Source organism: Podarcis bocagei, assembly GCF_964188305.1.
Source record: "Podarcis bocagei genome assembly, chromosome: 13".
Lineage (NCBI taxonomy): Eukaryota > Metazoa > Chordata > Lepidosauria > Squamata > Lacertidae > Podarcis > Podarcis bocagei.
In genome coordinates, this window is record NC_138138.1 from 54020387 (window position 1) to 54161163 (window position 140777).

General features: G+C 49.5%; 5 protein-coding genes across 9 annotated transcripts in view; 4 read left to right on the forward strand and 1 right to left on the reverse strand.

Moving 5' to 3' along the window:
• The first annotated feature begins 4804 nt into the window (after window positions 1-4804).
• Window positions 4805-14073, forward strand: LOC308572246 (thialysine N-epsilon-acetyltransferase-like). Its single transcript, XM_081168237.1, has 6 exons — window positions 4805-5105; window positions 6593-6644; window positions 7373-7456; window positions 8235-8333; window positions 10511-10551; window positions 13646-14073. The coding sequence occupies exons 1-6, from the start codon at window positions 5043-5045 to the stop codon at window positions 13832-13834; spliced, it is 528 nt and encodes a 175-aa protein (XP_081024363.1). The 5' UTR covers window positions 4805-5042; the 3' UTR covers window positions 13835-14073.
• A 16991-nt stretch (window positions 14074-31064) lies between these two features.
• TRIP6 (thyroid hormone receptor interactor 6) lies at window positions 31065-44866 on the reverse strand. Of its 2 annotated transcripts, none has more exons than XM_081167913.1 (9): window positions 44483-44866; window positions 42458-42516; window positions 38536-38652; window positions 36619-37275; window positions 35015-35105; window positions 34553-34722; window positions 33319-33497; window positions 32846-32966; window positions 31065-32209 (listed from the first exon to the last, which is right to left on the reverse strand). In XM_081167913.1, exons 1-9 carry the CDS (start codon window positions 44676-44678, stop codon window positions 32078-32080), a joined length of 1722 nt encoding a protein of 573 aa, XP_081024039.1. In that variant the 5' UTR covers window positions 44679-44866; the 3' UTR covers window positions 31065-32077. The 2 variants fall into 2 exon arrangements, with proteins under 2 accessions (XP_081024039.1, XP_081024038.1); XM_081167912.1 differs by having other exon boundaries at window positions 42458-42570; window positions 44483-44862.
• Window positions 44867-56558: 11692 nt separating this feature from the next.
• On the forward strand, window positions 56559-77467 carry BCL6B (BCL6B transcription repressor). 2 transcript variants are annotated; one of them, XM_081167944.1, is made up of 9 exons: window positions 56559-56748; window positions 60973-61144; window positions 62781-63002; window positions 64821-65240; window positions 67026-67135; window positions 68693-68884; window positions 70986-71116; window positions 73666-73803; window positions 75452-77467. In XM_081167944.1, exons 2-9 carry the CDS (start codon window positions 60978-60980, stop codon window positions 75581-75583), a joined length of 1512 nt encoding a protein of 503 aa, XP_081024070.1. In that variant the 5' UTR covers window positions 56559-56748; window positions 60973-60977; the 3' UTR covers window positions 75584-77467. The 2 variants fall into 2 exon arrangements, with proteins under 2 accessions (XP_081024070.1, XP_081024069.1); XM_081167943.1 differs by having other exon boundaries at window positions 56559-56694.
• A 22937-nt stretch (window positions 77468-100404) lies between these two features.
• On the forward strand, window positions 100405-112157 carry LOC308572092 (monocarboxylate transporter 13-like). 2 transcript variants are annotated; one of them, XM_081167956.1, is made up of 6 exons: window positions 100405-100527; window positions 101098-101193; window positions 102579-102794; window positions 103262-103405; window positions 108780-109553; window positions 110939-112157. In XM_081167956.1, exons 3-6 carry the CDS (start codon window positions 102584-102586, stop codon window positions 111205-111207), a joined length of 1398 nt encoding a protein of 465 aa, XP_081024082.1. In that variant the 5' UTR covers window positions 100405-100527; window positions 101098-101193; window positions 102579-102583; the 3' UTR covers window positions 111208-112157. The 2 variants fall into 2 exon arrangements, with proteins under 2 accessions (XP_081024082.1, XP_081024083.1); XM_081167957.1 differs by having other exon boundaries at window positions 100471-100527; window positions 101068-101193.
• Window positions 112158-136106: 23949 nt separating this feature from the next.
• The window catches only part of LOC308572101 (monocarboxylate transporter 13-like), a 13102-nt gene continuing 8431 nt past the window's right edge, over window positions 136107-140777 (forward strand). The window contains exon 1 of one of the 2 annotated variants that reach the window (XM_081167982.1): window positions 136107-136561. In XM_081167982.1, coding sequence (XP_081024108.1) covers window positions 136357-136561 — 205 coding nt within the window. In that variant the 5' untranslated portion in view covers window positions 136107-136356. Of the gene's footprint in view, window positions 136562-139911; window positions 140723-140777 lie in introns of those variants that run through there. The other variant, XM_081167981.1, reaches the window with a different exon arrangement.

Sequence of the window (140777 nt, forward strand, 5' to 3'; positions counted from 1 at the left end):
GGAGAGTGGAGTTTTGCGCAGTCAAGAAAATACTGGGTTTGGGCGGGAGTTGAATGAGGCTGAGCCTTGGACCGCACCTTTTCCTTGAGAATTACCATACATAACTTTATGACATAGCAATTGTTGTTATACTTTTCCATTCACCATATAGATAGGTTTCACATGATTTTGACATTATAGTTTATGTGTATAAAGGTAAAATGTAAAGGGACCCCTAACTATTAGGTCCAGTCGTGACCAACTCTGGGGTTGCAGCGCTCATCTCGCTTTACAGGCCGAGGGAGCCGGCGTACAGCTTCCGGGTCATGTGGCCGGCATGACTAAGCCGCTTCTGGCGAACCAGAGCAGCACACGGAAATGCCGTTCACCTTCCCACAGGAGCGGTACCTATTTATCTACTTGCGCTTTGACGTGCTTTTGAACTGCTAGGTGGGCAGGAGCAGGGACCGAGCAACGGGAGCTCACCTCGTCGTGGGGATTTGAATTGCCAACCTTCTGATCAGCAAGTCCTAGGCTCTGTGGTTTAACCCACAGCGCCACCCACGTCTCATACACTTTGTGTGTATAGTTCATAATATTTTGAGTTTATTGTAGTTACCATGCATATGCAGGTCATTGTTTTAGTATTCTTTTATAGCAGAAGGATACAGCAATTCTGTATCCTTCTGCTGTGCCGAAGAAGAATTCCACCAAACAGTGGGTATATCCGGAATCACTGTTCACAACATCTGTTTGCAAACCATTTTGGCAGCATTGGACGCCATAAACAAAGCTTTACAGCTTCTTTTCACCAGATAAGAATAAGACTTATGTTTATTTGGTTTTATATTTTCAAGAGAATCCATTAAGAGTGCATATTTTGTGACTTTCACAGATTCATACGTTTTCTGTTTATGTGATTTAATATATTTCATATTACAGGTATATAAAGTGTGTATATTGATATCGTATCATTTGGTCATCGTGGTGCCTTGGATATTACTACAGAACCTTTTCCTTGAGAACGGGGAGGCGGCGGCCACTGACCCACAATTTCTCCTAATTCAGCAACTAGGTTCTCTGACGCATATAAAAGGGAAAACACTGCCAAGGCAAAGTTGGTTTAGATACCTGTTTGCAGATAACATATCAGAAACAGAGGCACAATGTGCATGTAATCTGGATTGTGCAAAATTATGTAAGAATTCGTAAAGGGGCGATCACAGAGTTCACGCAGAGCAGAATCCCATTGACCCAGAGACATACAAACTCCAGGGGCATCTTAAAGACTGACATATTTTTGTGTGTGTCAGGAGAGTGTCATGGGCTTCGGCCGTATTAAATGTGATTGGCTATAAGATTGAGGGGGTTGGGGTTGGGGTTTGCATGCAGGAAAAACCCCTGATGGCAGCTGCAAGTAAGCTAGGCTAGCATGTGATTGATAACAACAACCACAACCACAGCAACAATTTATTACTTATACCTCGTCAATCTGGCCGGGCGTCCCCAGCTACTCTGGGCAGCTCCCAACAGAATTGGAAAAACACGATAAAACATCAAACATTAAAAGCTTCCCTAAACAGGGCTGCCTTCAGATGTTCTCTAAAAGTCAGGTAGCTGTTTATTTCCTTGACGTCTGGTGGGAAGGTGTTCCACAGGGCGGGCGCCACCACCAAGAAGGCCCTGTGCCTGGTTCCCTGTAACTTGGCTTCTCGCAGGGAGGGAACTGCCAGAAGGCCCTTGGAGCTGGACCTCAGTGTCCGGGCAGAAAGATGGGGGTGGAGATTCTCCTTCAGGTCTCCTGGGCCTTTGAGGCCGTTTAGGGTTTTCAAGGTCAGCACCAACACTTTGAATTGTGCTCGGAAACGTACTGGGAGCCAGTGTAAGTTTCAGGACCTGTGTTATATGGTCTCGGCGGCCACTCCCAGATTGATTGATTGATTGATTGATAATACATTTCTATGTTGCTTTCCATTCAGATGAATCTTAAACAATATATAACGGGGACACAACAAAATGTCACAAGTACAGCATAAATTATATTAACAGGGAGAAATGTAAAGTAACAGGGAGAAATGTAAAGTATTGCACTTGGGCAAAAAAAATGAGAGGCACAAATACAAGATGGGTGACACCTGGCTTGAGAGCAGTACATGTGAAAAGGATCTAGGAGTCTTGGTTGACCACAAACTTGACATGAGCCAACAGTGTGACGAGGCAGCTAAAAAAGCCAATGCAATTCTGGGCTGCATCAATAGGAGTATAGCATCTAGATCAAGGGAAGTAATAGTGCCACTGTCTTCTGCTCTGGTCAGACCTCACCTGGAGTACTGTGTCCAGTTCTGGGCACCACAATTCAAGAAGGACACTGACCAACTGGAACGTGTCCAGAGGAGGGCAACCAAAATGGTCCAAGGCCTGGAAACGATGCCTTATGAGGAACGGCTAAGGGAGCTGGGCATGTTTAGCCTGGAGAAGAGGAGGTTAAGGGGTGATATGATAGCCATGTTCAAATATATAAAAGGATGTCACATAGAGGAGGGAGAAAGGTTGTTTTCTGCTGCTCCAGAGAAGCGGACACGGAGCAATGGATCCAAACTACAAGAAAGAAGATTCCACCTAAACATTAGGAAGAACTTCCTGACAGTAAGAGCTGTTCGACAGTGGAATTTGCTGCCCAGGAGTGTGGTGGAGTCTCCTACTTTGGAGGTCTTTAAGCAGAGGCTTGACAACCATATGTCAGGAGTGCTCTGATGGTGTTTCCTGCTTGGCAGGGGGTTGGACTCGATGGCCCTTGTGGTCTCTTCCAACTCTACGATTCTATGATTCTATATGTGATGTGATTAACAAATCATCGAAAGGAACATAAGGACATAAGAGTAGATTGCTGGACCAGACAAAGATCCCATCGAGACCAACATTCTCACAGTGGCCAAAAAAAGATGCCCATTATGGGAAACCTCCAAGCAGGATTTGAACACAAGAGCAACACCCACATCTCCCATAGTTTCCCACAACTGGCATTCAGAAGCATTGCTCCCTCTGACCACGGAGGGAAAGTATAGCCCCTGTGGCTGGTAGCCATCGATAGCCCCCTCCTCCAGGAATTTGCCCACTCCTTTTTTAAAGCCATCCAGCTTGGTGGCCATCACTGTCTCTTGTGGCGGGGAGTTCCACAGTTTAACTCTGCACCGCACAAATACATCCTTTATTTTCTCTGTCCTGAATTTCCCGACATTCGGCTGCCTCCATGTTCCAGGGTTATGGAAGGGAGAAAACCTTTTAGAAACTTCAATCGTGTCGCCTCTTCCTCGTCTAAAGCAATTACAACCTCCTTCTTGGCCATTTCCAGGGTGTGTCTGCTGTTGCATTTGACCTGGTCTGACTACGATGCTGCTTGTGAATGAACGAAACTTTCTTTGCGTCCGCCGTCGGCCATAGCAACAAAAGAACATTGCAACATACACAGAACAAAATAAAAAGTTGATTCTATAAAACAGTTTAGGGTCCTGAACCAGCAGTCAAATAGCGGACCTTATACAAGATTCTGCTTGTCTGTGAAGTGTGTGGCATTAAGGAGGGTGGAGTAAAGGAACCCTGGATAGTTGTTGTTGTTTAGTTGTTTAGTCATGTCTGACTCTTTGTGGCCCCCTGGACCAGAGCACGCCAGGCCCTCCTGTCTTCCAGAAAGTGAGGAGGAATTAAAAAACCTTTTAATGGGGGTGAAAGAGGAGAGCGCAAAATATGGTCTGAAGCTCAACATCAAAAAAACGAAGATCATGGCCACTGGACCCATCACCTCCTGGCAAACAGAAGGGGAAGAAATGGAGGCAGTGAGAGATTTTACTTTCTTGGGCTCCATGATCACTGCAGATGGTGACAGCAGTCACGAAATTAAAAAACGCCTGCTTCTTGGGAGAAAAGCAATGACAAACCTAGACAGCATCTTAAAAAGTAGAGACATCACCTTGCCAACAAAGGTCCTTATAGTAAAAGCCATGGTTTTCCCAGTAGTGATGTATGGAAGTGAGAGCTGGACCATCAAGAAGGCTGATCGCTGAAGAATTCATGCTTTTGAATTCTGGTGCTGGAGGAGACTCTTGAGAGTCCAATGGACTGCAAGAAGATCCAACCTCTCCATTCTGAAGGAAATCAGCCCTGAGTGCTTACTGGAAGGACAGATCCTGAAGCTGAGGCTCCAATACTTTGGCCTCCTCATGAGAAGACTCCCTGGAAAAGACCTGATGTTGGGAAAGATGGAGGGCGCAAGGAGAAGGGGACAACGGACGACGAGATGGTGGGACAGTGTTCTTGAAGGTACCAGCATGAGTTTGACCAAACTGCGGGAGGCAGTGGAAGACAGGAGGGCCTGGCGTGCTCTGGTCCAGGGGGTCACGAAGAGGCGGACACCACTAAACGACTAAACAACAAGTTGCCAGGATGATGCCCGCCCCACCCGCAACGTGAAACTACTTTGCTGGTGCCCGGGAGCAGCCCGGACGCATGGAAGTAGCCAGGACGGGTTTTTTTTGGGGGGGGGACTTTTTTGGGGGGTGCAGAACCGACGTGATTGGTCAGTTAGAGAAGTATTTTTACTGTCTTGATCTGATGGGGGCGCAGCTGCCCCCCCCACGGCAAGTCCAATGCTCGGACGCACAGTTGGCGCATCCCCCCACAGGCTCGGATCTGGGGAGGGGGGTGGCAAGAGGGCGCAACAGACCCCCCCCCCGCTCAGGTGGGGGCTGGCTGCGGTTCTCCCTTTGTTCTCTACCGCTTGCCCCGCCCCTTTTGCGTGGGCGGGCGCCCCCTCCCGCCCCAGGCGACTTAGAGACGCGCTCCTCCGCGGGTGTTAAAAACTCCCACGCTTTGCGCCGCTACAGCGGAGTCGCACTTTTCCACCTCTCGCCGGCACGAATCTTCCCAGGTGGGAAAAGATCTCACTTTTTCACGAGGGATCGGGAAGGCTGCGCCTGCCACGGGTGGCGTGGGGCGTATAATAAAAAACGCAGGTTACTGGTAACGCAAAGGGAGGCTTTGGAGACGCGCGTCGCCGGCGGAGGAGGATGGAGTGTGTCATCCGAGAAGCCACCGTCGACGATTGCGAGAATCTCATGAGCCTGATACACGTGAGTGCGGTCTTGAGTTCGAATCCCGCTGGCAGGTTTCTCGCCACTGTGAGAACAGGGTGCTGGGCAGTGCCAGGTTTACGCATAAGCTAAACAAGCTATAGCTCAAGGCTCCACACTCTGCCCCCCCATTAAAAAAAATATTTATTAAAAGTTTTCAATCAAACCAAATTATATATTCCAAATTATACAAATTATGGGGGCCCCAAAATTTTTAAAAGGAAAAAACAACTGGATGTACATTTCCAAAATATAAGATAAAAAACGAATAAAATAAACCTACATACAGCAACATTGTTTTGTGTTGTGTAGGCTCCTATTTGTAATAATAATAATAATAATAATAATAATAATAATAATAATAATAATAATAATAATTTATTATTTATACCCTGCCCATCTGGCTGGGCCTCCCCAGCCACTGCAAATGTGCAAATGGCTTTAAAGGTAAAGGGACCCCTGACCATTAGGTCCAATCGTGACCGACTCTGGGGTTGCGGCGCTCATCTTGCTTTATTGGCCAAGGGAGCCGGCATACAGCTTCCGGGTCATGTGGCCAGCAGGACTAAGCCACCTCTGGCAAACCAGAGCAGCGCACGGAAACGCCATTCACCTTCCTGCCGGAGGGGTACCTATTTATCTACTTGCACTTTGACATGCTTTCGAACTGCTAGGTTCACAGTAGCAGGGACCGAGCAACGGGAGCTCACCCCGTCATTGCGGGGATTTGAACTGCTGACCTTCTGATCGGCAAGCCCTAGGCTCTGTGGTTTAACCCACAGCGCCACCTGCGTCCCTTGCAAATGCCTTTAGATACCGTACCTCTTTAAAAGGTAAAGGTAAAGGGACCCCTGACCGTTAAGTCCAGTCGCGGACGACTCTGGGGTTACTGCGCTCATCTCGCTTTACTGGCCGAGGGAGCCGGCATACAGCTTGCGGGTCATGTGGCCAGCAGGACTAAGCCGCTTCTGGCGAACCAGAGCAGCGCACGGAAATGCCGTTTACCTTCCAGCCGGAGTGGTACCTATTTATCTACTTGCACTTTGACGTGCTTTCAAACTGCTATACCTATTAGGTCCATAAATGACCATATATTCAACACACACAAAACAGTGACAATTTGTTGTTGACAAAGGACAGCTGGACATAGAAAGGGCCCCATTACCTTGCTTAGGGCCTCATCAAACCTAAATCCGGCCCTGGTGCTGGGCTCAAGTCAGTAGAGCACAAGACGCTTCATCTTAGGGTCACGGGTTCGAGTTCCGCATCAGGCTAAAGATTCCTGCATTGCGGAGGCCGGGGTTCAGCTAGATGACCCTTGGGGGTCCCGTCCAACTCTACCGTTCTGTGATTCTACACCACTCATAGTAGATCACTACTCTGAAGAAGTCTGGCACACAGAGAACCCTGGGCGAGGCCTGGCCCAGCGCCAGGGAGCTTTTGAACGTTGACCTGAATGCCTGCTCTCTGTTTTTCGTTCCGCCCAGGAGATTGCTGACTTTCACCACTTATTGGAGGACGTGACGATCAATTCTCAAGGTAAGGCTGGAGGTGTTGCACTAGGCGTGCCGGGTGCGAATCCATCAGCTCTCTCCACGCCAAGAAAGAGTTCCAGGAAGTTTTGCTGCAAACTGCCTTTAAACTTGTTACCCAAAAAAGTTGCAAATACAAATTAGCCCATCGCTCTTAAGCAAGTGGCGATGCAGTCCCGAGTTTTCTTTTAAGTTCTTACTTGTTAATATAGTTAATATAGCATACTGGGACTTTTCTGTTTCATATTTATTTATTTGATCAGTTTTGTACACCGCTTGATTGTAAAACAAAAAACAAAACACCCTCAAAACTGCTTCCCCCCAAAAAGATGAAGGAATAAAATCATCAGTCAGAAGGCTCTTCGTGAGTTCCCTCTAACCACTGCACCACACTACCACCATTTGTTGACTCTGCCTCTTTCGTTGGTTGCGGCTCCAGCCGAACCGACGGCAAAACGGGAGAGTCCAACTAAAGATTAGCAAGAATTTTAGGGTGGTGAAAGTGGTTTGAAACTGGAACGGACTCCTTTGGGAAATGGTGGACTCTTTCAGAGGTTTTTAAACAGGTTTGATAGCCATCTGTTGGGGATTCTTGAATCGCGATTCCAGCATTGCAGGGGGTTGGATGTGATGACCCCAGGGTCCCTTCCAACTCTGCAGTTCCGTTTGGCCAGGTCCAGAGTGGACTCAACCTAAAACACTTTTTCCTTTCTTGTTTTCCTTCCCGGCACGCAGTTTTAAAAGCGGACGGCTTTGGCAAGGACCCCTTCTTCAAATGCCTCCTGGCCGAACAGCCTGTGGAAAATGGGTGCAAGCCAGGTAAGGGCCACCCCCACCCTAAGGTCAGTTCCTTGGTGTAAATTACTCCAAGGTGTAAAGTGCTAGTAAGTTGAAGGGGCAGAGCAAGAGGAATAATTTCTCTCCTACTGCCGTTTACTCTATTGCATGAAGACCTATCCTTTGCTATTTCCCCCAATGCTCCCCCACCCTAAGCTCAGCTCCTCAGTGTAAATTACTCCAAGGTGTAAAGTGCTAGTAAGTTGAAGGGTCAGAGCAAGAGGAATAAATTTCCTCTCTTCTACTGCCGTTTACTCTATTGCATGAAGACCTATCCTTTGCTATTTCCCCCAATGCTCCCCCACCCTAAGCTCAGCTCCTCAGTGTAAATTACTCAAAGGTGTAAAGTGCTAGTAAGTTGAAGGGTCAGAGCAAGAGGAAGAATTTTTCTCTCTCCTACCGCCATTTACTCCGTTGCATGAAGATCTATTCTTTGCTATTTCCCCCAATGCACCCCTACCCTAAACTCAGCTCCTCAGTGTAAATTACTCAAAGGTGTAAAGTGCTAGTAAGTTGAAGGGTCAGAGCAAGAGGAAGAATTTTTCTCTCTCCTACCGCCATTTACTCCGTTGCATGAAGATCTATTCTTTGCTATTTCCCCCAATGCACCCCCACCCTAAGCTCAGCTCCTTGGTGTAAATTACTCCAAGGTGTAAAGTGCTAGTAAGTTGAAAGGACAGAGCAAGAGGAATAATATTTTCTCCTACCACTGTTTACTCCATTGCACGAAGACCTATCTTTGCTATTTTCCCCACTGCAGCTCGTCCTGTTGGCCATGCCCTGTACTTCTTTGGGTACAACGTCAACCACGGGAGAATGGTGTACCTGGAAAACCTCTACGTGGTGGCAGAATTCAGAGGTACGTGAGGGCATCATCCGGGAGCCTCCGGCCAAGTTACAGCAGTGTCAGGGGCTGTGACTCACCTGGGGGATTCTGTCGACCAATCGAGAGCCTCCTTTCTCCTTCCTCGGAGAAGATGCTGCAACTCAGCTTTTGAGCTGGGTATATAGAATGGTACAGCTGGAAAGGGACCTCACTGGGTCATCTAGCCCAACCCTCAGCAAGGCCGGAATCGCAGCTAATAATAATAGTAATTATTATTATTATTATTATTATTATTATTATTATTATTATTAATCATTTATACCATGCCTATCTGGCTGGGTTTCCCCAGCCACTGTGGGCAGCTTCCAACAAAATATTAAAATACAATACAGTGGTACCTTGGTTTAAGAACAGCTTAGTTTATGAGCAGGGACGCGGGTGGCGCTGTGGGTTAAACCACAGAGCCTAGGACTTGCCGATCAGAAGGTCCCAGAACTTCCTTGAACAGGGCTACCTTCAGATGTCTTCTAAAAGTCAGGTAGTTGTTTATTTCCTGGACATCTGGTGGGAGGGCGTTCCACAGGGCGGGCGCCACCACCGAGAAGGCCCTCTGCCTGGTTCCCTGTAGCTTTGCTTCTCGCACTGAGGGAACTGCTAGAAGACCCTTGGAGCTGGACCTCAGTGTCCGGGCAGAACGATGGAGGTGGAGACGCTCCTTCAGGTCTACTGGGCCTTTGAGGCCGTTTAGGGCTTTCAAGGTCAGCACCAACACTTTGAATTGTGCTTGGAAACGTCCTGGGAGCCAATGTAGGTCTTTCAAGACCAGTGTTATATGGTCTCGGCAGCCGCTCCCAGTCCCCAGTCTGGCTGCCGCATTCTGGATTAGTTGTAGTTTCCGGGTCACCTTCAAAGGTAGCCCCACGTAGAGCGCATTGCAGTAGTCCAAGCGGGAGATTCTCTGGTTGTTGTGCCAAAGCAGCAGGCTGAAATTCTGTACCAAATTCTGAAATTTGGTACATCCTATTAAACTCAGCAGGGTTTACTTCTGAGTGTAGGATTGCTGCATCAATAATAATAATAATAATAATAATAATAATAATAATAATAATAATATTTTATTTATATCCTGCCCTCCCCAGCCGAAGCTGGGCTCAGAGCGGCTAACAACAATAAAAGTAAGACAGTATTCTAAAATCAATTCATTCTAAAAATCAATTCAAAATCAAATTAATGGCAACCACTAATTATTCTCCTGTTAACTACAGAGTGGCACATCGCGGGTCAGGCTAGATGACCCCTCAGGTCCCTTCCAACTTTCCAGTTCTGTGATTCTTAAAAAACTAGGCTGTGTGTGTTTGGGCAGAAAGATTATCCATAGCTACTCTAGGTCACTGGACTATGGACCTGGGAGAAAGTGTGTGGAGTTAGAACAAAATCACTTACAAAGGTGTTGGCAATTGGACGAGAATCTATAATATAGATAAAGGATTTCGAAAGAGGTTGTGTGCCGAACCGAAGGAGAAGGAGCCCTTTCAAAAGTGAAGTTGCTCCTGTTTTTAAAAGAAGTTACACCTCAGAGTAAGACTGGTGTAATTGTGCAACGCCCTCCTATTTAACTGCCTTTTATATAAGTGAAAACATGCATTAATATGGTCGTTTTCCTTACAACTCGGCACAAGGAAGAGCGACACGGCTTGCGAAAATTGTTCCCATCCTCTTTCCTCCTTTTGTAAATAAAGAGTAACTTCGCTGGTGTTAAAATGGTTCGATTCTCGCTTATCTCTTATACTGCGGTTTAAAAAGCAACTTTGGACTCCGACGCCCGGACCTTTCTCTCACAGCCCAGTGAGAGAGTTGGGAATTGTAGAGTCAGAACCCACTACAATGAGGATCTGGCAAATGTCTGAAGAATCACACCAATAATAGTTCAAAAATTGGATTCTTCTGGTTCCCCCCTTGCTATGGTCTATGTATAATGTTTTACAGTCCAGTGTTTATTAATCTATGTGCTTTTTAAGGAATCCCCTAGTTTTTTGGGTGGAGTTCTTATTCGGAAGCTGGCGCCCTCCAACTGTTTTGTGCTACAACTCCCATCAGCACCACGGCTGGTGGGAGTTGTAGTTCCAAATGGCCGGCGGGCGCCAAGTTGGGGAAGGCCGTTTTTGTTGCGGTTCATACCGACTCCTCTTTCTGTCCACCTTCTCCGCCAGGCAAAGGAATCGGGAAGCAGCTATTGAGCAAAGTAGCAGAGGTGAGTTGGAAGCCTAAAATCCTGGTCATATTTTGATCATTACCTGGGATCTATAGTTTGCAGCCGCCTCCTGCTCCCGAAAAGGCGTTCCAATTTCTTGGGGCCCCCACATCCAGCCCAGAATACAGCCCCTACATCAGAAAGAGTAATAGGGTTGCCATCCTTATGGAATCGTAGAGTTGGAAGGGACCACCAAAGATCATCTATCCCAACCCCTGCGCTTCCTGCAGCCCAAAACATCTGGAGGGTCCCAGATTGGGAAAACAAAGTTTCCAAACAGTGCTCAGCATCCGTAGTGGACTACAGTTACCAGGATCCTTTTGGGCAGGGGGAGGGAATTATTTATTTATTTATTTATTTATTTATTTATTTATTTATACCCCGCCCATCTGGCCAGGTTTTCCCAGCCACTCTGGGCAGCTCCCAACAGAATATTAAACACATGATAAAACATCAAACTTCCCTAAACAGGGCTGCCTTCAGATGTCTTCTAAAAGTCAGATAGTTGTTTATTTCCTTGACATCTGCTGGGAGGGTGTTCCACAGGGCAGGTGCCACCACCGAGAAGGCCCTCTGCCTGGTTCCCTGTAAGTTCACTTCTCGCAGTGAGGGAACCGCCAGAAGGCCCTCGGAGCTGGACCTCAGCGTCCGGGCAGAACGATGGGAGTGGAGACGCTCCTTCAGATATACTGGACCGAGGCCGTTTAGGGCTTTAAAGGTCAGCACCAGCACTTTGAATTGTGCTCGGAAACGTCCTGGGAGCCAATGTTGGTCTTTCAAGACCGGTGTTATGTGGTCTCGGTGGCCGCTCCCAGTCCCCAGTCTGGCTGCCGCATTCTGGATTAGTTGTAGTTTCCGCGTCACCTTCAAAGGTAGCCCCAAGTAGAGCGCATGGCAGTAGTCCAAGCGGGAGATAACCAGAACATGCGCCACTCTGGCGAGGCAGTCCACAGACAGAGAGGGTCTCATCCTGCGTACCAGATGGAGCTGATAGACAGCTGCCCTGGACACAGAACTTACCTGCGCCTCCATGGACAGCTGTAAGTCCAGAATGACTCCCAGGCTGCACACCTGGTCCTTCAGGGGCACAGTTACCCCATTCAGGACCAGGGAGTCCCCCACACCCGCCCGCCCCCTGTCCCCCCAAAAAACAGTACTTCTGTCTTGTCAGGATTCAACCTCAATCTGTTAGCCGCCATCCATCTTCCAACCGCCTCCAGACACTCACACAGGACCTTCACCGCCTTCACTGGTTCTGATTTGAAAGAGAGGTAGAGTTGGGTATCATCTGCATACTGATGAACACACTCATCCAAGTGGCGTGGGGAGTGTTTTCAAGGCAAGGTCCTAGAATTGCCGAGTTGGAAGGGACCCCAAGGGTCATCTAGTCCAACCCGCTGCAGTGCACCCAGGGCCAGATTTAGGATGGATGAGGCCCTAAGCTACTGAAGGTAATGGGGCCCTTTAAATGTCCAAATTGTCTCTGTTTTTTTGTGCTGAATATATGCTATATGGCAATTTATGGATCTAATAGGTATCTCAAGCCATTTGCACATAAAATATATATCTTATCAAAGCAATTTAAAAAAAATGTATTTTTATTAAAGATTTTCTTGGTTTACAAAGTATGTGCAATGTCCCTCTTTTCTTTTCAAGTAACATTTTTTACGGATCGGTTTCATTTGTTCAGACATTAATCAAAGTGATTGTTGAACTGAAATACAATTAAGTAGAAGAATATTAATAGTGAAATGCAATTAAGAAGAAGTATATTAATAGTGAAATAATTACTAAACTCTAACTTAAAAGGATTTTTTATTCATAACTAACCTCATAATGCAAACACATTGGCATTTGGCAACAACAAAAGCTCCTCCAGAAACACAGTTTACAAAAACTTACAATCTAGTCTCTAGAAACTTGCTATAACATGAAATAATAAGAGGTGTGGATATATGATGCAAAGTACTAATAATTAGAAATAGCAGAATGTAGGCACCCTGAGAAACAGTGTCTATCCAAATGCGATTTTGGTTTTAAACGCAGTGTAAGGTAGTCTCTGTGGGAGTATATTGTATTTAATTATGGGGTATCGGAGTTTTTAGGGGGCTAACCAGGCTGGGATATCTGGGATAGCAGGCTTGTTGGTTTTTGAATGTCTGATGTAGATTTTTTCAATTTCATTGTTCTGTATGGGACAATGACAAAAAAGATTACAGTGGTGCCTCGCAAGACGAAAAGAATCCGTTCTGTGATTCTCTTCGTCTAGCGTTTTTTTCGTCTTGCGAAGCAAGCCCATTGACGGATTAGCGCTATTAGCGCTATTAGCGGCTTTTAGCGGCTTGTAGCGGCTTATCAGATCAGCTGATAAGCGGCTTAGCGGCTTAGAAAAAGGGGGGAAGGGGGGGAAAACTGCAGGAACTCGCAAGACATTTTCGTCTTGCGAAGCAAGCCCATAGGAGATTCATTTTGCGAAGCACCTCCAAAACGGAAAACTCTTTCGTCTAGCGAGTTTTCCGTCTTGCGAGGCATTCGTCTTGCGGGGCACCACTGTATCATATTGTATATCTAGAAAGGAGCAAACCAGTGATATTTTAGGGAGCAGGCTAGCAGGCGGGGCCCATGACTTACATCTAGGAACCTACACAACACAAAACACTGCTGCTGTAGGTAGGTTTTATTTCATTTGTTTTTTTATCTTATATTTTGGAAATGTACATCCAGGTGTTTTTTCCCCCTTTAAATTTTTTGGGGGCCCCCAAGAGAGTGGGGCCCTAAGCTATACAGTCATACCTCAGGTTACAGACGCTTCAGGTTGCGTTTTTTTCAGGTTACAGACTGCCGAAAGCCGGAAGTTCCACAATGGGTTACTTCTGGGTTTCGGCGGTCGAAGTGCTAAATCGCTCTTTGCACATGCACAGATGCGCCAAATTGCAGCCCGCGTGTGCGCAGACGCGCCGCTGCAGGTTGCGAACGTGCATCCCACACGGATCCCGTTCGCAACGCGAGCGTCCACTGTAGCTTGTTTAGCTTATACGTAAATCCAGCGAATCTTTGTTCTATGTCCATTCTCTGTCGTCCTCCTCGGATGTAGATTGCCCTGGAGGCCGGCTGCGTGGAGATGAAATTTGTCACCATGGAATGGAACCGGTCGGCCAAGGAGTTTTACGTCCGCCTGGGTGCTCACGACACCACCGACTCCGAAGATCTGCACTGCATGGTTCTGGATCTGGACGCCTTACAAAGGCTGCGGCAACACGGGAAAGAGAAAATCACTCGCTGAACTCCCTGTTAAATGGGAAGGTCAAGGAGCGCCCCCTGCTGCTATCCATAACAGAGTTTATACTGTACATAAAGAGGTTATTTCACTCGCCTAACCTGGCTGGGAAAAGGGAGAGGAAGGAAAAAAATTCTCAGGAGACTATACCTTACGCAGATTTCTTCCTGTGAAACTTTAGAGGATTCCATAGCGAAATATAGACTCTACCTTTAAATAAAAGCCTGTAGGAGTTTTGTAAGCCTGATTTTGTTTCGTTTTGTGTGTTTTTTAAATTAAATTTCAATTTTTACAAATATAATTTCCATTCAAATATAATCAACTTTAAACAAATATAGGATTCATTGAATCCTTGGACCTCTCTCCAATGCCTCGTGGTTTCCACTGCAACTCTTTCCTAGGTAAAGGGATCCCTGACCATTAGGTCCAGTCACGGATGACTCTGGGGTTGCGGCACTCATCTCGCTTTATTGGTCGAGGGAGCCGGCGTACAGCTTCCGGGTCATGTGGCCAGCAGGACTAAGCCGCTTCTGGCGAACCAGAGCAGCGCACGGAAATGCCATTTACCTCCCCGCCGGAGTGGTACCTATTTATCTACTTGCACTTTGACGTGCTTTCGAACTGCTAGGTTGGCAGGAGCAGGGACCGAGCAACGGGAGCTCACCCCGTTGCGGGGATTCGAACCGCCAACCTTCTGATCGGCAAGCCCTAGGCTCTGTGGTTTAACCCACAGCACCACCCGCATCTTAAAACTTAAAAGGTCAAGGACCCCTGGACAGTTAAGTCCAGTCAAAGGCGACTATGGGGCGCTCATCTCACGTTCAGGCCGAGGGAGCCGGCGTACAGCTTCCGGGTCATGTGGCTAGCATGACTAAACCGCTTCTGGTGCAATGGGACACCGTGACGGAAACCAGAGCATACGGAAATGCCGTTTACCTTCCCACAGCAGTGGTACCTATTTATCTACTTGCACTGGTGTGCTTTCGAACTGCTAGGTTGGCAGGAGCAGGGACCGAGCACTGGGAGCTCACCCTGTCGCGGGGATTCGAACCGCCGACCTTCTGATCGGCAAGTCCTAGGCTCTGTGGTTTAACCCACAGCACCACCCACCAGCTGTCCTTTTTGCCCAATGTCCTGTTCTCACAGTGATGCTTGTGCAAAGCCCAAATAGATATCTAAAGGTTGCTGGAACCCCAGCAAGGTGAATGTGTGGGATTCTGCCTATCCGACGTTGACCAAAGGGTAACGGCGGGGGTAGCTGAGTTTTTGGTAGCAGCCCTCCAAGGAGCAGGTTAACAAGGAAAACCACTGATTCTATATGTATATATATATATATATGTATGTAGCCAACTGCTGCCTTTTTATATATATCTCAAGGCTTTTACATGTTATTCTCTCTTTTATGGTTTTTATTTGCATAATGCCTAATAAAGGTTTGATTTCAATATTTTCAATAAATAGATCCAGTAAGCAAATAAATAGTTTTTTATTCAGGGTCTGCGTTGGCATACCCACCCACGGCCCATGGCTTTCCTGACCCAGAGCCGCAGAACGGCAGGAGGTATGGCCATTTCGCTGCCCCCGCTGGGAACTGTCGAGAGCAATTGCAACCTTTAACGGGGATCCCTCTGGGACGCAGCCCCTTATCTCTGAGACGTTCTCCCCAGGGAAATCCGTAAAATGCTTCAGTTGGAGCCTTCAGAAGAAAAACACCCTGTGACCTTTTTAAAATTCCTGTCTGCTTTTTGGTACACGAGAACATCAGCCCCAGCTGCAACCCACCAATGTCTGTGGCCAACCTGTCTGAAACCTGCTAGCAGGATTCGAATACAAGACCAGCACTCTCACCGCCTGTGGTTCATCTGGCTGGATTTCCCCAGCCACTCTGGGCGGCTTCCAACACTAAAATTCAACAACCAATTAATCATTAAACGCTTCCCTAAACAGGGCTGCCTTCAGATGTCTTCTAAAAGTTTGGTAGTTGTTTTTCTCTTTCACATCTGGTGGGAGGGAGTTCCACAGGGCGGGCGCCACCACCAAGAAGGCCCTCTGCCTGGTTCCCTGTAACTTGGCTTCTTGCAGGGAGGGAACCGCCAGAAGGCCCTCGGAGCTGGACCTCAGTGTCTGGGCTGGACGATGGGGGTGGAGACGCTCCTTCAGGTCTACTGGGCCTTTGAGGCCGTTTAGGGCTTTCAAGGTCAGCACTAACGCTTTGAATTGTGCTCGGAAACGTACTGGGAGCCAGTGTAGGTCTTTCAAGACCGGTGTTATGTGGTCTCGGTGGCCGCTCCCAGTCACCAGTCTGGCTGCCACATTCTGGATTAGTTGTAGTTTCCAGGTCACCTTCAAAGGTAGCCCCACGTAGAGTGCATTGCAGTAGTCCAAGCGGGAGATAACCAGAGCATGCACCACTCTGGCCGGACAGTCTGCTGTCGAGTGCCAGCTCGACATCTGAAGAAATCAGTCTCACACCAAGATAGGTTGAAGAAATATGGCTGCTCTGGCTCCTTTGGCTCCTCTGGCTCTTGGCTCCTTTAGAGCTACTGCAGCACAGCCTTTATTGTGTGAAGTCAGAATGATACAAAATACAAGCAAAGCAATTTGTTCTCAGCCAGCAGATAAGGACCATCGCACTAGACCATGCGAGCATCAGGCCATGCTAGTTGACCAATCATTTGAGACAGCACGAGCTATTCACGCGCTGTACATGCTCCAAGGATGCTTTTAGCTATGAAATCACCCTGCAATAATAAGAACTTTGCTCATGCTCTCATGTACAAGCAATCATTTTCCCACATGCCCTCTTTTCTTGTTTATATTATTAGAGGGACCATAAATCAGAATCATATTCCCATTACCTAAGCATTTATATTTTGCAACATAAATTCCCCTTGTAATCCCTGTGGTGGGTCGTGGTCGAAACCACCATGCAATATATTGGGAAATCAAAAGAAGCAAGCATTGAATACAACACACCATAATAAACCAACAATACATGCAATTACAATCAATAATATTTTTCTTAACCATAATCCATTAGGTAACCAAGAAAATAACCAGTCCCATGGATCAAAACCTTCAGGTGGATTCAAAGGATTATGGGTTATCATTTGTTCCATATAATCAATAATAGCAGAAATATTGGTTGATTGATCAGTTATATACATGCAACAATGAAAATGAATTAAGGCATAAATTCCACCTTTAGAGGCAAAGATTACATTTAAAGCATAAAAAGTTTATAAAACAACTTCTCTTATTTCTGACATTTCTGTGTTAATCATTTTTAAAGCCAAGATAGTAGAATTAAACAAGGCTTCAGTGCAATTTGCCAATCTATGCAAATCACGGTAATTCATCCCTACACCTAAAGAGGGAAAAGGGATCTAGAAATGGCTGTTCCTGTATAATGAGAAATAGGTGATTATACTTCCCTTCTGTTACGCAAACGAACCTCTGGGAGCTTATCTATTTTGTATATCAGGGGTATCACTATTCCTAGAGTGTAGGTTCCAGAAAAGGCAAAGGTGATTTCTTTGTAGGCCTTGTGCCGCAGAGTAACCATAAATCAGATTGAAGCAAACATGTAGATTTGCTGCTCTTTCTCATCCAGTCAAACCAAACATAAAAATCTCTACACGCAGCCTGTTGTTCATAAGTCGTGTAGGTTGTGACATTATTAACTAAAACTTTTGGCCTATCGCTCATAGTGGTAACATTAAGAAAAACAAGAAGATCCATTAACATACTCATAGGTCCAATTACAATATGGATAATGACCTAAAAATATACTATTATGATTAAAACGAAAACAATAAGACACTATTTCTGCAAGCAACAAAACACAGGTGATAAACTTATACGATTGTCCTTCATATTATTGCTAATCTTATATGAAGCATTTACTGGAATGCTAGAATACCACCACCAAAAAAAAGCTCAAAGCTTTGAAAAGCTTTTTAAAATCATTTTTCTCAGCAGCTAAAAGGCACTAGCGAAGCATATTCCACTTGCTGTAACTAAAAAGATTGCAACAAGGTCGAGAACAGAGCCCATTGTCTTTGCAAGCCTTGCTAAAGAACCATATTGCAACTTGCTTTCTGTCCGGGAACCATGCCAAAGCACAAAAATGAAACAACTGGAACACACTGAAATCCCCTCACCCCCTCCCTTGCCAAGAGTCCACAATAGTTCCAAGACAGCCCTCTGTACATGCTCAGGGGAACACATCATAAGGCAGGACTCCTGAGGGAGGAGAAAAAAAAATCTGGGGGGTAAAATCCAAGTGATGCCAATAAGGATGAGAATGGTAAATTATTCCAATAGCCACTTCCGAGCAACCTGTGTGATATTTCATGGCTCGATTATTGGCATGTAAAAACCACAATCCAGAAGAAGCCCAATGTCTCGAGCTTGAGAAATGGGCAACGAAAAAGATTTCGCCAGAACTTTAGCATTTTGATGAAATACAGAATGACTTTCAAATGGGTCTGAAAACAATGAAAAAATACCATTCTTCAAAGCATGGTCTGCCTGGGCATTACCTTCTGCCAAATACCCAGGGTGGCCAGTGTGAGATCTGAGATGGGCTACATAAAACTGACAAGTTCTAGCTTGTACCATGTTCTGCAAAGTGGAAAACAATGTAAACAAATTTTGATCAATAGCAGGAGTGATATAAGACAATGGTAAGACATTCAAAAGATTATATACATACTGAGAATCCACAACGAGATTGAAAGGGATATTAGCAAACTGTTGAAATGCCAAAATTACAGCTGCCAATTCAGCACGTTGTGTTGAGGACTGCTCAGTAGTATACAAACCTTTCCATTCCCCCTCCTCTTCCCACACCACCACCCCTCTGGATTTGGTACCATCAGTGAACACAGTAAGGGCGGAGGGTAAGGGTAGGAGGGTCAAAGCAGTTCGCAAGACATAACGTAGCCCTGTAAGGAAAGACAAACGAGGGTCTCTAGGAGGATTGTGAATGATATTTCCCAAGAAATCAGCAAAAGCTATTTGAGTAGAAACGGCTGTCATCATCAGATGCTTAAATTCTTCCTGGGAGAAGGGCAGGTACACTGACTGTAAGTCCATTCCAGAAATGACTGTGATCTTGTCTGCTGGATCCTTATGTCCTTTAAGGGCAGAAAATAGTGGAGACAAAGTGGAGGTGAGCAGGTCCAAATAACTCTTTATCCAATTCAGCTGTCCAAGAATTTGTTGTAAATCCACCAGTTTAAGATGATCAGGAAACTGTAGTTGAGGCGTAACTGGAATGGCTGCAGATGCTGTCAGCTTGTGTCCCAGGTACGTAATGGGTAAAGTCCGCTGGATTTTTTCTTAGCCACTGCCAAGCCAACAGGTTTTATCCTTTGCAGGATTTTGGGACACGGCGGAGGACAAGGCCGTGGCTAGCAGATGAGCTTTGTGCATCTCAGTGCCCACTGACTGGCAGGCTGTAAGGATATCAGCAATGGCTATATTTGATGTTGTCATCAAAGGGCACAGTGCTTGCTTATTGTCCTCATTTGCATTATCAGACGCAAGCTGGCGAACAATCGCTTCTTGTGCTGCCAGGTCCTGAACTTGCCGCTTGAAGGTATTGTACAAGCAATCAACAAATTGTCCATAGGGCTTTGCAGGGCCCTGTCTGATGCTTCCCAATTGGCCATTGCGCTCATTCCTGTCATCAGGGACAGAGGCCAAAGCCTCTTGAGCAGCAGCGGTGGTGGCCGCCCAATACATAGGATCAAGGGCCAACTGTTGGGCAATGGTAAGAAAATTGCCTCCTCCCATCAGCCCATCGAGAACATCGGTTTGGGTCAGCATGACGGGGGCTGGGGGTGCAGGAGCAATCACAGGAAAGAGATTTGGAGTATCAGAGTCAAAAGGCAGCAACGGAGCGGCGGCACGGAGAGATTTTTGAAGAGTAGTGGCAGAAGCGGTGCCAGATGCCTTGGGCGGAGGAGGTGGAAGAGCGGGGGGTGCTGAATGCGAAGATTCTTGGAGAGGAGTAGTAACGGGAGGCGCAGGAAGCGAAGAATGCAGAGAATGCAGGGGAGGGAGGACAGGAGCCTTTGGTGGTGCATATACAGCAGAAGGCGGCAATGCTGGATATATCAAGGGAAAGTCGGCAGGCAAAGGAACAGATGCGGCAGCCAAAAGGAGATTGGCTGGAGGCAAACTTTGCTGTTGAGACTGAAGGTCAGCATCTGAGACGAGAAGGCTGTTGCTGGCCAAAAGAGATTTAAGGTCTTCAGAAAACTTTTTCTGTGGTGCTGATAGAGACGTCCCCATGATTGCAAGAGTTGCAAAAAGAGCAGGGAGCACTTACCGAGGGATCCTTAGAAGGATGAATGGCGCCGAAGCCCTCGCCGGGCGAGATAAGTGCTGATAAGTCCGTAACGTAGTCCAGAATCACATGGCAAAAGAAAGGGAGCACTCACCAGGGATCCACTAGGTGGATGAACGACGCGTCTGCAGCCCTTGCGGGGCGAGGTGAGAGCTGAACGTTGTAAAACAGCATGAAGTCCGAGATAAATCACACACACGGTCCGAAAGAGACTGCCCCACAATGCCAGAAGGAAAGGGAGCACTCACCGGGATCCGAAGCGGATGAAAGACGCGTGGTGAGCGCTGAACGATGAGAAACAACGTGGAGTCCGAAGGTAGTCACACGGGGCACCAAATGTCGAGTGCCAGCTCGACATCAGTAAGAAATCAGTCTCACACCAAGATAGGTTGAAGAAATATGGCTGCTCTGGCTCCTTTGGCTCCTCTGGCTCTTGGCTCCTTTAGAGCTACTGCAGCACAGCCTTTATTGTGTGAAGTCAGAATGATACAAAATACAAGCAAAGCAATTTGTTCTCAGCCAGCAGATAAGGACCATCGCACTAGACCATGCGAGCATCAGGCCATGCTAGTTGACCAATCATTTGAGACAGCACGAGCTATTCACGCGCTGTACATGCTCCAAGGATGCTTTTAGCTATGAAATCACCCTGCAATAATAAGAACTTTGCTCATGCTCTCATGTACAAGCAATCATTTTCCCACAGTCTGCGGGCAGGGAGGGTCTCATCCTGCGTACCAGATGGAGCTGGCAGACAGCTGCCCTGGACACAGAACTGACCTGCACCTCCATTGACAGCTGTGAGTCCAAAATGACTCCCAGGCTGCGCACCTGATCCTTCAGGGGCACAGTTGCCCCATTCAGGACCAGGGAGTCCTCCACACCTGCCCGCCTCCTGTCCCCCAAAAACAGTACTTCTGTCTTGTCAGGATTCAGCCTCAGTCTGTTAGCCCCCATCCATCCTCCAACCGCCTCCAGGCACTCACACAGGACCTTTAAAGAAGGATTAGAGCAGGCATCCCCAACCTTTGGCCCTCCAGATGTTTTGGACTACAATTCCCATCATCCCTGACCACGGGTCCTCTTCGCTAGGGATCATGGGAGTTGTAGGCCAAAACATCTGGAGGGCCGCAGGTTGGGGGTTCCTGGATTAGAGTAATTCATCACGGGAGCACAGTCCCGAGGCAGCAGTGCCTGCAGATACCAGTTCGAATCCTGCTGGTGGGTTTTCCTATTGTGGTTGGCCACTGCAAGAACAGGAGGCTGGGCTCAATGGGCCCCTCTTGGCCCGATCCTGCGGACTCTTACATCCACAGCAACCTTTCACTTCCTTGGCCTTGCCCCAGAGGAGACCCTCTGGAGGTGGGCTCTCCGTTCATTATGGGATGGAAGGAGGAGGTGTAGTTTGGCTTCTCCCACCTGCAGCCCCGAAACACCTTGGGCCTTAGTGTCCGTAAGGGACAGGATCCGACAGAATCGACAAACCCGGATGACTCTCTGGGGAGCTTTCCAGACCAGCCAGTTCCCATTAGCAGAATATTAGGGTGACCGCAGAGACATCACCTTGCCAACAAAGGTCCGTATAGTAAAAGCTATGGTTTTCCCGGTAGTGATGTATGGAAGTGAGAGCTGGACCATAAAGAAGGCTGATGGCAAAAGAATGGATGCTTTTGAATTCTGGTGCTGGAGGAGACTCTTGAGAGTCCCATGGACTGCAAGAAGATCAAACCTCTCCATTCTGAAGGAAATCAGCCCTGAGTGCTCACTGGAAGGACAGATCCTGAAGCTGAGGCTCCAAGACTTTGGCCACCTCATGAGAAGAGAAGACTCCCTGGAAAAGACCCTGATGTTGGGAAAGATGGAGGGCCCAAGGAGAAGGGGACGACGGAGGACGGGATGGTGGGACAGTGTTCTCGAAGCTACCAGCATGAGTTTGACCAAACTGCGGGAGGCAGTGGAAGACAGGAGGGCCTGGCATGCTCTGGTCCAGGGGGTCACGAAGAGGCAGACACCACTAAACAACAACAACAAGGGTGACCGCTGGCATGTCCGACCACCCTGCGTCGTCTTTTGCCTCGTCTTCCCGCTTCTCTTGACGTGCCCACGCTCTCCTTCCTCCCAGGGGGTAATTAAAACCCTTTTTACGTAAAACCCTCCATCAGGTTTAATCTCCATCAAAGGGAAAGGTTATTAGAAAAGTGTGGAGATAACCCAGGGGCGTCTCACGCTTCCTTTGCAGACCCAGAGGAGACCTGTGGGTTTCTGGAGGTGGAATGGGGTTCTGGAGGAGGGGTGGGGAACGTCAAGCCTGCAGAATCCTACAAGGGACCCCAGAGGTCATCCATCCCAGCCCCCTTGCAATGCAAGAATCTCAGCTAAAATCTCCCTGGCAGATGGCCACCCGGCCTCTGCTTAAAATCCCCGAAGGAAGGAGACCGTTCCACTGGCGAATGGCTCTTACTGCCGGAAAGTTCTTCCTGATGTTTAGCTGGAATCTCCTTCCTCGTAACCTGAAGCTGTGGGTTCGAGTCCTGCCCCCTGGAGAGTTTTTGTTTTTTTATCAGAAAGGTACAAGACACAGAATTCAGGGTTGAGACTTGGGTAGAGAACATCATCTATGTTCCTCCAGATGTTCACAGGCTACAGCTGTTAACAGCCAGCATGATTGACGATTAGAGAGGATGAGAGTTGTATCCGTTCCTGAAAGACCTACATTTGGCTGCCAGTACATTTCTGAGCACAAGTCAAAGTGTTGGTGCTGACCTTGAAAACCCTAAACAGCTTCAAAGGCCCAGTATACCTGAAGGAGCGTCTCCACCCCCATTGTTCAGCCCAGACACTGAGGTCCAGCTCCGAGGGCCTTCTGGCGGTTCCCTCCCTGCAGGAAATGAAGCTACAGGGGACCAGGCAGAGGGCCTTCTCGGTGGTGGCACCCACCCTGTGGAACTCCCTCCCACCAGATGTCAAGGAAATAAACAACTACCTGACTTTTAGAAGACATCTGAAGGCAGCCCTGTTTAGGGAAGTTTTGAATGTTTGATGTTTTATCGTGTTTTTAATATTCTGTTGGGAGCCGCCCAATATATTATTATTATTATTTATCCCGGAAACCTCTAGATGCCGACCAGGTTTTTTGGGGAGGTGAGTAAGGGCTCTTCTATATTGAAGGGAGAGGGTAGACTGAGAGTTGGGATTCCTGGGCCCTTAAGGAAGTGAGCGAAGTATAGAATAATGGAATTGCAGAGCGGAAGAGTTGTAAGGGATCTGCAGGGGTCATCTAGTCTAACTCACCTTCAATGCACCAACTGGAAATGAATAATTATGTCTGCCTCAAAACGTTCACAAACACAACTGAATGTGGAATCATGTCCAATTGTCTACATCATCAATGCACAATTCATGCAGCAGGATAGCTCAGTTGGTTAGAGTGCGGTGCGGATAACGCCAAGGTTGCAGGTTTGATCCCCGTAAAGGACAGCTGCGTATTCCTGCATCGCAGGGGGTTGCACTGGATTATCTTCAGAGGTCCCTTCCAAGCTCTACAATTCTATGATCCCTGTGTAGAAAGGGCCACGGCCGCCGAGGCAACTGGCCCTACCCACGCTTAGCAAAAGGACGAAACAGCCATGAAACAGCCAGAAAACGGGCGCTTTATTGCGAAGCATCGACATGTTACAATATCAAAAAAGAGGAGAGAGTTTATTTCACAAGCGGCAACAGAGAAAGAGGGAAGCTACAGGGGTCCTGATCCTGACTGAGGGTGGAGGGAGGCAAATAAGTCCTGCAAACCACTACACACCCATTAGCACAGATAGGCCCGTCGTACCCATAGAGGCTAGTGACGTGGGACGCCAGGGTGCCACTTTCTGCCAGGCACCAGGCGAGAGTCCGGGAAACACCGAACGAGCGTGCTGAGCATAGCTGTCAACCGTCCCTTATCTGGCGGGAAACTCCCTTATCCCAGCGCCGTGTCCCGCTGCTGTCCCTTATTGATGATGTCCCTTAAATTTCCCGGGTTTCATGCTCGCCCGGCTTGGGAGGGAAGCAGCGTCTCGGGGTCCTCTGTTGCGTGTGCACGAGCTGCCGCGTCTCCGTCTCTCCCTTTCCCCCTCAGGGGCGCGTCGTGAGGAGACGGGTGGCGGTGGGCAGGCAGCCAGCCCCTCTCTTGCGAGACTTCCGCCATGCTGCCAGGGGAAGCCGGAGGCGGCAGCGGTAGCGGAGGTGGCCTGAGGGAGGAGGAAGAGGAGGGGATGGGGAGGGAGGCAGAAGGGCGGCGCTTCAGCGGCCGCGGCGGCACTGCAACCACCTCATGCCGGGCTCGCGGGCGGCATGGGCGAGAGTCTCTCTCCCTCCCTCCCTCCCTCTTGGGCGGGGAAGCGCCGATGGAACTCCTCGCGCCAGGACGACAGCAGACCATACCCTCCAACCAGTGAAGCATCTTAATGTAGTGATTTCCCCCTCTGCATCCCTTTCATATCTCTATTTTTATAAATCATTTGTCCATCCATAGTTCAAATTTTTACTACAAGTTTTCTGTCCATCCTACCAATGCATGTAACTCTTTACAATAGCTTTTCAACTAAATTATAAACTTTCCCCATTCTTATTGGCAGAAATGACTGGCAGAATCCGAGACCAGGGAGAAGAGTCGGTGAAAGAAGACTGGAAGAAATTCAAAGACTACTTACAGAAACATTGTAAAATTAATGAATGTTAGAAGGATGTTGGATAGAAACTAAGCGGTTTCCAGCTGTAATGCTTTAAGAGATATGAAAAAAATAAAAGGTTTCACAAATGGGTAAAAGTTTAATGGTAAGGATTTGCTGAACTAACAAATCGAACTGGAATACAAAGAAGGCAGGTATGAGGAGGTCCGAGGAAATAAGTGTATGGAAGTTATGTTATGGAAAATTAATGTGTGTTTTTAACTGTTTTTTATTTTGTATGTTTATTTTTCTTTTTTCTTGTTATATCTTAAAAACTTTTAATAAATATCTTTTAATAAATAAATAAACTTTCCCCATTCTTTATTAAAGAGGTCCTCTTCCTGGTTTCTAATTCTGCCTGTAAGCTTTGCCACCTCGACGTCGTTCATCAGTTTTGTCTGCCACTCTTCTTTGGTCGGAGTTGTAGACCCTTAGGATCATCTAGTCCAACCCTCTGCAAAACACAGTCAGTGGCAGCCAAAGCAGCCGGGCTCCATCAGTGCCGGATTCATGTATAAGCTAAGCAAAATCCCTTATTTTGGCTGCTGATCCCTTATTTTCGAGGCTGCTGGTCCCTTATTTTCAAATCTGTAAGTTGACAGCTATGGTTCTGAGCGAGCAAGGGCTGAGCGCCGGCTCGGTTTTTTCCCTTTTAGCCTGCAGGTGCCGAATTCTGCCGGGCGCCAGAAGGCTAAAAGGGGAAAAACCGAGCCGACATTCGGCGGGAGCGGCGCATGCGCACTCGTGCTGACTGCCATGGCCACCGTGGCACGAAGCGATCAGCTGAGGCAGGAGGCGCCGCGTCCAGACTTCGCCCCTTCCCCGCCAGAGGAGCCACCCTCCAGCCGCTGCCCGCCACAATCTTTGCGCCACGGCGCCAGATATGCTTAAGACGGCCCTGAGCACAGATTTGTTAGCACATCGCATTGAAAGCTAACTCGGAGGGGTTGGGTTAGGGGCTCTACATAGATCTGGGGAAAGTTGAAGGCTGAAGAAGAGGAAACAGAGGCAGGCAGATTTTCAAGCGCTATTGCCCAACCTTGCACCCTCCACACGTTACAGACTACAAATCCCATCGTCCTGAGCCAGCTTCGCCGATTGAGTCACGGACGATGGGAGTTGCAGTCCGACGATGTCTGGGGAAGACCCCAAGGCTGAAGAACGCCGGCTTGGAGCGGCCTTCGTCAACCTCGCCCCTCCCCGGGGAAAAAAAATGGACTACAAATCCCATCATCCTGAGTCGGTTTAGCCAGTCGCGGTGGATGATGGGTATCGTAGTCCGGAGCATTGGGTGCACACGACGAGGTCACAGTAACACACGCAGCCCTGGAGGCGATGATCTAGCAGGAGGTGAGCGTTTTCCAGTAGAAAGTCTTGCAGCCGGCTTTCCGCTCCCGGGGGGGCTGCCAGGGGGCAGGCGGGCGGGCGGAGTGGTGGGGGCCAGGGTGGTGGGCTCGCCGGAGGCCGGAGATGGCTCGCAGGACGAGGTGGTCCGAGGAGTCCTGGTTGTGTGGGAAAGGAAGCAAATTGGGGGAGATTCCCCCCCTCAAAATAAAGAACACGCTATAAATATATACACACGCAGTCAAGAAATAAATATATACGTTATTATATAAAGAACACGTCATATATTACATACATACACCCCACTCCAATCCATGCAAGTCTGCAAATTACCCACGATGCCTGCCTGGCAATGGGTTGGACTAGATGACCCCTGGGTCCCTTTCAACTCTACGGATCTATGACCAGCCCGGGTAAAGAGGGGCATCTGCAACATTATTTGGAAGCTGAAAATGGAGGCCTCTGTGGGGAGGAAGTTCCTCAGTTTAGCAGCCACCACAGAGGCATTTGTTGGAGGGCAGTGTGGTGTAGTGGTTAGAGTTTTTGGGCTAAGACCTTGGAGACCAGGGTTCGAATCCCAGCGAGAACATAAAGCTTTGTGATGACCTCGAGCCAGTTGCTCTCTCTCAGACTAACCTATCTAGCAAGATTATTGTGAGGGGATTAAATGAGAGACCCAGGCACAAGCTACCTTAAACTCCTTGTAGGGGGAAAGGGGGATACCAAGGAATAAATAAAAACGTGTTTTTTTCTACTTGCGGTCCCAAGGCAGGCTACAAAATTAAATCTGTAGGTCTTCAGAGGTCTAAAGTAATCTAGCCTACAAAGTTTGGAAGGGAACTGAAGATCACCCATCAATTCTCTCACCTCCAAAAGGAAAAAGTGTGTTGCTTAACTCCCCTGGAAGAATTTCCATCCCAGATTTAGGACTTCCTTTCCTCCCAAGTCTGTCGATCTTCTCCCCGCCTCCCACCAGGCAAGCTCACACTTGTCTCCCTGAATTTGGGAGCAAACTCAGAAATCGCCCACCCCTTAAGCAATATTCTCTGCTTTGCATCATTTTCATGTGGTTTTTTTTTAATGTTGTGGACCAGATAATGTCAAACAGGCAAGCTATTCCTTCACTTCTGTATCTCTCAAACATATATCCCGACTCTACAATTCTATGGAATAAAATAAAATAATTAAAATTTAGGGAGGGGTGTTCACCACCCCCTACTCCCTGCAATAATTCTTTCCATGGATTGCGAACGAAACGGCCCAAATTGGCACGAATTATAAAATTGGTTGTTTGTTTGGATTACAATTTTAATTCAGCTGAAGCGCATGCCCTTTCTTAAATAATAAAAAAAATCATTTAAAAACACACATACCCTGATTTCCCTAGAAACTTACCATCCTGCCCCCTGATATTTGGGGAAAATAAAAAATAAAATCTGCACAGTTGCTCTCCACTCCTATTTTTGAGAATCCCAAACGTAACACCCTAGTTGTGTATTTTGGGGGTTTACAACTAGGAAGACCTCCCCCCTAGTTTCTCCCCAAACCTTACCTGGCTCTCAGGGGGTAGGAATTTCAGGGGGCTGGCATGGAGAGTTGCCCTGGGCATCATGCAAACAGCTAGCAGGAACAGACACAGCTGGGGAGACGACCTCATGGTTGCAGCCGTGGGCAAGTGGCACACCTGAGTGGGCAGCAGGTGCCAGGAACACCCCTTTTATAAATCTCTCCCCCCTCCCCTGCAAGGAGGCAGCCAATGGAATCGCAGGGGGAGGCTGGCAGCAGCCAATGGGCAGGAGGGCAGGAGTCGGAAACAGACGCATTCCATTTCCAAGAGAAGTCCTTCTTGATGCTCAGCTGGTATCGAATCTCTCTTGCAGTTTGAATATCCATCGGTGGTTTGGGTCCAGCGGAAAACACGCTCGGTCCATCTTCCACGGGGCAGCCCATGAGATATTTGAAGATGGCTAGGGACGTGGGTGGTGCTGTGGGTTAAACCACAGAGCCTAGGACTTGCCGATCAGAAGGTCGGCGGTTCGAATCCCCGTGATGGGGTGAGCTCCCGTTGCTCAGTCCCAGCTCCTGCCAACCTAGCAGTTTGAAAGCCCCTCAAAGTGCAAGTAGATAAATAGGTACCACTCCGGCAGGAAGGTAAACGGCGTTTCCGTGCGCTGCTCTGGTTCGCCAGAAGCGGCTTAGTCATGCTGGCCACAGGAACCGGAAGCTGTACGCCGGCTCCCTCGGCCAATAAAGTGAGATGAGCGCCACAACCCCAGAGTCGGCCACGACTGGACTTAATGGTCAGGGGTCCCTTTACCCTTATCCTATTATTATTATCATCAGTGCTTTTTTTCTGTAAAAAAAAATGTTTAGGAGTGCAGTGGTACCTCGGGTTACAGACGCTTCAGGTTACAGACTCCGCTAACCCAGAAATAGTACCTTGGGTTAAGAACTTTGCTTCAGGATGAGAACAGAAATTGTGCTCCAGCGGCGCAGCAGCATCAGGAGGCCCCATTAGCTAAAGTGGTGCTTCAGGTTAAGAACAGTTTCAGGTTAAGAACAGACCTCCGGAACGAATTAAGTACTTAACCCAAGGTACCACTGTACTCTCATTTTGACTCAAGAAAATCACCGTTTTGTAGTTCAAATCAGGAAAAATAAATACAAAGATTCACAAAATGTTTAGGGGTATGCATACCTTGGCATCCCCCCAGAAAAAAGCACTTATTATTATTATTATTATTATTATTATTATTATTATTATTAAGCGTATACTGCCCTTTACCCATAGATCTTAGGGCAGTTCACATCTCTTCCTCCGGCAAAACATACCTAATTCCCTCCACCGTTCGCACCTAAGGTTTGGTTTCCAGACCCTTGATCGTCCTCGTCTGCACACCTTCCACTTTGTCGACACCCTTCTGAAAGTGGGGTACCCAGAACAGGACACAGGGCTCCTGGCAGGGTTTGATCCGAGGCAGAAAAGAGCAGTAGAGTGGTACCTCGGGTTACATACGCTTCAGGTTACAGACTCCGCTAACCCAGAAATAGTACCTCGGGTTAAGAACTTTGCTTCAGGATGAGAACAGAAATCGTGCTCCGGCGGCGCGGCAGCAGCAGGAGCCCCCATTAGCTAAAGTGGTGCTTCAGGTTAAGAACAGTTTCAGGTTAAGAACGGACCTACGGAACGAATTAAGTACTTAACCTGAGGTACCACTGTACTGTGGCTTCCCTTGCTCTGGACACTAGATTTCTGTCGACGCAGACTGGAATCAACTTTCCTCGCACCGTTCTTTCGATACTGAAGCACGTCGGGCTTTTTCTGTGTTCCTGAGCGCTTAGCTGTGATGCAAGCAGAACACATTCTCCTTGCTATACTTCTCCAGAGTGACCCCAGGAGCCTATTCTCAGTGGCTGGCATGTCTCCTCGAACGGCGATTGGCTCCAATCAGCCCAAAGGTGAGGAGACTTATATATAATTTATTATTTATACCCCGCCCATCTGGCTGGGTTTCCCCAGCCGCTCTGGGCGGCTTCCAACAGAATATTAAAATACAATAGTCTATTAAACATTAAAAGCTTCCCTAGACAGGGCTGCCTTCAGATGTCTTTTAAAAGTCTGGTAGTTGTTTTTCTTTGACATCTGAAGGGAGGGCGTTCCACAGGGTGGGCGCCACCATCGAGAAGGCCCTCCGCCCTGTAACTTGGCTTCTCGCCGCGAGGGAACCGCTAGAAGGCCCTTGAAGCTGGACCTCAGTGTCTGGGATGAATGATGGGGATGGAGACGCTCCTTCAGGTCTACTGGGCCTTTGTGGCCATTTAGGGCTTTCAAGGTCAGCACCAACACTTTGAATTGTGCTCGGAAACGTACTGGGAGCCAGTGTTATGTGGTCTCGGCAGCTGCTCCCAGTCTAGCTGCCGCATTCTGGATTAGTTGTAGTTTCCGGGTCACCTTCAAAGGTAGCCCCACATGGAGCACATTGCAGTAGTCGAAGCGGGAGATAACCAGAGCATGCACCACTCTGGCGAGACAGTCTGCGGGCAGGAAGGGTCTCATCCTGCGTATCAGATGGAGCTGATAAACAGCTGCCCTGGACACAGAATTGACTTCCTTCTCAATGGCTAAAAAAAGCTCAGCTTTCATGCCAATCGATTGGCTTTGGGGTGCTGGAGGTGGGAACCCTGCTGCAGATATATGGGTCTCTGACACCCCCATATCCGGACCTCAACACCTCTGCTTGCAGTATATCCCATCTCCACTGTCCAGGCCCAGCTGAATCACCACGTCTGTCCCCAACCTGATGGGAATAATTTACCTGCGAGATCACAGCGAGAGCTGCCACAGATCCGAAATTTGCAAAAGATCGGTCCTTTACACTTTGGAACTCCCTGCTTATTGATATCAGGCAAGAAACTTTGCCGTGCTCTTTTCAGTGCTTCACAAACAATTCTCGTTTTGACAAGGCTACCCAAGGGATGCGGAACGCTTACATGTGTTTTAATCCGGATTCCAGTTTGCTGCCGATTTCATCACTTGAATGTTTGAAAGAGTTGTTTTGACTGATCCGTTTCATTCCCTCGGTAAACCCAAGGTGGCTGAGGCCACCCAGGCAGATGGGCGGGGCACAAATAATAAAGTTATCAAAATTATTATTAGCTCGTTGTTGTTTTCCAACACAATCAAGTGGAGTAATATATTTTATGAAATAAGTAAATAATCTGCCGGCCGATGCAATCCGAGCCCAGGTAACAGCTCTCCCGGTCCCCTGGGTTGGGTTCGGGGGGCAGTTCAGCAAAAGCCCCCCCCCCCAAATTAGCAGACACAAGGTGAAGTTTGACACATCTTTAATTAAATTCTGACACATAACGCACATGAACGCAATGCCCCACGCCCTGGGGGAAGACGCTTGTGGGGTGGGGAGTTTAATGTATTTTTAAAAAATACCCATACTTTAAAAAAACACTCACACAGAGAGAAGGAACTTGAGGAATTCTTTAAAAAAAAACAAAAAAAACCCAAGAGCTAGGGATATAGACCCAGATGTTAGATATCCCATTTCCCTCAGTTAGTGGCAATGGTGGAGGAGTGAGGAAGGGTATTATAGTATAATTCACCCTTTTTCTAAGCTGCTGCTGCCCTCCAGTGTTCTGGATTCCAATCCAACCAACCCCCAGCCAGCACAGCTGACTGGAGGCTGATGGGAGTTGTAGGCCAAAGCATTTGGACGGCACCTGCTTGGTTAAGGCTGCTGTAACTGACCGGGTGGGGGAGAGGGGAGATGGCACATAGCTAAGACCAGCTTATAGGTTTGGGGGAGCCCTCAAGGCAGGGAAATGGTGGGGCTGGTGGTGGAGAGAAGACAGAGGCGTGCAGAGAGAAGACAGAGATATGCAGAGCGAAGACAGTTATATACAGAGCGAAGACAGACACAATCCGCTTCCGATTTGAGAAATGCAGGGTTGCTGTTCGAAGCCGCCAACCTGCAGAGGAGAATTGGGGTGGGGGTAGGGGGGGAAGGAGGGAGGGAGGCAGCCAGGGCAGGACAGGAAAGTGGGGCAGCCGGGAGAAAAAGTTAGGGAGAGTTAGGGGCTTGAGATGCACTGCTGCTGCCCCCGAGACACACAGCAGGGTTTCTATGGCCAAAGGAAAAGAGGGCTGAAATGAACATCAAGAAATTCATAGAACAGAAGGGTTGGAAAGGACCCAATGGGTTGTCTATCCCAACCGCCTGCAACTCAGTGATAACGGCAGCAGGAAGTGGGGTGCAAAATGTGGAGCGGTTGAGGAGGCGGAAACCCATAGAGAAAACCAACAAGGAGACAGGGGGGAGGCAGAAGCCATCAGCAGTCCGTGGTGATCTTGGAGGAGAGCTCCTGGATCCGCCGAGCGCTGCAGCTCTTGCAAAGGATGTGGCCGTCCAGCGGGTAGCAGCCTCGGCCTTCGCCCTCGGAGGAGAGGAGCAGCCCACACTCCTGGAAGGGGAGAGAGAAGAGAATCGGTGGCTGGTATCCTTCCGTCTTGACGGATAAATTCCGGATAATTTATTATTTATACCCCACCCATCTGGCTGGGTTTCCCTAGCCACTCTGGGCGGCATCCAACAAAACACTAAAATACAATAACCTATTAAACATTAAAAGCTTCCCTAAACAGGGCTGCCTTCAGATGTCTTCTAAAAGTCTGGTAGTTATTATTCTCTTTGACATCTGGTGGGAGGGCGTTCCACAGGGCGGGCGCCACCACTGAGAAGGCCCTCTGCCTGGTTCCCTGTAACCTCGCAGGGAGGGAATCGCCAGAAGGCCCTCGGTTCTGGACCTCAGTGTCCGGGCAGAACGATGGGGGTGGAGACGCTCCTTCAGATATACTGGACCGAGGCTGTTTAGGGCTTTAAAGGTCAGCACCAACACTTTGAATTGTGCTCGGAAACATACTGGGAGCCAATGTAGGTGTTTCCAGACCAGTGTTACGTGGTCTTGGTGGCCGCTCCCAGTCCCGTCTAGTTAACCTGTGGAACTCCCTCCCACAGGAGACAGGGATGGCCACTAACCTGGATGGCCTCTGAAGAGGACTGGACAAAGAGACCGGGAGACCGGTCAAAGTGGTCTCACCTCGCATTTGTAGCAGCCTATGTGAAAACTGCGGTCCAGGGCGACGATTCGCACGGTCTCCTCCTTTCCAGGCTCTGGCATGATGGCATTACCACAAACTGAGCACCGGGGGGCAAACTTTCTGCCGGGGGAGGGGGGGGAGAGACAAGGATTAAGGTGTTCAGAAGCGAATTTTCTCCCGCTTTTAGCTCAGATGTGCTAGAAGAGGGAGAAGATCCACAGGTCGTCAAAACTGCAGAACTCCCTGCCACAGAAGACGGGAGATGCCTGCCAACGTGGACAGAGTTAAAAGAGGACGAGACAAACTCCGGGAAGATAGGGCAATTCGCAGGTTTTAACAGGTGAATTTCAAATGGATGTAAAACTTTGGACTTTAGGGAGAAGTGTGGGCGTTCTCATGAACCCCCCCTCCCCATCCAAGAAAGTTCCATTTAGCAGAAACTTGGGGGTGGGGGGCGGAGAGAGAGATTTACCGGTGGAAGTCTTCGATGCAGTGAATTTGGCTGGTGGCATCGACCGTGAACGGGACGCCATCGAGGCAGCGATGGCAAACCACGCAGGTGAAGCACTGTGGGTGGTAGGCTTTCCCCATCGCTCGCAGGATCCGGTCCATGATAGGTTTGGAGCACATGGAACATTTTTCCAAGGTCACCTGGCGAGAGGAGGGAAAGAGGGTTTCAACCTACAGACCGTGCATAATAATAATAATAATAATAATAATAATAATAATAATAATAATTTATTATTTACAGTGGTACCTCAAGTTAAGTACTTAATTCGTTCTGGAGGCCCGTTCTTAACCTGAAACTGTTCTTAACCTGAAGCACCACTTTAGCTAATGGGGCCTCCTGCTGCTGCCGTGCCGCCAGAGCACAATTTCTGTTCTCATCCTGAAGAAAAGTTCTTAACCTGAAGCACTATTTCTGGGTTAGCGGAGTCTGTAACCTGAAGCGTATGTAACCTGAGGTACCACTGTATACCCTGCCCATCTGGGGTATAGCCCCAGTCACTCTGGGCGGCTTCCAACAAAGCATTAAAATACAGTAGTCTGTTAAACATTAAAAGCTTCCCTAAACAGGGCTGCCTTCCGATGTCTTCTAAAAGTCTGGTAGTTGTTCTTCTCTTTGACATCTGGTGGGAGGGCGTTCCACAGGGTGGGTGCTACTACCGAGAAGGCCCTCTGCCTGGTTCCCTGTAACTTGGCTTCTTGCAGGGAGGGAACCGCCAGAAGGCCCTCGGAGCTGGACCTCAGCGTCCGGGCAGAACGATGGGGGTGGAGACGCTCCTTCAGGTCTACTGGGCCCTTGAGGCCGTTTAGGGCTTTCAAGGTCAGCACCAACACTTTGAATTGTGCTTGGAAACGTCCTGGGAGCCAGTGTAGGTCTTTCAAGACCGCTGTTTTGTGGTCTCGGTGGCCGCTCCCAGTCCCCAGTCTGGCTGCCGCATTCTGGATTACTTGTAATTTCCGGGTCACCTTCAAAGGTAGCCCCACGTAGAGCGCATTGCAGTAGTCCAAGCGGGAGATAACTAGAGCATGCGCCACTCCGGTGAGACAGTCTGCGGGCAGGGAGGGTCTCATCCTGCGTACCAGATGGAGCTGGTAGACAGCTGCCCTGGACACAGAATTGACTTCCTTCTCCAGGCCACTCTGGTGAGACTGCACCCCCCCACCTGCCAGGACCCCCTCACCCCCGCTGCCCCACTCACGACGTAGCAGGATTCACAGAAGGAGCGGCGGTCTATGGCGTAGAACGGCTGCCCGCGCAGGCGGCATCGGCAGGTGGCGCAGGTGAAGCACTCCACGTGGAAGACCTGGTCCATGGCCACGCAGCCCGTCCCGTCGCCAACCACGTTCTCCCCGCAGCGGGCGCAGCGGCCTGTCAGGGAGGAAGGAGCGCGTTCGGAGGCCTTTTCCGGGGTCCCCGCTCCCCCAAAATGCCCCTGCCAGCAACTCTCTACAACCCAGCCTGACTTCGGGCAAGGGAAGGGTTCCCCAGCTCCCGTCTGCAGATAGACTGCTCCTTGCCGTGGAGGCTTCACCGACAGCCGAGACGGACACAGCTGCCGACTGGACCGCCCCCTCCCCTCTCGGCCTCTGCGGACCCCGGTTCTGAAGCCATGCCACCGAGCGGTTGTCATCTCTTGGGGTGCCAAAAAAAAAAACCTCACCGAAATACTCGCCCGACGGAGGGTTGTTCATGTCGTACACCAGCTTCTTCGTCAGCCGGTCCAGCTCCTCTTCGGGGCGGCTGGGGGGAACCTGGTGGGTCGAGATGGAGGGCAGAGAGAAAGAACCATGAGCCCCCCTCCCTTCTCAAGCCATCTATAGCCCTCTCCTCCTCAGCAATAAAAATGTTTTTTTTAAAAAAATATAGCCCTCTCCTCCTCCTTGAATCTGTCTAATCCTCTTTTAAAGCTAACCAGGTTGGTGCCCATTCCTGTGGCAGGGAGTTCCGCTGTCTAACTATGCCCAGCACAAAGGAGGAGCGTCTTCTATCTGCTCCGAATCTCCCAACATCCAGCTTCGCTGCTTGCCCACCAGTCCTAGAGCTATGAGAGAGAAGAAGGGAACTTTCCCGCTTCCTCCAGCATACGGTCACTTTTATAAACCTCTTAACGTGTCTCTCCTTACATGCCTTTGGTCCAAACTAAAAAAAACCCGCTGCAGTCCTTTCTTCCCAGGGGAATTGATCCCTCTGCTTGATCCTCCTCGCTCTGCCCTTTGCAGAACCTTTCCCAGCTCTACAGTACTGCAGAATCATAGAGTGAGAAGGGGTCCCCCAAAGGTCATCCAGCCCAACCCGCCTGCAACGCGGGAATCGCAGGTAAAGAATTGCTAACGGGGGGGGGGGGGGCATCCAGCCTCTGATGGAGAACCTCTAATAAAGATAGATAGATAGATAGATAGATAGATAGATAGATAGATAATGATTATTATTGATTAAATCTGTATACTGCCCTTCACCCAAAGAACCCCAGGGCAGTTCAGACATGGACAGATAATAATAATAATAGTAATAAAAAATAATTATTAATTAAATTTGTATGCTGCCCTTCATGCAAGAACCCCAGGGTTGTTCAAATGCAGACTAATCATTTATTATTATTATTATAAATTAAATTTGTATACTGCCCTCCATCCAAAGATCCCCAAGGCAGTTCAGATATAGACAGATAATAATAATAATAATAATAATAATAATAATAATAATAATAGTAATAAAAAATAATTATTAATTAAATTTGTATGTTGCCTTCATCCAAAGAACCCCAGGACAGTTCAGACATGGACAGATAATAATAATAATAATAATAATAATAATAATAATAATAATAATAATAATAATAATAATAATAATAATAATAAAAAATTAAATTTGTATGCTGCCTTCATCCAAAGAACCCTAGGGCAGTTCAGACATAGACAGATGATGATGACGATGATGATTATTCTATATTGCCCCTCATCCAAAGACCCCCAGGACAGTTACAGACAGGTAGATAATGACAGATACAGACAGGTAGAGAATGATGGTTTATTAAATTTGCATGCCCCACCTTCCTCTGAAGTTCCCCAGGGCAGTTCAGAAACGGAAGCTTCTTGTTTCTCTAACCGTCGACCACAGAAACATTCCCGCCCTCTGCAATACCCCCTCTCTCCTCTTGACGCGAAAACAAAATAAAACCTGCCGGAATCTCTTGTGACTCGAACACAGGACACCCCCCCCGTACAAATGGCCCTCCCCTGCCTCCCGCCAGGGCCCTCCTCTTACCTGGTGCTGAAACCTCAGTCCTCCGCCCGCCGCCGGCGGCATCTGCGAAGCTACCGCCATCTCCTCCTTGCCCGGTTTCGCCAACCCGGGGTGGTACTGCCCCACCGGCGCCCCGGCCTTGCCAGGCCCAGGGTAGAACTCCCCTTCGGCCATCCGCCGGCCGTACGACGGCGGCTCCGGGTACCAGGGCTCGGCGTCGTGGCCCCGGGGCCGGCCGCCCACCTCCGAGGCGTACTGAGGGGGCGGTTTCGCCCGGTAGCCCAGCCGGGGGGACGGCGGGCCGTACGCCTGCTCCGCCCGGCGCTGGGGCTGGTTGTACCCGGCGACCGGCTGCGCCACCTTGACCTGGACGTTGAAGGGCGGGCCGGCGGACGAGGAAGCTGTGGCGTACGAGGCGGGCATGGGCTGAGGGTACGGTTTGGCGGCCGCGCCCGGCCGGTGGTAGCCAGCGGTGTAGGGGTCCCCGGAGACAGCGGCACCGCCGTATGGGGCAGGGGCCGGCTGCCCGCCGTAAGCGGCGCTCTTGGCGTAGGCGTCGAAACCCGGAGGCTTGGTGGGGGCGGAGAAGGTTCCGGAAGGGCCAGGTTTGTAGGCAGAGGCGGGCTTGGCGATGCCAGCCTGAGGGAGGCTGTGGGAGAAGGGAGCAGGCTCCAAATTCTGTGGGGGGGAAGAAGGGGCATGGATCAGGAACCAGGACAAAACTGGCAAATGATACGAGCAATGCCGGTAGCTGTGCTACAGGTAAACCCAGGGAGGAGGCTCTGAATCTCCAGGTTGCGAGTTCGAGACCCACACTGGGCAAAAGATTCCCGCCGCTGGGAGAGATCATCAGGGGGTTTGGGCTGGGAGTCCATCAGTATGCAGATACCCAGGTCTACCTCTCCTTTAAATCAGAACCAGTGAAGGCGGTGAAGGTCCTCTGTGAGTGCCTGGAAGCAGTTGGAGGATGGATGGCGGCTAACAAATTGAGGTTGAATCCTGACAAGACAGAAGTACTCTTCTTGGGGGACAGGGGAAGGGCAGGTGTGGGGGACTCCCTGGTCCTGAATGGGGCAACTGTGCCCCTGAAGGACCAGGTGCGCAGCCTGGGAGTCATTCTGGACTCACAGCTGTCCATGGAGGCGCAGGTCAGTTCTGTGTCCAGGACAGCTGTCCACCAGCAGGGTGAGACCCTCCCTGCCTGCAGACTGTCTGGCCAGAGTGGCGCATGCTCTAGTTATCTCCCGCTTGGACTACTGCAATGTGCTCCATGTGGGGCTACTTTTGAAGGTGACCTGGAAACTGCAATTAATGCAGAATGCAGCAGCTAGACTGGGAACTGGGAGCGGCAGCCGAGACCACATAACACCGGTCTTGAGAGATCTGCATTGGCTCCCAGGACGTTTCCAAGCAGAATTCCAAGTGTTGGTGCTGACCTTGAAAACCCTAAACGGCCTCAAGGGCCCAGTAGACCTGAAGGAGCGTCTCCACCCCCATCGTTCCTCCCGGACACTGAGGTCCAGCTCCGAGGGCCTTCTGGTGGTTCCCTCCCTGCGAGAGGTGAAGCTACAGGGAACCAGGCAGAGGGCCTTCTTGGTGGTGGCACCTGCCCTGTGGAACGCCCTCCCTTCAGATGTGAAAGAGATAAGCAGCTAACCTATCTTTAAAAGACATCTGAAGGCAGCCCTGTTTAGGGAAGTTTTTTATATTTAATGCTGTATTGTTTGTAACACTTGATTGGGAGCCGCCCAGAGTGGCTGGGGAAACTCAGCCAGATGGGCGGAGTATAAATAATATATTATTTTTTATTATTATTATTATTATTATTATTATTATTATTATTATTATTATTATTATTCTGGAAGGGTGGGTAGGCACAGCGGGTAGGTATCGCCTCTGACCGCCCCGCCCCCCGAATTCACGGACGGTGTCTCTCACCTGTCTCTCGCCACGGCGCTGCCGGGCACTCTCCAAATCAGCCAGCATGCTGGTGAGGGAGTCTATCTGGACGTCGATGCTGGAGGGGCGGGGAGGACCTTGCTCAAGAGGCGCCCCCTGTTGGCAGAAAGAGAAGGGTGAGTGAGGTCAGGTGGGATGCCCCCTTCTGGAAAAATCCAGGGCTTCGAAGGTGGGGTGGTCTCTTGGCGCCGATTGGCCGATGGGTGGCGAGAGAAACCGCTCTGAAGCCTGGGAGACCCCTCCTAACCCCCCCAAATCTCCCCTACTGTTGGGTTAATAATAATAATAATAATAATAATAATAATAATAATAATAATAATAATATTTTATTTATATCCCACCCTCCCTGGAGGAAGCCATGCTCCGAGCGGCTAACAACAGTAAAAGTAACACAGTTTACATAAAATCACAATCAATTAATTAAAATTCATTCTAAAATCAATTCATTCTAGAGTCAATTCAGAATCAAACTCGTGACAACCATTGGGTTAGAGCTCTATGAGGATTACAGAAGGAGAGAGGGGGTCAGGCTGTGCCTTGGCCAAAGGCCTGGTGGAACAGCTCTGTCTTGCAGGCCCTGCAGAAAGATGTCAAGTCCCGCAGGGCCCTAGTCTCTTGGGACAGAGCGTTCCGCCAGATCGGGGCCACACCCGAAAAAGCCCTGGCTCTGGTCGAGGCCAGCCTAACCTCTCTGTGGCCAGGGACCTCCAAGATGTTTTTATTTGAAGACCGTAAGGCCCTCCGTGGGACATACCAGGAGAGGCGGTCCCGTAGGTAGAAGGGTCTGAGGTCATATAGCTTTTAAAGGTTAAAACCAGCGACTTAAACCTGATCCTGCACTCTATGGAAAAATGGAAAAATGCCACCTTTGTTATAGCTGCGAGCGGTGCCTCCATGGAAAGGGAGGCATCGAAGATTACACCCAAACTCTTAACGGATGGCGCTGGCACTAATTGCGCAAGAGATGGGAGCATAGCTGTCAACTTACAGATTTGAAAAAAGGGACCAGCAGCCTCGAAAATAAGGGATCAGCAGCCAAAATAAGGGATTTTCCCAGCACAGGTATGTTCGACTTCTGAGCCAAAGGCAGAAAGCCCAGCCAGCAGCCAAACGAAGCCTCAAGCGGTGGTTCCCACAGCGCAGCAACCCGGCAAAGGGGATGCAGCAAGGAAAACCACCGTCCCCTCTCTGCTGGGAAGCGCTGAGCAAAGGCGAGTCCCCAGGCAACGCGGCCGATTTGATTGGCACAAGGCATGCAAGCTCCACCCCCCAGTCGTTCTCAGACTCCTTATTGGGTGAGCAACGCAGCCAAGCAACACAGCTGGAGCCTCCCTCCTCCCTGGCCGGCAGGGAGGGAGGGAGGGAGAGGAGCTGCTTCCTTTGAAACCCGGGAAATTTAAGGGACATCATCAATAAGGGACAGCAGCGGGACACGGCGCTGGGATAAGGGGGTTTCCTGCCAAATAAGGGACGGTTGACAGCTATGGATGGGATTTGCTCCCCCCCCCCCAATCCTATATCGTCCCGACCCAACCAAAAATCTTTTAAACCAAGGATGGTGAACGTTTGCTGGACTCTCACCTGAGCGTAGCCAGGGGTCAAACACCTTTCTCCCTTTCTGTGAGGCAGAAACGGCGGCCAATTAAAAAAAAGAATACTGTATTTTTCCGCTTATAAGACTATATTTTCCCGCAATTGTTTAAAATTGCGGGGTCGTCATATGCACAGAATGCTGCAATTCTTAATTTGGGGTTCAAAAAATAGGGGTCGTCTTATACGTGGGGGTGGAAAAATAGGGTAATTTTATAAGTCGTGTGTCCTTGTTTCTCAATTTGATCCTTTACCCGGTTTTGTATATTTTGTGGTATTTTATGCACCGCGACTTATTTTTACTGATTGTAGCTTAGTACTTTTTATTGTAACGGATGAGTGTAAACTGTTTAACTATTATCTGCTGATATTTCACTTTAAGGTTTACTGTTATATTCTAGTGGATTGTTGAATATTTGATATCAGTTGTTTATTTTAAACAACTATCCGACTTTTAGAAGACTCCTGACGGCAGCCCTGTTTAGGGAAGTTTTGAATGTTTGATGTTTTATCGTGTTTTTAATATTCTGTTCGGAGCTGCCCAGAGTGGCTGGGGGAACCCAGCCAGATGGGCGGGGTATAAATTATAAATTATTATTAATACTAATATTATTAAAGTTATTGTGACTTTTTTGTATCGGGTCAGATTGTTATTAGGTGTGTGACCTTTGCTGTCTATTTTGCTGTTTCTACACCTTGCAAACCACCTTGCGGAGAGTAATATAGAAAGGCAATATACAAATTGAGATTGAAATGAAATTAAAACACCCATCTATTTTAAAGCAGGCCTTGCCAGACTTGTAAGATTGATTGCACTGCTCTATTTTGCTATTTATTGATATTTAACTGAATGTTTCATTAGTAGTTTCTCTAGTTTCTTGCCAATGTGTTCCTTCGTCATTTTGGGTTCCTTTTCCTCCAATTATCTTACTTGTGTTTTACGTAAACCGCTTGGGGTTTTTTTTGTATACGAAGCGATAGATATACAGCTATTATTCCTGCACAGGTTCTGTGCACACCGCAAGCAGATTCCACAGCGACGGCTGACACACCTTTACCTGCCGCTCACCTGACAGCAGGGCTGGGGCATATGGGTTAAACAGACTCCACTGTCGTGGGGAATTTATTTAACTATAAAACTGTTTATGTACTGCCACATCCTAAAGATATATACTTCAAAGTGGTTTGTGGCAATAAAAGAATAAAATAAAAACCCCAGCTGCCCAGAGTGGCTGGGGAAACCCAGCCAGATGGGCGGGGTATGAACAAATTATTATTATTATTTTAAAAATGGGTTTTAAACACCCATCAGTTAAGCCTTGCAGGAGGAAGTGTTCCTAAACGCCTGCACAGGCCTGGAGAAATAGAAGCGTTTTCGGCCGGTGTTTAAAAGAAGGTGCCCACTGAATCTCCAGTGGCAGAGAGTCCCACAGGACCAGGCCAATGACACAAAGAGCTTGGGTTATCGTTGTTGTCAAACGAGCCTCGCCAACCCATCCCTGCAGATGATGCCAGGGACTGAGCTGGGATGTAAGGGAGCAGACAAAATATGGGCTTTAACTGAGTGGGTCGCGGCTTTCCACAGCCAGAGCTGCACCATGTGGATTTCTGCCTGGCAAACAAAAATTGGTCAAGGGACTCAGGAGTGCTGGCCCCTTTGCAGTACAGTGGTACCTTGGTTCTCAAACGCCTTCGTGGTTCTCAAACGCTGAAAACCCAGAAGTGTTCCAGTTTCCGAACGTTTTTCAGAAGCCGAACATCCGATGTGGCTATCGGCTATTGTTTCTGGGGCCCCTGCACCAATCAGAAGCTGTGCCTTGGTTTTCAAACATTTCAGAAGTCAAACAGACTTCTAGAACGGATTAAGTTTGGCGCTTTTGTTTTTGCTATTTATTTTGTGTTTTTGAGGCTTTTTCGATTAATTTGGGGTTTTTTGCGACTGTGTGGAACCCAGTTCAGCTAGTGACTGATTGACTGACACTTGCCCATGCGCAAATAACACTTGCGCATGCGCGCAAGCTATTTCCGGTGCTCCTCTGACCCGGAAGTGGGCAGACGCGCAGCGCAGCGCCGGTAAGAGCGGGCGTCGCAGCGGGCCGGATAAACGAGTCCCTAGGGCCTTATCCGGCCCGCGGACCTTAGTTTGGGGACCACTGATCTAGAGCCAAGCACTAAATAAATCATAACAGTGACCGTCAGGCTGGTCCTCAGATCTCACAAGAAATCTGATCCTAGTCCAATGGGGTTTGGGGAATTGGCGAATCCCAAAACCTGGTGTTACCGCGCAAACCCACCTGCAAGCCCAGCTTACCTGCAAGGGGTACCCAGGAGGAGAAGCGCTGCCCCAGGAACCCCCAGATCCTCTCTCGCCTGCAGAAGAGTAATGATGGTCGCCGGTGGCGTCGTGAACATGGGGCACAGGGCCTGGAGAAAAAGAATTGGGGGGGGGGGAGAGAAGAGAAGAAACCAAGAGGGAGGTTTATTATTTTTCATCTACAGTGGTGCCTCGCAAGACAAAAAGAATCTGTTCTGTGATTCTCTTCGTCTAGCGGTTTTTTCGTCTTGCGAAGCAAGCCCATTGACGGATTAGCGGATTAGCGCTATTAGCGGCTTTTAGCGGCTTATCTGCTGATCAGATCAGCTGAAAAGCGGCTTAGCGGCTTAGAAAAAGGGGGGGAGGAAAAAAAACCAGCAGGAACTTGCAAGACATTGTCGTCTTGCGAAGCAAGCCCATAGGAAATTCGTTTTGCGAAGCACTTCCAAAACGGAAAACTCTTTCGTCTAGCGAGTTTTCCGTCTTGCGAGGCATTCGTCTTGCGGGGCACCACTGTATTAAATAAAATATACACACCCCTTAGGGACGCGGGTGGCGCTGTGGTCTAAACCACAGAGCCTAGGGCTTGCCAATCAGAAGGTCAGCGGTTCGAATCCCCGCGACGGGGTGAGCTCCCGTTGCTCAGTCCTTGCTCCTGCCAACCTAGCAGTTCAAAAGCACGTCAAAGTGCAAGTAGATAAATAGGTACCGCTCCGGGGAGAATGTAAGCAGTGTTTCCATGCGCTGCTCTGGTTCGCCAGAAGCGGCTTAGTCATGCTGGCCACATGACCCAGAAGCTGTACGCCGGCTCCCTCGGCCAGTAAAGTGAGATGAGCGCCGCAACCCCAGAGTCGGCCACAACTGGACCTTATGGTCAGGGGTCCCTTTACCTTTACTTTACACACCCCTTAGGGACACAAGTAGCGCTGTGGTCTAAACCACAGAGCCTAGGACTTGTCGATCGGAAGGTCGGCGGTTCGAATCCCCGCGACGGGGTGAGCTCCCATTGCTCAGTCCTTGCTCCTGCCCATCTAGCAGTTCGAAAGCGCATCAAAGTGCAAGTAGATGAATAGGTACCGCTCTGGCGGGAAGGTAAACGGCGTTTCCGTGCGCTGCTCTGGTTCGCCAGAAGCGGCTTAGTCATGCTGGCCACATGACCTGGAAAAACTGTCTGCAGACAAACGCCGGCTCCCTTGGCCTATAGAGCAAGATCAGTGCCGCAACCCCAGAGTCGTCCGCAACTGGACCTAATGGTCAGGGGTACCTTTATCTTACACACACCTTGACTGCCTAAGAGAAGCAACGCCTCAAAGAGGTTTCGGAAAATACACAATTTTATTATTATACAAATACACACATTATTATTTTTCGCCTATTAAGTAAAACGTTACACACCCCTTGACTGCATAAGAGAAATAATGCCTCAAAGAGGTTTGGGAAAAGATTCGCAATTTGCAACGACGGTTTAAAAACACGCAAAAAAAGGCCCAGAAAGGTTAAGATTCACAAGCGTTTGGGTCGGCTTGCCCGAACGTGAATGTTTTTTTTAGCAGGTGCCAGAAGGAAGACTGTGGAGGAAACTGCTTGTTATCAAGAGGCAGGGAGTTCCAAAGGTTCGGTAGGAATAAGAATTTTTCCAGCCTCCGGCCAGTTAGGATCTGCTCAAAGCAGATTTTTTCTAAACATTGCTAGGTGGGCTTTCCCAAGTCCCCACTATCTGATCTTCATTTTACCTCATCTTTAGCAGTTTACATATATCATAATTTCTAACCATTTTTAAAAAAAAAATCCCGCTTAATTCAACCATAAAAATCTTCACATTTTATCACTTACAAATAATACTATTTTAAAATGCACTATCTTCTACTTCTAACCCTACAGCCAATACCCACTTCCAAAGCTAGTCTAAGATTTAAATATGGTAATCCTGGAATTGCAGAGTTGTTAGGGACACCCAAAGGTCATCCATCCCAACCCGCAGCCATGCAAAGAATTCCTTGGCGTTCTCCGCCGCCACCTTACCTGGCACGGGGGGTAGGTACTGCGTTGGCACACTCATCGTCCCGTTGGCCTCCTGAGACCCATAGGTGGGTTGGGGGGCACCGGGAGAAGAAGCAAAACTCTTCTGGGGCTTGAAGGCGGCCGGAGCAGAAACTGTGACCCCAGCCTGTCCCGGGACCCCCACCTGTTTCGGGGGGAGCCAGGTGGGGCCAGACATCACGTGGGGGCTAGGAAAAATTAAAAGAGAGAATTTTGTATTTTATTTTAAGAAATCTGGGCCTCAGAAGTTGCCGTGGAGAGCTTTTTCCTTTCTCATTTTTTAAATTTAGTTTTACATACAGTGGTACCTTGGGTTAAGTACTTAATTCGTTCCGGAGGTCCGTTCTTATCCTGAAACTGTTCTTAACCTGAAGCACCACTTTAGCTAATGGGACCTCCCGCTGCCGCTGCGCCGCAAGAGTACGATTTCTGTTCTCATCCTGAAGCAAAGTTCTTAACCCGAGGTAATATTTCATCCTGAAGCAAAGTACTTAACCTGAAGCACTTTTTCTGAGTCTGTAACCTGAGGTACCACTGTAATAATAATAATAATAATAATAATAATAATAATAATAATAAATTATTTATACACCACCCATCTGGCTGGGTTTCCCCAGCCACTCTGGGCAGCTTCCAACAAAGTGTTAAAATACAGTGGTCTGTTAAACATTAAAAGCTTCCCTAAACGCCTTCAGATGTCTTCTAAAAGTCTGGTAGTTGTTGTTCTCTTTGACATCTGGTAGGGAGGGTGCCACCACCAAGAAGGCCCTCTGCAACTTGGCTTCTCGCAGTGAGGGGACTGCCAAAAGGCCCTCAGGGCTGGACCTCAGTGTCCGGGCTGAACGATGGGGGTGGAGACGCTCCTTGAGGTATAGTGGGCCTTTGAGGCCGTTTAGGGCTTTCAAGGTCAACACCAACACTTTGAATTGCGCCTGGAAATGTACTGGGAGCCAATGTAGGTCTTTCAAGACCGGTGTTATATGGTCTCAGCGGCCGCTCCCAGTCACCAGTCTAGCTGCCGCATTCTGGATTAATTGCAGTTTCCAGATCACCTTCAAAGGTAGCCCCACGTAGAGCGCATGGCAGTAGTTCAAGCGGGAGATAACTAGAGCATGCACCACTCTGGCGAGACAGTCTGCGGGCAGGGAGGGTCTCATCGTGCGTACCAGATGGAGCTGCCCAGATTTTAATTTACAACTATATCACAGCTCATCCGAAGTTACAAGATCCCCATGGATCTCTGGACTTCCCCCTCCCCCCCTTCCAGGGGTCCAATATTTAAACCTTTTCTACCGCATCTTTTTAAAAAATAATCCAGATTTTTTATAACTCCATTGCGTCCGTAGTTCTCGTTACATTACAAGTGTTGTTACAGTCCTGCTAACATTAGCAGAGCGCGTTCTCGGGGCCCAGGACTCCTGAGTCCGTTCCGCAGCATCTGAACTCTTTGCGAGACAGCCTTAGACAATCCAAGGAAGAAATATTTTATTTTATTGCATTTCTATCCCACCTTTGAGGGACGCGGGTGGCGCTGTGGTCTAAACCACAGAGCCTAGGGCTTGCCAATCAGAAGGTCAGCGGTTCAAATCCCCGCGACGGGGTGAGCTCCCGTTGCTCGGTCCCTGCTCCTGCCAACCTAGCAGTTCGAAAGCATGTCAAAGTGCAAGTAGATAAATAGGTACCGCTCCGGCGGGAAGGTAAACGGCGTTTCCGTGCGCTGCTCTGGTTCGCCAGAAGCGGCTTAGTCCTGCTGGCCGCAATAAAGCGAGATGAGCGCCGCAACCCCGGCCACGACTGGACCTAATGGTCAGGGGTCCCTTTACCTTTTACGTATCACACCTTCTTCTCCAAGGTGGGGCCAGTGCTTTTTCTCTCTTTCCCAAAAAATTAAAAAAATTAGGGATACATTTTGACTCAAGAAAACCACCATTTTATTTGGCGGGAAACTCCCTTATCCCAGCGCCGTGTCCCGCTGCTGTCCCTTATTGATGATGTCCCTTAAATTTCCCAGGTTTCAAAGGAAGCAGTTCCTCTCCCTCCCTCCCTGCCGGCCAAGGAGGAGGGAGGCTCCAGCTGTGTTGCTTGGCTGCATTGCTCACCCAATAAGGAGTCTGAGAACGACTGGGGGGTGGAGCTTGCATGCCTTGTGCCAATCAAATCGGCCGCCTTGCCTGGGGACTCGCCTTTGCTCAGCGCTTCCCAGCAGAGAGGTGACGGTGGTTTCCCTTGCTGCATCCCCTTTGTCGGGTTGCTGCGCTGTGGGAACCACCACTTGAGGCTTCGTTTGGCTGCTGGTTGACTAAAACCCCTTATTTTGGTTGCTGATCCCTTATTTTCGAGGCTGCTGGTCCCTTATTTTCAAATCTATAAGTTGACAGCTATGGTTCAGTCGCCTTCAGGCGGCTACCTTGGAAGCCTGGAGAGCGAGAGGGGTCGGTGCGCACTGACCCCTCTCGCTCTCCAGGCTTCAGTGAAGGCAACCCGAAGCCTCCAGAGCGCAGCGGGAACACCCGCCGCCCTCTGGAGGCTTCGGGTTCTTTAGACCTGCTCTTTGGGGCTGGTGGGGGTGAAGCCCACCGCCAGCCCCAAAGAGCAGGTCGGGGAGCAGCGGAAAGGCGCGCAGTCTTCCCGCTGCTCCGCAAGCTTCCCCCCCCCTGCCCCAAAGAGCAAAGAAGCCTTCTGCCATAAGGTAAAAGGTAAAGGGGCCCCTGACCATTAGGTCCAGTCATGACCGATTCTGGGGTTGCGGCGCTCATCTCGCTTTATTGGCCGAGGGAGCCGGCGTACAGCTTCCAGGTCATGTGGCCAGCATGACTCAGCCGCTTCTGGCGAACCAGAGCAGCGCACGGAAACGCCATTTACCGTCCCGCCAGAGTGGTACCCATTTATCTACTTGCACTTGGACGTGCTTTCGAACTGCTAGGTTGGCAGGAGCAGGGACTGAGCAACGGGAGATCACCCCGTCGCGGGGATTCGAACCGCCGACCTTCTGATCGGCAAGTCCTAGGCTCTGTGGTTTAACCCACAGCGCCACCCGCATCCCTTGGCTTCTGCCATAGCAGCGCGCAACGTCTCCAGCCGGGAGGGGCTGCACGCGTCTATGGCAATACCCCCACCTCCCGCAAAAGCCCACAGGAGCCGCGTACCCTTTAAGGAGTGTGCGGCTCCTGCGGGGTTTTCTACGAGGAGGGAGAAGGGACTGACTGGCCGCGTCAGTCCCTTCTCCCTCCTGGGGAAAAGCCCATAAGAGCCACACGGAGATTGTATGCAGCTTTTGGGGGCTTTTCCCGCCTGCCTGCCCCCTGCATTCACCCCATAAGACGCACACACATTTCCCCTTACTTTTTAGGAGGGGGAAAGTGCGTCTTATGGAGCAGAAAATACGGTACCCTTCCCCAAAATGGTGCCCTCCCATCTGAGGCTACCTAGAGGGCACCTGGTTGGGGAAGGTGGTTTCAACCTCAGATGTTCAGAAAATCCACAGCTTCTTAAGAACACACACCAAAAAACCGAGGCCAACTGCGAAAAGCTGGTGGTGCCGTGGTTGTAGTGCCAGGCCAATGAATCTCGCTCCCCCTCTTTCTTTTTTCCTGTCTCCTCCTGTTATGAGGCTGCATTTTAATGTTTTAAAGTTGTATTTTAATCTTGTTTTTTTAAGTTGTATTCGTTCAACTTGTTTTTATTATTGGTTGTTGGCCGCCCTCAGCCCGGCCTTGGCTGGGGAGGGCGGGGTATGAATAAAATTTATTATTATTATTATTGTGTGTGTGTGTGGCCTCGGGGGCCGGTCCCTGCCTCTCAGCCTGGCCCCCACCTCCCTCGCAAGGCTGTTGTGAGGATGGAAGGAGGAGAAGGGGGGAAACGCCTTCCCCTATGAAAAAAGATTGCCTGCGGATGCAATAAGCAGAATCATCAAAGGAGGTCCAGATCGGGAGGATAACTTCTAGGTTTCAGTAAAAAAATAAAATATAAATCCTATTTCGCTGGGGAAGTTTAGATGAGGAGTTTCTGGAGCAACCAAGGTGGGATATAAATAATAAAATTGTTATCATTATTCCTTCTGCAAATGCCGTCCAAAAAGGACTTCAGCAAGGAGATTTTTTTGGGGGGTGTGTGGAAGGGAAACACTTGCTGTAATTGCACAAATGTGGGTTCCAGCTAGCAGATTTTTAAGGGGGGTCATAGGAATGAACCCCCTTTTCTTAGTCAAAGCCAGATCTGACATTCCCCCACCCCTTCCCCAAATCGCCCAGCTTCTCAGTCCCCCCCTTAAAATCATGTCAGAGTCTGCTCCAAAGCCACACCCAGACCCTCTTGATGGCAGTTATGGGTCGGGCCCCATAGGCCAGATTTTTAAGGCACTTTGCACATGCCCTGCGCTCCAGGGGTTGTTCCGAGCCGGGGCCCCCAGCTCAGGACGAGGCCTACTAGTGCACCCCCCTCCTTGCAAGAACCCAGGCGTCCGGGCCCCCAAACCCTCCGACCCACCCAAGACCCCCAAGGCTGCTGCTGCCGCCCCACAACTCTGGGTTGCAGCAAGGAGGAACCCAGGCGTCCGAGCTCTCCCCCTCCATCTCTATCGCCCCCAAAGTGGGAGCGAGGAGCCCCCTATTAGCCCGCATGCACAGGGGTGGGGTGGGGGTGAGGGGGTCCTGGGGGGGCAGCCAACTTTCACCCTAGAGAATATATGGGGAGGAAAAAGGAAGAGGGCAAGGGACGCGCCCAGCTCAGAAAGAGGGGGCCGATTTCCCCACCCTAAAAACTGCATCAGGCTTGAATGCAATGGGTGGGGTGGCGGGGGGGGGGCGTCTCCTGCAGCCTCCCCCCCCAGGGGGCTCACCTGATCCCAGGATCTGGCAGCTTGTGGGGTCGATCTTCCTTGCGCCCCAGCTCGATCCCCTCCCGGGCCGAGGCTTTCTGGCAAACTTTCTTCCGTCCCGCAGAAAACTTTCCTTCCCTTTCTCTCTCTCTCTCTCCCCCCCCCCCGCGCCTCCCACGCAACACTTTTTTTTTCTTAATGGACCCCCCCGGGGTGACGTCACCGCATTCCAGAGCGTCACGTGGAGCCTGGGAATTCCTGCCACTTCCGGTGGGAGGAGGGCGAGGGGTGGGGTGGGGGGTCTGGGAGGGGGCGGGGCGGAGGGTCCCCTCCCCTCCCCCCAATTGCCTCTCTCGGACTCCTGGGTTCCTCTTGGAAGAGGAGGTCTTCCTCTGTAGGGTTTTTTTTAGAGTAAAGGGCTTGGGGGGGCTCCCCTGGGGGGCAAGGGTGGGGGTGGGGAAGGCGCAGGACGCCTGGGTCCTCCAGGGAAGGATTGCGCCTCTAGGTGGGTCAGGATTTTTTGGGGGGGTTGGGGAGAAGGACTCCTGAGTCCTCTAAAAAAGGGGTCTGTCTCTAGTGGGGCGCCAGTTCAAGGGGCGGAGCAGGACTCCTCGGTCCTCTTTGTTTCATATGGTCAGAGTGGTTTGAATTATGCCTTTAAAAGTTAAAAGTTTCTTAAAATCATAATAAAAGTGGTTTTTCCTGGGGGGGGGGGGGTACCAGCAGGGCAGGACTCCTGGGTCCTCTTGGGCAAGGGGAGGGGAAAGTAAGATACAAGAAGGTGGGGGAGGGGAGCAGGACTCCTGGGTTCCCCTGGGAAAGGGGTGCGTGCGCCTCCAGTGGCCCGGACGCCTGGGTTCCCTTCCCCAGGAAAGGAGGCCTGGTGGGAAGCCAGGATTCGGAGGGCAGTTGGGCCTAGTGGGCGGAGGCAGGCTTGGAAAAGGAGAGGGGCTGGCGTTCTTTCTCGTCCCCCCCCCCAACCTCGCCTAGGGAGCTGTGATGCAGAGTTGCGTGTCTGAGACAGGGACTGGGTGTGCCAGGCTCCCAGTCGGCCGGCGGGGTCTACATGTCCTGGCACGCCTGGCAGGGGAGCGGATGGTATCCTGCCTCTGCCGCTGTCTGAGGAATCCGCAGTCGGAGCTCTTGCGCCAGCCTTCCAGGCGCACCCGGACTACAAATCCCATCGGCGGAGGGGTGGGCTGGATGGCCTTTGGGTGCCACCTCCTTAAGAAGGCGTGGGATTTCGCGGCCGTCGCAAGGGGGGGGGGTCCGAGCTCACCCTTCCCCAGCTGAGGACCTTCCAGGTGGCCTGGACTACGAATGCAATGCAATACCATTAAGTGCAATAAAATAAAATAATTAGATTACATTAAATTAAATGGTTGTAACTAAACTAGAATCCCAAAACTGTTCGGTGATTCTAATGAGCTTTGCGTAAATATGACCTGCTACCCTGAATTGAGAGTCGACACTTTCCCCTATTACATTTTTCCACCTTGAGGGGCGATGTGTGGGGTCCCCATTAACTTTAGAACAACAACCCTGTGCGGTAGGTCAGGCTGCCTGATATATTTCGTGGCAGAGTCGAGATCTGAACCCGGATCCTTGGTGGTTTTGTTTTCGTTTGCCGTGGATGAAATTGGTGGCGGCATCTCATTCCTACATCATAGGTGGCGCATTGGGTCAGTGCGCCAAAAGGATGGTGATTTGAGCCCACCCAGGGGCGACTGGGGGGGGGCAGGATTCCTGCATAGAAGCGGATTGGACTAGATGACCCTTGGGGTCATTCCCATGGGCTGATGGGAGTTGTAGTCCAAAACATCTGGACGTCACCAGGTTGGGAAAAGAGTGTCTTAGCTAGCCAAGGAAGGTCCCCAGAACCTCTTTTCTGCTTCTAGCGCCAGAACTAAGCATTTAGACGCCAGAACTAGGTATAAAGAAACCAGGACATGTGCAGAGTGCAAAAGACCCTAGGAATTCCTGGTGGTAAGTGCCGTTTGCTAGCGGAATGGAGTCCCTCGTGATGAGCTCTCCTTCGTTGGAGGTTTTTCAAGGCTGCCTGCCAGGGATTTTCTGAGCTCCGATTCCTGCCTTGCAGCGGGGCTGGACTGGATGACCACTGGGTGCCCCTCCCAATTTGCAAGTCTACGATTCACGTTCATATATACGCCTGAAGGTGATCGGGAGAGGCTTCTGAGGAAGGAGGCGGGGATTTGATCTGCCGAGCGAGCTCACATATGCCCCCCCCCCAAAGGAAAACGGACGTGAATCACTGTCTCGTTCGCCCTGGCACACTCCCAACTTTATAGGGCCCTCTTTATCAATCTTGGCCGTGGCTCAAACGCTTTAATAGACACCAGAGAGCCAGAAAGAGCAAATATTGCCACAGCTCTGTGTGTGGGATGAGTCGGGGAGGGAACGGTGGGATGGTGCAGTGGTTAGAGCGCAGGTCGGTCCTTTCCATCAGGCCAAAGAAGCCTTGGAGGGGGGGTGAGGGGTGGAGAGAAGGCTATAGATCAAGAAAAACAGGCATCTGGCAAAGAAAGGGTGGTTCTCCAGCCGGCTGCCACATTGGCACTCTGGCGGTCTGGACTGAGGCCTGTCCACAATCTTCTTCCGCCCGAGGCAAGCAAGCGTCTATTTTTAAGGCTGGACACGCCCCCCCCCCGCTGACCGCTGCAGGGCCCTGTGAAATCCGAAATCTAAATATAATACGAATCGGCAGAAGCATATCAAAGTCCTTTTGCTATTTCGGACCTGGGAACGTCTTCCAACAGCTCACCAAGTCTCCCCAAACTACACAGCTGCCTCCAGGACCTCAATTCTGCCTTCTCAGGTTTTCCAGAAACCCCACCCACAGGTGGGACGCGGGTGGCGCTGTGGGTTAAACCACAGAGCCTAGCGCTTGCCGATCAGAAAGTCAGTGGTTCGAATCCCTGCGACGGGGTGAGCTCCCGTTGCTCGGTCCCCGCTCCTGCCAACCTAGCAGTTCGAAAGCACCTCAAAGTGCAAGTAGATAAATAGGTACCGCTCCGGCGGGAAGGTAAATGGCGTTTCCGTGCGCTGCTCTGGTTCACCAGAAGCAGCTTAGTCGTGCTGGCCACATGACCCGGAAGCTGTACGCTGGCTCCCTCGGCCAATAAAGCAAGATGAGCACCGCAACCCCAGAGTTGGCCATCACTGGACCTGATGGTCGGGGTCCCTTTACCTTTACCTAGCCGTGTAAGGGACGCAGGTGGCGCTGTGGGTTAAACTACAGAGCCTAGGGCTTGCTGATCAGAAGGTGGGCGGTTTGAATCCCCACAGCGGGGTGAGCTCCTGTTGCTCGGTCCCTGCTCTTGCCAACCTAGCAGTTCGAAAGCACGTCAAAGTGCAAGTAGATAAATAGGTACCGCTCCGGCGGGAAGGTAAACGGCGTTTCTGTGTGCTGCTCTGGTTCGCCAGAAGCGGCTTAGTCATGCTGGCCACATGACCCGGAAGCTGTACGCTGGCTTCCTCGGCCAATAAAGCGAGATGAGCACCGCAACCCCAGAGTTGTCCACGACTGGACCCAACGGTCAGGGGTCCCTTTACCCTTTACCTTTACCTAGGTTTTCCGGACACCCCACCCACAGCACCACCCAAAAGCTTCCCATTTATTTCATCTCAACCCTGCGAAGTAGATGAGGCCAAGAGAAGCAGGGACTGGCCCTAATGCCAATGAGCCTCATGGGTCCAGTGAGGGAATTCGAACCCGACTCCAGTGCTCTAACCACTGCAACAAACTGCCTCTCAATAGAGAGGACCGTTTATTTGCTCATTTCGTTTTGATCCCACCAACGAGCGGAAGGGGGTTTGCATGGCTCTCTTCCTTCGTCCTGATATCCTCGTGTGGTAGGCCAGGCTGAGAGATGGTAGCCGAGGCAGAATTCGAACCCAGATCCCAGTCCAGCCCTCTACCATGGTTAGGCAAACTAAGGCTCGGGGGCCGGATCCGGTTCAGTTGCCTTCTCAACCCAGCCTGCGTATGGTCCGGGAATCAGCGTGTTTTTACATAAGTAGAATGTGTCATTTTATTTATAATGCATCTCTGGGTTATTTGTGGGGCATAGGAATTCGTTCCTTCTCTTTCCCCCCCAAAAAATATAGTCCGTCCCCCCACAAGGTCTGAGGGACAGTGGACCAGCCCCCTGCTGAAAACGTTTGCTGACCCCTGCGCTAAGCTATAGCTTGTTTGAAAAGTAAAGGTAAAGTTCAGAAGGCAAAGTTCGGAAGAGAACTTTAAAGGGTGCCTCTGGAACTGTGCAGAATTCGCACTCGTCTCAAGCCAGCTCTGGGATCCAGCATGCCCATTTCAGCACGGCTAAGTCTCTCCAGCGGCATGTTTTCCCGACACAATGTAGGAGGAAGACCAAGTGTGAGGATAACTCAGTCTGTGGCAGATGGCAAGGCCTTATTGGTGTTGGCACCCCAGTTATGGCTGTTCACATTGCAATCACTGAATGCTCTTCTGCATGAAACTGGAACAATATCCTCTCACCTAGAAAGCTAGTCTGTCAGCAACGAGGGTGAAACCGAGTCCTCTCCCTGACACTGCGGCGGGTTGAGCTAGAGGACCTTTTGGTGTCCCCATCAAACTGTGTGGTTCTGTGATTTTATAACAGGCCAGTTTTCAGCGCATGAGAACCACAGTCCTGCTATATAACAGTCCAGAAAGAGGTCAGCAAACTTTTTCAGCAGGGGGCCGGTCCACTGTCCCTCAGACCTTGTGGGGGCTGGACTATATTTTTTTTGGGGGGGGGGAATAAAAAATGAACAAATTCCTATGCCCCACAAATAACCCAGAGATGCATTTTAAATAAAAGGACAATTCTACTCACGCTGATTCCTGGACCGTCTGCAGGGTGATTGGGCCGGATCCGGCCCCCGGGCCTTAGTTTGCCTACCCATGGTCCAGAGAGACAGGTTTGCTATCTCACCTGCTGTTTGGAAAAACTGGAACACAAGAAGAGCAGAGGTTACAAGGAAGGAAGGGGGTTTGGGCTGGGTGTCCATCAATATGCGGATGATACCCAGCTCCACCTCTCTTTCAAATCAGAACCAGTGAAGGCGGTGAAGGTCCTGTGTGAGTGCCTGGAGGCGGTTGGAGGATGGATGGCGGCTAACAGATTGAGGTGGAATCCTGACAAGACAGAAGTGCTGTTTTGGGGGGACAGGAGGCGAGCAGGTGTGGAGGACTCCCTGGTCCTGAATGGGGCAACTTTGCCCCTGAAGGACCAGGTGCGCAGCCTGGGAGTCATTCTGGACTCACAGCTGTCCATGGAGGCACAGGTCAGTTCTGTGTCCAGGGCAGCTGTCTACCAGCTCCATCTGGTACGCAGGATGAGACCCTCCCTGCCCGCTGTCTGTCTGGCCAGAGTGGTACAGGCTCTGGTTATCTCCTGCTTGGACTATTGCAATGCGCTCTATGTGGGGCTACCTTAGAAGGTGACCTGGAAACTACAACTAATCCAGAATGCGGCAGCTAGACTGGGGGCTGGGAGTGGCCACCAATACCACATAACACGAGTCTTGAAAGACCTACACTGGCTCCCAGTATGTTTCTGAGCACAATTCAAAGTGTTGGTGCTGACCTTGAAAGCCCTAAACAGCCTCAAAGGCCCAGTATACCTGAAGGAGCGTCTCCACCCCCATTGTTCTGCGCTGACACTGAGGTCCAGCTCCGAGGGCCTTCTGGCAGTTCCCTTCCTGCGAGAAGCCAAGTTACAGGGAACCAGGCAGAGGGCCTTTTTGGTAGTGGGCCCCGCCCTGTGGAACGCCCTCCCACCAGATGTTAAAGAGAAAAACAACTTCCAGACTTGTAGAAGACATCTGAAGGCAGCCCTGTTTAGGGAAGCATTTAATGTTTGATGCATTACTGTATTTTAATATTTTGTTGGAAGCCGCCCAGAGTGGCTGGGGAAGCCCAGCCAGATGGGCGGGGTATAAATGGTATATTATTATTATTATTATTATTATTATTATTATTATTCCCACACATACACAGAGTGCTCTCACCGCCTTCATTGAGCAAGTAGTGCAGACTGCTCCACATAATCACCCCAGTGAATCTGAGATTGGTGGTTCAGGAATTCGAAGGCAAGAGGTTAGGAGTCCACGCCAGGCAGACACCTGCTGTCCAATACCTTGTAGTAAAGGAGAGACGCAGGATGAGGCCAGCTCCTCTGAGCCTGGCGTCAGAGGACGCAAGTCTCTGGGTTTTGCAAAAACCACACAGGCAGGCGCCAGAAAAAAACTCTGCCCTCCTGTGGAGACAGCGCGTAGCCATGGCCTGGCTAGCAGCCGTCTAGATTGGTGGCCATCGCTGCTTCTTGTGGCGGGGAGTTCCGCAGATTAACCGTGCGCCGCGGGAAGAAGTCCTCTCCCCGCTGTCCCAAATCTTCCAACACTCACTGGAGTTAGGAGAGAAGGGGAAATCGACTTTTTCCCCGTCCACAATCTCCATGCAGCGCCCCTTTCCATTCCCACCTGCGTGGGAGTTGGGGGGGGAGAGAGAAATGCCCTCGGCACATGCTCAGAGGCACTGTGCCTCTGTTGCGGCTTCGGATATTCCACTGCTGGGGGAACTGGGGACTCCCCCCCCCCCGCCGCCGCGCTCTTCCCTCCGTCCTTTGGCTCCGTTTGAACTCCGGACCAAAAACTCAGGAAAAGCTGGGGGGGGGGGAGGAAGAGGGGAGGAAATTGTCTCATGCAAACAGGTGCTTCCTCTCTCCGGCCTTCGCCCACCCCCAAAATAAAAAAAAGAACAAAACCTTACTAACCCCTCCGACGCGCGCCCTCTGCTTGCGAGAAATCTCACAATGTAAGGAAGCGTGAAACAAAGTCTAGAAAAAGCCTTAGGGGTCGGGGAGGGGGCTTTGAAGCAGGGACCCCCCCCCCGCCATTCAGTGCGTTTGGCAAGATATCAAGATTTGGGGAACTGAAAGAAGGCAGTCAGGTTTTTTTTGGGGGGGGGGTCATGCTTCCATCTTTAGGGTTGTGCGCTAAGACGCGGAGCTTCCCTGAGTTGTAAGCGCCCCCCTCTTTTTCCTGAAAGTGCTATAAATACACCCACTCCTGCCCCCCCCAAAAAACACACAGACACACCTCTCTCTCCTTCGCAGTACAGCTGAGCCAAACTCTGAAAGGAAGGATGTGTGACTTAACACCGTTTCCCCTCCGACGTTATAAAAAGGCCACACCGGCCCGGCCGTCCTCTGAGGCTGGTTCTCGGGGCGCCGCGGCTTCAGGGGGGGTGAAAGGGGGTTCAGCTGGCTTTCTGGCCCCCTCCCCACCTGAAGCGGGCAGGGACAGCACCTTGCAGGCGGCTCCAAGAAAGACCCTGCGGGACAGGGCGGTAAGCGTTCAAAACCAGGCGTTCCCAAGGACGCGCAAAAGGGGTGAAGGGCAGGTGGGTTTTTTTTTCTTGGGGGGGGGAGAGAAACGGGGTTCAAGGAGTGAAGGAGAGGCTACCCGTGGCTACTACCACTAGCCAAGAGGGCTATGATCTGCGCCGTCCCCTGTCGGAGGCAGTAAATGCGTCTGGATGATAGTCGCTGCGGGGAGAGTTTCTCGTGCGCGCGGGCCCGGTTGCGGGTTTCTCCATCGTGGGTACCAGCTTGGCCCACCGGGAAAAGAGGGTGGGGGGGCTGGATGAGTCCAGGGTCTTCTTAGGTTCTTAGGAGCGGGCTGGGAGGAAAAGGGACCCCCGGGGGTGGTTTGGTGGGGGGAGAGGCGGCCGTCTCGGTTTCCATGGTCTCATGCGCTCGCCTTGCGCTTTTCTCCCCCAAAGGCTCAGAACGGCATCTACGCAGCATCGTGCAGGTAAAGCGCACTCCATTAAAAATAAAAAATGTATTTGGAATACAGTGGTACCTCGGGTTAAGTACTTAATTAGTTCCGGAGGTCCGTTCTTAACCTGAAACTGTTCTTAACCTGAAGCACCACTTTAGCTAATGGGGTCTCCTGCTGCGCCGCCGGAGCACAATTTCTGTTCTCATCCTGAAGCAAAGTTCTTAACCCGAGGTAGTATTTCTGGGTTAGCAGAGTCTGTAACCTGAAGCGCCTGTAACCTGAAGCGTATGCAACCCGAGGTACCACTGTATCAATATAAATGTATATTTGTGACATCAAATGAAAATGATTTCAAAAAATCAAATCAAAATCTTGGGAATTGTAGTTTCCCCCTCGGGGTGCGATGATTCCAAGGAGCTTTGGAGAGCTACAGTTCCCAGGACTCTTAAGGGGCTTTGAACGCATAGTGCGTGGGCAAATCTGAGATCCCGTTGCGGTTTAAGAACCCTGGCGACTGAAGTTGAAGCCTTCGCAGAGCTACAGTTCCCAGCACCCTTAATCAGCTACAGCGCCCGAGATTCTATTGAGGAGAAGGAAATGCGCTTCGGATGTATGGCGCGTACGCACCGGACCGGGACGCGGGAGAGACCTGAGTTCGAATCCCCACTCGGCCGTGAAGCTCCCTGTCACCGGCTTTCCGCTTCACCTGCCTCGCAGGGTTGTCGTGGGGATTACCGTATTTTTCGCTCTATAGGACGCACTTTTCCCCCTTCAAAAATGAAGGGGAAATGTGTGTGCCTCCTATGGAGCGAAGACGCCATAGCCCCGCGACCCTCTCCCGACTGGAGAGGTGACACGCGGCTATGGCAGGAACCTCTACAGCCCCGTGTCACCTCTCCAGCCGGGAGAGCACGCGCACGGGGCTAAAGCAGCCCCCCGCGACCCTCTCCCGGCTGGAGAGGTGACGCGCGGCTATGGCAGGAGCCTCTATAGCTGTGCGTCACCTCCCCAGCCGGAAGAGCGCGTGCGGGGAGTGTCTGCAAGCCTCGCGCACCCGGCAGGAGGTCCCACCGGGTGCGCGAGGCTTGGGGCGGCAGCCTGTCGCCCGAAGCACGGGGAGCCCTCGGGAGGGCTCCCCCTGCTTCGGGCGAGTGTTTGCAAGCCTCGCGCACCAGGCAGGAGGTCCCACCGGGTGCGCGAGGCTTGGGGCGGCAGCGGACTGCTTGCGCGCACCTAGAAGCTTGGGGCGCGCTGAGCTCCGCATGCCCCAAGCTCCTGGTATAGCGCAGCGATCCGCTAGCCCTGGGAGAGCCCCGCGGCTCTCCCAGGGCTAGCGGACTGCTTGCCGGCACGCAGAAGCTTGGGGCGCGCTGACCTCAACCTGCCCCAAGCTTCTGGATTAGCGCAGGGGTCCGCTAGCCCTGGGAGAGGCGCCCGGCTCTCCCACGCTAGCGGAGACCTTGCCGGCACGCAGAAGCTTGGGGCGCGCTGAGCTCCGCACGCCCCAAGCTCCTGGTGTAGCGCAGCGCACCTGGGGGGGAAATAAAATTTTTCCCCTTTATTTCCCCCCCAAAAATCTAGGTGCGTCTTATGGGCCGGTGCGTCTTATGGTGCGAAAAATACGGTAAATGAGGAGGGGGGGTGGGTAAAGAACCATGCGCGCCTCTTTGAGCAAACTGGAGAAAAAGGCAAGATGTAAATGCAATCGATTGATCCATCAAAATATTTGCAGGTGCCTTGAATCCCGATTCGAGAAGAAGGCAGGATATAAATGCATTAAATAAATACAGAAAATTTGGTGCAGGGAACTTTGGATCGTGGGAACTAGGGACTGCAGATTTGGTGCAAGGGATCGTGGGAACTAGGGACTCCGGGGAGGGGTTTTCCGTGACTTCTTGGAGCTGCGTGCGGCCACAAAAGGCAGGGCGCCAGGACTTCTGCGTTCTTCAGTAAATGAATGGGCGGGAGGATCAAAGAGGCGGCAGGCGGCCAGGACTCCTGGGTTCCCCCCTCCGGCTCTGAGTTAAGTCCCTGGCATGAGAAGGCTGTCCTGTGTGCGGTGGACTCCCCTTTGATGGCTGTCTCTAAACAGAGCTCAGGTGGCCATCTGTCAGGGATTCTTCAGCTATGATCCTTGCATTGCAGGGGGGTGGACTAGATGGCCGCTGGGTACCCCTTCCGACTCTCCAGTTCTCTATATGACTCCAGGACAGCCGAGCTCATGGCAGCTCAGTCGGCAGAGTGTGAGGCGCTCTCTCTCTCTCTCTCTCTCTCATTTTCTAATTTACATTTCAAAATACCCATTTAAGCAACCTTAAATCAAAGATTTCCTTTCTTCTCTTTCCGTGGTTCATTTTGCATACCAAACATCCCTGCATGTTTTACATGAACGAAACTATCAGTAAACCATTGTTACATCCATCAAAACTTATTTACACTGCTAGATTTATCTCAATGCTACCAGCATTTTTAGGGACGCGGGTGGCGCTGTGGGTTAAACCACAGAGCCTAGGACTTGCCGATCAGAAGGTCGGCGGTTCGAATCCCTGCGACGGGGTAACGGCGTTTCCGTGCGCTGCTCTGGTTCGCCAGAAGTGGCTTAGTCCTGCTGGCCACATGACCCAGAAGTTGTACGCCGGCTCCCTCGGCCAATAAAGCGAGATGAGCGCCGCAACCCCAGAGTTGTCCACGACTGGACCTAACGGTCAGGGGTCCCTTTACCTTTACCTTTTTACCAGCATTTTTAAAGGAACACAATTTTCACCCATATATTCAGTAAACGTTTTCCAATCTTCTCTAAACGTATCTTCTTCTTGTTCTCTTATTCTATATGTTAAATCTGCAATTGCGTGTATTCGGTCAGTTTAAGTTGCCATGCTTCTTTGCTTGGGACCTCGCTCGTTTTCCATTTTGGGGCTAACAAAACACCGGCCGCAGTACATAAATAGTCTTTTTCGACACCCTCTGAATTATCCCCAGCAAAGAGGACTCTGTGGGGGGTTTTTTGGAAAGGTACTTTTAAACATTTTTTTTTCAATTCATTATATATCATTTCCCAATACTCTTTTACCCTTTTACAAGTCCACCACATGTGATAAAACGTAACCTCATTACATCTCCAGCACTCACCCGATTATGACTTAAACATTTTAGCAAGTCTACTCAGAGTTAAATACCATCTATAAATCATTTTCAGGTAGATCTCCTTCAATGAATAACATGCTGTGAACTTCAAATCACTCTTCCAAAGTTTTTCCCAGAGATTCAAATCTACATATTTTGTGTGTGTGTGGATATATATCTCTCTCTCTAATTTTCGTGATCTTTTAGGTTTTCCTGCTTTTGGTGTAACTGTATATGCATTTTAATTTCTTTTCTTTCTTTTCATTTTATAGATCATCTTTATTGCATTAAAACATTTACAAAAATGAGAACAAATTAATCCTTACATCCACTTTTACCAAAAAGAATACGATACATAAAAGAAAATATAAAAAGTGGAAAGGGGAAAAAAATACTTGTCAAGTTCACAATGTTATTTAAGGAGTACAAACCATCGTTTAAATATTTGATACACAAACTTCATAGCAACACATTACCTTCATATTCTCTCTTTCTCCCCCCCCCCCTTTTACCATCGCATTCTTCCTATTCCTCTAAACTGGTTTGAGTCCCTTGGGCCTTAACTGACTTCCCTCTCTATATTATGTCCTGTATCTATTGCCCAGCAGACTGGCAGGCTCTTCGTCTCAGGGCTGCGGGTTCGAGTTCTGCAACGGCGGGTTGGACTAGATGACCTTTGGTGGTCTCCGCGATTCTAAGGCTCTTCCCGTTCCTGTAGGTGTGATGGCCGGGCCACGCGACCAGAGCGACGTGCGCGAGTTCACGCGCCACTCCGGCGACGTCCTGATGAACCTGAACGAGCTCCGGAAAAGGCACTTCCTCACAGACGTCACCTTGCGAGTGGGGGGCTGCCCCCTGCAGGCCCACAAAGCCGTCCTCACCGCCTGCAGGTGAGCGTCCCACCCTACCTGTGTGTGTCTGTGCCACGCGTGGCCAAGGGGGTCCGCAGGAGGGCAGCGGCGGCTTGTGAAAGCGACAAGAGCATGTGGCTGAGGAACGCTTGGTTCAGTACCGGATTTGAGACCTTGGGCTTAATGCTCGTCTGGAGAGATGGGACATTAGCCAGCTGTGTGGTTAACATTTATCCAATGAAAATAGGGACACCCTATTCCATGGTAATTAGGGACGCGGGTGGCGCTGTGGGTTAAACCACAGAGCGTCTTGGGCTTGCCGATCAGAAGGATCAGCTGATAAGCGGCTTAGCGGCTTAGAAAAAGGGGGGAGGGAAAAAAACCAGCAGGAACTCGCAAGACATTGTCGTCTTGCGAAGCAAACCCATAGGAAATTCGTTTTGCGAAGCACCTCCAAAACGGAAAACTCTTTCGTCTAGTGAGTTTTCCGTCTTGCGAGGCATTCGTCTTGCGGGTCACCACTGTAATCGGCAGAGGGCCTTCTCCGTGGTGGCACCCTCCCATCAGATGTCAAGGAGATGAGTAACTACACGACTTTTAGAAGACACCTGAAGGCAGCCCCGTATTAGGAAGTTTTTCAAGTTTGATGCTTTGTTACGCTTTGATATTTGTTGGAAGCCCCCCAGAGTGGCTGGGGCAACTCAGACTGGATCTACTCAGCTATATATATATATATATAAAAACCTATGAAAAAAAGCTCACAATGGAAATTATCATTGACTTTGGATTTCAACTCTACAGTGGTGTCACATAGCTATAATGCACTTACAACGTTGTAAGTTGACTAGTGTAGCTGAGTCCCCGGTCAGATGGGCAGGCTACAAATAATAAAATTATTATTATTATCATTATTCTTATTAGCCACTCACCTGACTGGGTTGGCCCAGCCACTCTGGGCGGCTTCCAGCACAATATAAAAGTATTCGTATTAGAATTACGAAGCTGAGGCATGTGCCGTGGGAAGATCCAGGCGCTGGGTTGTCCTGGAGACAGCAAGGGTCTTGTTTTGATGTTTTATCACGTTATTATTATTATTATTATTATTATTATTATTATTATTATTATTCTGTTGAGAGCCGCCCAGAGTGGCTGGGGAAACCCAGCCAGATTGGGGGGATATAAATAAATAAATTATTATTATTATTATTATTATTATTATTATTATTATTATTACTATTACTATTATTATTATTTCTGTTGGGAGCCGCCCAGAGTGGCTGGGGAAACCCAGCCAGATTGGTGGGGTACAAATAAATTATTATTATTATTATTATTATTATTATTATTATTATTATTATTATTATTATTAATTCTGTTGGGAGCCACCCAGAGTGGCTGGGGAATCCCAGCCAGATTGGCGACGTATAAATAAATTATTATTATTATTATTAATTATATTCACAAATCCTAACCAGGGTGCTCCAGAACCACGGTCTTGCAAAGGAAACCATGGTTTGCCCTGTGTGAATGTCCCACATCCCATCATAGAACGTGGCCGCAACTAGAGCATGCTGGGAACTGCGGTCCCTTCTCCTCTGCTTGCGGGAGCAATGCATGCTGGGACTTGCGGTCCTCTTGCCCTGACCCCTCTCCTCCTTCTCTGTGCCCTTTGCAGCGGGTTTTTCTACTCCATCTTCCTGGGCCACGGGGGCCACGAGGTCAGCGTGCTCACCTTACCCAGTTCCATCGAGCCCGCCGGCTTCCAGGCCCTCCTCGACTTCATGTACACCTCCCGCCTGGTCCTCACGCCGGGCACGGTGCCCGCGGTCCTGGCTGCCGCCTCTTACCTGCAGATGGAGCACGTGGTGGAGAGTTGCCATCGCTTCATCCAGGCCAGGTACGCGGGTGGGGAGGGCAAGAGGGGTGCCCCCAGAGAACATAGCAGTCAACCGTCCCTTATTTGGCGGGACAGTCCCTCATCCCAGCGCCGTGTCCCGCTGCTGTACCTGATTGATGATGTCCCTTAAATTTCCCGGGTTTCAAAGGAAGCAGCTCCTCTCCCTCCCTCCCTGCCGGCCAGGGAGGAGGGAGGCTCCAGCTGTGTTGCTTGGCTGCGTTGCTCAGTGGTGTAGCGTGGGGGGTGCAGGGGGGGCCGGCCGCACCAGGCGCAACATCTGCGGGTTAGGGTTAGGGGGCGCAAATCCACGGGTTAGGGGGCGCAAATTACTTGCCTTGCCCCGGGTGCTGACAACCCACGCTACGCCACTGGCGTTGCTCACCCAATAAGGAGTCTGAGAACGACTGGGGGGTGGAGCTTGCATGCCTTGTGCCAATCAAATCGGCCACGTTGCCTGGGGACTCGCTTTGCTCAGCGCTTCCCAGCGGAGAGGCGACGGCGGTTTTCCTTGCTGCATCCCCTTTGCCGGGTTGCTGCGCTGTGGGAACCACCGCTTGAGGCTTCCTTTGGCTGCTGGCTGGGCTTTCTGCTTTTGGCTCAGAGGGGCTCAGAATTTGAACATACCTGTGTTTGGAAAATCCCTTATTTTGGCTGCTGATCCCTTATTTTTGAGGCTGCTGGTCCCTTATTTTCAAATCTGTAAGTTGACAGCTATGCCAGAGAACAAACCACAGAGAAACGGGTTGGAAGATTCGAGGCAGGTGCAACGAAGCGCTTTTTCAGGCAGAGGAACTGCGGAACTTCCTGCCACTTGAAGCAGCGACCACAGCCAACTTGGATGGCTTTGAAAGAAGACTGGACCAATTCGAAAAGGCTATTTGGGGGAGGGCTATTAGCCAGAACAGCTATTCTCTGCCTCCATAATCAGAGGCAGCAAGTGCTTCTGTGTCCCAGTTGATGGAAAACGCAGAAAGGGAGTGGGGTCTTGTGTTCGAATCCTCCCTGGGGGGTTTCTCATCGTGGGAATCTTTGAGAGCAGGACGCTGCCGGACCAGAGAGGGGCCAGTGAAATCAAACGTGGGAAGCAAGTCAGTGTGACATTTGTCAAAATATCAGCACTCCGCCGTTCTTAAAACATATCTGGTACCCTTGCCTAAGGAAATAAGCTCTGAACAGGTGCTAGGACCAGTCTGGATAGTTAGCCTTGGTGAAGACTTGATGTTTTTATCCCCCCAAAAGTTTTTGATTGAGTTTCCACTGAAATGAGGCTGCATTTTAATGTTTCAATGTTGTATTTTAATCTTGTTTTTAAAGTTGTATTTCAATCAATTGTTTTTATATTTGGTGTTAGCCGCCCTGAGCCCGGTCTTGGTTGGGAGGGGGGGTATAAATGAAATTTATTATTATTATTATTATTATTATTATTATTATTATTATTATTATTATTATTGAAGCAGACTGGAGAAGGGCCCTTCCTCGTCTTAATGGCAGCCGTGGAAATTTGGGAAGATGACAACAAAGGCTTCTTTAATTCAGAAGCCCAATCCCACTTCTCTGGTTCAGGGCAGACAAAGCATTTTTTCCACGCAGCCCAGTGGAACTCACTGCCACAGGAAGGCTTAAAAAGAGGTTCAGGCAGATACACGGAGCAGCCAGCTATTGAAGGCAACTAGCCAGAACGGCTAAGCTCTGCCGTCGCAGTTGGGGGGCGGCAAATGCTTCTGAATAATCCCAGTTGCTGGAAATCAGAGGTCCTGTGTTCGAATTCTGACTGTGGGTTTGAATCTGACTTTCTTCTGTTCTGATGTTCTTATGCAGCTACGACCGGGTGACCTTCTTCCTGACCCCCCCAGCGCCCACCTTCCTCCGCCACAGACCCCTAGAAGACGCCGGGGGGTCCCTTGCCCCCAGTTTCCCAAGGCAGGGCCAAGAAGAACCCCCCACCGTCGCTGGGGCCTCCAACTGCCCTCTGCCGGCTCCCTACTGCCCAAAGGACAAGGAATTGGGGTCTGCGATGTCGCCGGGGGCCGGGGACCAGTCCCCCCCGGGCCAGCCGGCCTCCCCTCGCGAGTCCAGCGGCTGCGCCCCCCCAGGCGCGGACCCCAAAACCTGCCACTGGAAGAAGTATCGCTTCATCGTCCTCAACTCCATGCTGTGCGAGGGGAGGCCGGACCCCCCCGAATTGCACGGCCAGGCCGGCCGGGATGGAGACCCCGGGGACGAAAGCCGCCTTCACAGGTCAGGGAGCCAGTGGGGGCTTTACAGATGGACTGCGGCCTGCACGTTGGGAAGATGGTGTTTAGTTTCCTCTTGGGGGCGTAGGACAGCGGGCGGAGGTCAGCTGAGTGCAGTATAAGCTAAACAAGCTCTAGCTTAGGGCCCCACTCATTTGGGAGCTCCCCCAAAATTTAAAGGGATAAAAAAACTTGATGTACATTTCCAAAATTTAAGATATGGTTCCGCCGCTGCAAGAAGCCAAGTTACAGGGAACCAGGCAGAGGGCCTTCTCGGTGGTGGCTCCCAGCCTGTGGAACGCCCTCCCACCAGATGTTAAAGAGATAAACAACTATCTGACTTTTAGAAGACATCTAAAGGCAGCCCTGTCTATGGAAGCTTTTAATGTTTAATAGGTTATTGTATTTTAGTGTTCTGTTGGAAGCCACCCAGAGTGGCTGGGGAAACCCAGCCAGATGGGCGGGATATAAATAAGAAATTATTACAGTGGTGCCTCGGGTTAAGTACTTAATTTGTTCCAGAGGTCCATAGTTAACCTGAAACTGTTCTTAACCTGAAGCACCACTTTAGCTAATGGGGCCTCCCGCTGCTGCGCCTGCTGTGAGACCTGTGATGAAAGACTGTGAAAATCCCTGAAACGAGAAGGAATCGACTAGAAATATTATCTTGTAGAATTAAACTAAATAACAAAAATCAAAAAGTTTAAGGAAAAAAATTAGAAAAACCTAGAACTGAACAAAGCCTTAATGGGATGCCGGCTACAAATCTCGTTTCACTGGACTATTCAGTTTCCTCAGAAGGAAATCGAGAAATCGTAAACCTTAAATGATTTTAAACAAACGCAAGAACAGGGCTGAAACGCTCCCCTGAGTTTACAAAAAGGGTTTGAAAACCTAAATGGCAAGTTTTAGACATGTTGTTGTTTAGTCGTGTCCGCCTCTTCGTGACCCCCTGGACCAGAGCACGCCAGGCCCTCCTGTCTTCCACTGCCTCCCGCAGTTTGGTCAAACTCATGTTAGTAGCTTTGAGAACACTGTCCCACCATCTCGTCCTCCGTCGTCCCCTTCTCCTTGTGCCCTCCATCTTTCCCAGCATCAGGGTCTTTTCCAGGGAGTCTTCTCTTCTCAGGAGGTGGCCAAAGTATTGGAGCCTCAGCTTCAGGATCTGTCCTTCCAGTGAGCACTCAGGGCTGATTTCCTTCAGAATGGAGAGGTTGGATCTTCTTGCAGTCCATGGGACTCTCAAGAGTCTCCTCCAGCACCATAATTCAAAAGCATTCATTCTTTGGCGATCAGCCTTCTTTAGGGTCCAGCTCTCACTTCCATACATCACTACTGGGGAAACCATAGCTTGAACTATATGGACCTTTGTTGGCAAGGTGATAGCACAAATTCAAAGAAAGGAATACAAGATAAGCTGTTTTAGATTTTAAAACAAACTCAAGAACAGGGATGATACGCTCCTTTGGTCTAGGTGTTACTGCTGATGTTTAAAGACTTATTTCTAGTTGATTACTTCTTGTTTCAGGGATTTTCACGCTATTTCACGCTATTGACACGCTATTGACAATCATATGTCAGGAGTGCTCTGATGGTGTTTCCTGCTTGGCAGGGGGTTGGACTCGATGGCCCTTGTGGTCTCTTCCAACTCTAGGATTCTATGATTCCATGATTCATTTGTTTTGTGTAATTTCTCGGTTCCTTGACTGTATTTTTTCTACTGTGATGAAAGATAGGAAGGACGTTTTCTGCCTGGCTCTGACCCTTCCTTCCTTCCGCTCTTGCCCAGGCTGCCTTCCTCTCAGCCCCACTGCTCCGCCTGCAACCAGCCAGCCCCCCTGCTTTGCTCCCACCCTCCAGAAGACGCTTCCATGGGGCAGGGAGACCCCTGTGGTTCTGGTGAGTGGGAAGGGAGCTGTTTCTGTTTCTCTCTTTTCCAATCTGCCCCCGTAGGAACTGAACCCAGACCCTGTGGTCGCCTGTCTTCGTGTGCCCCCTCGTTGCGAGGGCCGGAGGGCCGCAACACGAGGACGGGGCCTTTTTGGTGGTGGCTCCCCGCTTGTGGAACGCTGTCCTCAAGGAGGCTTGCCTGGCACCATCATTAGACATTTCTTTTCTGCCAGGTTTTGGGCTTTGAATTACCTGTAGCCTCCTTGAATGTGTGGGATTTTTCAACCCTGCTTTTTTCCAAAGCGAGATCGCAGAGGGCCTTCTCGGTGGTGGCACCCACCCTATGGAACGCCCTCCCGTCAGATGTCAAGGAAATAAACAGCTATCAGACTTTTAGAAGACATCTGAAGGCAGCCCTGTTTAGGGAAGTTTTGAATGTTTGATGTTTTATCATGTTTTTAATATCCTGTTGGAAGCTGTCCAGAGTGGCTGGGGAGGCCCGGCCAGATGGGCAGGGTATAAGTATTAAATTATTATTATTATTATTATTATTATTATTATTATTATTATTATTATTATTATTTATTAGTTTTCCTCCTGTGCTGGTTCTAACATATGCCTCTGTCCATTTATACGTTGTAAGTTGCTCTGAGTTCCTCTGGTTATAAAAAAAAAGTGACTGATAAGTTTTTATTTTATTTTTAATTTTTTTAATTCATTTTTCTTTTTCATTCATTACATACATCTCAAATTCTTAACATTTACTGTATATTCCTCCCTCCCCTCCAGGGCTTCTCCCAACTTCCGCTTCTGGTTTGTTTCTGTTTTCACCCACTTTGCTATCACTTAAAAGTTATTAATAACATAGCACCTAAAAACATAAAAATAGAAGTAAACACACCATCATATTTCACTTATCTCCTAAACATTTTCTAATGTTGATAATGTAAATGTTTGTTTAAATCCTGTTAAATCTATTGACTTTCTTTGTTTCTGAAAATATAATATAATATGAGTGGTTCCCAATCTTTTTCAAAGTCTCCGTTGCCTTTTTCTCTTAGTCTTTCTGTCATTTTTGCCAGTTCTGCATAGTTCAGCAACTTCTCTTGCCATTGTTCTTTAGTGACTGATAAATTTAATCAATGAATAAGTCTCCATCTCTCCGCATCAGTTCGCAATTTGTTTATTTTTCTAAACGGATCTCGTGAAAACCCACCAGGATCTTAGTGCGAATTTCTCGTAACGTGCACAAGGTCGAACCCCGTTTTGCCTCGTTTTCACATTTTTGGCAGAGCGATGTTGCATATCGCAACACCTTTTTAACATTAATAATAATAATAATAGATGAGTCAGTTGGTTAGAGCATGGTGCTGATAACGCCAAGTTGCGGGTTCAAATCCCGTACGATATTCCTGAATTGCAGCGGGTTGGACTAGATGACCCCCTAACCCTAACCTCTTGCAACTCTACAATTCCATGAGTCTATGAAAAAGGGATTTCGGGGCAGAGAGTGTGTTTTTGCACGGACTGGGCAGGCCCAAACGCCTCGCACTTGTGACTCCCCAGGGGCTGGCCCTTACGACTGCAGTGCCTGCGACTTAGGATACCTGGAGGAAGATGAAGAAGAGGGGGGAGGAGGAGGAAGGAGCCCCCCAGACTCAGGAAGCGCCTTCGAGGATAAGCCGTACAAATGCCATTTCTGCAACTCGGCCTTCCGCTACAAAGGGAACCTAGCAAGCCACAGATCTCTGCATACCGGTTGGTTTTGCTTTACTTTGAACAATGTCTAAACTGGGCTTTCATCCAGAACATGGGCTCCGGGCCGGTGCATATAAAACTCAAATGTCTATACAGTGGATGACGGGTTGCGAATGTGATCCATGCGGGAGGCACGCCCGCAACCCGCAGTGTTCGCAACCCGCAGCGGCGCGCCTGCGCACGTGCGGGTTGCGATTCGGTGTTTCTTCACATGCGCAAAGTGCGATTTAGCGCTTCTGCGCATGCGCAACTGCCGAAACCCGGAAGTAACCCGTTCCAGTACTTCCAGGTTTCGGTGGTCCGGGTGGCGCTGTGGGTAAAACCTCAGCGCCTAGGACTTGCCGATCATCAGGTCGGCGGTTCGAATCCCCGCGGCGGGGTGCGCTCCCGTCGTTCGGTCCAAGCGCCTGCCAACCTAGCAGTTCGAAAGCACCCCCGGGTGCAAGTAGATAAATAGAGACCGCTTTATAGCGGGAAGGTAAACGGCGTTTCCGTGTGCTGCGCTGGCTCGCCAGATGCAGCTTGTCACGCTGGCCACGTGACCCGGAAGTGTCTTCGGACAGCGCTGTGCCCCAGCCTCTTAGGTGAGATGGGCGCACAACACTAGAGTCGGACACGACTGGTCCGTATGTGCAGGGGTACCTTTACCTTAACCCGAAAAAACACAACCTGAAGTGTCTATAACCCGAGGTATGACTGTATATCTATATATTGATATGGATAATCAAAACAATAAATTAAACTTCAACAGGGACAAATGTCAGGTTCTGTACTTAGGCAGGAAGAACCAGAATGACAAATATAAGATGGGGGACGCCTGGCTTACGAGCAGTACATGCGGCCTAGGACCCTCGTACCTACGGGACTGCCTTTCCTGGTATGCCCCGCGGAGGACCTACCGTATTTTTCGCCCTATAGGACGTACTTTTCCCCCTCCAAAAATGAAGGGGAAATGTGTGTGCGTCCTATGGGGCGAATGCAGGCTTTTGCTGAAGCCTGGAGAGCATGAGGAGTCGGTGCGCACTGACCCCTTTCGCTCTCCAGGCTTCAGGAAGCTATCCACAAGCCTTGGGAACCCGCGGGAGTTCCCACCGGGCTCCCAAGGCTTGCGGACAGCAGCCTGCAGCCGAAAACCCGGGGAGTGCAGCGGAGCGCGCCCCAGGCTTCGGGCAGCTCTCCGCAACCCTTGGGAGCCCGGCGCAACTTCCCGCCGGGCTCCCTAGGCTTGCGGATAGCAGCCTGTTCTGGGGGCTGGGGTCGGCTGGGGGGGGAAATAATTTTATTATTATTATTATTTGGGCCGGTGTGCCCTATGGGGCGAAAAATACGGTAAATAACAACACTTTGGAAGTCCCGAGCCCCAGGGGCAGGGCCTTTTCAGCTCTGGCCCCGGCCTGGTGGAACACCCAGCAAAAGAAGCTAATAGTATTCTAATCTGCATCCGCAGAAGTCTAGTGCCCAGATCAAGGGAAGGAATAGTCCCGCTCTTCTCTTCCTTGGTTAGAGCCCACCTGGAGTCCACTGTCCAGTTTGGGACACCACCATTTAAGGATATTGACAAGCTGTAAGGTGTGCCGAGGAGCGTGAAGAAGATGGTCTAGGGTCTGGAAACAAAGCCATATGAGGAATGGTTGAAGTAACTGGGTATGTTTAGCCAGGAGAAGAGGAGACATGAAAGCCATCTTCAAATATCTGAAGGGCTGTCCCATGGAGGAGGAAGCAAGCTTGTTTTCTCCTGATCTGGAGGGTAAGACTCGAACCCGTGGCTTCAAGTTTCAAGAAAGGAGATTCTGAGTAAATAATAGGAAGAAGTTTCTGACAGCAAGAGCTGCCCGACAGGGGAACGGACTCCCTTGGAAAGTGGTGGACTCTCCTTCCTTGGAGGTTTTTAAGCAGAAGTTGGATGGCCATCTGTCAGGGATGCTTTAGTTGAGATGCCTGCATCGCAGGGGGTTAGGCTGGATGACCTTTGGGGGTCCCTTCCAGGAGTCTATTCAGAATGGGGAGATGGAGTCCCCTATCGGTGGGTGAGGGGGGCATTCAGAATAGTGTGACCGGCCCCTGAAGCCTCACCTGTGCCACTGCTACCTGTCACGCTTAGGAGAGAAGCCGTACCACTGCGGGATTTGCGGCGCCCAGTTCAACCGCCCGGCGAATCTCAAGACTCACCTGCGTATTCACTCCGGGGAGAAGCCCTACAAGTGTGAGACCTGTGGATCTCGTTTTGTGCAGGTAAACAAAAAAGTGGGGGGAGATACCTGGCAGGTGTGGAGGACTCCCTGGTCCTGAATGGGGTAACTGTGCCCCCTGAAGGACCAGGTGCGCAGCCTGGGAGTCATTTTGGACTCACCGCTGTCCATTTAGGCGCAGGTCAATTCTGTGTCCAGGGCAGCTGTCTACCAGCTCCATCTGGGACGCAGGATGAGACCCTCCCTGCCCGCACTGTCTTGCCAGAGTGGCACATGCTCTGGTTATCTCCCACTTGGACTACTGCAATGTGCTGTACGTGGGGCTACCTTTGAAGGTGACCCGGAAACTACAACTAATCCAGAATGTGGCAGCCAGACTGGGGACTGAGAGCGGCTGCCGAAACCACATAACACTGGTGCTGAAAGACCTACAATGGCTCCCAGGACGTTTCCAAGCAAACGTCCAAGACGTTTCCATCAAAGTGTTGGTGCTGACCTTGAAAGCCCTAAACGGCCTTAATTGCCCAGTAGACCTGAAGGAGCGTCTCCACCCCCATCGTTCTGCCCAGACACTGAGGTCCAGCTCCGAGGGCCTTCTGGTGGTTCCCTCCCTGCAAGAAGTGAGGTTACAGGGAACAAGGCAGAGGGCCTTCTTGGTGGTGGTGCCCACCCTGTGGAACGCCCTCCCTTCAGATGTCAAGGAAAAAAACAACTATCTGACTTTTAGAAGACATCTGAAGGCAGCCCTGTTTAGGGAAGTTTGATGTTTTATTGTGTTTTTAATATTTTGTTGGAAACCACCCAGAGTGGCTGGGGAAACCCAGCCAGATGGGCGGGGTATCAAATAATAACACAGTGTTACCTCTGGTTGCAAACGGGATCCATTCCGGAGCCCCGTTCACAACGTAAAAAGAACGCAACCGGCATCTGTGCGGGTCGCAATTTGCTACTTCTGCGCATGCGCGTGCCGCCATTTTGAGCATGTGCGCATGCACAAGCGGCAAAACCCAGAAGTAACCCTTTCCGGTACTTCCGGGTTGCTGTGGGACGCAACCTGAAAAGATTTAACCTGCAGTAAACATAACACCTGGGACACGGGTGGTGCTGTGGGTAAAACCTCAGCGCCTAGGACTTGCCGATCGCATGGTCGGCGGTTCGAATCCCCGCGGCAGGGTGAGCTCCCGTCGTTCGGTCCCAGCTCCTGCCCACCTCGCAGTTCGAAAGCACCCTTAAGTGCAAGTAGATAAATAGGTACCACGTTATAGTGGGAAGGTAAACGGCGTTCCGTGTGCTGCGCTGGCTCGCCAGATGCAGCTTCGTCACGCTGGCCACATGACCCGGAAGTGTCTTCGGACGGCGCTGGCTCCCGGCCTATAGAGTGACATGAGCGCACAACCCTAGAGTCTGGCAAGACTGGCCCGTACGGGCAGGGGTACCTTTACCTTTAAACATAACAAGAGGTATGACTGTAATAATAATAATAATAATAATAATAATAATAATAATAATAATAATAATAATAATAATAATTTGAGTGGCCGCCCATGAATCACCCTCTCTATGCTGGCTTCCTCCCTATTTGCCCCAGGGAAGGGCTCCCCCACATGGTGGCAGCTGGTATTGCACCCTGGTTGAGGGGCAGTTGGGTTGTGCCATCCAGATTCAGCTGATTGATCAATTTGGTTAGTTCCCGCCCCCAGGTTTCCTTTATTTACACCTGCAGCCTGCGCTATCCTGAGGATCCATGGTTCCCCTTCCTTCCCTCCTCCGTGGTTACAAAGCATGGATCCACAGGGATCCTCAGGATTTTTGCATTGGGCTACTCCAAACTCACTGTCAGGTCACATGTCTGTGGCCACAGCATGAACCACAAAAATCATAGATCCACTATTTCGTTTAGAATATTTTTTTTCTTGTTTTCCTCCTCTAAAAATTACGTGCGTGTTATGGTCTGGTGCGTGTCATAGAGCGAAAAATACGGTATGTGCTTGGTTGGTACGCTTATGAACATTACCATATACAGTGGTGCACCGCAAGACGAATGCTTCGCAAGACGGAAAACCCGCTAGACGAAAGGGTTTTCCGTTTTGGAGGTGCTTCGCAAAACGAATTTCCTATGGGCTTCCTTCGCAAGACGACAATGTCTTGCGAGTTCCTGCGGGGGTTTTCTCCTCCCCCCCCTTTTTCCCAAGCCGCTAAGCCGCTTATCAGCTGATCCGCTAAGCCACTTAACAGCTGATCTGCTAAGCCGCTTAACAGCTGATCTGCTAAGCCGCTTATCAGCTGATCCGCTAAGCCGCTAAACTGCTTATCAGCTGATCCGCTAAGCCGCTAAACCACTTATCAGCTGATCTGCTAAGCCGCTAAACCGCTTATCAGCTGATCCGTTAAGCCCGCTAAGCCGCTAATATCGCTAAGCCGCTAATATCGCTAAGCCGCTAAGCCGCTAATGGGCTTGCTTCGCAAGACAAAGAGACCCGTGGAACGGATTCTTTTCGTCTTGCGAGGCACCACTGTATCTAAGACCTCAAAATTCCTATCACAAACCGCAGAGCTGTCCACCCACCGGTCATTCCTCCTTCCTTCTCCCAGGTCGCTCACTTGAGAGCCCATGTCCTGATCCACACCGGGGAGAAGCCCTACCCCTGCGGGACGTGCGGGACTCGATTTAGGCACCTGCAGACCCTGAAGAGCCACCTCCGTATCCACACGGGAGAGAAGCCTTATCATGTGAGTGGAGAGGGGACTTTTTCATGGTGTTTTTGGTGTGGTGGACGAGAAACATGTCTTGGTGACCAGGGGCGTAGGAAGGGGGGGCGGTGCACCCCAGGTTCCATCATGGAGGGGGGGGGACACAAATTATCAAGGAACAATTACTGCCCTACTAGGGTGGTTCATAAATTTATTTATTTATTTTTTTAAAATGTCTGCTCCAAAGGCCTTATCTTACTACACTAGGGATTATATAGCTATACAGTGGTGCCTCGCAAGACGAAAAGAATCCGTTCTGTGATTCTCTTCGTCTAGCGGTTTTTTCATCTTGCGAAGCAAGCCCATTGACGGATTAGCGGATTAGCGCTATTAGTGGCTTATCTGCTGATCGGATCAGCTGATAAGTGGCTTAGCGGCTTAGAAAAAGGGGGGGAGGGGGGGGAAACAGCAGGAACTTGCAAGACATTGTCGTCTTGCGAAGCAAGCCCATAGGAAATTCGTTTTGCGAAGCACCTCCAAAACGGAAAACTCTTTCGTCTAGCGAGTTTTCCGTCTTGCGAGGCATTCGTCTTGCGGGGCACCAGTGTATATGAAATTTCATGCATAACAGTTAATATCCTGATCCTCCTCCATGACAATACAGTGGATGCTCGGGTTGCGAACATGATCCGTGCGGGATGCATGTTTGCAACCCACAGCGTTCACAACCCACAGCGCCGCGTCGGCGCACGTGCAGGTCGCGATTTGGCACTTCTGCGCATGCGCATAGGGCGATTTAGTGTTTCTGCGCATGCGCGAGCGCCAGAACCCAGAAGTAACCCATCCCGGTACTTCCGGCTTTGGCGCGGTGCTCAACCCGAAACCGCGCAACCCGAAGCGTCTGTAACCCGAAGTATGACAGTACAACATAGCAGCAGCATAAAATACAGTATAAAATCATGAATGACAATAAAATTCAAAGTTCAGAAATCAAAATGGGGGAAATCCATCTAATAAGTACAGTGGTACCTTGGGTTACATATGCTTCAGGTTACAGACTCTGCTAAGAAATAGTGCTTCAGGTTAAGAACTTTGCTTCAGGATGAGAACAGAAATTGTGCTCCGGCAGCGCGGCAGCAGCAGGAGGCCCCATTAGCTAAAGTGGTACCTCAGGTTAAGAACAGTTTCAGGTTAAGAACGGACCTCCGGAACGAATTAAGTACTTAACCCCCCGAGGTACCACTGTATTAGATAGTCACCAGGGCTAGCTGGTTGAATTGGTCCTACTTGGGCCAGCGAGGAGACCAGGGGAGAATTAGCTGTGGGGTCTCAGAGCGGGTAATCTTCATAAAAGGGGAGGGGGAGGGAAAAGAAGGGAAATAAAAGATCAGGCTGAATTCAAATTAAAGGCCAGGAGGAATAGCTCTGTCTTACAGGCCCGGCGGAAGGAGGTTAAATCCTGCAGGGCCCTGGTCTCCTGGGACAGAGCATTCCACCAGGTCGGAGCCACCACTGAAAAGGCCCTGGCCCTGCTGGAGGATAGTCTGGCTTCCTTAGGGCCTGGGACTCCTAAACTATGGTTATCCATGGACCTTAAGGTCCTCTGCGGGGCACCGGTTTGGGGAAAGCCGCCCTGCAGCACTCTGGGACGGAGGCGCCCGCCTTGACACCTGTCTGCTCTCCGCAGTGCGAGAAATGTGACATCCGCTTCCGCCACAAGAGCCAGTTGCGGCTGCACCTGCGACAGAAACACGGCACCGTCACCAACACGAAGATCCGCTACAAAGTCCTTGAAGGGCCTTACGCCGGTCTCTGCTGAGCGGGGAGCGTATTGCGCAGTTTTGGCCGGATCCACAAATCCGCTGACTGGCGGATTCTGCGCTCAGGTATCTGAGTGGAATCTTCCGTATCCTGCACCTGAGAGCTGGACCTTTTCGGTGTCTGAAACGCAGAATATCCAATGCCCTAAATGGTGCGCGTCACATTCTTGCATAGCTGTCAATTTTTCTCGCGAGGAATCCTATTCGGAATAAGGGAATTTCCCTTTAAAAAAGGGAAACGTTGGCAGCTATGCATTCTTGGCGACTGCATTTTTTCATTATTTAAAGAGGTTCCTGCAAAGAATGATATATAAAAAAAGAACCATTCAGACGTCTGCCGGATCCAAACCCTGAAATTTAGATAATTCGGCGAGTTTCAAATGTTTAAATTGAGAGCTAATTATTATTCAGAATCAGGGCGGGGGAGATATTGAGCAAACATTCTTGCTTCATGCCCCCAACTCCCAAGATATAAACCCACTAGGCGCTACTCCCCTCTTGGGGGTTAGAGAAGAAACCCCAAAAACTGATGTACGGCTCTGCAGGCAGAGCTGTGATAGTAAAAGCAGAATTTCCAAGCCACGTCTAGTCTCTTGCCTTCTTTGTTTATATGTTCCTTTTTGTGTCGCCTGGGAAGCAGCGCAAAAATTCGGTGCTCGGAGGGGGAGAGGTGTAAGGCAGGCGCGAAAGTCTGCGAATTAGGAGCAGAAAAAGCTGTTACGCCTGCTATACACCTCTTGGGCTGCATAAATGCACTGTCCCTTTAAGGCACACCCTTTCCCCCAAAGGATTCTGGGAACTGTAGTTTGCTGAGGCCGCGAGGGGTTTAAAACTACAGTGCCCAGAATTATTTGGGGGAGAGAACTTGCTTCCGGTGTGCTTTAGGGGGTGGCCTTAATACCAAATGGTGTAATTTGTTAGGGGCTGCTGGGAGTTGTAGCGTGGCTCATTAGCAATGATCAAACCCTGGAAAACTAGAGTTCCCTCCCATAATTCACTGGAGGGAGGCCACGGCTATGGATCCCCAAGATGCTTTGGGGGGTGGAAGCTGGATTCCCAGAATCCTCTGGGGCACATTCATCCCAGAACTTGACTCCTTTGACCAGCAAAGTCTCTCAGGCAGACTTTTCCCTGCTCCTGACAGCCGGAGATTCGAACCCAGAACCTTCTGCGTGCAAAGCAGGGGTCCCTGCTACTGACTCCCCACCCTAGCTATGGACTTGGCTTTTCACCTCCACAGGACATAAGCTAGACGTTAAGAGGAGTTTATTAGAATCATTGTTTGACTTCATTTTGTTTTTTTAACGTTATGTGTAGCGTACTTTGCTCTTTCTAAATGTGTTATTTTGCTGGCCAAATCTGTCTTGTCTGTTCTTAGTGCTCCATTGTTATTCTTGATTATTATTATTATTGCTGCTGCTGTTTCCTTCTTCCGACTGCGATGCTGCGTTGTTTGCCAATTTTCCTCTTAACATCGAAGAGAAGTTGCGGGTCACGTCGGCCGATTCCACCTCGTACCATTAAAGCGCTGTGCGATACCACTTTAAACAGCCACGGCTTCCCCCAGAGAATCATGGGAACTGTAGTTTGTTCATGACACCGAGAGTTGTTAGGGGGGCCTTCTATTCTCCCCACAGAGCAACAGTTCCCAGAATTCCCTGGGAGGTGGGATTGACTCTCATGGGAGTCCTGGGAGCTATAGTTTGCTAAGAGTGTTGAGGGGAGACCCCCCCATCTGCCCCTCCTAGTACTATAGTTCCCAGAGTGCTTTAACCATCGATCCCTCTTCCCGGGGGATTCTGGGAATTGTGCCTCTGCAAGGGGGGCGGCAGATAAGGCAAGGTCCCATATTTCAAGAAGTAAAAATCTGGACACAAAAAGCTTTTTTATTTTTTTATAATATTTTATTAGGTTTTATCAATAGAAAAGTTTAGAAAAATACAAAAACAAAAAAGATACAAAATTACAAAATACAAAAACACAGACATTAAACACAAAGAAAGAAAAAGAAAAAACACATATAAAAGAAAACAAAAATTCCCTCTTTCTTAATTTCTCATCTTTAGTTAACTTATTTTCCTGACTTCCTCACGTCTCCCATTTTTGTATCCCTTTTAAAAATTGGTTCAGCAAATTCATGTCCTATTAGTTTATCTATTATTAATCCCATCTTACATTTTACCTTGTTGCTAGAACCCCTTCAATTCATTTCAATGTCATCAGCATTCAAAAATTTACAAAAAGCTTTTTTAAAGGAAAGTCGTTGAGTCCAGATTTGCCTGGACACTTAATTTCGTCATTGGAATCCCGGGAAAGTCCGGGTGTATACGGCCTTCTCAGCACCCTTGGGTGTCAGTTCCCATAATTCCTTGGGGGAAGCGCCAGCTGTTTAAAGTGGAATCAAAGCACTTTGAAAGGACGGTGTGGACGAAGCCATATTCAGAGAACCTTATCCGGAATTGGGCCTGGCAGGAGCAGAAAGTGGGGAAGGGGGGACACAGTGAGGTCTGGAACCGCAGCCTAAGAACTTTCCAGAAGTTTCTAGAAGAGGTCTGGAACCTCAGAAAGAGAGGAGAAAGCTAATGAACAATAGGAAACGCCTTGAGAAAGCACCAGCCTGCCTCCTCCAGATTTCGATTTTTCCTTTTTCTTTGCATGCATGCATCAGTTTGCAGGAAATGAGACGATTTCCATTTTTAAAGGGAGTTATTAGGAAAAGGCCTCCCCTCCGGTGAGAGAGGAAGGAAGGTTCTGCGTTGACATGGGGCTGAAGACGACACCCCCCCCCCCAAAGTGGAAAATGAATGTCGGTGCCTGATCCCCGAAGACCTGGGTTCGAAATGTGCGCTTTTTGAAGGCGCCCCTGGTGTCTGGGCAAAGGGGCATGTCGTGGAATTGTGGCTTTCAATGCCAGGAATTGGGTCAATCGGGCTGGTTCCCTTTTGGTCTGGGTAAAGTTTGGAGGGGGGCGCAGAAAGATACAAAGGTCTGTCTGGGTATTGAAATATATCTATATGTATTTATTCACGCACGCCTGCAACAAAACAATCTCTTTGTAAGGTCGCCAAACTTTATATCCTTGCGTTGTTTCAATAAAAGCTAAAGTTGTCCGGCGATCGTTCGTCGTTTCTCGAACATCTTGAATGGGGACTTTAAAATAAAAAACCTGTCTTGTTGGGTAGGCCATATATATATATGACCTTAAATTATTATTTCAACAATGAGGGTACCTGAGCGGCCAGCTAAGGCCATTTTCTTGCGAAGAAACTTTTTGGACTGGTTCAGCAACCACCTCTCTTAGATGCTGGCCTAGAACGTATGTCAGAGCCCACTGGATGAGGCCCATGGCCTCAATGAGAGACCCGCAAGCAGGATCCGATCACAATAACCCTCTCCTTCCTGCGATTCCCAGCGCCTGGCACGGAGAAGCGATCCTTCCCCCCCCCCCAACCTGCGGAGACCGAGCCGTCAATAGCCCTCTCTCCTCCGTCAATTTGTCCAGTCCTCTTAGTTAATCTGAGGTTGCCAGCGCTCGCTGCCTCCAGTGGCGGTGAGTTCCACAGCTGACCTCAGCTCTTGGCTGCAAGAATGGGAAGGAATAGATAGATAAACTTTACAGTGGTACCTCTGGTTACGTACTTAATTCGTTCCAGAGGTCTGTTCTTAACCTGAAACTGTTCTTAACCTGAAGCACCACTTTAGCTAATGGGGCCTCCTGCTGCTGCCGGAGCACGATTTCTGTTCTCATCCTGAAGCAAAGTTCTTAACCCGAGGTAATATTTCTGGGCTAGCGAAGTCTGTAACCTGAAGCATCTGTAACCTGAAGCGTATGTAACCCGAGGTACCACTGTATTTGCATTAGGCAATGGCCATGGCAACATAAAACAAGCAATATATACAGATAAAAAGACAGCAATGGGTAAAAAGGGCACTCAAAGGACCAAGATTATTGTTCAGATAGTGGTCCTTAATCTCATTGCACCCTCAATAAACCACAGCTGACCTCAGCTCTTGGGCTGCAAGAATGGGAAGGGAACCCAGGGCATCATCCAGACTGACCCGCTCCCCACTAAACCCACCGCAGTATAACACAGATAGGGCCTGCTTTTGGCGGCAGCTGCCGCTCCGAGTAGGGCGTTCCCGCATGCACCAGTAGCCAAACACACACACACACACACACAAACTCAGCAGCGCCCAAGCCAGCTGCAAGCCCAACTTTCTGCCCATCCGAAAGACTTCTGCTTTCTCCGAAAAAAGAATGGTTAAGGGAACCCACCCTGCTCTGTTTCCTGGCCTAACAAAGCCTCCCAGGGCAGCTGCATCCTGGTGATGAATATGTACCACCGTGTCTCGTGCGCCAAACCATCCAATTTTTCCTCCCTTGGGGGGAGCTGAACATGGAAGGGGTGGGAGTTGAATTTGCAAGGCCCGAGTCTCAGATCCGGAACTTGCCTCTACACTTTCCCTTTGCTCATCTTTCACAGGAAAGCGACTCTCTCCCCCCCCCCTTGCCGTTTTTTTCATATCAAAGGTGCCGGGATTAAGCAAACTTTTACTACGGATACCGGGAGTCTATCCTGTTTTGGTAGACGTTTTCCTGGTGCTGGGTTCGCCCTCCACCAGGGACGGATGTGTGCATTACGCGATTTCTCCCGGAAACTCTCCGCTCAGGGACAAATAAGGATTACAAAACTGTACTCCGGAACGGCTGCGAAGTTCCGGGTGGGTTTGCTAGGTTACCTTTCGGAGAGGAAGTTCTGGGCAGAAAGTTTCTGCAGACAGAAAATTGTGGGTCTTGGCAGAGTTGGGCCCAGCAGGCTGGGGGTCTCTAATAATAATAATAATTTATTATTTATACCCCGCCCATCTGGTTGGGCTTCCTCAGCCACTCTGGATGGCTTCCAACAAAAATTAAAATATGGTAATGCATCAAACATTAAAAGCTTCCCTAAACAGGGCTGCCTTCAGATGTCTTCTAAAAGTCTGGTAGTTGTTGTTCTCTTTGACATCTGGTGGGAGGGCGCCACCACCGAGAAGGCCCTCTGCCTGGTTCCCTGTAACTTGGCTTCTCGCAGGGAGGGAACCGCCAGAAGGCCCTCGGAGCTGGACCTCAGTGTCCGGGCTGAACGATGGGGGTGGAGACGCTCCTTCAGGTCTACTGGGCCTTTAAGGCCATTTAGGGCTTTCAAGGTCAGCACCAACACTTTGAATTGTGATCGGAAACGTACTGGGAGCCAATGTAGGTCTTTCAAGACCGGTGTTATGTGGTCTCCCAGTCCCCAGTCTGGCTGCCACATTCTGGATTAGTTGCAGTTTCCGGGTCACTTCAAAGGTAGCCCCATGTAGAGCGCATTGCAGCAGTCCAAGCGGAAGATAACCAGAGCATGCACCACTCTGGCCAGACAGTCCGCGGGCAGGGAGGGTCTCATCCTGCGTACCAGATGGAGCTGGTAAACAGCTGCCCTGGACACAGATTTGACCTGCGCCTCCATGGACAGCTGTGAGTCCAAAATGACTCCCAGGCTGCGCACCTGGTCCTTCAGGGGCACATTCAGTACCAGGGAGTCCCCCACACCTGCCCGCCCCCTGTCCCCCCAAAACAGCACTTCTGTCTTGTCAGGATTCAACCTCAATCTGCGCAAGTCTCATGGAAACAGGCAGGAGGTGAGTTTGGCCCAGCAGGAACCGGCAGCCGGCGCTGGTCTCTGAGCACAGCTGCCGTACGCCGACAAGGCCTCTCTGCTGTCAGCAATCGTGCTGCAGCATTCTGCTCTAACCGCAGCTTCAGGATCAAGTGCGAGGGAAGCCCCACGTAGAGCGCATGGCAGTAGTCCAGCCTTGAAGCACCTCATGAAGCTGGGTGGGTCCCACACCCCCAGAAAAAAGCCCTGTGGAGCCCCAATCCGCCCCCCAGCACCCCACACCAGATACTATTCAACTCTAGCTTCAGTCCTCTCTCCTGTGCCCCACACATTCTGCTCCCGAAAGCCCTCTTATTGTTCTCGAACCCACCACACCCGGCTTGGCAGGAAAGTCAGGTGAATCACTTGCTCAGAAGTGGCCCTTCTGGAAGACGCTCCAGCCAGCTTGAATTTTGCTCGTGTGAGGGATTCGCACTCGAAGCACTGTGACACCCCTTTAAACAGCCGCAGTTCTTCTCCTCCCAGAGAATTCTGCGATATGTAGTTTGTTGAAGGTGCTGAGAGTTGATGTAAAGGTAAAGGGACCCCTGACCGTTAGGTCCAGTCGTGGACAACTCTGGGGTTGCGGCGCTCATCTCGCTTTATTGGCCGAGGGAGCCGGTGTACAGCTTCCGGGTCATGTGGCCAGCATGACTAAGCCGCTTCTGGCGAACCAGAGCAGTGCATGGAAACGCCGTTTACCTTCCCGCTGGAGTGGTACCTATTTATCTACCTGCACTTTGACGTGCTTTCGAACTGCTAAGTTGGCAGGAGCAGGGACCGAGCAACGGGAGCTCACCCCGTCGCGGGGATTTGAACCACCGACCTTTTGATCGGCAAGTCCTAGGCTCTGTGGTTTAGACCACAGCACCACCTGCATCCCTTGAGAGTTGATGGGATACCCCCTATTCCTAGGGTTGGCATTTCCCCAAAAGTAAAAATCTGGACAAATCCACCCAGATGTGAAATGACGGCCCGATTCCCGGACATGTCCAGAAAAACCCAGGCGTATGGCAGCCCTACTATTTGACCCAGGGCTGGATTTAGGTTTGATGAGGCCCTAAGCTACTGAAGGTAATGGGGCCCTTTATATGTCCAGCTGTCCTTTGTCAGCAACAAATTGTTGCTGTTCTTTTTTGTGTCGAATATATGTTATATGGTAATTTATGGATGGGGACAGCAGCAACGAAATTAAAATTTTTCTTGCGAAAAAAGCAATGACAAACCTGGACAGCATCTTAAAAAGCAGAGACATCACCTTGCCAACAAAGGTCCGTAAAGCTATGGTTTTCCCAGTAGTGATGTATGGAAGTGAGAGCTGGACCATAAAGAAGGCTGATCGCCGAAGAATGGATGGTTTTGAATTCTGGTGCTGGAGGAGACTCTGGAGAGTCCCATGGACTGCAAGAAGATCAAACCTCTCCATTCTGAAGGAAATCAGCCCTGAGTGCTCCCTGGAAGGACAGATCCTGAAGCTGAGGCTCCAAGACTTTGGCCACCTCATGAGAAGAGAAGACTCCCTGGAAAAGACCCTGATGCTGGGAAAGATGGAAGTAGAAGAGTTTGGATTTAATATCCCGCTTTATCACTACCCTAAGGAGTCTCAAAGCGGCTAACATTCTCCTTTCCCTTCCTCCCCCACAGCAAACACTCTGTGAGGTGAGTGGGGCTGAGAGACTTCAGAGAAGTGTGACTGGCCCAAGGTCACCCAGCAGCTGCAGGTGGAGGAGCGGGGAAGCGAACCCGGTTCCCCAGATTACGAGACTACCACTCTTAACCACTACACCAGTGTTTCCCAACCTTTTTTGGGCAAAGGCACACTTGTTTGATGAAAAAAATCTCGAGGCACACCACCATTACAGCCCCGTGATGTCAGCGCGCAGCGTCACGCTGGGAGGGACGCACGAAAGTGTTAGTTTCAATTTTTTCCCCTCCCCCTTGCCGGGGAACCTCCAAGCTTTGGGGGTGGGGGGGGAGGAGGCAGCAAAGCGAGGCAGGAAGGAGAGCGCGGCTTGGCTGGGTGAGCTTTGGCAGGGGCAGGGAATGAGAGCCGCGAGGCGGGCGCTGCGGACGGAGGCGCTGCCCGCCGAGCTCGCAGGCAGCCAGGCAGGCAGACGGCGAGAGCCCCGCGCTGGGCGGCCTCTCCTCGCCGCCGCCGCCCCGCCTCTCGCCGCCCGACTCGCCCGCCTCCCTCCAGGCAACATCTCGCGGCACACCAGGCAACATCTCGCGGCACACTAGTGTGCCGCGGAACAGTGGTTGGGAAACACTGCACTACACCACACTGGAGGGCCCAAGGAGAAGGGGATGATGGAGGACGAGATGGTGGGACAGTGTTCTTGAAGCTACCAGCATGAGTTTGACCAAACTGCGGGAGGCAGTGGAAGACAGGAGTGCCTGGCGTGCTCTGGTCCAGGGGTTCACGAAGAGTCGGACACGACTAAACGACTCAACAACAACAATTTATGGATCTAATAGGTACCATCTAAAGCCATTTGCACATAGCAAAATATGTATTTTATCAAAGTAATTGTTGAACTGAAATACAATTAAGAAGAAGTATATTTGTTGTTGTTTAGTCGTTTAGTCGTGTCCGACTCTTCTTTAAAGAAACAACAAAAATGAATTGGACTCCTTGGCAGGTTTTGAAGAAACATACACACATTTATTTGTTAACACAATAGTTTAGAGGTTTTTACATTTTTGTAATATGCAGAGAAAAATATATGTTAACAAATCAGAAAGAGGAACAGAGGGAAGTCGTAGGGGGGGAAATACAATTGTTGGAATAATTTGTTATGTGAAAATAGTTAATAATTAAAAAAAAAAAAGTTTTGGTGTGGATGTGGCCACAGGCTGCCACAGACTGCCTTGGGCTGCTGGGAGTTTGAGGGCACCCGGATGGCGAAGACCGGATTAAGGCCTCGGATGGGGCCTCCTGGCCTTTTTGCACTACAGCCCCGCTGTCTCTCGCTTCCACCCACGCGGCGCAGGAGGTCTGAGGCAAGGGAAGCAGCCTCTGGCCCTTTTGTTCAGATTCCTGCCGGACGCCTGCAGTCATTTTTCCTGCTGGGATATTTTTAGCGCCGCGCCGCAGCAACCCACTTCCTGCAGAGAAAGGATTTGGAAGGGGAGAGAAAGGATGAGGTCTCGATCCATTATCTTCCTAGCCCCTGACACACCACAACAGCGCAGGCACTACAATCACAACATTGGCATATCATTTTTTCATACATATATAATTTTTGTCAAATTTTTCTGCTTCACAATTTAAAATATTCATTTAGACAACCTTAAAATATCCACACCTTCCCTTCTTCTCTTTCCGTGGTTCGTTTTGCACATCATAAATCCCTGCATAAAAAACGAAGATCATGGCCACTGGGCCCATCACCTCCTGGCAAATAGAAGGGGAAGAAATGGAGGCAGTGAGAGATTTTACTTCCTTGGGCTCCATGATCACTGCAGAGGGTGACAGCAGTAGTGGCGGACATAAATAACATTTTGACATATCCTTTACGGACATCAGCTTGTTCAATGAGCCTGTGGCGTCCTTGGGATATATAGTTTTATTTACGCATGTGCGCAACCTGAGCAGAGGAGGGAGAGGCTCATGGCATCGACTCCCCGACAGACCTTGCTTCGCCATTTAGTCGCAGATTTGGACCCAGCACAAAGTTGGGTCTCTGTGTCTCCACCTTCCAGCCTGTTTTCCGGCTCAGCTCACAGCCCAAACCATAGCTGTCAACGTTTCCCTTTTTTAAAGGGAAATCCCCTTATTCCAAATAGGATTCCTTGCAAGAAAAGGGAAAAGTTGACAGCTGTGCCCCAAACTCTTCTCTTGCTCCCCTGCCTAGCACGCAGCTGACGGAAGGCCTACCCATTTATTTGATGGTACAGAACAATTTACAGTGGTACCTTGGTTCTCAAACAGAATCCGTTCCAGAAGTCTGTTCTAAAACCAAAGCGTTCCAAAACCGAGGCGCGCTTTCTCATAGAAAGTAATGGGAAACGGATCAATCCCTTCCAGACTTTTAAAAACAACCCCTAAAACAGCAAATTTAACATGGATTTCACTCTCTAACGAGACCATTGGTCCATAAAATGAAAGCAATAAGCAATGTACTGCAGTCACACAATCAATCCATCAGGAACTGAACTGGGTTCCACACAGTCACAAAAATGGAACGAAAAAGAGCTGCGAAAACGAAACCGCAAAATAAATGGCAAAAACAGACAGACCTCAGCATAACACTCAAAACGGAAGCGTTACACTCAAAACGGAGCACGTTTGGCTTCCGAAAAAAAGTTCGCAAACTGGAACACTTACTTCCGGGTTTGCAGTGTATGGGTTCCAAGCAAAATATGTATTTGATCAAAGTAATTGTGGAACTGAAATACAATTAAGAAGAAGTATATTAATAGTGAAATAAAATTAAGAAGAAGTATATTGGGGGGGTGGCGCTGTGGGTTAAACCACAGAGCCTTGGACTGATCAGAAGGTCGGCGGTTCGAATCCCCGTGACGGGGTGAGCTCCCGTTGCTCGGTCTCTGCTCCTGCCAACCTAGCAGTTCGAAAGCACGTCAAAGTGCAAGTAGATAAATAGGTACCGCTCTGGCGGGAAGGCAAACGGCGTTTCCGTGCGCTGCTCTGGTTCGCCAGAAGCGGCTTAGTCCTGCTGGCCACATGACCCAGAAGCTGTACACCGGCTCCCTCGGCCAGTAAAGCGAGATGAGCGCCACAACCCCAGAGTCGGCCACGACTGGACCTAATGGTCAGGGGTCCCTTTACCTTATATTTGGGGGGGGGAGGCAAAAGAGTGGGGCCCTTAGCTATAGCTTCTTTAGCTTATACGTAAATCCGGCACTGGAGTCACCCTATTTGTGGATTTCCACTGCTTTGAATCGATTCGTGCCTTGATATGACTTCCATGTCTGGAAATCATTTCTGCAAAAGGTGATTTTTTTGTGTGTCCGCCCCGATGAAACCGCGATGGTGCTTACACAGAACAAGCGAGATGAACAGGAAGGAAAAGGGCCTTGTGCCAGGGTGACGATGGGCGCTGGCGGCCCGTTCTGCCCTGGGATGACTCACCAGCGGAGAAGGCAGTTCTGCTGGCTTGGAGAGAGGTCTGGGCACCTGTTTCCTGCGGCCGCCGGACTCAAGGAAGGAGCTTGAGGAGTGTGTGTGTGTGCTTGTGTGTGTTTGGGCAAGGTCTCGATTCCCCCCACCCACCCCGACTTGCCTCTGTTTCAGGAATTTATGTATAGGTTGGCCCCTCTGGCAGATATCATGCACATGCAGCCCACTACCAAAACCAGCACAATCACTTTTGTGGCTTTTGTGATTTGTCCCCACAAAACACTTTCATCACAGTTTCTTCCAATCTATTCAAAGGGCCTTTGCTGCACGATACCAAATGTAACAATTCACTGATAATTGTATCTATGTACTGGGACGTGGTGGCGCTGTGGGTTAAACCACAGAGCCTAGGACTTGCCGATCAGAAGGTCAGCGGTTCGAATCCCCACGACGGGGTGAGCTCCCGTTGCTCGGTCCCTGCTCCTGCCAACCTAGCGGTTCGTAAAGTGCAAGTAGATTGATAGGTATCGCTCCGGCGGGAAGGTAAATGGTGTTTCCATGTGCTGCTCTGGTTCGCCAGAAGCGGCTTAGTCATGCTGGCCATGTGACACGGAAGCTGTACGCCGGCTCCCTCAAACGTCCAGAGGAAATGGGCTCCAGCCAGGCTAATCTAGCAAGATAGATAGATAGATAATACTTTATTCGGCTATAAGCCCACCAGGTAAAACCAATCGGTAAATAAAATAGCATTTTACATTCTAAAATATCAACTAAAATATTTCAGCGCATAGCCTCGTTCACATTACATACAGTCTCTAGATGTACCATATTGTGGCCTTGAATATAAAGATGGTGGATAGAGTTTACTAGATTTTAATAGTCATGCATCATTCCATGAAGTCTTTTATATGAAAGAACAGAATTCAGGAATCTTGCAACCTGTAATGTTCTATAAGAGTCAATGTCCTGGAGTAGATAGGCTAGATGTAATTCAGGTGGTTTAGCAACAGTTTCCAAAATGATTGAACTCAGAATCCTTGATCGGGGAACAATATATAAAGGACAATTAAACAAGATATGATGAAGGGATTCTATTGATTTGTTGTCACGTGCGCATAAAACAGAGGTTTTACCGTTAGAAAATCTATTGTTCAGCACATTTGAGGGGAACACATTAAATCTGGCTCTAACAAAAGCGAATCTATGCAACGCAGCCGATAAGGGAGACAGATATCGAGTCTGATCTAGCAAGCAGGCCAACTGACCTCCTGGTACAGCAGCTGCTAAAAATGTACCGGTGTGCTAGGCGCTGTACAGAACGTGACGCATGGATAGGGTGGCCAGGTCTCGAGCATTCCAGACCCTGTGGTTTCAGGGTCCAGTGCCGAGACCTAGGGGCCGCCAGGATGCTCCCAGCGGCTCCCAGCTGGTTGCCCAGGAAAGTATAAAGACAAGGGAAGGTTTCTGACGGTCCTTTTTTATTCAGTACAGTGGTACCTCGGGTTACATACGCTTCAGGTTACATACGCTTCAGGTTACAGACTCCACTAACCCAGAAATAGTACCTCGAGTTAAGAACTTTGCTTCACGATGAGAACAGAAATCGCATGGCGGCAGCAGGAGGCCCCATTAGCTAAAGTGGTGCTTCAGGTTAAGAACAGTTTCAGGTTAAGAATGGACCTCCGGAACTACCATATTTTTCGCTCTATAAGACGCACCAGACCACAAGACGCACCTAGTTTTTGGAGGAGGAAAACAAGAAAAAAAAAATATTCTGAATCTCAGAAGCCAGAGCAGCAAGAGGGATCGCTGTGCAGTGAAAGCAGCAATCCCTCTTGCTGTTCTGGCTTCTGGGATAGCTGCGCAGCCTGCATTCGCTCCATAAGACGCACACACATTTCCCCTTACTTTTTAGGAGGGAAAAAGTGAGTCTTATAGAGCAAAAAATACGGTAATTAAGTTCTTAACCCGAGGTACCACTGTTTTACAGAGAGAGGCTATAGGACCCAGCCTCTTGGATAATGGTGTTGTCCCAAGTGAATGTCTGACGCTGTGTTGTTTTTAATTTTCTGTTGGAAGCCCCCCAGAGTGGCTGGGGAAACCCAGCCAGATGGGCGGGGTATTAATAATAATAATAATAATAATAATAATAATAATAATAATAATAATTAATCTTCATCACACCACCCCGTCTCTCCCACTTCCTCATTCGTCACTTCTATGGGTGCCGCTATCTGCCCTCTGTCTTTGAGCTCTTTGCTCTCCCACCCTCATTTTTTTTTTAAATAGTAATATTTATTTGGTTTTTCAGATTAAAGTTTTACAGTCCAACGCACAACATAAACACAAGATCCCAAGGAATCTCTTGGGCTCCCCTCCTCCCTTTTGTGCTCTCCTGTTTTCAAGGCTCGAGTTCCGGTCCCGCTTCATCCTTTCCCATTGTTTCCTAACTTTCCCTCTCAGTTAAAAATATTTATTAAATCTTTTTTTTTGTATAAATATTTATTAAGATTTTACAAATTATAACAAACATAACAATACACACACACAAACAAAGATAACATAAAAAAGAACAAGTATAATTTCAATACCTTATTTTCTTAAAACTTATTTCACCGACCTCCTCATACCTCCCCTTTCTGCGTTCCCATTTCAAAAATTTAATTCAGCAAATCCTCACCCTTGATTTTATCTAATTATCATCCTTACTTTCCTTTCACTTAATCTTTACAGCTGTACTCCATTTAGTTTTAAAAGCCACATTATTCTAAAATTCATAAATTTTACAATATTTCTTAAGGTAGTTCTTAAATTTCTTCCAATCTTCTTCCGCCGTCTCTTTTCCCCGGTCTCGGATTCTGCCAGTAAAAATATTTATTAAATCTCGATCACTAAAATATAACCTAAAATTGTCATTTAAAACCTTAATCATTTTGGTAGTACAGCTTGTTCCTTAAGTTTTATGGACTTGGAAGGATCCTGCATCGCCTGAGCTTTTTCCTGATTGAAGTACAGAGCGTTTGAGGACCGGGACATTTGCAGGGAAACCAAAATGTTTGTTTACAAAACTATTGTACTGCCAACCTTACTGTCTGCTTGTGAAACATGGACCACTTATAAACGCCATGTCCACTTCCTTAAAAGATTCCATCAACGGCGTCTCCAAAATTTTTTACACATCACTTGGGAAGACAGGCGAACTAATACCAGGGTACTGGAAGAAGCAAAGATCACCCGAGTCAAAGCGATGAAGAAGAAGGAGGAGGAGGAGGAGGAGGAGGGGACCAAAGGTGGACAGATTATCCAATAATAATAATAATAATAATTTTTTAAAAAATATTTATACCATTAAAATACAGCCACATTTCAGTGGAACTCAATCAAAAACTTTTTTGGGGATAAAAACATCAAGTCTTCACCAAGGCTAACTATCCAGACTGGTCCTACATGGGCCAGAAAAAAGCCAGGGAAGTCCCCAAATAGGAGTTCCATCACAGAAGGAGAAAGGAAAAAGGAAAGAGGGGAAGGGGATCAAGTTGATTCCAAGCCAAAGGCCAGGCGGAACAACTCTGTCTTACAGGCCCTGCGGAAAGAAATCATATCCTGCAAAAGAAGCATAATATGCCCCCCACTCACCCTTTCTTAACAAATGAATAAATGAATGAAAACGGAAGCGCTAGCAATTAAAATAAGCGCGTCTCCACCAGCTGCCCCAGGAAGATTCACACACAGCGCATACACAGCACCAACATTTGTGCCGTCTTATATCAAGCGCCTTTGGATAAAGGTTTCGTGGCAAGGAAAAGTCGGCCTGGGGGAAACCGCACCTGTTGAATTTCTGGCTGACCTACAACGAAGGCGTCCTAAACATACATGACCTCAACCCAAGTTGCAACCTTCGAAATACTGTAAACCCTCCATCCATCCTGTTAAATGGACACAAGTTTCCTTCCAGTATCTTGTAGTGTTATGCCTCCCCCTGTGGGTCAGAACTGATGTTGCCTATTTGGAGCTATGAGACAGGACCCACACGCCCCACGGGCAGCTGCTCTTTGGGTTGTTAATGGAGAAATCTGAGGGCTCCCTTGGACAAAAAACAAGGGCACCGGCCAGGAATACCAGAGCAAAACAGCAGCCAGTAGGCTTGGTCTTTATTGAAGACTGTCGTGACAGGACTCCCACCTGCCACCAGGTGGAACAAGATGGAAGCCCCGAACAAGAGAGGACCCAAACTTTTATTAGCTGCTAATCCCCATGTTAGGTAAAGGTAAAGGGACCCCTGACCATTAGGTCCAGTCGCAGATGACTCTGGGGTTGAGGCGCTCATCTCGCTTTATTGGCAAAGGGAGCCGGCGTCCAGCTTCCGGGTCATGTGGCCAGCAGGACTAAGCCGCTTCTGGCGAACCAGAGCAGCATACGGAAATGCCGTTTACCTTCCCGCCGGAGTGGTACCTATTTATCTACTTGCACTTTGAGATGCTTTTGGACTGCTAGGTTGGCAGGAGCAGGGACCGAGCAACAGGAGCTCGCCCCGTCGTGGGGATTCGAATCATCGACCTGATCAGCAAGTCCTAGGCTCTGTGGTTTAGACCACAGTGGTACCCGCATCCCTAATCCCCATGTTACACCCCCCCAAACTACATCACAGTTACATCATGAAAGGGGAGGTCTGGTGGCAGTAATCTGAGCATCCTGGACCCTGCCCCATGGTTCCCCTTGCCCTCCACCAAACACCCATCAAGTGGAACAAAAAAGATATTTACATTTCCCTTTTTCCCAGCCAAGTTCATCACACCCTTCTGTCTTCATCTGGGTTTGTTCTTTCTGGAATGGCTACCTGTCTGGCACTCAGGTATCAGGATGCCAGGGATTATCACTCGGGCAGAGGGGCTGCTGAGGAGCTGAGCTCACATGTCTATATGAATTTCTGAAGTTTTCCCAGTGAGCCAGTACAGAGATACATTTATCAGTGAATTCTTACATTTGGTATCGTGCAGCAGAGGCCCTTTGAATAGATAGGAAGAAACTGTGATGGGGTGTTTTGTGGGGACAAATCACAAAAGCCACAAAAGTGATTGTGCTGGTTTTGGTAGTGGGCTGCATGTGCATGATATCTGCTGGAGGGGCAAACCCCCCACCACCACCTATACATAAATTCCTGCAACAGGGTCAAGGGTTGTGGGGGGGAAAGACTGCCTGCCATTCCTCTAAGTCTGTGTCGAGTTTCTGCCTGCTTTTCCTCTGGCTTCCTCTACCTGTGTAGGGTTCTGGTCGTCTCTTCCCAAAAAGGATATTTTAGAGTTGCAAAAAAAATTTCTGAAGAAGTGTGCATGCACACAAAAGCTCATACCAAGAACTAACTTAGTTGGTCTTTAAGGTGCTACTGGAAGGAATTTTTTTATTTTAAAAAAAATTTGGGAAGCCAAAATGACTCGAAGGGATGGATAGCTCTTGTTTTCTGCGTTCTTCTCCTTCCGCTATTGCAAATTAGATAAAGAATGCCTTGTTCTGCACAAGATAAGGCGTTAGGAGTTTTTCTCAACTTTGCAACACCAGGGCGCTGCCTCTGCTCAGGACTAATATTGTTCCCACATTATTCTGGCTGCAAACTGCAAACTTTGTTGTTGTTGTTTAGCCGTTTAGTCGTGTCCGCCTCTTCATAACCCCCTGGACCAGAGCACGCCAGGTACTCCTGTCTTCCGCTGCCTCCTGCAGTTTGGTCAAACTCATGCTGGTAGCTTCAAGAACACTGTCCCACCACCTCGTCCTCTGTCATCCCCTTCTCCTTGGGCTCTCCATCTTTCCCAACATCAGGGTCTTTTCCAGGGAGTCTTCTCTTCTCATGAGGTGGCCAAAGTCTTGGAGCCTCAGCTTCACGATCTGTCCTTCCAGTGAGCACTCAGGGCTGATTTCCTTCAGAATGGAGAGGTTTGATCTTCTTGCAGTCCATGGGACTCTCAAGAGTCTCCTCCAGCACCAGAATTCAAAAGCATCCATTCTTCAGCGATCCGCCTTCTTTATGGTCCAGCTCTCACTTCCATACATCACTACTGGGAAAACCATAGATTTAAGTATACGGACCTTTGTTGGCAAGGTGATGTCTCTGCTTTTTAAGATGCTGTCTAGGTTTGTCATTGCTTTTCTCCCAAGAAGCAGGCGTCTTTTAATTTCGGGACTGCTGTCACCATCTGCAGTGATCATGGAGCCCAAGAAAGTAAAATCTCTCCCTGCCTCCATTTCTTCCCCTTCTATTTGCCAGGAGGTGATGGGCCCAGTGGCCATGATCTTCAGGCAGAAGATCTTTAGGCAGAAGAAACAAAGAGCAAACTTTAATGCAAAAGGGGGGGAATTGGGGTGGGAGGCAGTGGCCAAGAAGAAGATAACAAAAATGACCCGAACCTCCCTTTTAAAACCTCTGGGAATCTTCCCTTTAGCTGCAGGAAGAATCATGGAATTGCAGAATTTCCAATGGAGGAAAAAACTGAATAATATTATAATTGTAAAATACCTAACTGTGAAGATACATAGAATACAAGGGTTTAAGGTCAGTGAGAAAGAGGAGGCTTGGTTTGAGAAGATATTGAATTATTAGGGTAGGTTTGAACAATTAAAATGTTAAAAGTTAAATAAACCTTGTGGAGGGAGGAGTGTTAAGGGATATAGAAGTGTACATATGGTTGAGATGAACATGTTATTATTGAATATTATTGAATATGTATATTATTGAATATGTATATTATTGAAACTTCTTCCTGAAGTTTAGAGGCCCATTATGTCATTATGGTATGTATTCTTGTGTTTTTATATTGTAAAGTGGCCTGTGATCCTTGGATGAAGGGCAGCCTAGAAATTTAATAATAATAATAATAATAATAATAATAATAATAATAATAATAATAATATGATCTGGAAACCAAGCCTTAGGCCTAGAAAAGAGGAGACTGGGAGATCTGACAGCCATCTTCAAATATCTGAAGGGCTTTCACATGGAAGAAGAAGAAGAAGAAGAAGAAGAAGAAGAAGAAGAAGAAGAAGAAGAAGAAGAATTTATTATTTACCGTATACCCCGCCCATCTGGCTGGGTTTCCCCAGCCACTCTGGGCGGCTTCCAACAGAATATTAAAATACAATAATCGATTAAACATTTAAAGCTTCCCTAAACAGGAAGATGGAGCATGCTTGTTTTCTCCTGCTGTGGAGAGTAGTACTCGAACCCAAGGCTTCAAGTTTCAAGAAACGAGATTCCGGGTAAATATACGGGGGGGGGGGGAACGGTGAGAGCCGTTCGACAGTGGAACCATGGACTCCCTTGGAAACTGGCGGACTCTCTTTCATTTGATATTTCTAAACAGTTGGAGGGTTGTACCTCATGACCCTTAGGGGTTCCAGGGGGTCAGACTAGATGAGCCTTGAGGAACCCCTTTAAGGTCCATTCCTTTTCATTTATTTCCTTAGCGCCCGCCCGCCCCGCCCCCGCTTTGTGCAGTACTTATCTTTATGATATGATACAATAATCTTTATTGTCGTTGTCCCATACAGAACAACAAAATTGAAAAATCTACATAAAATATTCAAAACCCAACAAGCCTACTATCCCAGCTATCCCAGCCTGGTTAACCCCCTAAAAACTCTGGTACCTCATAATTAAATACAACATACTCCCATAGAGACTACCTTGTTGTTGTTTAGTCGTTTAGTCGTGTCCGCCTCTTCGTGACTCCCTGGACCAGAGCACGCCAGGCACTTCTGTCCTCCACTGCCTCCCGCAGTTTGATCAAACTCATGCTGGTAGCTTCAAGAACACCATCCAACCATCTCATTCTCTGTCGTCCCCTTCTCCTTGTGCCCTCCATCTTTCCCAACATCAGGGTCTTTTCCAGGGAGTCTTCTCTTCTCATGAGGTGGCCAAAGTATTGGAGCCTCAGCTTCACGATCTGTCCTTCCAGTGAGCACTCAGGGCTGATTTCCTTCAGAATGGAGAGGTTTGATCTTCTTGCAGTCCATGGGACTCTCAAGAGTCTCCTCCAGCACCAGAATTCAAAAGCATCCATTCTTCGGCGATCAGCCTTCTTTATGGTCCAGCTCTCACTTCCATACATCACTACTGGGAAAACCATGGCTTTTACTATACGGACCTTTGTTGGCAAGGTGATGTCTCTGCTTTTTAAGATGTTGTCTAGGTTTGCCATCGCCTTTCTCCCAAGGAGCAGGCGTCTTTTAATTTCGTGACTGCTGTCACCATCTGCAGTGATCATGGAGCCCAAGAAAGTAAAATCTCTCACTGCCTCCATTTCTTCCCCTTCTACTTGCCAGGAGGTGATGGGACCAGTGGCCATGATCTTCGTTTTTTTGATGTTGAGCTTCAGACCATATTTTGCGCTCTCCTCTTTCACCCTCATTAAAAGGTTCTTTAATTCCTCCTCACTTTCTGCCATCAAGGTTGTGTCATCTGCATATCTGAGGTTGTTGATATTTCTTCCGGCAATCTTAATTCCGGCTTGGGATTCATCCAGCCCAGTCTTTCGCATGATGAATTCTGCATATAAGTTAAATAAGCAGGGAGACAATATACAGCCTTGTCGTACTCCTTTCCCAATTTGGAACCAATCAGTTGTTCCATATCCAGTTCTAACTGTAGCTTCTTGTCCCACATAGAGATTTCTCAGGAGACAGATGAGGTGATCAGGCACTCCCATTTCTTTAAGAGCTTGCCATAGTTTGCTGTGGTCAACACAGTCAAAGGCTTTTGCATAGTCAATGAAGCAGAAGTAGATGTCTTTCTGGAACTCTCTAGCTTTCTCCATAATCCAGCGCATGTTTGCAATTTGGTCTCTGGTTCCTCTGCCTCTTCTAAATCCAGCTTGCACTTCTGGGAGTTCTCGGTCCACATACTGCTTGAGCCTTCCTTGTAGAATTTTAAGCATAACCTTGCTAGCATGTGAAATGAGTGAAATTGTGCGGTAGTTGGAGCATTCTTTGGCACTGCCTTTCTTTGGGATTGGGATGTAGACTGATCTTCTCCAATCCTCTGGCCACTGCTGAGTTTTCCAAACTTGCTGGCATACCTTACACTGCGTTTAAAACCAAAATCGTATTTGGAGAAAAACTGTTTCTCAGATGGCTAGTCCTAGTCTTTATAACCCTGTCCCTTCTTCCAGAAGGCAGAAGCTGAAAGAGATCATTTCTGGGCTGCACACTATCCTGCGCTATCTCTGCAGCTTTCTTATGGCACCTGGAAGCATAGATTTGATCCAAGGTGGGAAGAGTGCACCCAATTATTCTCTCTGCAGTCTTTACAACCGTGGACAGCATTGTTTTTCCCCTGACCGTGCAGCTCCCAAACCACACACACAGACCATAACTTAATACACTCTCCACAGTACAATGGTAAAATGCCGTCAACAGGTCCTTTGAGAGATGGTTTTTCCGGAGGATTCTCAGAAAATATAACCTCTGCAGAGGTTATCTTTGTTTTCTACGAAGGCATTCCAGCAACTTGACTTGTTTATCTTTTTTCTTCTGTGTTTTCTTGTATTGCATAATGATCTCCTGGTGCCGTTGCCCTCCTGAAGTTATAAGAATGATAATAATATGCCCCAAACCAGCAGCAAGTCGGACATTCTTAAATTCTGCGGTGTCTTTCAGCTCTTTGGCTTCGGAGTTAAGAGACTCAGCCGGAGCGATGAATGATCTCTCCTGGTCAGTGACTGTTTAAGCCACAGGGAAGCCTGGTGTCCTATTTGGTGCACGCTCCTTTGAGAACTGAATGGAGACTTTGGGTCCTGTGGAACTCTCTGCCACTAGATCCAGCAGCACTGTTTCAACTTTTAAATGCCTGCTGAAAACTTGACTAGGCCTATGCCAGGCAATCCCTATGCCAGGCTGGATGAATCCCTAGCCGGAATTAAGATTGCTGGAAGAAATATCAACAACCTCAGATATGTAGATGACACAACCTTGATGGCAGAAAGTGAGGAGGAATTAAAGAACCTTTTATTGAGGGTGAAAGAGGAAAGCGCAAAATATGGTCTGAAGCACAACATCAAAAAAAAGAAGATCATGGCCACCGGGCCCATCACCTCCTAGCAAGTAGAAGGGGAAGAAATGGAGGCAGTGAGAGATTTTACTTTCTTGGGCTCCATGATCCCTGCAGAGGGTGACAGCAGCCACGAAATTAAAAGACGCCTGCTTCTTGGGAGAAAAGCAATGACAAACCTAGACAGCATCTTAAAAAGTAGAGACATCACCTTGCCAACAAAGGTCCGTATAATTTAAGCTATGGTTTTCCCAGTAGTGATGTATGGAAGTGAGAGCTGGACCCTAAAGAAGGCTGATGGCCGAAGAATGGATGCTTTTGAATTCTGGTGCTGGAGGAGACTCTTGAGAGTCCCATGGACTGCAAGAAGATCAAACCTCTCCATTCTGAAGGAAATCAGCCCTGAGTACTCACTGGAAGGACAGATCCTGAAGCTGAGGCTCCAAGACTTTGGCCACCTCCTGAGAAGAGAAGACTCCCTGGAAAAGACCCTGATGTTGGGAAAGATGGAGGGCTCAAGGAGAAGGGGACGACAGAGGACGAGATGGTGGGACAGTGTTCTTGAAGAGACCAGCATGAGTTTGACCAAACTGCAGGAGGCAGTGGAAGACAGGAGGGCCTGGCGTGCTCTGGTCCAGGGGGTCACGAAGAGGTGGACACGACTAAACGACTCAACAACAACAACATGCCAGGCAATGAAGAATACTTTCCACAAGGGTTAACTGGTGCCTGTTTTTTACTTTATGCATATGTGTGTGTTTAGTTTATGGTTTTCCTAGAATTGTAGCGTTGGGAGGGGAGCCAACGGGTCATCTATCTCAACCCCCTGCAGTGCAGGAAGGTTTACAGAGCCAGTGCCACCGGCACGGCGCGTCAAGTCAGGGATGAGCCATAAATAACACTGATGGCTTCTTGCACGCCTGAAAAAACAAGACAGCGCAGAGTATCAAAACATCAAATTTAGAAGAATGCTAAATTGCTGTAGTCAGGCGGAGGGGAAGAACAACATCAGCAGCAATCTGCCTGCAGGCTTACAAGCTAAATAAACTGGCCCTGGATGGAAAGAGGGAGAATTGGGGACACCAGAGAGGAGACAAACTGGATCAAAACACAGTGGTACCTTGGTTCTGAAACGCCTTGGTACTCAAACAATCAAACAACTTGGAACCCAAACACTGCAAACCCAGAAGTAAGTGTTTCGGTTTGCAGATTTTTTTCGGAAACCAAACATGCTCCATTTTGAGCGCCACACCTCTGTTTTGAGAATTACGCTGAGGTCTGTCTGTTTTTGCTATTTATTTTGTGTTTGTTTCTGTGGCTCTTTTTGTGTGTGTGTGACTGTGTGGAACCCAGTTCAGCTACTGATTGATTGATTGATTGATTGAGATTGATTGATTGATTGATTGATTGTGTGACCGCAGTACCTTGTTCATTGCTTTCAGTTTATGGATCAATGGTCTCATCAGATAGTAAAATTCATGTTAAATTGCTGTTTTTTTAAGGGGTTGTTTTTAAAAGTCTGGAACGGATTAATCTGTTTATTGGAAAGCGTGCCTTGGTTTTGGAACACGCTTTGGTTTTGGAACAGACTTCGGGAATGGATGAAGTCTGAGAACCAAGGTACTGCTGTATCGCCATTAGCAGAAACATAAGAAGCTGTCTTATGTAGGAAGATTCAGGACAAAAGTTCTTTTTCACACAATGCAGAATGTACTCTATGGAACTCCCTGCCACAGGAGGGCACCAGTCTAGTTGGCTTTAAAAGAGGATTAGACCTCCAGTACACGGGTGGCGCTGTTAAACCACAGAGCCTAGAGCTTGCCGATCAGAAGGTCGGCGGTTCGAATCCCCGCGACGGGGTGAGGTCCCGTTACTCGGTCCCTGCTCCTGCCCACCTAGCAGTTCGAAAGCACGTCAAAGTGCATGTAGATAAATAGGTACCACTCCGGCGGGAAGATAAACGGCATTTCCGTGCGCTGCTCTGGTTCGCCAGAAGCGGCTTAGTCATGCTGGCCACATGACCCGGAAGCTGTACGCCGGCTCCCTCGGCCAGTAAAGCGAGATGAGCGCCGCAACCCCAGAGTCGGCCACGACTGGACCTAATGGTCAGGGGTCCCTTTACCTTTACCTTACTGAAGGAAGGTGAGGACAGGTGACCTCACCTAGGCCCGAAGTCACCGCCCCCCAGCAGGCTCAAAGCTTCTCAAAGCTTTTCAAAATAATTTTCTCAGCAGCTAAGCATCAGAAACATTCCGCTTGCTGTAACTAAAAAGATTGCAACAAGGTAGAGAACAGAGCCCATTGTCTTCTCAGGCCTTTCTCAGAACCACATTGCAACTTGCTTTCTCTCCGGGAACCATGCCAAAGCCAAGAATGAAACAACGGGAACACTCTGAAAACCCCCTCACCCCCTTTCCTGCCAAGAGTCCACAATAGTCCCAAGACAGCTTTCTGTACATGCTCAGGAACCTCAACATGGGGCAGGACTCCTGAGGGAGGAGAAAGGAGGAGGGAACTGGAAAGGGGTATATATGTTTGTGCACATCACTGTGAACTCGTGCATGTTTTTTGTGACTTATCACACTTGCTCCTTCTACCAGTTCATGGATGGTAGAAATAAGACCTTTTTCTCCAAAACTATTCCTTGAGTGTCTGTTGACTCCCACTTCCCTTTCCCGGGCGCAATATTTTTCCCACCCGAGGGCAAAGCCTCATAAGGCTACATTACCACTGTAATTAAAAAAATGTAGAATTGTAGCAGTTGGAAAGGACCACGAGGGTCATCTAGTCTAACCCCCTGCGATGCAGAATTCTACCCAAGAGGCCTGATCCAGGCAGGGCAGCTTTCCATGTTCCTAGAATCATAGAATCCTAGAGTTGGAAGAGACCACAAGGGCCATCGAGTCCAACCCCCTGCCAAGCAGGAAACACCATCAGAGCACTCCTGACATATGGTTGTCAAGCCTCTGCTTAAAGACCTCCAAAGTAGGAGACTCCACCGCACTCCTTGGCAGCAAATTCCACTGTCAAACAGCTCTTACTGTCAGGAAGTTCTTCCTAATGTTTAGGTGGAATCTTCTTTCTTGTAGTTTGGATCCATTGCTCCGTGTCCGCTTCTCTGGAGCAGCAGAAAACAACCTTTCTCCCTCCTCTATGTGACATCCTTTTATATATTTGAACATGGCTATCATATCACCCCTTAACCTCCTCTTCTCCAGGCTAAACATGCCCAGCTCCCTTAGCCGTTCCTCATAAGGCATCGCTTCCAGGCCTTTGACCATTTTGGTTGCCCTCCTCTGGACACGTTCCAGTTGGTCAGTGTCCTTCTTGAACTGTGGTGACCAGAACTGGACACAGTACTCCAGGTGAGGTCTGACCAGAGCAGAATACAGTGGCACTATTACTTCCCTTGATCTAGATGCTATACTCCTATTGATGAGGCCCAGAATTGCATTGGCTTTTTTAGCTGCCGCGTCACACTGTTGGCTCATGTCAAGTTTGTGGTCAACCAAGACTCCTAGATCCTTTTCACATGTACTGCTCTCAAGCCAGGTGTCACCCATCTTGTATTTGTGCCTCTCATTTTTTTTGCCCAAGTGCAATACTTTACATTTCTCCCTGTTACATTTCCAAGTGCAATACTTTACATTTGTTCCTAGCACAGCAGCATCCCCTTTCCGAAGTGGGCATCCGCAATGGGCCTTCCCGGTGTCTAGCTGTCAACTTTCCCCTTTTCTTGCGAGGAACCCTATTCGGAATAAGGGAATTTCCCTTTTTTAAAAAAGGGAAAAGTTGACAGCTATGTGGACCCGGGGGTAGACTGCGCCCGGCCTTGGAGGCTCGCCCTTCCTGCCGCCGCAGGTCTAGATCCCGCCCCAAGCCGAGGATCGCTCTGCGCCTTGCTTTCCCTCCGCGCGGGATTTGCACCCCAACCCCACAAGCTGCTCAGCCGGATCAACCTGCCCTCGGCCGTCGCCACTGCGCCTGCGCGCTCTCGCCACCCACCGACACCTCCATAGCGAAGCCCTTTCGGGAGCAGGAGAGAGGCGGGGGGCGTGGCTTCCCGACCCGGGCCCCGCCCCTTTCGAATCCTGCAACATTGTAGCCGCTCACGCGGAGGCTCCCGGCTTCCCCCCTCCCCCGGTAGGAACGAAACGGCGGTGGGGGGGGGGAGGAAAAGGGGGTGTTCTCTGGGAGGGGGGAGCCCCCAAAAGAAGATCACCCCATGTTTCATTTATTTATTTTAAATTGGGCGGCGGGGGAGGTGTCCCTATAGGACTCTGGATTGGGGGGGGTTCCCAGCAGGTTTTTTTTGCGGGGGGGTGATCAGGAATTCCTATGGGGGGAAGTCCCAGGAGGCCTGTAAGCCCCCCTAAAAAAACCCTGGGTCGTCTTCTTATCATGCGATTTCACGTAATTTTGTTTCCAAATGCCGCCCCCCCCATGGAAAACGTTTATTTAGAGGTCGTGCTTTTCTGCAAGGCGCCTGGCTCTCCAAAAAGCCCCCCCCCCCCGTTAGTGGAGACACTATTGGGAATTAAGACCCCTATTATTATAATCATCATTATTATTAACCTTGCACCGATTTATCAGCTCTGTGTGTGTCTCTTTGCAAATCCCTTTCTGTGGTTTCCCCATCTCTCTTCCCCCATCGCTTCCTCTCCTCTCTCTCCACCTTGAAAGCTCTTTCTAAAAGCACCCCCCCTTCCCCAGATCGCTGACACCTCCCTCTAGGATCCAGGGAACCCCTCCATGGCCCACCTATTTGAAGAAGATAGAAAAAAAGGTTTTCTGGGAGCAGACTGAGGGGTGAGTAGCTCCCAGGTGGAATACAGGTAGCAAAGGCATCCAGGAACTCCCAATTTCTCAGGTGGATCTGCAGAACCCCAAGGGGTTTGCAGGGGAAGAGAAAACCCCGCAGCGTTAGGGTCTGGAATTCTGCTGGTGGGTGGCGGCAGACTCTGCACGTGCTCAGAGGTACCATGGCTTTTGCATATTTATTTATTTGGTGGCAGGCACGGTTTTCGCTGCTCTCCGTTTTATCCTCACGACAACCCTGTGAAGTAGGTTGGGCCGAGAGGCTGGCCCAAGGTCATCTTTGGAGGGATTTGAATTCTGGACTTTCTGGTCCTATTCTGACACGCTAAACCCAGATGGGATGACCTACTGGGTGCTAAGAGGCATGGCGGGGTGGTCTCAGTGGATCAAGTTCCATCAGCTTTGTTCAGTTGAACTAAATGGCTCCAACAGGACTGCAATAAATATGCAATTAATTGTGTACTGTTTTGGATTTTACTGTTACAGTGGTGCCTCGCAAGACGAAAAGAATCCGTTCTGTGATTCTCTTCGTCTAGCGGTTTTTTCGTCTTGCGAAGCAAGCCCATTGACGGATTGGCGCTATTAGCGCTATTAGCGGCTTTTAGCGGCTTATCTGCTGATCGGATCAGCTGATAAGCGGCTTAGCGGCTTAGAAAAAGGGGGGGAGGGGAAAAAACCAGCAGGAACTCGCAATACATTGTCGTCTTGCGAAGCAAGCCCATAGGAAATTCGTTTTGCAAAGCACCTCCAAAACGGAAAACTCTTTCGTCTAGCGAGTTTTCCGTCTTGCGAGGCATTCGTCTTGCGGGGCACCACTGTAACTCAATTGGAAAATCTTGCAAATAATAGATAGCCTTAGTATTTAAATATGTAAGGATAAGACTTAAGATGTTTAAAGCTAAATTAGAAAGAATGAAAGATGTTAAGTCATCAAGTTAATTTTTTGAGTAAATCGATTTGGAAAACTGTTAAAATGATATAGAATGAAATTCAACCAAGGGGATTTGAGGAAGTCACTTAATAATGTTACCAAGATTTAAACAGGATGTATGTATGTTTGTTTGTATGTTTGTTTGTTTTGAATTTTTGAAAATTAATTAAAAAAATTGGAAAAAAACAAAACAAAAGTTTGGTAACTACTGCTCTGACCACTGCACCACATTGCCTCTCTTGCATGTGGGAATCTAGAGATCAGATGCTTCCCAGTCCTTCTAATGATGCCTGGGGGGAGCAGAAAATAATTTAATCTCGTGCCAGGAAAAAGTTGGGTGGGTGTTACTGGAAGAAGCGGCTTGAGCAATAATTAGGAAATCTAAGCTTCAGTCATAATTAGGGTTTTCTTTTCCCCCGGACCGTCTCCCTCGCTCCCCAAGCAGGATCCATGTTGGGCCCGGTTGTGGTTCACCCTGAAGCCCCGGACGGAGGCTGGGGGTGGATTATCGTCCTCTCGGCCTTCCTCCAATCCGCGTTGGTCTTTGGCGTGATCCGTTCCTTCGGCGTCTTCTTTGTGGAGTTTGTGACGTACTTTGATGAGCTGTCCGGGCGGATCTCCTGGATCACCTCGATTGGGATCGCGGTGCAGCAGTTTGCGAGTGAGTGGAGTGGCGGCGGGGGTGTGTGTGTGGGGGGGACACATGCTATGGGCTGCCTGCCTGCGCTCGGTGCGAAATCCTTGCCCCACATGCGCTGGGAAACCGCCTTCCATGTCCTTCCTCGCCATTGGCCGGGGTGCTGTGACGTCACGGAAGCACTCGCGAACATTCTGCAGCTCAGGCAGAAGGACTGAAAGATCAGAAACTGGTCCTAATATATCTATTAAAAATAAATATTATAATAATTAATACATGGTGCTATGGGGGGGTCTGCTCCATATTTCTGAATTGCAATGGGGTTGGGACAGATGACCCTTTGGGTCCCACTCCTTCCAACCCTGCAATTCTGTGATTCTAATAGCCCATAGCAGCGCCGGGTGCGAATTCCTGTTCAGAACTGGGGAAGGAAGATTCTGCTCCTTGCATCAGCAATGCAGTGACCGGCATCCCTTTCTCTTCCTTGGCAGGTCCGGTGGGCAGCGCTTTGAGCTCTCGCTATGGGGCCCGCCCTGTCGTCATGGCCGGCGGGTTTTTCTCAGGCCTGGGCTTCCTGCTGGCCTCCTTTGCCACCTGCCTGGCTCACCTGTACCTCTGCATCGGACTCCTCTCAGGTGCGTCGAAACTGCGCGACCTGCGTTGCTATCGTTTGCAAGAAACCAATCTTTCAGTGTGGACTTTGGAACTCCCTGCCTCTTGACACCAGGCAAGGTCCCTTCAAAGTGCTCTTTTCGGCACCTGCTAAAAACACCTCCAGCGGTGCAATGGGTCTCTGGCTGTTAACCTTGAGCCCACCCAAGGGGCAGGATTCTTGCATTGCAGGGGGTTGGACTAGATGACCCTCAGGGGTCCCTTCCAACTCTACTTTTATCCTTGCTTACACAAGGCCTGTCCCCGATGCTTACAAAGCCGATGCAATTTTTAATCATTTTTTTTAGCATGTTTTCAACTTTTCAAAAGTCCTTCATTTTTCCTATTGATCAATTTATTGTTTGATCACTTTTGCAAACCACCTTGGGGTCTTTAAACGATCAAACAGCATCTACATGTCATGAAATAACAAATAATCAACGTACAAATCTGCTTATCCCCCAAACTATCCACTCTTGTGGGGGTTTTACCCTGCAAGGTGTTAGTTTTCCATCTTTTTGCTTGACGGGCATAATTATTATTTTTTTGCTCAATATAGATCTCAATATATTTATTTGGCGGTCCTTTTTTTTTTAGCAAAGGCTGCGGTAACAGAGAGATGAGGGGAGGAGAGCGTTGGTGGGAGAGAGCCAGTCTTTGAAGCAAATGGCTGCCATTTTTAAAGGCAGCCTCCTCCGAGCCAATGCCCTCCAGATGTTTCGAACCACAGCAGATACCCTCCAGATGTTTCGGTCCAAAATGTTTCGGTCCGAAACATCTGGAGGGCACCAGCCCAGAGAAGGAGAAGCCATATATCCAAGGGGATACTTGGATATCTGAGGAAGAAGCAAAGTTACGCTCTGGTTCAAGATGGCTGCCATTCCCCTGAGGAAATAGACATGATACACAATGGGTTATTTGTTCATTTTAGATTTATGTGTTGGTTTTGCAAACTCCTTTTCTCTCTTCCAATTTTGTTCATTAATTTTCCAAATTTATAACAAACAGATAAGAAAAAGAAAATCCAAACCAACAAACATTTATCCTGATTATAATAATTCCACTTTTGTTAACATTGTTAGGTGACTTCCTCGAATCTCCCTGGCTGAGTTTCCGTATAAATCATTGCAGCAGTTTTCCAAAACTATTTCCCCATAAAATTTACTTGGTCAATGAACATCTTACTTTCTTTTCATTTTTAACTTTAACATAATATTTTGCACATCACATTTTCAAATCCTAGGCCTGTTTGGTACTCGCAAGTAATTCCAATTATATTATCTTAAGATATTTAGCTAAATAGTCTTTGAATTTCTTCCACTCCTCTTGGTGCTCATCCTCCCTCTGGTCACAGATTTTTCCGGCTAGCTCCGAAAAGTCCATCATCTTCATCTGCCATTCCTCCACTGTTGGGACTTCTTGTAATTTCCAATTTTTGGCCAGCAAAATTCTAGCAGCTGTTGTGGCATACAAAAACATCTTTTTTGAGCAATTCCAAACCTATTATTCCAAGTAGAAAGGCTTCTGGTTTCTTAATAAATGTATATTTCAACATTTTTTCCCCAATTCATTGTATATCTTTTCCCAGAAGTCTTGCACCTTGGGGCAGCTCCACCACATATGATAAAAAGTACCTTCTTTTTCTTTACATTTCCAACATAGGTTATCGGTCTTATGGTAAATCTTTGCTAATTTTACAGGGGTTAAGTACCATCGATACATCGTTTTCATAATGTTTTCTTTTAATGCAGTACATGCAGTGAACTTAACCCCTTTCCTCCACAACCTTTCCCAGTCTTCAGACATTATATTATGTCCAACATCTCTTGCCCAATCTATCATCACAGATTTAATTTGTTCGTCCTTTGTATGCCGCTCCAACGTGGTTTTGCAAACTTAAGCAAACATGGACATAGTTTGAGTTAAAATTCCTGAGGGCGGCTAGCTGAGGGAAGGGTTAGGCCTCGTTTTAGCTTAATGGTTGCCATCAATTTGATTTTAATTAATTATTATAATGAAATGTTTTTTAGAATGTTGCACTATTTTATTGTTGTTAGCCGCCCTGAGCCCGGCTTCGGCTGGGGAGGGCGGGATATAAATAAAATTTTATTATTATTATTATTATTATTATTATTATTATTATTATTATTATTCCCCTCATGGAAGGCCGCCATCTTGAAAAAGCCACCTATGGCATCTCATTTTTGCCTATGGCAATGGTTGGGCGCAAGGATGCTGAGCTAGCATAGCTGTCAATTTACAGATTTGAAAATAAGGGACCAGCAGCCTTGAAAATAAGGGACCTGGTCAAACTCATGCTGGGTAGCTTTGAGAACTCTGTCCAACCAACTTTGTAACCAGAGGTTCAACTGAATAGAATCTGAATCACATGCACCACAAGGCCTATGCAGCCGCAACTTAAGATGGCTCCCCGGCCTGGCTTTGCACTGCAAAGTTTGCAGCAGCACGTGCAACAAAATGGTGTCCAGAATTCAAAAACCCCCTCAGCTTGCATTAACTAGCCACACACAAGGCATGCAAGCTTCACCCCCCAGTCGTTCTTAGACTCCTTATTGGGGGAGCAACACAGTTGGAGCCTCCCTCCTCCCTGGCCGGCAGGGAGGGAGGCAGAGGAGCTGCTTCCTTTGAAATTTAAGGGACATCATTTAAGGGACATCCATCAGTAAGGGACAGCAGCGGGACATGGCGCTGGAATAAGGGACTGTCCCTTCAAATAAGGGACACTTGACAGCTATGTGAGCTAGACAGGCGCCATTTTGGCTTGATCCCGGCAGCCATTTTTGGCCTGATCCTTGTGTTCTTTGGGGGATACCTGTGCCTCTCTTTCTCCATTTCGTTCTGGTCTCCTCTCCTCAGAAAGGGTACCGAGTCGAGTTGGGGAAAGGAAGGGTCCAGAAATGTTTATAGAAAAGATGGAGATTGCAGCCAGAGAAAAGCTTTTTTCCAGCAGGCTCCTTATCGATTGATTTGATTTGATTTGTATATTGCCCTTCCTCTGTCTCAGGGCAGTTTGATAAAAAAAGAAAAACACAAAATGCACGATAAAAACAAGAACAGGAAACGCAAGCCAATAAACCTCCCACAAACATGTTTAAAAAAGGGTATAAGATGTTGTCAGGGGTTCAGGAGCAGAGGCGAGGGCAAGGGAGGAAACAGAGAGCGAGGGGGAGGAGGCCGAAAAAAAGATGAGTGATGACGACGACCCGAGATCTCCGAGTCTTTCCAGTGAATCGGAAGATTCACAGAAAGGAGCGCCAGTGGCCAGAGCAAGGGGGGAGCCTAGGGGGACACCCCAGGGAGAAGGGTCCAGAGGGGGCTCAGAGGGCAGCAGTTGGAGATCGGGGCCAGCGTCACCAACAGAGCGCAGTGGGGAGGAAGGGCGCCAGGTACCGAGCTCTGGCAGCTCGCAGCAGGGGGGAGGGCACGAGTCAGGAGTGGCCACACCTCCATCGGGGAGCGAAGAAACGGTTAAGCGGAAAGTGGAAGGTTGGGCGCGCGCGCCAAGTTCAAATGCACAGGAAGGTGGCGCAGTAAGCAGCCCGGAAAGGGAGCCAGGTCCTAAAGCCCGACTCAAGGAGACAGAAGGGTCCGGGGGGTCCGCGTCAGAAGAGTCCAGGAAGGAAGAGACAGCGGGGGGCAGAGGGACCCAGAGAAGAACGGTCAGGCGGAAAAGGTGGAGTAAGGCTAGGGTATTAAGCTGGTGTACAGGAGGCGGAGACTCAGACGGAGCTTCGCCGGTCTAACCCATAAGACGTAGAGCTGCACGCAGCAGCTTGAGAATGGAGACTGTAACTCAATAAAGACTTTTATAAAGTGAACGCTGGCTAGCGTGATCCCCTGTGAGCTAGGATCTGGAAGCAGCTCTGACAGATGTTAACCAGCCCAAGGCCTCGTTGAAGAGGGAATGTTTTTGCCTGGTGCCCAAAGGTGTATAATGAAGGCGCCAGGCGAGCCTCGCTGAGAGGAGCATCCCACAAACGGGGAGCCACGGGGAGCCACCACCAAAAAGGCCTGTTCTCGTGTTGCCACCCTCCTGTGAATGAGACACACAAAGATGGGCCGCGGGTGCAGATCTCAGGGTCCGGGTCGGTTCATAGGTCATTGAGTTATTGGGGTAGCTCCCTTGGGGAGGGCATGAGGCTCTTCATCTCAGGCTGCGGGTTCGAGTCCCACGCTGGGCGAAACAATTCCGAGGTTGCGCTAGATGACCCTCGGGGGTCCCGTCCAACTCTGCGATTCCATTTTAAAGCTCCGCAGGCACAAAACCAGCACTTTGGGACGTTCTTGTTTCTACAACTAATCCAGAATGCGGCAGCTAGACTGGTGACTGGGAGCGGCCACCGAGACCATATAACACTGGTTCTGAAAGACCTACACTGGCTCCCAGTACGTTTCCGAGCACAATTCAAAGTGTTGGTGCTGACCTTGAAAGCCTGAAACAGCCTCAAAGGCCCAGTAGACCTGAAGGAGCATCATAGAATCATAGAGTTGGAAGAGACCACAAGGGCCATCGAGTCCAACCCCCTGCCAAGCAGGAAACACCATCAGAGCACTCCTGACATATGGTTGTCAAGCCTCAGCTTAAAGACCTCCAAAGTAGGAGACTCCACCACACTCATTGGCAGCAAATTCCACTGTCAAACAGCTCTTACTGTCAGGAAGTTCTTCCTAATGTTTAGGTGGAATCTTCTTTCTTGTAGTTTGAATCCATTGCTCCGTGTCCGCTTCTCTGGAGCAGCAGAAAACAACCTTTCTCCCACCTCCATTGTCCAGCCCAGTCCAGTCCCTCTCCCAAGGGCCTTCTGGCGGTTCCCTCGCTACAAGAAGCTAAGTTTCAGGGAACCAGGCAGATGGCCTTCTCGGTGGTGGCACCCGCCCCGTCGAACGCCCTCCCACCAAATGTCAAAGAGAAAAACAACTATCTGACTTTTAGAAGACATCTGAAGGCAGCCCTGTTTAGGGAAGCTTTTAATGTTTAATAGCTTATTGTATTTTAGTGTTTTGTTGGAAGCCGCCCAGAGTGGCTGGTGTTAAGTTGTGGGTGAACATATCAGACGACACAGCGATTCTTCAAACAGCTCTTATTTATTCACAGGCCAGAACAGAACTGGACTGAAGGGTTCAGTCAGCCTGCTTATATAGAGCTCTGGTACAACATGACTGTAACAATTTTCTAAAAGTATCCAATCAGTGAACGTCACTTTCAATCCCTTATTTGCATATCTACAGTATCCCCCTGCTGGCCCAAGATGAGAACTTCAGAACATAACAGCTGGGGAAACCCAGCCAGATGGGCGGGGTATGAATGAGATATTATTATTATTATTATCTCGACAGGTTTCGGCTGGGCCCTGGTCTTCACGCCGTCCCTGGCTTCGGTTGCCCGGTACTTCAAGCGCCGCCGGACGCTGGCCACCAGCCTGGCCTTGACGGGCGTGGGCCTCTCGTCCTTCGCCTTCTCGCCGCTCTTCCAGCTCCTGGTGGACACCTACGCCTGGCGAGGGGCCCTCCTCATCGTGGCGGGCATGTCCTTCAACCTGGTGGTCTGCGGGGCCCTCATCCGCCCCATCACCCTCAAAGAAGACCTGCCCGGTCCGGCGGGCCGCGGCGCGAGAGGGACGTGCTGGTCGCGATTCTCCTCCCTCTTCGGCCTCCACCTCCTGGGCCACTTCGCCTTCATGAGGTTCGTCCTGGCCGTCACCCTGGTCAACACGGGCTACTTCGTCCCCTACGTCCACCTGGTGGCCCGCGCCAGGGAGCTGGGCTTCGATGAGTACCAGGCGGCCTTCCTCATGTCGCTGGCGGCCGTGGCCGACCTGTGCGGCCGCCTCTTCTCGGGCTGGCTGGCCAACTGCCGCGGCTGCCGCCTGGCCCGCATCCTGGTGGCCTGGACCTTCCTGACCGGCGTGGCCTTGGTGGCCGTCCCGTGGGGCCGCGACTACCCGCTGCTGGTGGCCATTAGCCTCTGCTACGGCTTCTGCTCGGGGGCCCTGACGCCCGTCGTCTTCTCCATCATCCCAGAGATTGTGGGCATCGCCAACATCTTCAGCTCCATGGGGCTGCTGCAGATGATCGAGAGCATTGGGGGGCTGCTGGGGGCGCCCCTTTCTGGTAGGTGGTGCCATTTATCACATTTATTTGCCCGCCGCGTAGGCGGTTTGAATCCCTGCGATGGAGTGAGCTCCCGTTGCTCAGTCCCTGCTCCTGCCCACCTAGCAGTTCGAAAGCACACCAGCGCAAGTAGATAAATAGGTACTGCTCCGGCGGGAAGGTAAACGGTGTTTCCATGCGCTGCTCTGGTTCGCCAGAAGCGGCTTGGTCATGCTGGCCACATGACCCGGAAGCTGTACGCCGGCTCCTTCGGCCAATAAAGCGAGATGAGCGCCGCAACCCCAGAGTCGGCCTCGAACTCTCGAACCGCCGACCTTCTGATCGGCAAGCCCTAGGCTCTGTGGTTTAACCCACAGCGCCACCCGCGTCCCTTAAACGAGCCTTTTAGCTCCTCACAAATAATTGGTTCCATGCCGGGCCTTTATATAAAGCAGGTTTGCAGCTTCCGGAATTGGAACTGGGTTAAGAGGTGTGTGTGGCTGAAGATGTTCCAAATAAATTTTTGTCTCCACAGGGAGGCAAAGCGGGTTTCCTACGCAGTTTGGTTCCCAGCTCAAGGAGCGAGATAGGAACACAGGAATGGCCCTCTGTCAGGGGGTCCGCTTACCTCAGTAGGGCCTGCGCCAGCGGGTAGCCAACACAGTTCCATCCAGGTGCCGTCGTACTACAACTCCCATCATCCACGAGAAATCAGCTCAGCTGACTCAGGATGATGGGAGCTGTAGTCCAACAACGTCTAGGTGGGGGGCACCGGGGCTGAAGAACTTTGCAATAGAGCAGCCTTTCCCAAACTTGAGTCCCCAGATGTCATTGGACTACAGCTCCCATCATCCTTGACCACTGACCTTTCTGGCAGGGGCTGATGGGAGTTGTAGTGCATGACTAGCAGCGGTTCACCAAGTCTCCAAGGCCTACCTTGATATGAACCTGGGAGTATCTGCCTCTAAACCAGCGGTTCTCAACCTGTGGGTCCCCAGATGTTGTTGGACTACAACTCCCATCATCCCTGACCACTGGTCATGCTGGCTAGGTGTGATGGGAGTTGTAGTCCAACAACATCTGGGGACCCACAGGTTGAGAAACACTGCTCTAAACAGCCCTTTCTGGGCAAAGTGATGGCACTGCCAGTTATTATGTTCTAGGTGTGTCTTGAGGCTTATGTTCTAGGTGTGTCTTGAGGCTTATGTTCTAGGTGTGTCTTGAGGGTTATGTTCTAGACCGCCCTTCCCCAATCTCATACCCTTCAGGCGTTTGGGACCTCATCTCTTCCCGTCTGTGACCACTGGCTAGGGCTGACAGGAACTACAGTGCAAAACATCTGGAGGGTACTAGGTTGAGACAGACTGTTCTAGGTTGTTCCAGGTCGCTCTTCCTTTCTCTTCCAGGTTGGCTGAGGGACGCAACGGGGGACTACGTTGCTTCTTTCTTAGCGGCCGGGTCGTTCATGTTCGCCGGAAGCCTCGTCCTGATGACTCTGCCCAACTTCTCCAGCTGCCTTGCCCCGCCGTCTGTGCCAGAACCCAGTGCCAAGATGGAAGCTGGCGAGGGCACCCTCTTGGCATCAGCAACTGCTCCCGTGGGGGTCCTCTCTCCCCACGACTGCCACCCTTACAAGGTCATGCCTGAGACAGAGGAGCCGCTGACCAAGAGCTGATCACCCAAGGCCAGCCTTTCCCAGCCAGGTGTTGCTAGACTACAATGCCCATCATCCTTGACTGTTGGCTAAGCTGGCTGTGGATGGTGGGAGTTGTAGTCCAACATCTGGGCGGTGGGCAAAGGTTAAAGAACAAGAATGGGGAACCTGAGGCCCTCCATACCTTGCTATACTACAGCTCCCATCATCCCTGGCTGTTAACTGTGGATGATGGGCGTTGTAGTCCAACAATACCCAGAGGAGCACATTGGCTACTCCAGGACTAGAGAGAATAACCTTGTTGGGACCGGCGTGGGGTGAGAAGGTTTGGGTGGCATCTTCAAACCATGCGTTTAAAGCAAAAAGTAATAATCCTGGGGGTTGTAGTTTGTTAAGGGCGCTGGGAACTGTAGTTCCGTGTGGTGTGCAGATGAAGAGGAGCTGGTTTTCTTGTTGTGGAAGCTGGTATTTGCCTTGCCTGTGCCTTAACTAACGCACCACCGTTCCTCTGAGCCACCCGCAGAGGTTGGACCAGGTGCGTGAAAACAGATTCGCTCCAGCAACCGAACGTGGAGGCGAACTTTGGACCGCCGGTTTCCCCAGAGCAATGCCTTCTGTAAACTTTTACGAAGCTCCTCATCGATGCCCATGCAAGTGACTCAGTACCCCTCGGAAAAGACCCTCGTAGCATTTGAACATTCCAGGACGCTCGTAGGGGAGGGACTTCAGTATCCCATAACCCGGTCAATCTGCAGACCTCTGAAATAGTAAACGCCGACCCCTTAACACCCTCCGTTTGGCTAGCAGAGCCGCCGTCTCTCGTAGCATCCTCTCCCTTCACGCAATCGTGGGGTCAATTTTGCAACTTTCCGCAAGGGAGGACGGATCAGAGCGTCCATTGTAAACTCTGAAATGCGACTCCTTCCCCACCCCGTTCAATTTAGGATTAAAAACGTGACGTTTTGACGGAACTGTTTTCTGCCTTATTTGTTCTTAATTTATTAATTTGGTCATTCCGGCAGTTTGTGAAAATAAAATCCACAGCGAAAGTGGCATGAGCTGTTCATCTGATCACCTCTTGCGAGGAGGGGGTGGCTACTGTATTTTTCATCCTATAAGGCGCACCGGCCCATAGGACGCACCTCATTTTTTGGGGGGGAAATGAATTTTAAAAAAATATTCCCCCCCCCAGCCCTGGCTGCCGCCCCAAGCCTTGCGCTCACCTGCCCGAAGCAGGGGAAGCCCTCCGGAGGGCTCCCCGTGCTTCGGGCGACAGGCTGCCGCCCCAAGCCTCGCGCACCCGGTGGGACCTCCTGCCGGGCGCACGAGGCTTGCAGACACTCGCCCAAAGCAAGGGGAGCCCTCCGAAGGGCTCCCCGTGCTTCGGGCGACAGGCTGCCGCCCCAAGCCTCGTGCACCCAGTGGGACCTCCTGCCGGGCGCGCGAGGCTTGCAGACACTCGCCCGAAGCAGGGAGAGCCCTCCGGAGGGCTCCCCATGCTTCGGGCGACAGGCTGCCGCCCCAAGCCTCGCGCACCCGGTGGGACCTCCTGCCGGGCGCGCGAGGCTTGCAGACACTCGCCCGAAGCAGGGAGAGCCCTCCGGAGGGCTCCCCGTGCTTCGGGCGACAGGCTGCCGCCCCAAGCCTCGCGCACCCGGTGGGACCTCCTGCCGGGCGCGCGAGGCTTGCAGACACTCGCCCGAAGCAGGGAGAGCCCTCCGGAGGGGTCCCCGTGCTTCGGGCGACAGGCTGCCGCCCCAAGCCTCGCGCACCAGGTGGGACCTCCTGCCGGGCGCGCAAGGCTTGCGGACACTCGCAGGGGCTGCAGGCTGCTGCCCGCAAGCCTTGTGAGCCCACGGGTACTCCCACCGGGCTTGCAAGGCTTGGGGATAGCTTCCTGAAGCCTGGAGAGCGAGAGGGGTTGGTGCGCACCGATGCCTCTCGCTCTCCAGGCTTCAGCGAAAGCCTGCATTCGCCCCATAGGACGCACCCAGATTTCCCCTTCATTTTTGGAGGGGGAAAAGTGCGTCCTATGGGGCGCAAAATTCGGTAATCTTTTGGGGGCATTCCAGATGTTCTCAAATTCTCACCTGTGGCCACATGTTGGGGGAGTCAGGGTCCAACATCTGGAGGGTCTGCAAGTTAGCCACCCACTGTTATAAGTGTTTGCGGGGAGTGGGGTTAGTGAATCACCCTTGAGCCCTTTCATTTTGTTTGGGAAACATACCGTATTTTTCGCTCTATAAGACGCACCAGACCACAAGACACACCTAGTTTTTGGAGGAGGAAAACAAGAAAAAAAATATTCTGAATCTCAGAAGCCAGAACAGCAAGAGGGATTGCTGCGCAGCGAAAGCAGCGATCCCTCTTGCTGTTCTGGCTTCTGGGATAGCTGTGCGGCCTGCATTCGCTCCATAAGACGCCCACACATTTCCCCTTACTTTTTAGGAGGGAGAAAGTGAGTCTTCTAGAGCAAAAAATACGGTAGTTCGGGAATTTGGTTCTGAATCTGGCGCCTTCTGATGGTTGCAAACCACAAATCCCATTAGCCCTTGCCCATTGCAGCTATCTAAAACATCAGGTTGGCAAAGACTGCCCTAAGGGAATACATTATTTTATTGTATTTATTTATTCAAAAAATAAGCTACTATTTCATTTAAAAATAACAAAGTGGTTTACAACACAAATGCATTGCAGCATAGCTGTCAACTTTTCCCTTTCCTTGCAAGGAATCCTATTCGGTATAAGGGAATTTCCCTTAAAAAAAGGGGAAAGTTGGCAGCTATGAATTGCAGGGGGTTGGGCTAGATGACCGTTGGGTCCCCTCCCGACGCTACAATTCTAGGAAAACCATACAGCAAAGACACATATATGTATAAAGTAAAAAAAAGGCAGCAGTTAACCCTTGTGGAAGCCGTATTCTTCATTGCCTGCGTAGGCCTGGTCAAATTTTCAGCAGGCATTTAAAAGTTGAAACAGTGCTGCTGAATCTAGTGGCAGAGAGTTCCACAGGACCCAAAGTCTCCATTCAGTTCTCGAAAGGAGCGTCGCCAACTCTTGTTTCTGAATAGGTAGAGTTTGGAGAGTCTCCAAGGAGTCCCCCAGCCCAATCCCAGCAATGCAAACAACATATTTTGCTGCTTTTTGGCTGCAAATACATATGTCGAAAAGAGCTGGAGGGCACCCGGTTCCCTACCTCTGCTCTAGAGAGCTGGAAGAGGGAAGGCAAGGATGATCTCAGGCAAATTCGGCAAGCAGCTGACCTCGAAGCCACCTGGTGGACTTTGAGGCCTTCGGGTGTGCTGGGCCCCTCTCCGCGGGCCAGAATGCCACCCTTTGGAACTTGTTTTTCCCCTCTGCAATAAAATCATTATCCTTTAAGCCAGAAAGCTTGCAGCCAGCGAGGGGAGAGGAATTGGGCTGGCTCAACACTTTCACCCATAAGTTTCCCAGTCCTAAATTTGTATGGAAAACAAACGAGAGGAAAAAGGGACAGGAAGCAAAAAAAATAAATTAAGGCAGTTATTTACTTATTGCATTTATATCCCACCTTTTGTGGGAGCTCAAGGTGGCAGGTACGTGGTTCTCCCCCAGCCCCTTCATTTATTCCGCACAACGACCCTGTAAGGCAGACCAGGCTGAGAGCCTAAGGGCCCCCAGGGAGCTTCATGGGGAATTTAAACCCTGGTCTCCCGGGTTCCACTCTAACCACTGCACGGCACTGGCTAGGCAGTGAATGAGCCCAATGGGACTCTCAGAATGGTACAGTTGGAAGGGACCCCCAAAGGCCTTCCAGCCCACCCCCACCCCGGCAAGGCAGGAACCACTGGTAAGTGGGTAAAAGTAAAGGGACCGCTGACCATTAGGTCCAGTCGTGGCCGACTGGGGTTGCGGCGCTCATCTCGCTTTACTGGCCGAGGGAGCCGGCGTACAGCTTCCGGGTCATGTGGCCAGCATGACTAAGCCGCTTCTGGCGAACCAGAGAAGCGCACGGAAACGCCGTTTACCTTCCCGCCGGAGCGGTACCTATTTATCTACAGTGGTGCCTTGCAAGACGAAAAGAATCCGTTCTGTGATTCTCTTCGTCTAGCGGTTTTTTCGTCTTGCGAAGCAAGCCCAGTGACGGATTAGCGGATTAGCGCTATTAGCGGCTTTTAGCGGCTTATCTGCTGATCGGATCAGCTGATAAGCGGCTTAGCAGCTTAGAAAAAGGGGGGGGGAGGAAAAAACCCCAGCAGGAACTCGCAAGACATTGTCGTCTTGCAAAGCAAGCCCATAGGAAATTCGTTTTGCGAAGCACCTCCAAAAAGGAAAACTCTTTCGTCTAGTGAGTTTTCCGTCTTGCGAGGCATTCGTCTTGCGGGGCACCACTGTACTTGCACTTTGATGTGCTTTCGAACTGCTAGGTTGGCAGGAGCAGGGACCGAGCAACGGGAGCTCACCCCGTCGTGGGGATTCGAACCGCCGACCTTCTTCCACACGACCTTCCACCGTGTTCCATTCTGGGCAACCTGCTGAGGGCCGGGTGCCAGCGGTGGGCATGGCCAGAGGTGAAAGTGGGTGGAGCAACTGGTGCAAATTTACCTTTGTGGTGGAGGCTGGTTTTATGCATAGACAAATTCCAGTCTCCGTCCTCCGTATAGGCAGAAGGCAAGATGATAAGACACAACCCAGCCAGATGAAAACATTTGAGGTGTGTGTGAAGCAACAGGTGTTGCCTGGGGGGAGGATTTTGAGGGCCAGAAAGAGCTGGAGGGCCACACTTGGCCGCCCCCCCCCCGGACCTTAGGTTCATTCACTCTCTTGCAAACTCTCTCTTAAGTTTATTCGCTCTCTTGCTGATCAACTGATCTGTGGCTCTTTTTGCAAATTTTCCATGGGTGGTGCTGTGGGTTAAACCATAGAGCCTAGGACTTGCCAATCAGAAGGTCGGCGGTTTGAATCCCCGCAATGGGGTGAGCTCCCGTTGCTCGGTCCCTGCTCCTGCCAACCTAGCAGTTCAAAAGCACATCAAAGTGCAAGTAGATAAATAGGTACCGCTCCGGCGGGAAGGTAAACGGCGTTTCCGTGCGCTGCTCTGGTTCGCCGGAAGCGGCTTAGTCCTGCTGGCCACATGACCCGGAAGCCGTACGCCGGCTGCCTTGGCCATTAAAGCGAGATGAGCGCCGCAACCCCAGAGTCGGCCATGACTGGACCTAATGATCAGGGGTCCCTTTACCTTTACCTTTACCTTTCAAGTCGGCTGGCAACTGACCTCTTGCAAAGCTCACTTTTCATAGCTGCCTTGCTGATGACATCACTAATGGGGAAATTAACAGACTTTCTGGTTCCTTGGCAAAATCTGCAGGCCAGGCCTGGGGAACACGACCCTAAGATTTGGGGGTGGGGGCGAACAGCATCCCAAAATGGGAGAGAGGGTGTCTGGATTCTGGGAAGCTAAGGACTGCTTTGCCACAACACGGCTTAGGTCACTGTGCTTTTTAGACCCTAAAAGGCTGACGCACACACTTTGGACAAAAGATATCTTTAGTCCATTCTCCAGCGGCAGAGTATAATAACCCGTGTCCTCGACTGACTCACTCTCCTCTGAACGGAAAGATAGCAACACCTCTCTCTGGCGAAGTACGGTACTGGAAATTTCAGCCCCATGGCTCACAATTTGCTGCCTCTAGCTAACTGTGTTTAGATAAGATAATTTATTACGGTCGGAGACCAGGTTATAAAACACACTTGGGGGTATAGTCACAGAAGTAAAACAGACAATTAAAACAAAGTACAACAATAAATTTAGAAACAATTACAGATAGGTAGCCGTGTTGGTCTGCCATAGTCAAAATAAAGAAATTCCTTCCAGTAGCACCTTAAAGACCAACTAAGTTAGTTCTTGGTATGAGCTTTCGTGTGCATGCACACTTCTTCAGATACACTGAAACAGAAGTTGCCAGATCCCTCTATATAGTGAGAAGGTGGGGAGGGGTGTTACTCAGAAGGGTGGTGGGAAGAAGGGTGGTGGGTATTACTCAGAAGGGTGGTTACCAAACTTAAAACCATGGAGAGACCTGGTCTGAAGAAAGACATTGGATTCTTATCTCATTATACATGACTAAGCCATTTTTCACCTTCTCACCCCTTGCCTTTTCCTGTAAGACCTATTGCAGTCGTTAAGAGTCGTCAACAGGCTCATCTCAGCTATCTGCCAATCTCCCATTCCCACCACCCTTCTGAGTAATACCCCTCCCCACCTTCTCACTATATAGAAGGATCTGGCAACTTCTGTTTCAGTGTATCTGAAGAAGTGTGCATGCACACGAAAGCTCATACCAAGAACTAACTTTGTTGGTCTTTAAGGTGCTACTGGAAGGAATTTCTTTATTTAGAAACAATGTACAACAATAAACTATCCCAGGGAGTTGACTCAGAGTCACCCATGGAACCAAATTTGGGGGTTTTTATGCCGGACTATTTTGAGTTGGGCGATGGTCTGCGTCTACAGATGTGTACACAGAATCTGGCGACCATCCAGGTCATCTTCTGATCTTTGCCTAACAGGAAAAGGTCACATTTTTGCGGGAGGTCGGCGAGCGTCACCAGTAGGGGATCCATGATCTTACAATGTGCCTCTTCATAAAAGGGACATCTAAAGAACAAGTGTTTTGGGCTTCCTATCTCTCCCAATGGACAGGTGCAAAGTCTCTGAGCATACGGGACTTTTCTACAGGTAACGGTGTTTTTCTTTAATTTGTATACCACCTTTAATCCGTAGAGCTCCGGGTGGTGAAAAGATAAAATAAAAAGGCAACAAGCAAGCGAATAAACCAATACACACACACACACACACACACACCCCGGCACTCGAAACCACATTTAAAAGGACATTCCCACATTGCAGGATGACTCTAAGGGTCCCTTCTTAAATTCTATGATTCTATGATAGATTCTATGATAGGCCTGGTTGAAGAGGAATGTGTATCATGTTGTTCTGTAAAGCATTCAGATAAAACAGCTGTTGGTGGTGAAATTTGGTGCCCTGCTGTCAACTTTCCAAGTTTCTTTTTTTGTCTCTTCACAATAATATTTATTGTTTTCAACACATAAACATAACAAAAAAAGAAAGAATTAACGATAACAAAGGGAAAAGAATGAAACGGGGGGGGGGGAGAAAGAGAAAAAAGAATATAAAACATACAATACAACAGATCATCACTTGACTAACAATTAATTAAGATCCATCTTCCTAAACATATTATTTGGCTTCCTCAAATCTCTTCCATCTGAATTTCTTAGTAATTATATATAGCAGTTTCCAATATCATTATTTCATAAACCATATCAGTCATAATCATATTTCCTAACTTTTCATTTCGTACATTTTCTTATTTATATATTTAATCCCAATTTAATCCTAGGCCTAATTGATTCTTTCAAGTGATTACATATCTTTAATATTACAATATTTATTCAAATAGTCTTTGAATTTCTTCCAATCTTCTTGGTGTTCCTCTTCTTTCTGGTCGGGGATTCTCCCGGTGAGATCAGCCAGCTCCATAAACTCCATCATCTTCACAACTTTCCAACTTTCTAGACCTCAAGGGGGCAGGACCTGAGAATTCCTGAGGTTAGCCCATGAAGCTGACACGCCTGATTCAGACGATTCAGACTGTAGCAGGAACCCCCCCACCCCAATCATTCAGTTTGTACAAACTTCACACACTCACACTCACACTCACACACTACATATGCCACACTTCTGTTATAAATTCATAGAAAAATCAACCATACATCGGATTTGCACTGTTCCATTTTTGTTTTACTCCATATGACAAGGACTATCAAAGGGGGGTGGCTTGGTTCTGGTCAGCCATAATCCCTTCACCATCCCAGCACATCCACAGGAGCCCTGCCCAGTTGCTATGCCAACCCTGATGGTCCTAGACAGAAGACCATCAAGATCACAAAGAACTTGCATATGGGAGTGGATTCAGCATGGACTGAAACAAAGGACAATGATCAGATCTTCCCTCTGGGGGCAGGAAACTGCAAACTCCCCTTTGTCTCCTGGAAGTGACTCATGGGCAGGGGGAAAGGAGGAACCAGCCAGGTGACAGGACACTCAGGTTACCACCACAACTCCTCCCTCAACCCCTCCTTTCTGTAATGTATGCATGATGTCAACCCCTCCTTTCTGTAATGTATGCATGATGTTTCTGGGGGTGGGCTTGACCTAGAGGATGGCAATTTCAAAAGTTTTTATAAGGTCTTGCACACCATTTTTCTGGGTCTTTCCTCTCTCTTGCAAGTGAGGGGAGCACCCTGTTGCAACAGTTCAATAAAGGCCAAGCCTACAGGCTGCTGTTTTGCTCCAAGTTATCCTGGTTGGTGTCTTTGTTTTTGTCCAAGGGAGCCCTCGGATTTTTCCGGTAACAAGACTATGGCCTCCTAAGTGAACCTTTGCTCGATGCTGCTTCCTGGGATATTTGAAAGTCAAAGATGACGCAGGAATACCGTGATTGGTGTTTTCATTCTCAAACAGAAGCTGCAGAGATTCAGTTAATTTACACACACAACTGCGCAGAGGAAAACATGGACATTTTGGACTGCAATTCCCATCATTTGCCCCCCGCCTCATGCACAATAATACCCAGATTCTCAACATTTTAATATTTTTTTTAATAAAAGAGCAAGTTTTTAGCTTCTGTGGAACCTGAGAAATAAGGCAAAATCTGCAGGTACTATTTTCAACTTTTTTCTCTGCTGAGAAATTGGGCTGCTCCATCCTTTCAGTGTTTTATTCACTTCCCCCTCTCCCAGAAACAACAACAACAACAACAATTTATTATTTATACCCCGCCCATCTGGCTGGGCTTCCAACAAAACATTAAAATACTGTGATACATCAAACATTAAAAGCTTCCCTAAACAGGGCTGCCTTCAGATGTCTTCTAAAATTCTGGTAGTTGTTTTTCTTTTTGACATTTGGTGGGAGGGCGTTCCACAGGGCGGGGGCCACTACCAAGAAGGCCCTCTGCCTGGTTCCCTGTAACTTGGCTTCTCGCAGTGAGGGAACCGCCAGAAGACCCTCGGCGCTGAATCTCAGTGTCCGGGCAGAACGATGGGGGTGGAGACGCTCCTTCAGGTATACTGGGCTGAGGCCGTTTTGGGCTTTCAAGGTCAGCACCAACACTTTCAATTGTGCTTAGAAATATACTGGGAGCCAATGTAGGTCCTTCAAGACCGGTGTTAAGTGGTCTCAGCGGCTGCTCCCAGTCCCCAGTCTGGCTGCTGCATTCTGGATTAGCTGTAGTTTCTGGGTCACCTTCAAATGTAGCCCCACATAGAGCGCATTGCAGTAGTCCAAGCGGGAGATAACCAGAGCGTGCACCACTCTGGCAGGAAAAATTCCTGCAGCTGCCATCCATTCGTGAAGGCAGCCATCTAAAAAAATAACCAAAGGGCTGTCGCGAGGAAGATGGAGCAAGTTGTTTTCCCCTGCTATGGGAGGCAGGATCCAAACCGACGGACTCAAATTGTAAGAAAGGCCAATCCGACTTAACATTAGGAAGATTGGAAGAAATTTAAAATTTATTTGCAGAAATACTGTAAAATTTTTGAATGTTAAGGACATTGAAATGAGTTGCAGGGGCTTTAGCAACAAAGTAAAATGTAAGATTGGAGTAACAACAGATAAATTAATAACATATGAATTTGCTGAATTAACTTCTAAAAAGGGATACAAGAAAGGGAGACGTGAGGAAGTCGGGAAAATAAGTTAATTGAAGATGAGAAATTAAGAAAGAGGGAATTTTTGTTTTTTGTTACTATATGTGTTTTTATCTCTTTTTTCTTTTTCTCTTGATGTGTTTAATGTTTGTATTTTTGTATTGTATTGTTTTTTGTGATTTTGTACTTTCTCTGTCTTTGTATGCTTTTTTATTGTGAAAACTGAATAAAATATTTATTTTAAAAAAATTAACATTAGGAAGATGGTAGGAGCTGTTTGACAGTGAAACAGACTTCCCACAAGAGGTAGTGGACTCCCTTCTTCCTTGGAGGATTTTAAGCAGAGGTTGGACAGACATCTGTCAGGAACGCTTTCGCTGTGACCCCTGCATCAAAGGGGGTCGATCTAGATGACCCTCAGGGTAGTAATAATAATAATAATAATAATAATAATAATAATAATAATAATAATTATTTATTATTTATACCCCGCCATCTGGCTGGGCTTCCCCAGCCACTCTGGGCGGCTTCCAAAAAAAATATTAAAATACTGTAATACATCAAACATTAAAAGCTTCCCTAAACAGGGCTGCCTTCAGATGTCTTCTAAAAGTCTGGTGGTAGTTGTTCTCTCTGACATCTGGTGGGAGGGTGTTCCACCGGGCGGGCGCCACCACCGAGAAGGCCCTCTGCCTGGTTCCCTGTAACTTGGCTTCTCGCAGGGAGGGAACCGCCAGAAGGCCCTCGGAGCTGGACCTCAGTGTCCGGGCAGAACGATGGGGGTGGAGACGCTCCTTCAGATATACTGGACCGAGGCCATTCCCTTCAAACTACAATTTCTATGATTCTATGACCCCGGAAGGTGGTGGGCTCTCCTTTTCTGGATTTTAAACAGAGGTTAGATGACAATACGATAATCTTTATTGTCATTGTCCCAAACAGAACAACGAAATTGAAAAAATCTACATCAGGCATTCAAAAACTAACAAGCCTGCTATCCCAGCCTGGTTAACCCCCTAAAAGCTCTGATACCCCATAATTAAATGCAATATACTCCCACAGAGACTACCTCACACTGCATTTAAAACCCCAATCACATTTGGATAAAAACTGTTTCTCAGGTGGCTAGTCCTAGTCTTTATAACGCTATGAACATCTGTCAGGGACTCTTTAAGCCTCTGCATCTAATGTGTACATAATATTACAGTATTTAAAGTGGGGGGGGGTTATTAAAAAAAACCCCTTTCTTTTTCACCAAAGAGCACCCAAGAATTACACAAGACCAATAAAACCAAGATATTCCCTGCTTGCAGGCTCCATTCTTTGGTTATTAAATGCTAATAAACCTGTCACCATTACAGGGGCCCTGCTATCAACAAACGGTTTCGACATTATCTATTACGCTCCCTCTCTTGGCATTTGACGATGAATTTAACTAACTCGCCCTGCCAGGGAGGAGAAAATGGTTTTGATTTATCCTTATAAATGCAACCAAAGTTAATTTAGAGTTAGGAATGAACTCGTGATTTCGATTTAGCTGCTTTCGAACCAGACAGTGGCTTGTAATTTTGACCTGAGCAGGCTATGGTTTGTTAAAGCCCCGAGGGATAGTTTTCTCGTTGCAAAATAGACAGCCTTTGCCGACCTGGTTCCCGCTGGATGTTTTGGACTACAATTCCCACCAGACCCAGCCAGCACATCCGTCATGGATGATGGGAGTTATAGTCTGGCAAGCACCAGGTTGACAAAGGCTGCTCTATGTCAGTGCTCTTCATTCTTGAGTCCCCAGACGTCACTGAACTACAACTCCCATCTGTGACAATTATTATTACTCAGAATGTCGGGAGTTGTAGTCCATAATTTCTGGAGGGCAATGATTTCTCGAAGCCAGTGTTTTTCAACCTGGGGTTTCTGGATGTTGTCAGACTACAACTCCCATCATCCACGACAATTGGCAAAGCTGACTCTGGAGGATGGGAGTTGTAGTCCAACATATCTGGCGGGCTGCTCTAAGCCGATGCTGATTGCAGATGTCGCTCCCTTGTTGCCGGGCAACTTACGGCCCGTACGTATCGCCCACCCAAAATCCTCGGGCAAAGATGACAGGAAGAGTTAGAGGTCTGACAAAACAGAGAGTCTGTAAGGAACGGAGAATATATAAAGAATACTTTTAAAACTATGGTGTAAACAGAAATCTCCTGGCAGAATTAGACTGATCCTTGAAATTCATAAAAGGTAACTGAGGTATATTAAAAAATCACAAGAAACAGGTAACTGTGTGGTATAATGTATATAACAAATAAAATACAATGAGAATACTTGGAAGTCTTTTTAAATGTTTGCAGCACTTTTTATTTCTAATTGTGTGAATAATCATTGCATTAACAAAATGCTTAATGTTGAGGAATTCCATAATCACGTATGTTTTTTCACTTCTCTTTTCCTTGATTTTTATACACTTGTCCTTATCTTGTGTTTTCCTTTTCTTTCTTTCTTATGTTGTAAGCTTGTAATGCCAAATACTGCATGGATGTGTTCATTTTAACTCAATAAAGATTGACTAAAAACCCCCCACAAATTCCTCGGGCTCCCAAGCCTCAAAGGAAAACGCTTCCAAGCAGGTCCGAGTCCTGGATTTGGACGCAGCCCAAGTCCGTACACCCAAATCACTCAGATCCCAGCGCACAGACGTTGGCAACCTCATCGATTCTGGTGTCTGGAAAAAGAGAGTTGCACAAATGAAGAAGTCTATTGGGTGAGGAGTGAAGATGATTTAAGGACACAGGCAGAGGAGACTTTGTCCTGGCCGAGACGGTGCCTCTGGGGTGAAGCCCAGATTCTCCGCCAGATTCTTGAAAGCCCCAGATTTCTTGGAAGGGTGAGGACAGAAAAACTCCAGTCCACAATTTCATCCCCTGCGGCTGTGCTGGCCGGGACAACGACTCCTGGTGGAAGGGTGAGTAAAGGTAAAGGGACCCCTGACCATTAGGTCCAGTCGTGGCCGACTGTGGGGTTGTGGCGCTCATCTCGTTGTATTGGCCGAGGGAGCCGGCGTCCAGCTTCCGGGTCATGTGGCCAGCAGGACTAAGCCACTTCTGGCGAACCAGAGCAGCGCACGGAAACGCCGTTTACCTTCCCACCGGAGTTGTACCTCTTTATCTACTTGCACTTTGAGGTGCTTTGGAACTGCTAGGTTGGCAGGAGCAGGGACTGAGCAACGGGAGCTCACCCCATCGCGGGGATTCAAACTGCCGACCTTCTGATCGGCAAGTCCTAGGCTCTGTGGTTTAACCCACAGCACCACCCATGTCCCTTGCAAATGGCTTTAGATACCTCTTTAAAAGGTAAAGGTAAAGGGACCCCTGACCATTAAGTCCAGTTGCGGATGACTTTGGGGTTGCGGTGCTCATCTGGCTTTACTGGCCGAGGGAGCCGGCGTTTGTCCGCAGTTTTTCCGGGTCATGTGGCCAGCATGACTAAGCCACTTCTGGCGAACCAGAGCAGCGCACGGAAACGCCGTGTACCTTCCCGCCGGAGCGGTACCTATTTATCTACTTGCACTTTGACATGCTTTGGAACTGCTAGGTTGGCAGGAGCAGGGACCGAGCAACGGGAGCTCACCCCGTCGTGGGGATTTGAACCGCTGACCTTCTGATCGGCAAGTCCTAGGAGCAGGGGAAGAAGTACAGCTGGAGCCCTGGAGAGATCAGCTGCGTGGTTCATTTTATCAGGCGTATAGTTTGATTTCTGTGCTTTTCCGGTGGTGGGGAGTGTGCATTCTTTTCTGCAAGCCTACTACAGCAACAGAAGTGCATTATCAACAGATCTATCTTGGACACGTCATTCTACTTTATTAGCTGTTTTGCAATGAGAGGCAGTGTGGCGCAGTGGTTAGAGCATCAGATGGGGTCAGCAAGGTTTACCTCGCCTGGGCCGGTTCACTCCAGCGGAGATCCCTCTGTGGGCCGGATCACAGCCGCGATTTCCAACGTCTGCGTCTGCACAGGCGCAATTTCCAGCGCTGCGGAAGTGAGTCCCTGTGCTGCGCTGCACCACTTTAGCGCAGCGCGCGGGGACTCACTGAGCAGGTGGCTTGGTTCAGGGCCGGTTAAACGACTCCCGTGGGCCGCTTGTGGCCCATGGGCCTTAGGTTGCCTACCCCTGGACTAAGGCCTGGGAGACTTGGGTTCGAATCCCCACTATGCCCATGAAACTGACTGAGTGACATTTCAGGTCGAGCGCTGCTTCTCTGCCTAATCAAACTCACAGGGATTAAGCGAGGAGGGGAGAGCCAGGCATTTGAGGCCCTCCTTGGAGTAAAAGAAAAGGGTGGAATATAAATGCAAAGAATAATTGCAATAAATTAAAATGATTTCCCCTAGAGAAAAGGTGAGTAAGAAGTGATGGAAGGTTATAAAACAATACATGGCATTATGAAAGTGGATAGAAGGGGAGGGGGGAATTATCCCTCTCTCCCAATGCTGGAACTCATGGATGTCCCATGAAGCTCCCTGTTGGCAGATTCAGGAAAGGCAAAATAAAGCCCTTCTTCACGCAGTGCTTAGTTAATCTGTGGAACTCCCTGCCACCACTCTAGAAAGCTTTAAAAGAGGATTGGACAAATTCATGTAGGAGAATCATAGTAAAGGTAAAGGGACCGCTGACCATCAGGTCTAGTTGTGGCCGACTCTGGGGTTGTGGCGCTCATCTCGCTTTATTGGCCGAGGGTGCCGGCGTACAGCTTCCAGGTCATGTGGCCAGCAGGACTAAGCCGCTTCTGGCGAACCAGAGCAGCGCACGGAAACGCCGTTTACCTTCCCGCTGGAGTGGTACCTATTTATCTACTTGTACTTTGACGTTCTTTCAAACTGCTAGGTTGGCAGGAGCAGGGACTGAGCAACAGGAGCTCACCCCGTCGCAGGGATTCGAACCGCTGACCATCTAATCGGCAAGTCCTAGGCTCTGTGGTTTAACCCACAGCGCCACCCACGTCCCACAGGGGAATTGTAGAACTGTAGAATTAGAAGAGGGCCCATCCAGTCTAACCCCCTGCAATACAGGAATATGAAGTCTGGATCGAACCCGCAACCTCGGCATCATCAGCCCCACGCTCTAATCAACTGAGCTATCCAGGGGGCCATTTGATGGCTACTACCCAGAATGCCTACGCTCTGCCTCCATGGTTGGAGGAAGCCAAGCTTTTGAATCCCAGTTCCTGGAAGCTGCAGGAGGCAAGAGAATTGGTCCTGTGTTCGAATCCTGATGGTGGGCTTCCCACAAAAAGCATCTGGGTGGACAGTATGCCGGATCCAGCGGCCAAGTTCTGCTATTCTTAGACAGAGCTGGATTTAGGTTTGATGAGGCGCTAAGCTACTGAAGGTAACGGGACCCTTTATATGTCAACAACAAATTGTCGCTTTTTTGTGTTGAATTGTGAATTGTGCACGGGTGGCGCTGTGGTCTAAACCACAGAGCCTAGGGCTTGCCGATCGGAAAGTCGGCGGGTCGAATCCCCACGATGGGGTGAGCTCCCTTTGCTCGGTCCCTGCTCCTGCCAACCTAGCAGTTTGAAAGCACGTCAAAGTGCAAGTAGATAAATAGGTACCACTCCGGCGGGAAGGTAAACGGTGTTTCCGTGGGCTGCTCTGGTTCGCCAGAAGTGGCTTAGTCCTGCTGGTCACATGACCCGGAAGCTGTACGCCGGCTCCCTCAGCCAATAAAGCGAGATGAGCGCTGCAACCCCAGAGTCGTCCGCGACTGGACCTAACGGTCAGGGGTCCCTTTACCTTTACCTATATGCTATATGGTAATTTATGGACCTAATAGGTATCTAAAGCCATTTGCACATAACAAAATGGGAGCCTACACAACACAAAACACTCTTGCTGTATGTAGGTTTTATTTTGTTTTTAATCTTATATTTTGGAAATGTACATCCAGTTTTTCCCCCCTTTAATTTTTTTTGCCCCCCCCCCAAGAGACTGTGGCCATAAGCTAGAGCTCGTTTACGTTACACATAAATCCGGCGCTGTTCTTATCCACAGTAACTCGCCACCAATTTAATTCTCTCTCTCTTTCCATTCTCTCATTTCTTTTCAAGGACCCCTCACCTCTGCAAAGGAAGAGGACTCCATGGCCCGTCGCACGCATCCTGACAGCAGCTGGGGATGGATGGTAGTGCTGGCAGGTTTTGTACAAACGGCCCTGGTCTTTGGGGTGATCCGCTCCTTCGGGGTCTTCTTCGTCGAGTTTGTGGCTCACTTCAAGGAATCTACCAGCACCGTCTCCTGGGCCCTGTCTCTTGGCGTCGCCATCCTGCAGTTTGCAAGTAAGGGGCGTTCCAGGTTTCGGGGGGTCTTCTCCAGCGTGGAGGTTTGAGTGCCGGCTCTGGGACGGCCGAATCCTCTCCGCTCTTATAACCCCAGTCCCAGAGTCAGGGAGGAATCAGAAAGCAGCTGGGTTATTTCCAACGTTGCTTTCGATGCACAGCCAACGTCATAAAAGTTAAACAGTAATTTGGATACATCTGCCTATGCCGTGCGGCGAGGAAGCGGCTCTTTATGTACCAGGGATGGGGAACCTGTTAAAGGTGTTTATTGGCACCCATTGCGAAGGGGTCGTGGCTCGGTGCCAGAGCAGCAGAGTGCTCGTAAAAATTTTTTGAGGGGTCTCAGCAGACCACAATCTGAACATGAGTCCGCAGCGTGATGCAGCAGCAAAAAAAGCTAGCGCTATTCTAGGCTATGGTTACCAGATTTGTTTCAATGAATCCATGGACACTTGTTTTCTTTTGAAGCTGAGTAGCAACAGGGAGTCAGTAGTGGGAATGGTGAGGCAAAAGGCCCTGGGCCCAAGCACACGTACGTATTGTATAAAGGTGCAAAGCCCTTCTTTCGCACCCTGTGAAACATAAATGCGCAGAGTTTAAAAAAACCTGGGCAACAGCCCACCACCCGCCCGTGACTCCCAATCCTTCCCCAATCTCCTGCCCCCTTTCCCCTTTGTTTTGACAGATCGGGGGAGGCTCAGGACTTGTGGGCGGTCGGGCGCTGCCCAGGAGGGGTGCAAGGCACATGGGTTCGCTGCCAGGCAAGATGCAAAGCCCTTCTTTCGCACCCTGTGAAACATAAATGCACAGAGTTTTTTAAAAACTGGGCAATGGCCGGCCACCCTCAACTCCCTAGGTAAAGGGACCCCTGACCATTAGGTCCAGTTGTGGATGACTTTGGGGTTGCGGTGCTCATCTGGCTTTACTGGCCGAGGGAGCCAGCGTTTGTCCACAGTTTTTCCGGGTCATGTGGCCAGCATGACTAAGCCGCTTCTGGCGAACCAGAGCAGCGCACGGAAAGGCCGTTTACCTTCCCGCCGGAGCGGTACCTCTTTATCTACTTGCACTTTGACGTGCTTTCGAACTGCTAGGTGGGCAGGAGCTGGGACTGAGCAACGGGAGCTCACCCTGTCGCGGGGATTCGAACCGCCGACCTTCTGATCAGCAAGCCCTAGGCTCAGTGGTTTAATCCACAGCGCCATACATTAATCACGTGGGATTGTGTAACCTGCGACAGAGGGAGCTGAACGTTTGCATTGATCCAGCAGCTCAGCTCCTTTGCATTGATCAAGCAAGCTCAACTTGCCGACTGTAAGAGAAACTTGCCGCTTATGCATGTGCTGCCCCCTACAGGCCCGATGGGGAGCGCCCTCAGCGCCCGGTACGGGGCACGCCCAGTGGTGATGGCTGGAGGCCTCCTCGCTAGCCTAGGTTTGCTGCTGGCTTCGTTTTCCGTCAAGATCTCTCACCTTTACCTGAGCATCGGCCTCATCTCAGGTGCGCCTTCTTCTAAGCCAGGTGGGGGGCGGGATGCGGGAAGCTTTTCCAGATTGAGGGCCGCATTCTCAAATGGGCAGCCTTTCGAGGGCCACATGGGCAGGGCCAGGGTGAAAGGTGGTTAGGACAATGGATGCAAATGCTCACCTTTGTACAGTAGTATACCTAGCCCCAGTAGACCTGAAGGAGAGTCTCCACCCCCATCGTTCTGCCCGGATGCTGAGGTCCAGCTCCGAGGGCCTTCTGGCGGTTCCCTCACTTTGAGAAGCGAAGTTATAGGGAACCAGGCAGAGGGCCTTCTCGGTGGTGACGCCTGCCCTGTGGAACGCCCTCCCATCAGATGTCAAAGAAATAAACAACTAGCTGACTTTTAGAAGACATCTGAAGGCAGCCCTGTTTAGGGCAGTTTTTAATGTCTGACGTTTTATCGTGTTTTTAATATACTGTTGGGAACCGCCCAGAGTGGCTGGGGAAACCCAGCCAGATGGGCAGGGTATTAATAATGATGATGATGGTGATGATGATGATGTTTATTGAGACAGAAGGATGCCCACAAGCGTAGGTTAGTTTGGATACACATTCACATTGGTGAGCTAGGCCTATGGGACAATGGTCCCTCATCCGTTCCCTAAGCAAGAGGAGAGGAAGAACTGAAGTGTGGGAATGTTCAGGGGTGCAGGAGCAGATATATTGTTTGGTTATATCCTTTTCCAACTTGTGTTAACAAGTTCCACAATTTAGCAGAGTAACATTCCCCGTTTTAAACTCGCAGCGGATGCGTTTGCTCAGGCTCGCTAAAGCCTCTAGAATAACTGTTCTGGTTATTTCCCCCTTATTCCCTCCTAAATGATAAGACACGACGCAGTCACCTGTAAAAGTATAAAAAGGTTTACTCACACATCATTCTGTTCACAATAGGATCCCAGAAGGCGGACTTAGCTTAGAAAAGTAACATATACCTAGAAACTATCTCATAAGAAGACAGTCCCTTTGTCCTCTCCTGAGGGTTCGACACATGTAGTCAAAGAGAGAGAGATGGCTGCCCTGCCCTGTGCTTTTGTTGTTACCTGCACAGGTGAGGCCACGCCCACCTCTAGTCACATGCAGAGGAAATCTGTCCCAGCCCAGAAGGAAACAGCAAGTTTACCTGCTGGCTGGACAAACATTCCTCCCATGTGTAAACTCTAGGAATGTTGTACTTGACTGCTCTTGTGTTTCACATCCCACATGAAGAATTGGAAAGGGACAGTCCACCCCCCCCAAAAAAAAGCCTTCTCATGGTATGAGGGAAAGGGGGCTATAGGGTCAGCAGTGGGGAATCCATCCCGGTCCCTGATGCTGCTAATACGACTGTCAGTCCAAGAAAAAAGCACACCAAGACCTCAGGCCAATTTAAGTTTCAGCAGTGGGAGTGGTCCCTACTCGCAAATCAATAGTCAATTGTAACAAAAACTAATCCATTCAAAAGTATGTATTCTGACAAGGATTACAGACTCAAATAGAGATTACAAACTCAAGCAGAGATTACAAACTCAAACTCATAAGGATATGTATATCCAACTATGGAACAGAAACCAGTAAATTCATGAATTTACTGGTTTCTGATCCATAACTGGATATAACCTTGTAATCTCTGTTTGAAAGTCATCTAATCTCCCTTGCTGTATTATACTGTATTGTTTAATTAGTGTTTTTATGGAGCAGTCAAGTAATTTCGTTGTCCCCGAAGGGAGCAATGACAATAAAGATATTGTTGTTGTTGTTGTTGTTGTTGTTGTTGTTGTTGTTGTTGTTGTTGTTGTGTTTGTAATCTCCCACTACCGAAATTTATATTGGCCTGAGTTCTTGGTGTGCTTTTTGCTTGGTATATTTAATAACAAGAACTCCAACTTATTTAATGTTAGCTGTCAAGAGTCCAACAACGACCCCTGGAGACTGGTTGCGGATTCCCCATCTCTGTCCCTATCTAACCCAGCCATTTATCTGGATCCATGAGGACTACAAGCTTTCTTTCTTTCCAGGGGGCTTGGCTGTAGCTCAAAGATAGAGCAGAAGGCACCTGATTTAATCCCCGCCAATGTCTGGCAGCCCGGAGAGCAGTTAGTTACTGCCGGTCACCGCACCGGCAGTGCCGAGCCGGGGTCAGACTAGATGACCTGCAGGAGTCCCCTTTCCAAGCCTGCGATTCTGCGATCCACTGCCTGATCTCACCGCCTGCTTTTCTCCCCCCCCCCCTTTCAACCACAGGGTTCGGCTGGGCCTTGGTGTTCACCCCTTCCACGGCCGCCGTCTCTGATTATTTCCAGAAGCGCCGGGCTCTGGCCATGGGGCTGGCGGTCTCGGGCGCCGGCGTCTCCTCGCTGGTCTTCTCCCCGCTCTTCCAGCTCCTGGCGGACTCGTATGGCTGGCGAGGGGCGCTGCTGGTGGTCTCGGCCATGTCCCTCAACCTGGTGGTGTCCGCCGCGCTTCTGAGGCCCTTGACTGGGGAGGGAGACGGACAGCCGGACGTCCAGGCCCGGGATTCAAAATGGCGGCAGACATTGGCTTCCCTCTTCGCCCTGGAGCTACTCCGCCACGGAGGCTTCCTGCGCTACGTCTTGGCCTTCGTCCTGGTCGACGCCGGCTACTTCGTCCCCTATGCCCACCTGGTGGCCCACGCCAGGGAAGAGGGCTGCGACGAATACCAAGCCGCCTTTATCATGGCCGCCGCCGCCGTGGCGGACATGTTTGGCCGGATTTGGGCCGGCTGGCTGGCAGATACCGCCATCTTCTGCCGCCTCGTCCACCACCTGACCCTCTGGACTGTCCTCACGGGGGTCTCGCTCGCTCTGGTGCCCTTGGGGCACGGCTTCGCCGCCCTGGTGTCCCTCGGCCTCTGCTACGGGTTCTTCGCCGGCGCCCTCGTCCCACTCCAGTTCGCTAGCCTGGCGGAAATCGTGGGTGCTGACTCGGTGCTTGGGGGTATCGGCCTCATGCACATGTTGGAGAGCGTGGGGGCTCTGGTGGGGACCCCTCTGTCAGGTAAAGGGCTCCGGTTTATTCCCCTTGCTCCCAGGCTTCCGAGGGCTCTTTTGTGGAGGGTTCTGGTCGCCTCGCCTCAAAAAGGGTACTGAAAAGAGCTGGCAAAGGGCAATTGAAACAATTCAGAGGATGGAGCGGGTCACCTGTGTTATAAGAAACCCTGCTCCTTTCCCCTTATGGGTTATCCAAGAGCCCGTATAGAGTCCTTAAGTGGGTTCCCTATCAGTAGGAGAAAATAACAGAGGCCAAGCAGAGAACATTGAGAAGTAAAGCGGCTAGTAAGCCTGATCTTTATTAAACTTTTGCAACAGGGTCCCCCGCTCACCACGTGCAGGAGGGACGAGAGGACCCAGAACAAGCCCTTATTTAGACTCTTGAAAATGCCCACCCTGTAGCCCAAGACCACCCCCCCCAAAGCATCATACATACATCACAGAAGGAGGCATCTGCAGCAGAAATCCTGTCTGCCAGGAGACCTGATAATGGTCACTGATTACTTTACCTGGGCAGCCTGGCCATTATTTTGTGATGGTTAATACTTTTGTTCCTGAATCCAGGTCACAGGCTCACCCTGTTGTTGTTGTTTAGTCGTGTCCGCCTCTTCGTGACCCCCTGGACCAGAGCACGCCAGGCCCTCCTGTCTTCCACTGCCTCCCCCAGTTTGGTCAAACTCATGCTGGTAGCTTCGAGAACACTGTCCCACCATCTCGTCCTCTGGCGTCCCCTTCTCCTTGGGCCCTCCATCTTCCCCAACATCAGGGTCTTTTCCAGGGAGTCTTCTCTTCTCCTGAGGTGGCCAAAGTCTTGGAGCCTCAGCTTCAGGATCTGTCCTTCCAGGGAGCACTCAGGGCTGATTTCCTTCAGAATGGAGAGGTTGGATCTTCTTGCAGTCCATGGGACTCTCAAGAGTCTCCTCCAGCACCAGAATTCAAAAGCACCCATTCTTCGGCCATCAGCCTTCTTGATGGTCCAGCTCTCACTTCCATACATCACTACTGGGAAAACCATAGCTTTTACTATACGGACCTTTGTTGGCAAGGTGGTGTCTCTGCTTTTTAAGATGCTGTCTAGGTTTGTCACTGCTTTTCTCCCAAGCCACGTGCAAAAAACCCCATGAGGGGAGAGTGGGTCTTGTGTTCAAATTCTGCTTGCTGGGTTTCCCACTGTGAGAACAGCTACATGGGCCATTGGCCTGACCCAGCAGGGCTCTTCCTACGATCTTTTACCGGAGGGCGTTGCCAATAAGCTCAAAAGCTAAGATCATCTTTTACGTTCCAGGCTGGCTGAGAGACATCACGGGGAATTACACCGCCTCCTTCCTCACGGCCGGAGCATTCCTCCTGGCGGGCAGCGCGACCCTTCTCACCTTGCCGGACTACTTCTCCTGCTCCCGGCCATCGGGGAGCAAGGCAGAGACCCTCACGGGACCCCCAGACCACCAGGCCTTCGAATTAAGGGGTCTGCCCCAACAAGACAGAGCGTGAGGCGCAGACAGGTTAGCCGGTTGCGCTTGCAAAGAGGAGATGGGGGTGCCTTTGGACCTCTTGGCGCTCCCTGGGCGAGGAGAAAGACCCTCTCCCCCCAAAGAGCCCTTTCCAGCTCCTCAAGACAAGCAAAGCCTCCATTTTGGGTGCCAAATCGCCGCTTTGGTTTAGGGAAAGGCAGGATGTGAGAAATTTGCTCAAAATCTGGCACAGCTTTCCGTCTTTTGCAGATAAGTGGTTGCAAAGATCCCCACAGGTATATGCTGTAAATGGAAATGTGGGGAAAGGGGGCTTGGTGAGATCTATGGGGTGGGGAAAGGAGGCAGAGAGGGACCCTGAACAGCGCATGCCAAACTGCTGCCATTGCCTCTGTTAATGGAGAAATCTGAGGGCTCCCTGGGACAAAAAACAAGGACACCAGCCAGGAATACCAGAGCAAAACAGCAGCCAGTCGGCTTGGTCTTTATTGAAGACTGTCGTGACAGGACTCCCACCTGCCACCAGGTGGAACAAGATGGAAGCCCCAAACAAGAGAGAACCCAAACTTTTATTAGCAGCTAACCCCCATGTTACACTCCCCCAAACTACATCACTCATACATCACGATTACATCATGAAAGGGGAGGTCTGGTCAGGGACGCGGACTTATAAAAAATATTGGGGGGGCCCGGGAAAGCTCATGAATAATAAATAAGCTCATGAATATGCAAATAAAGTGGCGCCGCCTCCTCGTGAGCGAGCGTGCTGCGCCTATTAATCAGCTCCGGATCAGCTGATATGCGGGAGACGTGGGGCTAGCCGGAGAAGAGAGGGCGAGCCCCCTCCGCTCCGGCCCTAAATAGGGCAAGCCACACACCCCCCAGCCAGCCGATTGGTACCCGGTCGTTCTCGCGGGGGCTGAAACCGCCAGGAGGAAGGAAATTCCCCCCGGCAGTGCCTTGGCAGTGGCGGTGGTGCTGCGAAGCAGCGAGGCAGGAGCCCCCGCCCCCGGGGATTCCCTAATCTCGCGGGGGACGGCCGGGGCTCTCCGACTAGGGCGCGCGGCTGGCTGGCTGGCTGGCGAGGGAGCAGGTGGGGAGGAGGCGGGGGACGGCGGCGGCGCTCTGCTGGAAGGGCGCCCGAGATTATTGGGGGGGCTGAGCCCCCCAAAAAATTTTTTGAGGGGGCTCGAGCCCCCTCAGGCCCCATGGAGTCGGCGCCTATGGGTCTGGTGGCAGGAATCTGAGCATCCTGGACCCTGCCCCATGGTTCCCCTTGCCCTCCACCAAACACCCATCAAGTGGAACAAAAGAGATATTTACATTTCCCTGTTTCCCAGCCAAGTGAATCACACCCTTTTGTCTCCATCTGGGTTTTGTTATTTCTGGAATGGCTACCTGTCTGGCACTCAGGTATCAGGATGCCAGGGATTATCACTCAGGCAGAGGGGCTGCGGAGTAGCTGAGCTCACCTGTCTATAGGAATTTCTGAAGTTTTCCCAGTGAGCCAGTACATAGTTACATTTGGTATTGTGCAGCAGAGGCCCTTTGAATAGATAGGAAGAAACTGTGATGAAGTGTTTTGTGGGGACAAATCACACTAAAATATTGATTTCTGATAAATGCAGAAGGCTTATTATTTCTTTATTACCCTAAGGTCCGTGGCTGGGCTACAACATTAAAACGTAACGTTAGAAACAGTTTAAAACAATTTACAGGAATAGAGAGGAGATGATTCCTAAGAACATACCCCTCTCAAATGTTAAAAGTCGCGAGAAAGAGTTGTCTCTATGGCATCCTCGTTGGCAGCGACGCTTCTGAACACCAGCTGCAGCAAACGGCAGGCAGGCGGTGCGCTCCTGCGTTCGAATCATGCTTGCCTCTGCCCAGCCGCTGTGAGAACAGGACGTTGGGCTAGATAGACAATCCTGCAGGGCTTTTCTTGGGTCTTGCATTGCCGGGGGTTGGACTAGATGGCCCTTAGGGGGCTCCCATCTCTGCAATCGTATGAATAATAATATTAATAATAATAATAATAATAATAATAATAATAATAATAATAATAATAATAATTATTTTTATTTATATCCCGCCCTCCCCAGCCGAAGCCGGGCTCAGGGCGCCTAACAACAATAAAATAATACAACATTCTAAAATCATTTCATTATAAAATTAATTCAAATCAAATTGATGGCAACCACTGGGCTAGAGTTCTGTGAAGATTGCCGAAGGAGGGGGTCAGGCTGTGCCCTGGCCAAAGGCTTGGTGGAACAGCTCTGTCTTTCAGGCCCTGCGGAAAGATGTCAAGTCCCGCAGGGCCCTAATCTCTTGTGGCAGAGCGTTCCACCAGATCGGGGCCACAGCCGAAAAGGCCCTGGCTCTGGTAGAGGCCAGCCTAACCTCTCTGTGGCCTGGGACCTCCAAGATGTTTTTGTTTGAAGACCTTAAGGTCCTCCGTGGGACATACCAGGAGAGGCGTTCCCGTAGGTATGAGGGTCCTAGGCTGTATAGGGCTTTAAAGGTTAAAACCAGTACCTTAAACCTGATCCTGTACTCCACCGGGAGCCAGTGCAGCTGGTAAAGCACCGGGTGAATGTGATCTCGCAGCGAAGACCCTGTAAGGAGTCTCGCCATGGCATTCTGCACCCGCTGGAGTTTCTGGGTCAGTCTCAAGGGCAGCCCCACATAGAGCGAGTTACAATAATCCAGTCTGGAGGTGACCGTCGCGTGGATCACAGTGGCTAGGTCAGGGCGAGAGAGGTTCTGTTCTGTGTTGCCTTCCTGCCATTTCTGGTGTTCACAGGGACACACCTCCGCTCAGACTTTGGCCCCGGATTTTACGACAGGCCGTCAAAGGCGGGCAATCTTCGGGTGGTCGCCCCGTGACAAAGAGGGAACTTCCGCAACGTTGACATGCCTTGAAAGAGGCGGCACGGAGGGGTCGGGTTGTTTGATTGCGTTTTATAATATTTGTGCTAACCCCATAGGAAATTAGCCACTTTTGCGGGAAAAGTCTGACACTTGTGTATATATCGTCTGTTGCTCAGAATGCAGCCGCTTCTGGGGAAGAACCCACAAGGAGCAAAACATAGGGACGCTGCTCTGTGCTGGCGGTGACTTCACAGGGCTCCTGTATTGAAAAGGCATGAGCCCCCAGGTATATTCCGAGCCCCCAGATGGGGGCTGGGGCTGGGCGATCGCGCTGGCGTGTTTCATGCAGTCCGTCCTGGTCTTTGGGGTCACTCGCCTCTTAGGCATCTTCTTTGTGGAGTTCATGGCCTATTTCGACGAGCCGTCGAGCGCCACGTCCTGGATTTCGTCCGTCGCCTTGGCCACGATGATGGTCACCAGTGAGTACCCGACTCCGATCTGTTTCCAGGGGGGTTAAGATAAGATAAAACTTCATTCGCGTTAGCCAATGGCCATAGCGACAGTAAAACATTACAGTACAGTGGTACCTCAGGTTGCATACGCTTCAGGTTACAGACTCTGCTAACCCAGAAATATTACCTTGGGTTAAGAACTTTGCTTCAGGATGAGAACAGAAATCGTGCTCCGGTGGAGCAGTGGCAGCAGGAGGCCTCATTAGCTAAAGTGGTGCTTCAGGTTAAGAACTGCTGTTGCTGTTTAGTCGTTTAGTCGTGTCCGCCTCTTCATGACCCCCTGGACCATAGCACGCCAGGCACTCCAGTCTTCCACTGCCTCCCGCAGTTTGGTCAAACTCATGCTGGTAGCTTCGAGAACACTGTCCAACCATCTCGTCCTCCGTCGTCCCCTTATCCTTCTGCCCTCCATCTTTCCCAACATCAGGGTCTTTTCCAGGGAGTCTTCTCTTCTCATGAAGTGGCCAAAGTATTGGAGCCTCAGCTTCAGGATCTGTCCTTCCAGTGAGCACTCAGGGCTGATTTCCTTCAGAATGGAGAGGTTGGATCTTCTTGCAGTCCATGGGACTCTCAAGAGTCTCCTCCAGCACCAGAATTCAAAAGCATCCATTCTTCGGCCATCAGCCTTCTTTATGGTCCAGCTCTCACTTCCACACATCACTACTGGGAAAACCACAGCTTTAACCATAGGTTAAGAACAGTTTCAGGTTAAGAACGGACCTCCGGAACGAATTAAGTACTTAACCCGAGGTACCACTGTACACGCAGAAAAGGAAATTTGATATAAGAGCACAATTTAAAGCCCTGAATCAGCAGCCCTTATTCTGATTGCCCCTGCTATGAACCTAGCAACCTTTGCCGTTATCTGCTCATTTTGATCTGATAGAAGAAAGGACATTGTGGCAGCGGTTGAGCGCCCTGGGATGGTTAGTACGAGTGGGGTGGTGATCTCGTTCCTCAGGTTTTTTTTAAAGGGAGTGCAAGACAGGAGGATGTGTGCCGCTGTTTCGGTGCTGCCATCTCCACAGGGGCAAAGGCGTTTCTCAGGCAGGATCTTTTTGTCAGCATCACCCTTGAGCCAGTGCCACCAACTGGACTCATCCACTTCAGCCCCGACTGGGCTAGGCGAGCTGAGTAGCACTTCCAGAGACCACCTTCTGCACAGGAACAGGTCAAAGTGCTGTGGACTCACAGCTTAGAGTTGTGAGCACCGGATTCACTCCCACTAGAAGACAGTCGTCGCACAGCAGAGTATAGCAGAGTCTAGCAGAGCATATAAACAACTCGGAGAGCAGCTCTGTAGAATATCTTCTTTAATTCTATCTACAACTATAATACAAACTATATACAGAGCTAAATAGGTCTAAGCATAAATGAATGCTGCACTGCACTGAGTGTCTGCAGCTGCTCTTAGCAGCAACCTTATCTCTACACACGATCTCTAACACTCAGTCTCTCTCTCTCTCCCCGACACTGACTGACTGACTCTTTGATGTGGTGCTGGAGCAGAATAAGTAGAGAGCAGAACGCTGCCCCTCCTCTCTGGAGAATCAGCAGAGAACATCAGCAGATTCTTGGATATGGGAGGGGTGAAATCTCCTCGCTTTTGGAATCGACCCTCAAGTGCCACAGATGGCAAAACATCCGGTCTTGCAAGTGTAAAAGCATGTCTGTATTTTGGGATAATAAGTTTGTGCAGAGGATTGCAGAGGGCCAAAGGATTGAAATGGAGAGGTGGAAAATGAACATACCGAGGACAGAATTTATAGTGGCCCAGTTGTTCTGATGCTCAATATCTTTTAGACGTTGACCATTTAGACTGTTTGCTTTAGTAGGACCCATAGTGAGTAGGTGGGGATAGGCCACAAGAGTGAAGTTTTTGATAGACGGTTTTAAGCCAGGCACTTTTATGGGAGTCTTGAAGCACTAGGGATAGTAAACCAGGGATGTTTCCAGGATCCAAGAGCCAATAGCCTGATTTCCAAATGCAGTTGTAAACCTAGCCTTGCTCACTCATTTAAGCGGGTCAAATCCTGATACGATAGCCTGTTTAATTTCCCACCTGTCTTTTAGCAGCTGCTAGGTCCTAGACTTCGTCAAACTCTGTAAAAAGTCTGAGAGCAAGCTAGTCACTGCTCAGGGACAAATTCAGCATCCTTTTTTGGAAGCAAAGAAATCAGTGCAAAAAGAAAAAGGCACTATTTGTTTTTAAAACAACAGTGGACAAGCAAAGTCGTTTTACGCAATTCACTCTTATTCTTCAAATTACTCCTTCACTGCTGTAGTATTATTTCTTCCTCCAAGAATTTTTCGAAAACAAAACACACGATTTTAATAAAATGGGTCGAAGCAGAGAGCTCTGAATAAATGCTCATTTGCTTCGTGTGCAACTGGACTCGGTTTCTGCAAAAGCAATAGCAAAAAAACTTCGTCTAGGGCTAGGCAACTGCCAGTAAAATAACCCTTTTTACACTTCTGTTAATGGCAGCCAGAATTTGCTTGTTCATCCACAGTCCAACTGCACTCCTCTTTTCCCCACACCCCTTTTACTTATTTTCTTGGGTTGAATTGCTACTGAACGCAATGGCTTGGAGGCAGCAGCTTCTGAGTACAGTGGTACCTCGGGTTACATACGCTTCAGGTTACATACGCTTCAGGTTACAGATTCCGCTAACCCAGAAATAGTGCTTCAGGTTAAGAACTTTGCTTCAGGATGAGAACAGAAATTGTGCTCCGGCGGAGAAAGTGGTACTTCAGGTTAAGAACAGTTTCAGGTTAAGTACGGACCTCCGGAACGAATTACCGTATTTTTCGCCCCATAGGACGCACCGGCCCATAGGACGCACCTAGTTTTTTTGGGGGGGGGGAAATAAAGGGGGGGAAATTATTTCCTCCCCAGGTGCGGGGCTGGGGTGGGGGAAGCCCAAGCTTCCCCTGACCCCAGCCCCCAGAACAGGCTGCTATCCGCAAGCCGTGGGAGAGCTGCGTGACTTTGCGCAGCTCTGCCATGGCTAGTGAAGAGCTGTGCGAAGCCGGGGGCGTGCTGAGCTCAGCACGCCCCAAGCTTCTGGGTGCAGGCAAGCTCTCCGCTAGCCGTGGGAGAGCTGTGTGACTTCGCGCAGCTCTCCCACGGCTTGCAGATAGCTTCCTGAAGCCTGGAGAGCGAGAGGGGTCAGTGCGCACCGACCCCCCTCGCTCTCCAGGCTTCAGCGAAAGCCTGCATTCGCCCCATAGGATGCACACACATTTCCCCTTCATTTTTGGAGGGGAAAAAGTGTGTCCTATAGGGCGAGAAATACGGTAAGTACTTAACCTGAGGTACCACTGTACCAGTTTGCTGGAAGCTGCAGGTCGGGTAGAGCAGGACTCTTGCGTTCTTCATGGGACCTGATCCAACAGGCTGCTCTTGTGGCGCATTGCAGATTCTTCGCACGGCTGCGGGTTGGGATAGATGACCCCTAGGGGTCTCTTCCAACTCTCCAATTCCCTGATCTGTTCTCCTGTGCTTCCCAGCAGCTGGTATTCAGACCGCAGGTGCGCAGTGACACACCTCCGCGCAGACTTTGGCCCCGGGGTTTACGACGGGCAACCTTTCGAACGCGGGTCACATCAAGCGCAAGCGATGTTCAGGGGTTCAGCAGTGGCAGAGAGGGCACTTTCTCGACGCTGACGTGGTTTGGAAGAGGAGGAGAGGGGACTTGGTGGTTTAGCTGTCTTTTAAAAAAGAAAAGAAAAAGAAAGCTTTCTGCTGAACCTATAGGAAAGTCGCCACTTTGGGGGCTGGAGGGAGAAGTCGCCTATATATGCTCCATTACTCAGAATGCAGCCGCTTCTGGGGCAGAGTCCACAAAGCGCAAAACAGCCGCATAGGGAAGCTGCTCTGTGCTGGCAGTGAATTCATGGGGCTCCTCTACTGAAACGACATGAGCCCACGGGTATATTCTGAGCCCCCAGATGGGGGCTGGGGCTGGGCGATCACGCTGGCGTGTTTCATGCAGTCCGCCTTGGTCTTTGGGGTCACGCGGCCTTTCGGCATCTTCTTTGTGGAGTTCATGGCCTATTTCGACGAGCCGTCGAGCGCCACGTCCTGGATTTCGTCCATCACCGTGGCCACGTCGAAATTCACCAGTGAGTACCCGTTTCCGACGACCGAGTGACTGGTTTCTAAACGCAATTGTGAGCT

Coding starts and splice junctions, on each gene's coding strand:
- LOC308572246 (XM_081168237.1), top strand. CDS start 5,043: ATGGAGTGTGTCATCCGAGAAGCCACCGTCGACGATTGCGAGAATCTC. Junction 6,645..7,372: donor CGTGACGATCAATTCTCAAG/GTAAGGCTGGAG, acceptor CCCGGCACGCAG/TTTTAAAAGCGGACGGCTTT. Junction 10,552..13,645: donor TATTGAGCAAAGTAGCAGAG/GTGAGTTGGAAG, acceptor CCTCGGATGTAG/ATTGCCCTGGAGGCCGGCTG.
- TRIP6 (XM_081167912.1), bottom strand. CDS start 44,678: ATGTCTGGCCCCACCTGGCTCCCCCCGAAACAGGTGGGGGTCCCGGGA. Junction 34,723..35,014: donor TCCGTCGGGCGAGTATTTCG/GTGAGGTTTTTT, acceptor CCTCCCTGACAG/GCCGCTGCGCCCGCTGCGGG. Junction 32,967..33,318: donor TGCATCGAAGACTTCCACCG/GTAAATCTCTCT, acceptor CTCCCCCGGCAG/AAAGTTTGCCCCCCGGTGCT.
- BCL6B (XM_081167944.1), top strand. CDS start 60,978: ATGGCCGGGCCACGCGACCAGAGCGACGTGCGCGAGTTCACGCGCCAC. Junction 61,145..62,780: donor GCCGTCCTCACCGCCTGCAG/GTGAGCGTCCCA, acceptor TGCCCTTTGCAG/CGGGTTTTTCTACTCCATCT. Junction 73,804..75,451: donor CGGGAGAGAAGCCTTATCAT/GTGAGTGGAGAG, acceptor TGCTCTCCGCAG/TGCGAGAAATGTGACATCCG.
- LOC308572092 (XM_081167956.1), top strand. CDS start 102,584: ATGTTGGGCCCGGTTGTGGTTCACCCTGAAGCCCCGGACGGAGGCTGG. Junction 102,795..103,261: donor CGCGGTGCAGCAGTTTGCGA/GTGAGTGGAGTG, acceptor CTTCCTTGGCAG/GTCCGGTGGGCAGCGCTTTG. Junction 109,554..110,938: donor GCTGGGGGCGCCCCTTTCTG/GTAGGTGGTGCC, acceptor TTTCTCTTCCAG/GTTGGCTGAGGGACGCAACG.